Source organism: Brassica napus, chromosome A1 (assembly GCF_020379485.1).
Source record: "Brassica napus cultivar Da-Ae chromosome A1, Da-Ae, whole genome shotgun sequence".
NCBI classification, from domain to species: Eukaryota; Viridiplantae; Streptophyta; class Magnoliopsida; order Brassicales; family Brassicaceae; genus Brassica; species Brassica napus.
Genome location: NC_063434.1, coordinates 13,713,912 through 13,835,807, shown reverse-complemented (window position 1 = coordinate 13,835,807; position 121,896 = coordinate 13,713,912). Strand labels below are relative to the sequence as shown.

The following is a 121,896-nucleotide window of genomic DNA, read 5'->3' as shown; positions in this document are numbered from 1 at the left end:
CAGGATAATATATTCAGTTATATTTATACCATGGAGAAGCTAGGCAAGACGGCAACAGTACTTATGACTAGCTCACTTTTATTTCTAACGTCCAGTGTTTTATACAAATCAGAAATAATATCACCAAAGTTTCAATTGGAGAAGATGAAAAAGTATAGTAGAATATATAGTTTCAAATTTGTAATTATTTATCAAACATTTACTTTAGTCCAGTGGTTAGAGTGTCTCTTTTAGAGTATATATCAATGCAAGAGCTTGAATCCCAAAATAAACATTTTTTTTAAATGATACAAAATTAAATACACTTAAAATTTTGAAACTATTTATAAAATTTTATTATATAAATTGTTGTAATTTTAAGAAATTGAATTGTAATTTTTTATTTTTAAAAATTAATATAATATAATTGTGATATTTTGTTCAAAATATTAGACACATTAAACAGGAACTAAAATATATAGTACAATATATTAATTTTCGAAAATAAAAGAAAAATAACATTCAAGTTTTAGAAAATTAAAATAATTTCTATAATAAAATTTTATAAAAAGTTTCAAAATTTTAATTTTATTTAATTTTGTATAATTTAAAATATTATATATTTATATTTTAGTATAATAAAAGTATATTAAAGATATGGTAATTTAAAAGATATGTTAATGTATTTATAAAAATCAAAAATAAATATCACCAAAGTTTTATTTGGAGAAGATGAAGAACTATAGTAGTATATATAGTTTCAAATTTGTATTTATATATCAAACATTTACTTCAATCCAGTGGTTAGAGTGTTTCATTTAAGTGTATTAATGCACGAGTTTAAATCTTAGAATGAACATATTTAAAAAAGAAAAGATTAAACCAAAACGACGTCGTTTTTGTTTTTAACGGTTGACGAACTTCTATTACGGTCAATATAGATTTTAGGACGTTTTAAAAAGTTTAAATAGTATTTTTGAATTATAATTGAGTTAGGATCGTATTTAGCATTGATCATTTGTTCAGACCGTATTTGACACGACTGGAATTGTTTGGGTCGAAAAATGCATTTTTCCCGGTGTTTGAGTATGTATTCATTCCATCTGGGTTGAGAGAAACAAGAGGAGGCACAATCGCATTTTTCATTCCAAAACAGACAACAATCTCCATTCCAATATAGACAACAGTCTCCTAAAACATCCATCCCACCACCAGTAAATTAATTTTGGCTCCGAATGGTAACAGCGGGTTGGGCGGTGCGGGACAAGCGGATTGATTAGTGCGGTGCGGTTTAAGAGCGGTTTGTGTTAGAAAAACGCATATTGTGGGACAAGTGCGGTTCATCTAATAGAAGCGGTTTAAGAAATATGTGAATGGTGACCAAAATAATAAAAAGTGCGGGACAAATGTTTGAATGGTGTTTAACTGCGGTTTGTATAAGAGAAATTTAATAAAATTAATTAAATTTATTATTTAAAATAGAAAACGTAAAAGTTTATATCAAAATGCTTGAATGGTGTTTATAAACTAAATAGTACTGAATATATAAAATAAAATTCTATTTGACAATAAAGTATTTTACATTTTTTATAAAGTACAAATAAATTACAATAAAAAAATAAGTTTATTTTATTGATTTTCCCATAGCATATTTGCAATATTATCTCTTATTTGCGTCATATGTCCTCCATCTGTCATTTCAATTGTTTCTACATCATCTAAATCGGTATGAAAATCAGTCTCTGCTTGTGTATTGAATCCTCCTGTTTCTGCCATAACTTCAGCAAAATCTGCATCTGAAAAGTTTGAAATCTTTATAAAATTATGCAATCCCATTGTAGCCATGACCACTCTCTGCTGTATGTTGATACTATATCTTGGAAAATCACAAAGAATCCTCCATTTTTTCTTCCAAACTCCAAAAGTTCTCTCGATAACTGAACGTAGAGACGCATGATATCGATTAAATAATTCTTCTTTATTCCGTGGAGCAGGACCATAGTTGAACTGTGACATATGATATCTGACAACGTTGTTTCGGGATGACTTATATGGAGCCAAAAATCCTTGCCTATTTGGATAACCCGAGTCAACGACATAATACTTTTCCATTGGAGGCAAAGGAAATTCAGGATCGCTTTCTTGTGCTATTGTGAGAACGGCTGTATCATGACAAGATCCCGGTGCTCCATTCCATATATATGTGAATAGCATATTCAGATCACAAATTGCCATAATATTCAACGATGCATTATCGTGTCGATTCCAGTACATTCCTTGTAATTCTGGTGGTACTTTTACGCAAACATGAGTCCCATCCATAGCTCCAACAAATCCACTAAAAAATGGATAATATTTTGGATGTACTTGAAGTCTTTCAGGAATTCGGTATAGTTCTTGTCTTGTTGGAGTTCTGATATAATCGCATGCAAGTAATTCCGTCGCTTTAAGAACTTCTTTAAATTTTCTTTTCACAGTCTCTTGATTTCGTCCAAATCTCAACCCAACATCTCTTTGAACTTCATTGTGCCCGCATATACGCAAAAATATAGCCACACTTTCTTCAATGCTTACATTTGAAGTTGGTTTCAGACCATAATTCGTTTGTAGCATGTTACATAGTGTTCGGAAACATGGTAGCGACATTCGTAGGAGTTGAAGACAAGCAGCATCATCTTCTTGAAGTCGAGACCACATATTTCTCCACCCTAAACCTCCGTCTGTCCGGGCAGGTGCTCTATGAAAATATCGATCATAATAACTCAAAGTTGGTTGAATTATTAACTCCTCAAATTGCTCATTTTCTAAATTCCACAACTCAATTCTCTCTTCGTAAGATAGTGTCTGGATGTTTTGTGAACGCAACTGACAGATTCGAAATGCCTGCAAATTAATAAACATAAAATTTATTTTATTAGATATATAATTTGAACATATATAATAATCATAAATGTGTTGGTTATATTTGTTATATTATTTAGTTAATACAACCATAAATATTATTACCGATTCACGGGCCTCCCACCATTCATCTGATGCATAAATCATCGACGTTTCCGGATTAACCGTTATTCCAGTAGAAGTCATGAGAAACTTCCACTTCTTATATGCTTTTTTGAAATCATCAAGTTTGTTTTTGAAAAATGCATAATTTATATTCAAATTAAATGCACGGTTGAAATTGTCGACCATGTGCTCTCTACCAAGAACCGTAGGATCTTTAAGAGTATAATCGTTCATAGAAATTGCTTGATCATACAACTCAATCAATGTTTTTTCTTGTTCATAGGTCCACTTAAATCTCGACGCGTTCTACAAAGTAAAAAAAAGAAATTTATAATTTTGACTGATACTATATAATTAAAAAATATACAATAAATATAAAATTAGATTTCTTACTCGTGAAGAAGTTTCGTTATGAACATTTGAATTTCTTTGTCCCACAGGATTTGTGTTTCCATGACGTCTTCCTGACATATCTAGATTTCAAAGATGATTCAAATATTATTAATATAATAGAGTTTCATAATTAATCATATTTTTAATAAAAAAAGAATAAAAGAAAATATAATGTATATATATAATTAAAATATTCAAAACATATATTTATTAAGTTTGCAACACAAATTTTTTTTCTTTCTTAAATCACAAACAGAACAAAATTTTTATTTAAAACATATTTCAAATACATACTAATATTCAATTTTATTACATGCAGCTTATGATTAACTCTTTAACTTATTTTGGTTGATGTAAAATTAATTACATTAATATATAACAAATAATTTATATACAGAAATAAACTTTCAGTTAACTAACTTACGTATCATTATTAGTTTACGTACTTTTATTATTTCAGGTAACCAACTAATTTATGGAAAAAAAGTTTACATACATTCACAAAATTTTTGGTTAACTAAATAGTAAAATATATATTTATTCATTCAAAAGGGATCCTCGAACAGAAAAAATTATTTTTAAACATTATTCAAGCACATAATCATTATTTAATTTTATTTTTTGCATCTTATAATTAACAAAATAATATTTTACATGGTTACATTAAAGTTAACTTACTTACGTACTTTAGTTAGTTTAGGTACCTTTAATAGTTTCACTGAATAATTTATATGCTTTTAATAGCTTACATAATACAAATTACAAACTAATATTTTCTAGGTAGAAAAAAACATACCTTGTTCTTGTTTGAAAACAAAAAAACGTTTTTGGACCAGAAATGGAAAGAATGCGATTGTATATGAAGTATGATAATTGAAGTGAAGTGTGTGTAACCTGATAACATACTTCTTCTATTTATAGACTAGATTTTTTTTATTTCCTGTTGTATTTAAAATAAAAATCAAAAAAAAAATGTCACAAACCACATATAAACCACTCCTTTTGTACGCAAAGTGCGGGACTGAGTGGATAGGGTGCGGTTAATATCTGACAACATCACATGCTATGCTATCTTATTTTTTTATTATTTTAATTTCAGAAAACGCAAAACAAGAAAAGTAAAGTGAATGGTGTCACTTTCTCTCCCGTCCCTTTCTGTTTATGGGACCACAGTTATCACTCAAGGCCTTTGTTTACTCACCAGAGGGCTCACTTGTATATTTTCCAAAAGTCACCAGATAATTTATAAGAAGTTTTCTTTTAAGAAATAATGCTAATGATAAGAAAAATAATTATTACAAACTTCTGATTTGGCCTTTTGGACTGTTTAAATTAATTTATACTTTTGACATAAAATTAACGATGATTTTTAGTTTCTGTGGATAATATTGGTTATGTTGACAAAATTGTTAATATTTGTATATGAGAATAAATTCAAAACTTATTCTGTTACCGAACTTGAGAAGTTAAATAATAGAGTAGATATGAAAATGTAAGATAACCATTTAACCTAGTGGATGATAGATACAACTCGAGAAGAAAAGTCACCATTTGTTTTTTTTTTTTTTGACAGTAAAAGTCATCATTTTGTTGTTAAGAAAAAACTCTTCAATTGAAGAAAAAAGGGCCTCCAAGTTAGACCCAACTTGCCTATAAAAGGATTCCTTAAGATCACGGACTTTCCTCATCTTTCTCTCTTAAACCCAATCATATAATTTTCTTTTCCTTCAAAATGCATTCTACTTTGTCCACTTGGACAATCTTAATCACATTGGCATGTCTTATGCTTCGTGCGTCTCTGTCCGATGCTCAGCTTACCCCTACCTTCTACGACAGTTCATGCCCAAACGTCACTAACATCGTACGAGAAACCATTGTCAACGAGCTAAGATCAGACCCTCGTATCGCCGCGAGTATCCTTCGTCTTCACTTCCACGACTGCTTTGTTAATGTAAGATATCACTATTCAAATATCCATTTCCTTTCTAATTATTTGTGTGCTGCATCTTTTATATATTAATAAATCAGTGCATTACCTAAAAAGCGATTAAAAATACAAATTTTTCATGCGCAATTCAGTTATTACATCTATGTTTCAAATTAAATATCACAGCACTGTTTTTATAGGTGTTATTAGTGTTTACAAAATACTGATTTCATGAAAATGTCATTCTAAGTAGTATCAATTAGGGTGAAACGATAGCCTTAGTAAAATAATTATAAAATTTTACATGGCTAGATGTCATATGTTTGTTTGTCTTTTAGTAATTTCTCTCCCGGCCTGGATAACCAAATATGGTTTATTTCATTAATTAGATTATGCAGTAGACACAAGAATATTAATATAACCTTTTCGACTATGATGATTGGCTACTGGTTAGTTATTAATTTCAGCGACGATGCCAAAAACATATGCTTTAGTCAGATATCGGTTCACTGTACATGAATTATCAGTGTTACATAAAGTTGAAAGCAACCAATAACGGCATGAACTTAAGATCCACCAATCAGTATTTATTAATTATGGGGTATATTATACGAGAAGATATTTTGAAACCAACCAAAAATTCTCACACGTAGCATGAATAATATTACTTATCATTGAGTATAACATCTTTGAGAGAAGTTTTATCCGTCGTAGTCACTTCTATTTTCATTATACATTCTCTGATTATGTTACACTGTTACCAGTTGAGAAAGATTTAACCTATGGTTATAATAACTAATGATTTGTCAAATAATATTTTGAAAATTTAAAAGGGTTGTGATGCATCGATCTTGTTAGACAACACGACATCATTCCGAACAGAGAAAGATGCAGCTGGAAATGCAAACTCGGCTCGGGGATTTCCTGTGATTGATAGAATGAAAGCCGCAGTGGAGAGGGCATGCCCGAGAACTGTTTCATGCGCAGATATGCTCACCATCGCAGCTCAACAATCTGTCACTTTGGTATGTTCCATTGATTCGTTTTCTTTTATTCATTATTACAAATACTGTTTTCAATTAAGAATATCAACAAGAAAACCTGATTTTGTTTTGAAAAAATTGGTTGAGAACTAAATATTGAAAACGCGTGATGACGTGACATATAAGATTGGAAAACAGAATTTGTAAAATAAATTATAATCTATATTTAGTATCAATTTTTCACATGCGACTCAGACACAGTTTATTTCTTTCTTTTTTTTTTTTGACACAGACACAGTTATGCAAAACTAATCGGAAATATTTAAAACGCGTGGTCCCGTGAAGAAAAACTTGGCATGTTTAATATAGATCATTGACAAAATTAAATACCATTACTTGACTAGATAAGACCAGTTTTATAGGTAACCCATGATAATAGTTATCATACTTTTCAAGAAATACTGGAGATGAAAAACTTTGCTTTAAATGTATAGTCAATGAAATTAATTACATGTTTGTCTTTTTCCATTTTCTCCTTAAAAATTCCGAATAATAAGAATAATGAATAATCTCTGTAACATTGGAACACAATTCTCTGAAAACAATAATTATTCTGGATATAAAGGTTTCTATATCATATTATATAGGCAGGAGGCCCTTCATGGAGGGTTCCTTTGGGGAGAAGGGACAGCTTACAAGCGTTTCTGAATCTAGCTAATGCTAATCTTCCAGCTCCATTCTTCACACTTCCACAACTTAAAGCCAGCTTTAGAAACGTTGGCCTCGACCGTCCTTCTGATCTCGTTGCTCTTTCCGGTAATTGACAAAAACTTATTAAATACAGATGGTTTATAGTTGAAACTAGCGAGTTTATTATTAATGTTATGGTCTTTCTTTGGTTAGGGGGTCATACATTTGGTAAGAATCAATGCCGGTTCATTATGGACAGATTATACAACTTCAGCAACACCGGTTTACCTGATCCTACCCTCAACACTACTTACCTCCAAACTCTTCGTGGACTATGTCCACGTACCGGTAACCTAAGCGCCTTGGTGGATTTTGATCTGCGTACACCTACGGTTTTCGACAACAAATACTATGTGAATCTAAGAGAACAGAAAGGTCTTATCCAGAGCGACCAAGAATTGTTCTCTAGTCCTAATGCTACTGACACAATTCCCTTGGTAAGAGCATATGCTGATGGCACACAAACATTCTTCAATGCGTTTGTGGAGGCGATGAATAGGATGGGAAACATTACACCTCTTACGGGAACTCAAGGACAGATCAGGCTGAACTGTAGGGTGGTGAATTCCAATTCTCTACTCCATGATGTTGTTGATATTGTTGATTTTGTTAGCTCTATGTGAGAACTCAATATGTGGCTACCAAAAATATATATAAGATAAATAAAGCGCTCTCAAGCTGTTACTTGAGAATATTTTATTTTAAATCATTGGCTGTTGTCTCACACTGTAATCGGAGTCCGTAGATGACAAAAGTTTACTGTCTCAGACATTATCTCTGCGAAAACGGCATGTTTTGGTCAAACTTTACTATCAAATGGTTTTAAAGCATGTGATCAGAGGCGAATCTAGAACACATTTTTAGTGGAGGCACCAAATATTTGAAAAAAAATAGAAGTATGAATTAAGCTAAAAACATAACTAAATTTAAAATTTTAGAATGAGAAGAGGGGCAATTGAACTGCTTCTTTAAGATTTTAATGGGTGCACCTTTAACCATTTTGTCCAAATACCATCAAATTACTTAAACAAATCTCATTTTCAGAAATTATGGGTGCAAGTGCACCCAACACTATCATAGTAGCTTCACCCCTGATGTGATTGTGTATATGACTTGCTCTTTAGATTATAAAGAAAGAAAGAAAAATAGACTTACTCTTTAAATTAGGTTTATAGCCGAAGTGAACATTGGTGGCTTGTACTATCACTACAAAAAAAATAGTCTTACATCATTTATTTTGAATATCTGCATTAGTTATAAATGATGTAAAATTTTTTTACATCACTTAAAAAAGTGACTCTGAAAGTAGTGATGCAAATAATTTACATCAATTATTGCCACTAGCTCTCTTTGGGACCCTCTCCAGCTCTCTTTGGGTGTTGCCACCAAACCATGAGGACGGAGAAGATGTTGGCGTCTAAAAGTTTATGTCGCTCTGCTTATTCTTATTCAAATCATTATCTCCCTCCTTGTTTTGTTTCTTGCACCACAAGAAAACTGCACTTGCAGCAATAAATATGCAGAGGCATCCAAGAAACATGTCCAAGAGCGATCTTGTTTGATCCAAAAATGGTGTTTATGCTGGTAGTATTTATTGAATCAATACAATAAAAGAACCCAAAGATAAAAGATTAGATTCTTGAGGTTTAGGAGAAATCTTAAAGAATCAAATGAGAAATGAACATCTAAAAGAATTTATAGATCAAAGATTGTTTTACATGTATGATTACAAGTGTAAATAAGTCTAAGAATCCATAAACTCTTTGTAAGAAGTGTTAGATCTAAAAATGGGATAGAAGAGAATCCTTTCCTAAAGAGAGGTGTCCCCTTATTTATACAAAGATATGTCTAGGGTTTTATAGCCAAATGGGCCTAGTTCCTTGTCTTATGGGCCTTGCTAGAGGATCAAGATCCACCCCAACAATAAGCCCCCCAAAGTTCGTTGAGAGAGACGAAGTCGATCTCTGCGAACTTTATGAATAGGGTTTATTAGACAATGAACTAGACACATTCATGCCTATGACGGTTTAGGCGAGTTTATTTCAAACTTGTGCCTAGTAATAAGCGAGTTTGCTTTAAACTCGTGCTTAGCGAAAGACGAGTTTACTTGACTCATGCTAAGACAGAGGCGAGTTTACTGAGAGCTCGTGCCTAGTAGAAGGAGAGCTTCTGTAAACTCATGCCTAGCCAAAGACGAGTTTCTGTAAACTCATGCCTAGCCAAAGACGAGTTTCTGTAAACTCGTGTCTAACAATAAGCGAGCCGACCACAAACTCGTGCCTAATAAAAAGCAAGTTTAATTTAAACTCGTGCCTAAAATACATGTTTACCGAACTATTGCCGACCCGAAGTCTCGTGTTGAGATCGTGTGTGCCGAGCAAGTTGTTGGCGTGTATGCTTGTCAGGCTATGATAGCCTTGATGAACGCACTGTGGAGTTGCGAGGGCTGTGGTGAGCTCATGATTGGCGACGATGAAGTCAGCAGGAGTTGTGCGGACCGTGATCACGTCAGCTAGAGCTTGTACCGGAGTCTGAGCTCGTCATATGTCTGCCTCGCAATTGATTCTGGCGCACAAAGAAAAATATGATGATTATCATCCAATCAAGTTTATTCAAAAAAGATAATCAAAGTTTTGTGTAATCGATAAGCAAGAAATGATGATGATCAGATAATTGCTCAGCTCTTGCATACGATGTTAGTAATTTATTTATAACTAAACAGCATGCACAGGTGGCAACCAGTAAAGCAATCAAAATTATAGAATACTTATCTTTGAGGACAAGTAGTTGCTGCTTGTCCCTGAAGAAGGATGGTTTTGAGATGATCTCATGATGAGCTCTTTCCACTGATGGAGTGTGAAAGATTGAGCCTTCTAGTCGACAAGCCAACGTCACGTCCTCATCTCTGCAGGATCCAACATCTCGCAAGCAGCCTTCTGGTGGTGAGCTCTGCCTCAATGGGTCGTTTTGATCTTCGCCGGGAACAAGCCTTGAGTTTGTTGAGAACAAGTCTGGAGCTCTAATCAATGCGAAGATAACGTGATCCGAATCCAACGAAGAGGCTAAGACGTGATCTTGACAACGTCAAGCTCGGGGATGCGCGTTGATGGTGTTGATGATCATGAGATGAGCATAAAGAGACCGAGCTCATCGTGGTCTATCACACGCTCCTCTGTTTTCTTCTATTCCTTTCAGAGCTTGAAGCACACATAGATGCAGGTAAAGCCATGTCTCTTACGCCTCTCGTGGTGGGACTTAAAGACGCGGAGCCTTCTTTACGTCTTAGTGTAGAAGTTAAACCTCAAGCTCGTCGACGGAGAACACTGAAGCTTGTGCAGCTCTTTCTCTATAGTCATGACATGATCCGGACAACAACATACACGGTTTCTGTAACTCCTCTCAACTTTCTCTCACTCTGTCTCTTCTTTAGGAGATGCTGAAGCTGTTTCCTTCGTGGAGAAGATGATGGTTGATGGAGTTCTGGTACGAGCACGAGACGGCGAGCTACAGACTTGAGCTTTGCCAAGGTAAAGTCTGCGATTGTAATCTTCACAGGCGAGCTTAACGCCTTTGCTGAGATCAGCCATGGTGGAAACAACACCGAGAACAGAGTCTTTCTAGAGAAGATAATCAAGAGACCACCATGGTTTGCCGGAAAGCTCGTACCTTTGAAGTAGAGACGATGAACTCCGCGTGTTCTCCTTGTCGGAAAGCTTCGAACTTTTTCCTAACCAAAGCCATTTTTGAGACGATTTCATCACTGCTTCTCTGGGATCTAATCATGGTCGTCGCCATCTCTCTTCTCACTCAGAGCTGTCGGTCTTGGTTCAGAGTCAGACACACCTGAGCCGTCGGAGCTCTCCGCCTCGGGGTAGGTGGTCGTTGCTTCATCGGCGGAGTCGTAAGCCGGTTTTTGAGATCGTCCTCTCTCTTCGGCGATGAGCGTGACCAGTTTCATCAGCAACGCGTCAGCTCACATAAAGTGTTGGGCCTTGCTGCAATTCTTGTGAGCCCAAATGGACAAGACGGCAACCTGAGTGTCTTGGGCTCCTCGGTGGATCTTTTCGCGACATCAGAAACCAAGCTTTCATGAGAAGACTTTTTTTTTTTTTTTTCCTCTCAAACTAGTTCGATAGATTTCAAGATAGTTCTCCTTAAACCCCCTCTCTCTAGCGCCAATTGTTTGATCCAAAAATGGTGTTTATGCTGGTAGTATTTATTGAATCAATACAATAAAAGAACCCAAAAATAAAAGATTAGATTCTTGAGGTTTAGGAGAAATCTTAAAGAATCAAATGAGAAATAAACGTCTAAAAGAATTTATAGATGAAAGATTGTTTTACATGTATGATTACAAGTGTAAATAAGTCTAAGAATCCATAAACTCTTTGTAAGAAGTGTTAGATCTAAAAATGGGATAGAAGAGAATTCTTTCCTAAAGAGAGGTGTCCCCTTATTTATACAAAGATATGTCTAGGGTTTTATAGCCAAATGGGCCTAATTCCTTGTCTTATGGGCCTTGCCAGAGGATCAAGACCCACCCCCAACAGATCTGTAAGTGAAGTTGTAAACAATTACTGTGAGGTCCACAGGGTACATGTAATAGCGTGTGACGTTGGCTATGAGAAGTAGAAACATTGTGAATGATGTCAAGATCACAACACCAAGCCATAGTAAGTTGTTGGGTCCAAGAACAGGTGAGATGGGTGAATCTTTATTGTTTGGTTTGAACCATTTGGTCTTCACATGATTTCCATCAGCGGATGTTGTTGTTTGCGGTTCGTTATCCCTTGTTACGTAGGCTTCTATTCGAAGTTTCAACTTAGAAATATCTGAGACTGATATGCCTGAGGGAGGGAAGATTAGGTGTAAAAGGGAAAGATCTTGGTAATGTTTGAAGGAGCAAACAAGAAGAAGATCTGGTAGCTTCGTGGTCGAGTTTTGACTTTGGAAAATGATCTCTGATGACTGAAATGAAAGGAGCGATCCCACTTCCACCACTCACTAGTATAAGAGAGTCGTGTCTTAAGAAGTCGAAAGAGGTAGGTCCATAAGGTCCTTCAGTTGAGACTTCGAGAGAATCGTTTGAAGAAGAAGAGATATGGTCGTAGAGCTCCTGAGTCCAAGTTCCTTATCTTCTGGTGACAACACTTATTTTGTCTTCCTCCAAATTGCTACTTGAGGTTATTGAGAAGGGATGCCGCTGGAGTTTTGAAAGGCTTGGAACATGTACAAATAGTATACTTGTTGGGTTGTAATGAAGTCCTGCAATGCCAAGCATAATCACAACTGGTTACTTTTGCTCAAGAGAAAAAAAAAAAACAAGAGACCCAAAATGCTTGTGGAAGTGTCGATAAGGTCACAAAGCCTATAGACTATCACCAACATTCATGCTAATATAGGCAACAATATTAACAAAATTTAATTTTGTTGCTTATAAGTTGAAAATTATTTTGATAGATATATCTATTAGAAAATTTTGTCAAATAAAAATATCTATAGAAAATTATATTAGAAACTTATTCAGTTATATTCCAAAATAGACAACTATATATATACTCATGAAAACCCTAATCGAGTTTTTATACTCTTGTGAAAGAAAAATCCCATTAATTAATCTTCATAGAATTATAAACCGGCGAAAGAATGGAATGAATAGATTCTAGATGATGTGTAGTGTGACAAGACCGGACTTTGGAGAATGTGAGTTCGATGTTGTCAGAAGGTAAGAGCCTTGCATTGAGAAGCATTGATCGCTTCGTTGACTGTGGGAACCTCAAATGGCGATCTATGAAGAAGAGGAAGATGTTGAGCAAGATCATGCACAGCCACGAGTCTCCCACGTGGAACACATAGAAGATTATGTAGAGACCGTAAAGCTGGTGAGTGTAGAGGAATATTTCAAACTTCTTTCGTCTGACAAATCGCCATTCCGATAAACATTGCTATAGTTCCGGCTAAATTTGGCACATAAGTCTTGCTCCATGCAAATGTCTTTGCATACATATAGATGAATAAGAACATATATACAGTGCCGTGCAAAGCATTTTGAGGCCTAAGACAAACAATTTGTTTTTTTTTTGACGTCAAACGGTTATTCTATTACTCAAACTTGAGGTGGCCTGGATAACCAGACCGGAATAAAACAATCAATAAAATACAACTCCCTATGGAATGATCTAGTAGTCTTAGCTAAAAAGTCTGAAATCTGATTGCGCGCTCGTGGAACATGAATGATTTCTGAAATTCGGGAAGCATATCTGCAGCGTCTTTATCCTTTCCAATTCCGTCGCAAAGCTTGGCCAAGCATGAAGCTCCCTTATCATTGCTATCAGCTCCTTGCAGTGTGTTCCAAAGCTCTGGCAAGTTGAGTGTTGAAGCATGTTCTTCATTGCTCACCTAAGAGCTTCTACTTCCGAATGCAAAGCTGACTCGCGTCGAGTGAAATTTTTTGTCTCCATCAGTTGAGTGTTTCCTCCACTGTCCATCCAGACCATCCAAATCCACTAAACTGAGCCGAAGCTGTCCAAGATCCATCTAACAAGCAAATATTACCCAAGCTTATGACCTCGGGTTCTTCAGTAATTGGTTCCTCAGCACACAATTTGTTTTTTAAAGAGCTAATATTAATAGTTTAAATTTAGTTCAAAAATATATTTAATCATATGTAAGATTTAAATGATAAGATTATTTTACATAAATGCTATTCCATTAATTTTAAAAGCTAATTATAAAATGAAAACTGTGATATAAAAAGCAAAGATTAAAGCATATCTTAAAGCTAATTATTAAATTTTAGTTATAACATAATAAAATTAGTTAAGAGTACATACTTACTATAGCTAAAATGAAGACTGAACTTATGTTGAAACCTTATTATGTGAGATTTATGGTGGTAAATTATAAAAAAATTACCACAACTAGGGGCCCCTAAAACTTTAGATTATGTTGGGGCCTAAGGCCAATGCATTTTTAATTATGCTATAGGCACATGTCACATGAACATAGATAGATATATAGTATATTTTAATATAAATATTTATTATTGAGAATTCATACTCATATGATAAACTTAAAATTTCTAATGTGCTATTTTTTAAATGTAAATTTCAAAATTAAAATATTAAGATTTCAATACTTTTCCAATACAAAATTTGAAATTATCATATTTAAGTATTTTTCTATGTTATATAGTTTAATTTTAAATTATATTAATATATAATATGAATGTCTAGTAAATGAGACTTCATGTTCATACGATTAATGATAATTTGTATTTTGTTATTATCCAAAAAAAGTTAAACCATTGATCACAAAACTTTAGTGTGAGACATTTAACGTTTTTAGTAATTTATAGCTGTTTTAAAAATTCAAAATATAACATATAAGAAATTTTTTTTTAATTTTGTTTATTATATGGTTAATGTGGTTGTTTAATATCTTTTAATAATATAAAATTAAACAAAAAAAGCTAAGATACAAAAAATATTATTAAATATTTATTATTCATAATCATTAATTGTCATATATACTTTAACCATATTAGGCAATTCTCTTTTTTTTTTTGATGAAATGTTAAATTTATTGATCAACTAGAGGGTATATGTACATGAACACTCTTAAAGAATATAAATTCTATATCCTAACTATGTGTGCTAAACCACTTATGTAGGAGACCCGAAGCTTTGGCTTCTCATGATATCTTGTGGACGTGTTTCTGTTCCTGACGACTTTGTCTATAATGCGCGTAAGCTGGCCTACTGCACGCGTCCGCTGGTTGTGTCTACGCTCATTCCTCTCGATCCATATGTAGTATACCGAGACCTGAATCAATAGTCTCACAAGTATAGAAGATAGGTAGTCATGCGACCTGGCTGTAAGATACTGCAGTGTCGTGTTCCGATCAAGACTAGCCCCATTTGACAACAGTGTTCCAGTCACCTCTAACCAGAGTGTAAAAGTGTAGGGACACGCAAAATATAAATGGTCCCTTGATTCCTCAGGCTCTCCATAGAAGACACAACCTTGTATTTGACCCCAAGTTCTCATTCTACTGTCTGTCGCTAATCTGTCTTTAACCGCCAGCCACGTTATATAACTGAATCTAGGAACTCCTTGGGTAAACCACACTGCCTTACTCCACTCTTTGAATTCTCCTTGCATACGAACAATATTAGGCAATTCCGTAGCTTTTATTTAAGGAAAGTGCGAGAATATTCTTTTGTACACTATTTATCAATTTAATAGTTAGTTTAATAAAATACCTTGAGCACGATTATATTCTCTTGTTTCAAAACACGTTATATTTATCGTTTAAATAGAATCACCCGTAGGCTCAAGTTTATCGTTTCCTTAGTGAGCCTTATATTCTATTTCCTTGGATTCTAAGGAAATGACAACTACGGGTGATTTGTTTAAGGTATGCGTGATTCTCCCACGATTATAAAATACATTGAGCCAACTACGGCCATCTCATGGCGTTCCACACTTACCCCCATGGACATACAGTACAAATCTGATACGTGAACTTCCTGAACGTGCAGGTAGGAAGTGATTTGGTGAACAGGTCGGCTGAGTTGTCGCTGGAACGTACTTGGACCACTTGGACCTCTACGGCTTAGAAATCACCCGTAGTTGGCTCAAGGTGTTGTGAAATAACTTAGAAATCGTGGGAGAATCACGCATACCTTAAACAAATCACCCGTAGTTGGCTTAAGGTCTTGTGAAACATTTTGAAGTCACTAAGGAAACGATAAACTTTCTGGAAAGAATAAAAGGAGACATCTGTGGACCAATACACCCACCTTGTGGGACGTTTCAATATTACATGGTCTTGATTGATGCGTCCACAAGATGGTCGCACGTCTGTCTCCTGTCGACCCGCAACTTGGCGTTTGCGAGGTTGCTTGCTCAGATAATTTGATTACGAGCTCATTTTCCAGGTTTTCCTTTAAAGACTATACTAGATACTAACCCGCCCTTTCAAAGGGCGGGTATTTTATCTATTAAAATATCATTTTTTAATTTTAATATATTTCTAATTAGATAAGGATGTGTTTCAATATCTTATTATCTAATATGATTTTATTTTTATAAATTTTAATTCTAATTAGTGCGAGTATGTGTTTGAATAGTTTCTTATCTAATATGGTTTTATTTTTATAAATTGTAATGTAATTTATGTGTTATTAGTAAAATTGTGTTTACACATATAGGACTGCAAATTTGTTGTTTGTTTAATTCTTAAATATATCACATATATTAATTTTTTTATTTCTTAAATGTATAATCTCAACTTAAAAATAAAACAGGCTTTTTATGATTTTAAGTATAGATATTTTACACAAATTGGCACAATGGGTTAATATATTTGTTTATCTCTTAAATGTATAATCCCTATATAAAAAAATAAAACAATCTTTTTAATGATTTTCACTAAATATATTTTAAACAAAATGGACCTAATGGGTTAACAATGGTTCAATTTGGACCTATCAAATGGGCTTTAAATTTTTGTAGATCATTAAAGATATTAAAAATAGTAATAGTATATTTTGTAATTTTTTTAAAAAGTCAGGGGCATAATCATAAGAAGGATTCTGCTTTAATAGTATAGATGTCTTGATAATGCTGGTGAGTTCACGTCCCAAGCGTTTAATGATTACTGTATGTCCATGGGGGTAACTGTAGAACACTCCGTGGCACATGTACATACACAGAACGGCTTAGGCGAATCATTTATAAAACGTATACAACTGATTGCTTGACCATTGCTTATGAGGTCGAGACTTCCGGCCTCAGCTTGGGGACACGCCGTCCTACACGCGGCCGAGCTCATACGCATCAGGCCATCTAGTGAACACAAATATTCTCCATCACAATTGCTTACTAGTCATGAGCCAGACATATCCCATCTTAAGACATTTGATTGTGTCGTCTATGTTCCAATTGCTCCACCACATAGAACAAAGATGAGACCTCAAAGGAGGATGGGGATATATGTTGGATATGATTCTCCCACGATTATAAAATACCTTTATAAAACTACGGGTGATTTGTTTAAGGCCAGGTATGCGGATTGTCATTTTAATGAATCCAAACATCCAACATTAGGGGGAGAAAGCAGTAAGCTGGTAAAATAAATTACATGGAATCAAACATCTTTATCTTGGCAAGATCCTCGAACTAAAGAATGTGATTTAGAAGTTCAAAAGATAATACATTTACAAAAGCTAGCTAATCAATTGCCAAATTCCTTTGCTGACCCGAAAAGAGTGACTAAGTCATATATACCAGCTGCTAATACACCAATACGAATTGATGTTCAAGAGGGACACAATCAAGTTGCTACAGAGTCTATAAAACGTTTGAAACGTGGTAGACCAATAGGTTCCAAAGATAAGAACCCTCGGAAAACAACGAAAGGTGCTGAATCCGAGGTTGGAACCCCATACATGGTCGCGGCCGATCCTGCCCGAGATGTGGCCGCGTCCGAGCATAAGGCCTTAGACATGGCCGATGGTCCTGATGTACCAAACACTGATGCTTGGGACGCCAAGCTTCAAGGTACTGATGGTCCTCATAATAATGAGATCTCAATAAACTATGTCTTGTCTGGGATACAATGGAACATAAAGAATGTCGACATTGATGATATATTTGCATACAAAGTAGCACTTGAACTTATGGATCTAAACGAGGATCAAGAACCCACGTCCATTTATGAGTGCACTCAACGATCAGATCGGATCAAATGGAAATAAGCTATAAACGTGGAGTTAAACTCTTTAAAGAAGAGAGGTGTTTTCAGTCCTATAATTCGAACACCATATGATGTTAAATCAGTTGGATACAAATGGGTCTTTGTGAGGAAAATAAATGAACATGGTGAAGTCATGAGATATAAAGCACGGCTTGTTGCACAAGGATTCTCACAGAGACCAGGAATCGATTATGAGGAGACATACTCTCCTGTGGTGGATGCTACTACTTTTAGATTCCTGATAAGTCTGACCATAAGAGAGAACTTAGACTTGCAATTAGTGGATGTAGTAACTGCATACTTATATGATCCACTGGATAATAAAATTTATATGAAAGTCCCAGAGGGTATTGAATTGAAAAACAAAGAGAGTTCTCGAGAACAACATTGCATAAAGTTGAATAAATCACTTTATGGACTGAAACAATCAGGTCGAATGTGGTACAATAGACTAAGTGAGTACCTAGTGAAAGAGGGATATATAAATGATCCGATCAGTCCCTGCATATTCATAAAGAAATTCGACAATAAAGGATTTGTGATCATAGCAGTATATGTTGATGATCTGAATATCCTAGGAACCTCTGGAGAGATTTCCCAAACAGTTGAATATCTTAAGAAAGAATTCGAAATGAAAGATCTTGGAAAAACGAAATTATGTTTGGGATTACAGCTTGAGTACATAAATGATGGAATCCTTGTGCATCAAATGGCATATACAGAAAAAGTACTCAAGAGGTTTAATATGGCCGAGTCTCGCCCTTTAAACAGCCCCATGGGCGTGAGGTCCCTCGGCCTGGACACTGATCCCTTCCGTCCCAAGATGGACGATGAAGATGTCCTTGGTCCTGAAGTGCCATATCTCAGTGCCATAGGAGCTTTAATGTATTTGGAAAGTCACACACGACTTGATATATATTTTGCCGTGAATCTATTATCTAGATTTAGCTCTTGTCTGACTCAAAGGCACTGGAAGATTAAACATGTTCTTCGTTACCTGCAAGGAACGAAAGACTTGGGTCTATTTTATACTAACCAAAACAAAGAAGGTTTAGTTGGTTTTGCTGATGCAGGTTATTTATCAGATCCACACAATGCTCGATCACAGACATGCTATGTTTTTACACATGGAGGTACGGCCATATCATGGCGTTCCATGAAGCAGACGATCGCGGCTACATCATCTAATCATTCGTAAATCTTGGCTATCCATGAAGCCAGCCGCGAGTGTGTCTGGTTGAGGTCGATGACCCAACATATCCGATCAGATTGTGGGATGTCCGAGGGCGCAGACGCACCGACCGTGATGTATGAGGACAATGCAGCATGCATTGCTCAGCTCAAAGACGGCTACATCAAAGGAGACAAGACAAAGCATATACTGCCCAAGTTCTTCTTCACGCATGATCTACAGAAAGCAGACGAGGTCCAAGTGGTCCGAGTACGTTCCAGCGACAACTCAGCCGACCTGTTCACCAAATCACTTCCGACCTACACGTTCAGGAAGCTCACACATCAGATTGGGATGCGTAGACTGAAGGACCTTCAGTGATGTTCAGAACATGGGGAGTAATACGTGTTGTACTCTTTTTCCTTCACCATGGTTTTGTCCCACTGGATTTTCCTGGTAAGGTTTTAATGAAGCAACATCTAAAGCGTATTACAATCTATGTATAGTTATATCATCCAAGTGGGAGTGTTATACATCATTATTGTGAATGCCCATAACCGGCCCATATGATAGAGAGAGAGTCGACGGCCCTAGAGAGAGAGAGAGCCGGCGGCTAGAGAGAGAGGAAACCCTAGTTTCCCTTTTCCTTTTGTGTTTATGATTTGTATTATTTCCTATTCTAGTCTTTCCATTTATCTCTCATATAATTCTCATATATAAAGGCACCTTATGTTAATTCATAATACAAAAACATACAGATTCCATTCTCTAGTTTTACAACATTTTGGGCCTGACGTCAAAAAAAAAAAAAAACACTTTGGGCCTTTTTATATTTGTACAATTTTTTTAGCTTATCATGTATGTCAACTACGGACTTATGCAAATGTTTCAGCATTTTATTATTAGCTCAAAGCTGTATTAATTTTTTTTGAATATATTAGACTGAGAAATAATTATATTCGACTGTTAGTCATATAATAAATTGTAACCATAAATAGTTCTACATAAATTTTTACTCCGGACAAGACGCATGTTATTACCTATGAAAACATTATAAAGTTGTCCGAAAAAATGTACTTTCATCTTCATTAACACGCTGTGTTTTATACTTCCTCTGTTTCTTAAAGAGTGTCATTTTAGTTTTTTCTTGTTATATAAAAAAATATTATTTTAGATTCCAATGCAGTTTTTACTTACTTTCAGTTGAATATTAATTGTAAAATGCATTGATGAAATAAATAAACTTATTTATCTCAAATATTATTGGTCAGTTAGATGTAATTAATGAAAACATAAATGCATTTCAATTATTTTTTTTAATATGTGTGAAAAGTGTCTAAGTGATACTTATAATGAAGGGGTTATTTGTGAAATAACCAAAAAAATAAACAAAATTAGTTTTCTGGAGAGAGAGTAGAGAGAGATAGGAAGATAAAAGGGGAGAGAGTGTGTGTTTTTGGTTGTTTAGTTAATTTTGTTTTTTTTCTTAGTCACTGGGTGCAATTTCCCTATAATTAATAGGAGAGGGTATCTTTAACATTTTTTTTTGACCAACTATATCTTTAACATTAATTTCACCAATAGTCACCACAAGAGCAAACACCAAACCGGAATACATGAAACCTATTAGTGTCTCGGATGATGATCTCGCGTGAAGTTATCTGAGAGATAAGCTTTGCTGCAACATGACAATCTCCACAAATCCTAAGGTTCTTCGTTATTCTTATGGCATTGTTATCTTCTTCTCCTTCCTCTGTGTTCATCAGAGCAAACACAATTGCTAACTTCTCACTATGAACAGCCAAATGCGTCTCTTTATCTTCTTCTTCCACATCGTGAAGCGCCGATTCCGAATCAGGAACATACCCTAACTCTTTCATTTTCGTCACTAGAACATCCAGCTCTCTGTAAATCTCATCGGATTGCGGGTGTGACCTGTCGCCTACTAAGAATGTATGAATGCCTCCATTGACCTCCACGTTGCTCGCTCCAGGATTCTTCTTTAACCCTTTGCTCTTCATTATGTCTCTGACCTTTGTTACCTCTTCCCATCTTCCAGCCTTTGCGTAGATGTTAGAAAGCAACACGTAGTAGCCAGATTGCTCGGGTGCTAACTGAAATAGCTTATCAGCTGCTAGCAGACCGATGTCTGTATCAGAATGCACCCGACAAGCTCCTAATAACGCTCCCCAAACTCTCTCGTTTGGTTCCATCGACATCTCTTGTATAAAGCTATAAGCTTCTTTCACTTTCCCTGCTCGGCCAAGAATATCCACCATACAAGCTAAATGCTCTAACCTAGGAGTGATCTTGTAATGGTCTGTCATGAGTTTGAAATAACTCCGACCTTCTTCTAGCAACCCCGCGTGGCTACACGCAGCTAGCGCTGTGACAAACGCAATTGAATCAGGGACGAGACCCGAGTCTTGCATTTTAGAAAACAATGTCACAGCGTCACGGCCTTTTCCGCTGACTCCATAAGCTGAGATCATAGCTGTCCAAGACACAACGTCACGAGATTTCATATTCTCAAACACATCTCTTGCTCTGTCTAGACATCCACATTTTGCGTACATGTCAATCAACGCGTTCTCTACCAACAGATTCGGTATCAGCTTCTTCCTCTCTACGTATCCATGGATTTTCTTACCAAGAGACAGAGCAGATGTATCTCCACAAGCAGGCAACACACTTGTGACTGAGACTGAATCAGGTTCGATCCCGTCAGCATCCATCATTCGAGAATACAACTCCACGGCTTCAAGAGGCATTGCGTTTTTCATATACACACCTATCATCACATTCCATGAAACCAAACTCTTCTTCCCCATCTTCAAAAACATATCTCTAACATACATAACATTATCCCTTGTTGTATTGGTAACTGCTGGTAACAGACTAGCCATCGTGCCAGCGTCGTGGCTTATCTTCACAGACTCCATCTCCCTACAAACCTCTAAAGCATCATCAAATCTCTGGTTCTGCGCATAACCAGCAACTAACGAGTTCCAAGAGACCACATCTCTCCTTGACATGTCGTCGAGCACAAGCCTTGCTTCAGATAAAAATCCACACTTTCCATACATAGAAACTAAACCATTCCCAGTAAACAAAGTAGAAGAGAGCCCGACTCTTGTAGCGGACCCATGGATCTTCTTGCCAATGACAATATTCCCAGAGCAAGAACAGGCCTTTAGAACACAAGGGAAAGTGTAATGGTCGGGTCTAACATCAAAGCCACACATCGTCCCAAACACTTGGATACCTTCGCGGTAAAGCCCGTTATTCACATAGCTTCTGATCATGACGTTAAGGATGATAACGTTTCTCTCAGGAATTTCGTCGAACACATTGCGCGCTGACACCACATCTTTTAGAGCTGCATACGATTTAATGAGTTTAACGCCTAGAGCCGAGTCACAGCGTCGATTTTGAAGAATGATTCTGGAGTGGACTGTTTTAAGGGTTTTGTAATCTGGGTTAGTGTCCAGTACCTGACACAGCAAGGTGTCATGAACAGATGTAGATTTCGGTTCGAATTCCGGTTTGGTTGGAGAAAAAGCAACTTTTTGGGTGTGAAATTTTTTGAGTTCCGGAAAGTGGCGGAGACGAAGACCGACATTAATGCGTTTCATGAGCTTTCAAATCGTGCTTCCTCATCAAGTCGTCTAGACAGAAGCGGTGGTGACAAAGTGTGGGTTAACCGGTAATAAATGAACCGTCTAAAGCTAATTTAACCGGATTAGACCAGATCAAATAAGGGCCGTTGGGGTTTCTTGTAACGTGGGCCCAACCATTGCGTGCTTAATAAGTCTTGCATAACAAGATTATGGAACATGGGAAGGTATTTGGAGACAGGAGAGCTCTGCATGCAATAATAGTAAAGAAAGGCTCAAAGATCACATTCTTCCCCTGATGTTTTGCAAGAATCCAAGAAACTCTGCTGCTCCTCTCAGGGTGGACCAATGATGTACCAACACTACATTTCAGAGTGCTAAGAGTTCGTTTTCCCACCTCTTGCTCAAACGAAGAAGGAATTATGCTAGCGGATCCAAGGTATTGTTTTGGGCGCTTTCTCATCAATCAATGTGTTCTTGCCGCACAAGATTTTTAAAGACCGAGTTAGAGGGGAAACCTGATCTAGGAGCCGGTACATCGGAGTCTTGCATGTTTCTTTTGCAGTTTAACATGTGAATAAAACATGACAAACAGTTTCTGAAACACAGGAAAGGGAGAAAACATCAATTTGAATTCCATGGGAATGGGGTCTTAATTTGGAGATGACTTTATCATCCATAGATCTCTCCATAGTTTTCTCCCAATAGGAGTCATTACTCCTGTCTAGACAGAGGGGAATAAATGTCTTGAAAGGAATTGAGAAACATGTAACCATTTCAAATAGTATAAAATCCTTCGTTTGTATATGTAACATGTGTTCTTCGTGATAAATGGATCTTAGACCATCTCTAATGGTTTATTCTATTTTTTATTCTAAAATATAGTAATTTTATAATAAAGTTTGAGTTTGTTCAAATGGTACTCTATTTTAAAGTAAAAAATAGAGTGTTAAACTTATTTTTCACTCTATTTTAGAGTGAGATATAAAGTACCATTGGATCATTTTTACTCTAAACTCTATTTTAGAGTGAAAAATAGAGTGAGGTTGGAGATGCTCTTAAGGATTCTCTTAGCATCTTCTCATGTGAAGGGTAGGTTGATGCAACTCACATTCCATCTGCCAGTATCAGCATTTAATCAAGTCAAACACCTTCAATTTGAGATCAACCATACCGTTTTGATTGTACTGAGGTGGTTGGCAGCTCATCAACTACGAGAAAAATGTGATCGCAATCAAGCCCATAACATTGAATCTCGTTCAAAACATTCTTTAGCTAAGTTTATAGCAGCTGATTTAATAGCAGATGGTCTTGTTGAAAGCTTTTTGACCCCGCAATATATGATTCAACATAAATTACACAAGGGTAGACTGATACAATCTAAACATCTAGTAAAATGCTCCTGTAATCCAGCAGATAAAGTACATAGTCCGTTTTAGGGATTGGTGACTTACTCATTCAGTGACTTTGGCACTGGATGGACATTACCAAAATTGATACTATCGGGTCAGGTGAATTCAATAATAAATGCCTGGCGGGATTCCAGCCTTCCTTCTCCCCTTTGATGGGTGTTGCAATGGCGCTATTTGCGGTATTCCTATCTATTATTTTGGAGATTTATAATTCTTCTGTTCTATTGGATGGAATTTTTATGACTGGGCAAGCAGCTCCTAGTAAAGAGAAAGAGATAGTTATGCCATTTTGACGATCGATATTTCTTTGTATGATAAAGATAAGAACAAGCGTTTGAAGCTATCAAATAGGCCTTTGAAAGAATTAGCCTATATAAGAGAAAGAATGAGCGTATGCTCAAGAAGATAGAAAAAGCCTATCAACTTTCCTTGTCGCCAACAAAAAAAGAGTTCTAGTTACAGATTAGAAGTTAAAGAGGAATCTTCCAACCCCTGTCTTGTACATTAGTGTGCTCCACTAGGTGTTGTATCAACTATTCAGTTGTATTTCCAACACATTAGTTTCAGAACCATCGCCAATGGCTTTGACCAAGCCATGTTTTTAGAGTGGATAATGCGGCGTGTTGCAAGACCAGTCCAAGACAATAAACTAGGGATGGGCAAGAAAACCGAACCGAACCAGCCGAACCTAAATCGATCCAAACTAAACAAAAGTCTATTATCAAATAGTTTGGTTTAAAGAATTTCCAATTCGAACAAACCGAACCGAAACCGATCCAAACTAAACAAAAGTCTATTATCAAATAGTTTGGTTTAAAAAATTTCAATTCGAACAGGATAAATATTGTGTTTATACTATTAGACATTCAAATATATATGACATTTGTTTGTCATAAAAAAACATCAAAACACGAAAAAATATCTACCCAATGTTTAGGTTGACTATGTTGTACACCAAGTAACTATTCACACAAAACCAGAATCTTTTTTTTTTTGAATTATACAGAGGTATCCTGGCTCCACAGAAGTGATCCGGACTAGTCACGTGTTGCCACGTGTCGGTCATTTGTCTCTGGCGATGCCGAAATGTTAATTCCCCAGTAACCAGGATTCAAACCCAGGTGGCGGTACTCATAGCTGTAAACCCTTTACCACTAGAGCTAGAAGCCCCGGTTCAAAACCAGAATCTTTTCACAACAACTGTCACCTAACACAAGCAAAGGACTAAGCTTTGAATCAACCTATACATAACAAAATCACAAAGTTCGGTCTTATAAATCATACATTGGAAAATCGAGCAGCTAGTGATGGAATCATTCCTGCTTCTCTAGCATATGCAAAAATACCTCCGACATCAATCACCCGTCCAGCGTTACCAATAGCCTTCAGCCTATCCTTTTTCCCCATTGTATGAATAATCAAAACACTATCCCTTCCTTAAACTCCACCGTCGCAACATCCCTCGTCTTACACTCATCACAAACCCTAACCTCTCAATCCAATAAATATATCTCGCAGGTAGCCACAGACTTTCTGAAAAAGATTCTCGCATAAATTTAAGTTACCACCACATTCACTCCGACCGCTTCTAAACACACTGGCAACTTTCATTGAGTACTTCCGGTAGAATATATATTAAGCAACAAAATTTTTATATTCCAGTCGAATAGGAGAGATTTAGTTATTAGAGTGTTTAATTTTTTTTTTGTTTGGAATATTTCTTAAACAGAGGAGAGAATATAGTATATATGGGAATAAGTGTGTTTAATTTTTGGTCAAAATTAATTTTTTTAAAACCTAAATAAGGGAATGGCATAGCATTGTAAATAACTCCAAAAACCAAGGGAAAAATCGCTATTAGGATTCTGCTTTAATAGTATAGATGTATCTTAAAAGAATTAAACCAAGAAAACCCAACTAAACCGAATACAAATACAAACCAAACCAAATACAAACCGAACCGAAATCGATCCAAACTAAACTAATTATGGTTTACTTCAGTTGGAAAATTCTAGAACCAAATTAACCAAACCAAAGCGAACCCAAACCAAAAAAATAACCGAAGTGCCCACCCCTAATAAACATGTCAAAATATTGATTGAGATAATCTCCTATATATTAAAAGAGGAGAATTGCAAATTTTTTGGTAGTCTCGTGTCATCACCACAATGATTCTTAAAATCATTAGAGAAATATGTTGGTATATTTAAATATATAATAATATTTTTATTAAACTAACTATAGATTAATTATTAATTGTTCTCAGTTATTACCTTAAATAAAAATTACAGAATTTCCTAATGTGGTTAAAGTATATATGATCAATTAATGATTTGAAATAAGAAAGTTTTGATACAAATTAGTGCACCCTCTATCATTTTTGTTTAACTTTAAATTATTAAAATAAATTAAACAATCACATTAACCATATAATAAAAATTTAAAATTTTCCCTACATATTATTTAGATTTTTTTTTAAACTCACATTAAAAATTTTGTGATCCATAAGTTTTTTTTATGACAAGAAACAAATGATTATAAAATCATATAAGTAGGAATTGTCATTTAATAAATATAAAGATTAAAAGATATATATATATATATATTAAATTAAACTATATACCATAGAAAATACATAAATATTTTAATTTTGAAATTGGCTTTTGAACAATTTTTTTTGACAAAAGTTTTGATCCAATACTGACAATTTAATATTTAAATTTTAAAAATTTCATTGAATGATTTTAAAATTATAAATTACTATAACTTTTAAACATTACACAATGAAATTTTTGTTATTAGTGATTTAAATATTTTGTTATAAAAATACACAAATCATCAAAAAAAAAAACAAAAGAGTAGAATGCATCATTTAACATATATGAATATTAAAAATATACTCTATATCTATGTATATATTATTTAAATTTAATTATATGCAATAGAAAATATAAAAAATAATTGTTTGGATTAATAAAATTTATTTACATATCCGCACCAATTTAATTATATAGGTAATAGTACTAACTTTTTATATATCCAGTATTTATATATTATTTTATAATATATAAAAACATTAAATTCGTAAAAATATTTTAAATATACAACATTCATCCTGCGCAAGGCGCGGGTTTTAACCGAGTTGTTTATAGTTTGAAAAACACGAATATGGATGGATTCATTGTAGGAGAAAGGGGGAAACTAAAGCGAACTAGAGGGAAAAGCTTTTGATATTACTAATGATTGTTTTGTAACCTAAAAACATATTAGATTCCCACTAAAATCTCTTTCTTTTAGAACTATACGAATAGAATAACAGCTAAAGACTCCAAGGCGACGGGTTCGAGTGCAGAAGACGCAATGTTCAACTAGGACTTAACCGGACGCACCCAGTTCATGGACTGGCCTACCAAACTACAAGTTGTCTTTCTAGTAATAAGCACATCAATGTAGATTTCCAGAGTCCAGCTTCTTATAAGTAAGCTTGGTATGGAGGATAGTGTCCAACATCGAAACAGCTTCAGTGATATGTTTGCCTTTGTTCAACATCACACAGCTCGCCCTGCAAAAATATCCAAACTCAATAGTTAGACAAAGAAAGATTTAGCAAGATCATGTTTTATTTTTTAGTTTCGGTGAAAAGGTTCTCACCTTCTGCCATTAGCAGCATCTGTGATCTCAGCTCTACTCGGAACACCTGATTTGACAAGTGATTCAAGAACCTGAGTAGCCAAAATCACCGGCACTCTAGCAACTTTGCAGATAGCTAAAATCTCTTCCTGTATATTAGCTAATCTCTCCCATCCACATTCAACCGCAAGATCACCTCGAGCTATCATAACTCCTAAAGGATTCAAACATTTCATCGCCTCTAGTAGAATCAAGGGCAGATTCTCAAACCCACATTCCGTTTCAATCTTGAGAACAACACCAAGCTGATCATTAAGTTTCCTTTTCTTGAGCTCTTGTCGAAGAACTGTAATATCTTGGACATCACGTATGAATGAAATGCCAACCATGTCGGCATGTGAAGCTACATACTGAAGATCTTTGATATCTTTTGAAGTCAGGCCTTTGAAACGGATGTCACTCTGAGGAATGTTTATAGACTTCTCTGATCCTAGTTTCGTACCTTTGGGACCAGCATGAGTGATGGAGACAATCACCTCTGCAGGGCTAGCTCCTTTGATTGTTCCCCAGATTTTGCCGTCATCAAAACCAATGGTTTCCCCTGGCTTGACCGAATCAAACAAGTAACCTGAAGGACAAGTTAGCCTATGAGCTCCTGGAACAGTTACAGAAGGTTCATCAAAGGATCCTTCTCTGGTTATGACTAGCAAATCACCCACTCTGAGCCTTACAAAAGATTCCTTGGGAGGAACATCCACTACTTCACCAAGCAAACGTCTCCCTTTATTTCCCTTAACGCATAACTCAGTTCCAGACTCAACATAAGCAGTGTCAAAACATTCAGCCACAAATCCAGTACTGGAGAAAACATCAAACTCTTTTGAGATCCTAAGCTTTTTCTTTTTCCCTCTAGCGTCATATAGTCTTACAGAATCACCAATTTGGAGACCAGCAAGAAACTCCTGGTCTTGTACGAATATAGTAGCGTCAGGGGAAAGGTGAGGAGGAGGTTCTGTTCCTGTTACAGAGAGCCATACAATAGCAGGAGAAGCCACGTTTCCGTAAGCATCTTTCTTGGGTGAAACTTTCATCACGCATGGACCAGGTTTTAAGGTGCCAGTTCTCAGTTTTGGTCCAGCTAAATCCATAAGAACGCGGCATGGCATCTCAAGCATCTGAGAGGTTCTTCTTACCCTTTTGATGATCTCACCCCAAATGGTGGGGTCTCCATGTGCACAGTTTATACGGATAACCGAAGCGCCAGCCTTAAGAATGTCTGTTATAAAAGTTTCACTCTCGGTTGCTTCTTTACCAACGGTTACCATGATATGAGTTCTTTTCCCCTCACGAAGCTTACCAAGTAATGACTCTTTATATGATGATAATACCCTTCCTTTATCATTCTTCTCAATAATCTTATTACCCTTCTGCTGCTTCCAAGATTCCATGGGAGACTTCATCAACAGATTAATGGTTGCGTCAAGGTTGGAGAGAACAGACAGATTGTTGTTGTTGTCTAAACTTGACAGACCAAGAGAAGCAAGATAACTGTTGAGCTGCTCAGTGTCCAATGACCTCAAAGCCATATAATGGATTAAGTTTGTAGCACATTGTAGATATTTGCTGCAACAAAAGAGTATTAGGAATCAGGCAACATAGCAAAAGCCAAATAATAAGCAATGCAGAGAGATAGATGTTGCCTTGATAACAATGCAGAGAGTTTTAATATTTATATGTGAAAACGAGTTTTAATATATAAAAAATGTCAAACGGACCTGTCACATGACTGAAGTCTAGAAGCGTTCCACTTCTCTGCTGCTAGTAGATGTGAGCGAAGAGCATTGAGTTTTTCAAGAAGACTAGACAGGTTTTGGCATGCCTCTGAGTCTACAAGACAAAACTCAGCTTTGGACTCTGGAAAGTCGAAACTCCAGTTACGTTCTGTGGAGGTATTATTATCACCAACGATAGCCGCCTCCACTCCGCTTTCAGCTTTGCCTTTCCCTTTCGCTGAGGCAAAAGCTAAGGTTCTCGGAACTCTGATCTTCATCTGAGTAAGTGATAGTGGAAAACTCTTGGTAGGCCTGAGGGAGAAGATAAGAGTCTTCTTCCCACTCAACAAGTGGTATGATTCAGTGGATACCATATCAGCTAATTGGATCACCTGTGAAACGGAACGAAACATAAAAGAGTGAAAGAAAATTAACAAACAGATATTAGCACAAGAGAAGGTAATATGAAAGTGACTTAAAAGCTATAGACAAGAAAAATATAATTATGAGCTTTGACATGAGAGATGTAACTCTCACGTTGTTAGGTGTTGTCCAGAGATTTGTGACTGAAGGAGCAGAACTCATATACGAAGTCATATCTGTCACAAAAAAACATATAACAAAACTGATCAATCTCGAGATTATTAAAAAAAAAAAACTGAGAAGAGATTAAACTAGTAGAACACAGAACCAAGCAGATACCGTCAATGAAAACCTAGGCGTTACGAATTTAGATGAATAGAAAAATCGAAAAGAGATTTGTCTAGGGTTTATTGTGAACAATCTTACAGAACCAAAAAGATTCAAAGCTGACACAATATAGAAATATGGAATTAAGGAATATTTCCTTTTCTTTGATTATTATATTATAGGCGCATAACCCATACGACAGTCTGAGAATATTTCTCGAGTTTGATATCAACCTCAACCTGGTCGGATTTTTCGATGTAACAGAAACTAATTGTCGGAGAATATTCACGAGATGATGATCAGCGAATGAGAGAAGCACCTTTGTATTATGGAGGAGAAGGCGGTTAGGTTAATCTAGATAATATTTTCGCTCGTCTTCTAGAGAAATGATGAAGAAGCGGACAACTCAGATTTGTAGACTCTCACGAAACGAAGAACAAGGATGACGATTTAGAAAGACAAAAAAATATGTGGTTAAGGATAAAAAGGGAGTGTGGCTTGCGCGTGCCAGATTCTACAAGACCCACATCTCTCGGTATCTAGTGACCCGGAGTCTGAAAGGTCCATCCGAGACGACGGCGTTTTCTCTATCGACGGTATAACAGGTCCGTTTCATAACAAGTCTCTAGAAGGTTCTCCATTGGGTAATTATATTTGTGGAAAGTTTTCACGTTAGGCCCTTATCAAATAGCCGAAATATTTAAGGGTTTTTTTCTTTAATTAAACCGATATAATTCTGTCGTTCAAAAATCAGAAACAATTCAATTCTTGTTTTTTTTTGAAGTTTAAATTTTTGTTAACCCAATTCAAAAACAAATACCATGAAACTTGCCTCTTGGTGATTCCCTGATTTCAGAGAATAAGAAGAAGTCCTCGCCAACACCAAAGAACATCCGTAGAACGAATCCATAGAACCAACATAACCACCCGATGAAACAAATCTTCGCCACTGAGCTAGGACGACAAAACCATCCTTTACCACTTTCAATCACGAAGAACCCAAAAAGATCGAAAAAGAAATTGATTCTCTCAAAACCCTAAGAGCCGACTGCTACCATAAACCACCACACTGACGACCTTGCCACAATGCCAGAGTAAGCGGAATCAACACTTGAGACGAATCCTTTGCGAGCAGAGACACGCCCGAGAAAAACCTTAAAACCAGAACCACAAACATATTGGAAAGGGTGTTGGAGATCGAGAAGCAGCAAAAGAAAACCATAGATTTAAGGGTAGGGAGAGATCTTCAGTGGCGACACGCGCGTTCACACGCCACCAGCTGCGGGAGAGAACACTGTTTAACAAGTTTTAACTTTTAGAGAGAATAGAAGAGAGAGAAAGCTCAACTGTTTTCTTCCATGTCTTGATATCTCCATCCTTCTCTTTCTTTAAGTGCAAGGATGAATCAATTCAAAGGTAAGGAAATATAGATGGTGTGATTATTAGTCCATTGCAATACCTTAGACTTTCTATTGTTTGTTTTCAAGACAGCCAATAGTCACTAAATGAACTATTTACCATCTTTATAATGATAAAAAAGATTCAAATCTCTCTGCCAGAGACCGTTGCTATATACTTTATCGCGTTATGGCAATCTCCACATACCCGTAAGTTTAGGCATGAATATTAGCCATGCACAATGGTTTTATTATTCAACGGACTATTTTTACATTTTTAAAATCTATATCTTATTTTTCACATAATCATTTAATTTTTTAATTTTTAAAAATTTATGTGTCCAAATTAAATAAACAAAATATCTTTTTATAGATGATGAAAATAATGAATTATGATGTAAACAACTTTTTAAAAAGAATATTAACTATAAAATAATTCATTTGACACAAATAGAGTGAAAAGAATCTTAATAAATTTAACAACCAATTAGAATTTTAAAAAAAAAATATGTTTAAAAGAAATATAATTTCCAACTCCTCACTCTCTTTCTGAGAGCGTGAAAGACACTGATTGAGTTTGATTGGTCCAATATCTTTCATGTGAATCTCATTTTCATGATTTTTTTAGTTAATTGAATATGTTCAACTAAAACTAATCCATATATTTTTTTTAACACTACCATTGTTTTATTCAATAGTTGAATAAATGTTTCAACTGGTTTATTGCATGTGGTCTTAAAACTAGAATCAAATAGCAGATCTAGAACCAATTCAAAATGAGCATTTGGGATCTTATTTCGGATTTAAGCTTTATATCCATCAGTGCTTATTGTGAGGAATTGTGGCTATTGGTTTGGTTCTGGTTTTACTTATAATCGATTAGTTATCCGATTTAACTGATATCCATGTCTTAAAATCTGGAATTATACAGCAACTGACACACATGATGTTCACATTTGGGTTATGAATGTAAGCGTACACCTATTTTGCCACTGGCCTATTTCGATTAACTTATAATTTTTCACTTTATCAATATGCTAGTATCAATGCCCGTGCTTAACGTAAGCACGTGACAATTTTACTGTCTTCAAAATTATTTGATCATGGTATAATTTTTACTTAAAATAAAATTGTTTTCTGTCAAATATTTTATGAACCTAAATAACAATGGTGCATTCAAATTTAAACAAATAGGTTGAAAGGGGAAGGGGTTACACAAAAAAATTGATATTAATTTTAAATGGTTACATGTTTGCAATATTATCCAAAAATATTGAGATTAAAATTTATTTTTTATGATTAAATTTTTGATTCTTTAGTAATTATTTTTTAAAATAAAATTAATTATTGTATAATTTTGACCCACTTTACTTATTTTGTTTTAAAGATTAAATTATTTTATCGGTATTAAAATTATCATTCCAAACTGACCCGAATCCGACAAGACCGATTCAGAACGGACCCAAAACATTATAAATACTTATATGGGTTCAAATTTTCAAGACCCAAAGGTCTTGGATCCGATCCGTGTTCGGACCTGAGGATCAAGATGCCCATGCCTAACACAATATAATTATAAAAAATACAAATATAAAAATTAAATTTTTAAAAACTTGTAAATATTTCCGCCCTTTTAAAGAATGATTCCTAAAAAATCTAACCAAACTACTACCAATTCCTACATGGGTATAAAATATACTTATCTGATAAATTTGAAACTGGATAGTTCTTATCTGAAACTAAACTAAATACCCAACTGTTGAGTCCAACATAAGTTGTTCCTCTTTTTTTTTAGAACTCAGTCCAAATAAGTTCTTCTTCAACACCCTAACCGGTTTCTATTTCCATTCACTTAGAAGCCCAAATTTAATCACAATTCCCTTGCAGTGCTGAAACAATAACTTCTTTCTCTCTGCCTCATCATCCTCTTCTCTAGCTTGCCAAGAATGAGATCCGTATCAGTAATGTGCTTCTGCTCGTGCTATATTTATTGCATTTATAGTTACAACACTATATATGGTTGTGTATTCTATGTAACACTTTTCTGCAATCGTCTACCGAACCATCCACAGAACATTTCAGTACATGTCAAGTAAATTACGCTCAACGTAAATCGCGAATCCTAGCTTATTGACTCGGGAGCAATTGATTTCCCAAGGACAGACGTCAAAGATAGGATCAAGGATGTGCCTGACTTTTGTGAGCCCTCAAGCACAAAATATATTTTTGGCTCTTCAATTACTTATTTTGAAAAACCTTTGGAATTTATGGAGAAAAGAATCGAACCCCAAACTATTTATAGATTAGAATTGGAGAAACACCAGTAGAACTAACTACATTTTGGTAAAAAACTGGTCCTTAAAATATTTATACACATCAAGGCCTAGAAAATGGCTTATTCATGACTAAACTACGAAAATACATACCTAAACTATATAAACGTGCAAAAACATTTCTAAACTAAATATAAATTTGAATTTCATACCTAAATTCATAATAAATAACTAAAATATGCGTCGTAACTGATACATGTCATTCTATTCTAAAATATATTGAATTATTTTTTAAATTATTATATTTTAGTACTTATCATTTTATTTTTTATAAAGTGCCTCAAATAATTAAAAGCATCAAGTTGATCTTATTAATAATAAGTTTTAATATGCAATTCAAATTCTTAATTACTTTAGAAATGTATTGGTATGTTAATATAATTTGGGTATGTATTTTTTTAGTCTTAATCCGTGCATGAATAAGCCGTTTTTCTCTATCAGGACCCAAGGGTCAGCCTACAGTAGTCAGGCACCGCCCTGGATAGGACACGCGTTGTGTGAACGTATAATGATAACTGTTTGGCATTTACATTATAGCCCTTTATTTTTACTGGAAATGCTTAAACTCCGCAAAACTATTATTCTATTCTAATTGAAATACAGATTTTATAAACCCTAATCGATATCATAAACCCACACACACACACACAAAAAAGAAGAAGCTTCAATCTTCCCTCTTTCTCTGAATAGGCATGGAGATTTCTGTCATTGCTTCCTCGTCAATCGACGGCGGTATCGGAAGCTGGGATATCAAAACCGGAACGGAGCAGCTCCGATTCAAGCAGTGCGCCTCTCCCGCTCACGGCCTCACCGCCGTCGGAGAAAAATTCCTCGCCGCCTCTCAGCTCCGTAACGCATCCGGTTCCTCTGGCTCGATTTTCTTCTGGTCTTGGAATAAGGTTCGTCCCTCTCGTTATCTGCCAACTTAATTGTCACTCTCTTTTGAGATTGAAAAAAAAAGATGTTCTTTTTAATTGTAGCCTCAAGTAGAGGTGAAGAGCTTTCCTGTGGAGTCAGTAAAGGCTCTTGCAGCTAACAGTGAAGGAACTTACATCGTCGGTGGTGGAGCCTCTGGTGATATCTTTCTTTGGGAGGTAACGACAACAAATCTCCCTTTATTTTTGATTTGATTTGTGATGAAGCCTAGTTTGATAGTGGTAACTGGTGAGATTAGGTTGCCAGTGGGAAGCTGCTTAAGAAGTGGCATGCGCATTACCGTTCAGTTACATGCTTGGTCTTCTCTGGAGACGATTCTTTGTTGGTTTCCGGGTCTGAAGATGGCTCTGTTCGAGTCTGGTCTCTTTTAAGGTTAAACCTTATTCCTCTGTTTTTTTTTTTTAAAAGTAGTATAAAGGTATTAATTATTGCCTGCCTTTGTTTTGACTCTTGCTTGTTAGTTAGGCTGTTTGATGATCTCCAGAGGCAGCAGCAAGGGAGCACTCTCTATGAACACGATTTTAATGAGCATACAACTTCTGTAACCGACATTGTCATTGACTATGGTGGCTGCAATGCTTTTATAGTTTCTGCTTCAGGAGATGGGACTTGCAAGGTACTCTAGTAATTATCTATATATGCATTTTGTTTAATGCGCTTCTCTTATTCACGGCCTTTGGTTAGGTTTGGAGCTTGTCCAAGGGGAAATTGTTGAGAAACATCATCTTTCCTGCAGCCATCAATGCACTTGCATTAGACCCTGGCGGCTCTATTTTCTATGCTGCTAGTGTAGATAGCAAAATTTACGTTGGTGCCATGAATTCCTCAAGTGACTATGCCACACAAAGTCTTGGTTCTGTGTCTGAACAAGGGTACCGTCTGCTTCTTTGAATGCATCTTGTAAATCATATGATTATGTTGTAGTCGTTTTCAACCTCTAGTATGGTTTTTATGAGATGTTTTATGAGCATTATTAGCTTGTAGTAGTTCTTGATCATAAGATTTTTTTTTTTTGTTTCAGCAAAGCTGTTACTTGCTTAGCGTATTGCGCAGACGGAAACCTTTTGATTTCTGGGTCAGAAGATGGTGTGATTTGCGTTTGGGATCCCAAATCACGTCGCCTTGTTCGTACATTCAGCCATGGAAAAGGTAATCTTTTCTTTAGCATCTATCTTCTTCTGTTTTTAAGTTCTACTTATGCAAAATGATTATCAGCTAACCCTTGTTGCTTTGCCTTACAGGACCTGTGAACAACATTCAAGTTGTTAGAAGAACGGTTGTTGGTAATTCCAACAAAGCACAATCTTCATGGAAAAGAAATGGGTCGTCATTACCACCTCCTCCTTTGGAAAAATACGAAAGATCAGGAGACAATACTATGGATGGTATAGTTATCGTCGACCCGCCGCCACTTTCTGATGTTCCTGTTTACTCCTCTTACCACAGTGCCGACCTTATCAACGAGCAAGTTAGAGAACTTCAGGTTTGTGTCACCTCTGTCTCGATAAAAACCTACACTTTTTTTCTCTGGAAACTCTGTTTTTCACAACTCTCTATTTGTTCTTGGTTGGTGTCAGCAACAAGGCTCTGCAGCAACGGAGATCGAGATGGAAAGATTGAAACTTGAGTACAAGAAATCTCTACAGATGAATGATCAATGGCAGAAGAATTATGAGAACTTGCTCCAGGTGGTTATGGAGGAAGAGCTAAACGGCAGTTCCAGTTAAAAGCTTTGATCTATTGTTATTGTTTCTGAACATTTTTATATTGAATTTGAAACATATTTTACTTTGAATAGCATTTCAAGTATGGTTTTATTAATGTCAAATTTCTCTTCACAGCATCATATATTATAATTGGAGTGTAACAAGACTTTTTTTGAATTTTCAAATTTGTTAAAAACAAGTATTTAACGATGTATTCGTGGACTGATGCAAACACTTTCCGGTCGTATTTAGTCAAACACATGAGAATGAAAATGGAAGTTATGAAAATGAATCAATGGTATACCAAAAAATCAGTTCAACCAAGATTATACTTATTGGAGTACAAAACTACGAGAATTATTATTATTAACTACTAGGGGCATTGCCTCCTCACAAACGCGGAGTTGTAGAAAGGGTTTTTGTTTCATCTCAATATTTACTAGGATTATTGTAGTTGTAAATTTTGCGTTTTGGATTAGATCATTATTTTCCAAGTTTTTTTATTGTTATAGATTTATAGGGTTAGAGTTTTGATGATGAACTGTATAGGTACTTTTCTCCACTTATGAATGTCTAAACTGTGTTAGTAATGTGATTGATATAGTTCATGGTGTTGTTTGCTGTGTCACTAAGATTTATTGTTTGTTTGTCTTTTTAATTTGTTTCTTTGTACTGTTGAGAGTACATATTCTGGATATCTTTTCCTCAGTTTAGTTGTGTAAATTGTGTGGATTAAGTAATAATTTTTATTATTCTTATTATGTTTGTTATATGTTTTTTTTTTAAACTTGTTGCTTTTACCGGACATTTAAAACAAATACATGAAGACTTGTAGAAATAACTATAAAATGTGACAATTCTGAGTATTTGGGTTTAAATGGGTCTTAAACGAATTTATGTATTTCTCATAAGAAGATAATTGCATGGCATGTAAGCTATTTTCATAAGACAAAAAGAGTGAGCAGGTAGAGATGTCGTTACCGCATTTGTGTATGTCGGGATTCTCTTGTATCTCTTGGTGTGCATGTGTTTGTTTTTCTTTTATTTGATGGGTAATATGTAAACAAATCGTTGTTAGTTGTATTTATCAGAGTTTGTAACTTACTCTGTTTTTTCGTTTAGGTAATTTCAATGATCTTGGTTGTCATCTTCGTCTTCTTCGTAAACATATGCGAAAGTAAGTTTGTAATTGTTAAATAATTGCCCGTGTAGTTTGTATTTTTTTAGCTGATTCGATGTATATGTAGTTGAGTTTTAGTTGAGGTGATTGATTTGGTATATTTGTTTTGAAGTTTATTTGTAAGATTAGACAAAAAAAAGAGGTGATTCGTCTTTTTTTTTTTTGGATTCTAGTTTTGGTGTTTTGATTGTTTCGGTTGTTGTAGTTTTTTTAAAGCTGTAAAATAAAGGTTTGTGTAAAACTAGTTTGATAAGTAAGAGAGATAAATAGACGACCACTGATTTTGGGTAGGAAATATTTTTGATCATTGATGTTAGCACAGTATAGACAAAACGGATTTGTACAACCACATCTGCGAGTTTAAATATCAGTTATGATATCGAAACATAATATAAATCCAGATGCAATATGATAATATATCTGGGAGGTCTAGGTTTATGTTCGCAATCACTTGGAAATTGTCGAACAGTCTAATCAGGACTGGAAATTGATCTCAGGAGTACCCATGATGACTTTATTAATAATGGTTGGTGGGATGAAACGAATGAGAAATGCATGATCAGTTATTTTGTACATGTGAGCACCTAGCAACCTCAAAACGAACGACTTTCACAATGGAACTAGCTTTCAAAGATGGTATGTAATGATTAGCATGTTTGGCGGGAATAAACCCATGAATCACGAAATCTGAAAATAATATTATTCAACAAGAATCATGAAATCAGTTAAGAACAGTTATGTTAAATAAGTGTGATAGATCGAAGATTAACTTATATTTTCATCAAGGAAGAGAACCGTGATTCCCATAAACTCACTGTTTTTCTTGAAGTTCAGGGAATCTCAGAAGCGGAGGAGGTCAGCGGCTATGCTCTAACTACCATGAACAAGACGAAGAGACTCGAAGGTTGAGTGACAGACGCCGGGAACGCCGGTTTGAGGAACTGGAGAGGCAGAGAGAGATATTTTCTAGAAGATGGCTAAAGGTAAGAGGAATCAATGAGTTTTGTGGATGCATAATGGGTTCATCAAAGATAAGAATCATATATATATATAAGGTTTACAGAAGGACTACAAATCAAGACAATTTATGATCAAACGATTTAAGATGGGGAGATGAAGAGTTCACCAGTGAAAAAGTAGATTATGAACAGACACACGGCACAACTCTGTAACTCAAACATGTCTGAGATAATGATGAAAAGAACTCTAATTCATGTTAAACGACGACGGTCTACAATATGGGAAAACTATAATTGTTGCAAACTTGAGCTTTTTTCTTCATATAACGTGATGTCATTTAAAAATGAAACTCATAATACACTTGTAAGTCCGGTCCTCAGAGGAAGTCGAAGAAACAATAGTTTCCGATCTTCATAAATATATATTAGTTTCGGCTATCAATGTACAAATTATCCTTTAGTTCAGTGGTATAAATATTAGTGTTTTTATTTGAATAACCCGAATTCAAATTATGGGTTTTATATCTCTTTACATCTTTTAAAGTGAGATCCACGTGATGCTAATGTGCCGCCTTCAACAGAAAGTAACTCTCTCATTATCATATAGATTTTGATAACCGACAATAATGCATTATATGAGAATTATGTTAGACGTATTTACATCATATTGATCACTACTTGCACGGTTGCACCAAATAATTGAACCGCTCTACCAAGATTTTATGTTTAACTGTTCTATCTGAACTATGTTGAATTATTCATGTAAGTTTTTTTGTTAGTTTACATAATTATGATAAATTATATTCTCTGATTCCTTTATACAAAATTTCAACATATGTTAATATAAAAATTATTCATTTTTATACTTTCTTTGTCTCTCTTTTAATTTTTTTTTTCTCAAAATAAAAGAAGAAATAGCTCAATCTAATGAGTACAACTTTTTTCTTGGACAGCAGCTTTGATGCTTCTTAGAGATTCCTCCCAATCATCACATAGCCGATGAGGATCACTAATGACTGTTGGATCAACTGTTAAAGAAACGGTCATCTTGTTCATATAACTTTGAAAATGCATTGTCAATGCCTGATCAAAGACAAGTCATGAGATCATTAACTCTTAATCACTGAATACAAAAAAATGATAACATGAAATATACTGGTCTAGAAGCTTACATGGGGATGACCATACACACTTGGGGCCATGTACGTGACGGGATGGCCATAGAAGCTGATTTCTTCAATCGGACCAACCATGTTTGAAAATGACATCGTTGTGTTTGACAATGCTCTCTTTAGTATATTTGCTGCCCTCTGCATTCATTTAAATATTTGAAATACTGGATTATACATTTACTAACTAGCAGGATTAAATGAATGGTCAGCTTTAAATTTATTTTGATTTGATGGAGTTTTTATTAAATGACTATATGAATTTTTTTTGTTGGATTTTTTTTTATAAATGATATGGAGTTTCTGGATCTATAGGTATGTTAAATTAATCTTTTGGGAGAGCAATTTTCCTAATGAAACTTGAACCTTTTTATCCATTAGACGCATACTAGGTTATCTAAAACTGTTAGCAACTCAACAATTCTTTTTTTTTTTTTTTTTGAACTTTAACTCAACAATTCTTCGTTGGTTTTTTGGTTAGATTTAATGGAACAGTAATATCTGAACACTGTTAATTTTAAGCTAAATATAATGAAGAATGTACCTGAACCCCAAACGATTTTAGAATGAAATTACCAACAATGAACGTTAGCAGGGCTTCAAACGAGTTCTTCTTCCTGTCGATTATGAACTTGGCTCGTCGGAGATGTTCCAATGGGTCATCGCAGAGTGAAATAGAGAACGGAAAGATTATGTAGCCGATCCAATTTCCCCATGTACAGTTTGATCCATTTTCCATTATGTCAGCTAAATCCTGTTCTTTTATAAAATTTTGTTTTAAATAAAATAAATAAACATGTGAAATTTATATATTTTGTGATTAAATGAGGTTTGTCTTTTGTAAAAATTAAATGACGTTAATTTGCCTGGATTCCAGTAGCCGGTCGTATGTTTACGAGCAGAGCTGCCCTTAGCCTTATTCCTTTAGGCATTGGTTCTTCCTGTTCTCCTATATTTTAAAAAACTTTAAATCCTTACATATATGGCGTTGATATTAAAATTTATTTACGTTAGCAGTAATTCATAAATATTTACCATATCTTCTCTTCAAATATTGCGAGAGACCAGCCTGAGATACTCCAAGTATAACATCGTTGACAGTCTACAAAAAGGGGTACAATCAATCGAATATCATATATCATGTCACACCTCTTGTGCAACTTATATACTATTTATTTTTAAGGTAAAAATTGCTGTTGACAAGAAATAAATTCACGAAAAATTGTTACCATTTGCATGGCGTTCTTGATTAGCTTTAGGTCGTCAAAACTTACGGTACGATGAACACAACACATCCGCTTACTCGTACTTAACCGGAAATTGCCTTTGATCGGTGTTTCAGTGTCCTTAAGGAACATTGTCGTAGCAATAAACTCCAGAGCATCACAAACAGTATTCAAAACCAACATAGCCACCGACCATAGAGCCATAACCAGCCAGAATAACCGGGAATAACTCCTTGATCCAGACAGTGAACTTTTTTGATTCGGTAGACTCGGTAGCTCATCGGGATTCGATGTTTTACGTGTACAAGCAAGGACTAGAGACATCAGAGACATACCATCGCCAACAGAGTGATGGATCTTCAAAATGGCCACGTTTTCAGCGTCTGACGTTCTTAAGTCGAGTAAGTGAACTTCCCATAATGGTTTGGAAGTGTCTAACGGGATCGTAGTTAGGTCAGAGACGTAGCTATCTAGGAAAGCGTCTGCGTTTGCGTTCTCTATGTTATGCATATCGATTTTGGGAATGACGACATGATCCTCTGCCACCACCTTTGTCTGAACCCATTTTTGTTCTCGTCTTTGGTTGTTACCACTTTCCACCTTTAATAAAAAAATATTTCAATAAAAATGTTAACAACAAAAGACAATGGGGTTTCCCGGATATTGATACATATATATTTGCAAAAGATAAAATCAATGGTTTTCTGAAATAAATATCGAACAGTTTTTAGATATTTCAAGAAAATAAATTTGTCTAACAAAAGGAACTCTGTGTTCCAGAAAAACAAAAGGAAGCTTCCGATAGATTTTTCTAGTCTTTTTCGTTGCAAAAATGGAACAATATTGTCCCCACTTTGGAATATAATCTTCAAATATATATTATTTTGACTAAAATATATAACTGCTACTTAGGATTTCTTTCCTCTCACTGTTTGCAAATCTAACTCTTACTTCTTGTTTTTCCCCGGGTTTTACCTTCCTAGGCCATATGACTAATCAGTATGAGTGTGGTTTTATATCAAAATCAATTAGGACCTGACGTCAATCCATTTCATACATATATAGTTTGGTTTTATTAAAACGCATATATTATATTGATTATTCTAAGCTATTTTTTTAGACAATCTCAAACTTAGTAATATATCAGTCGTTTGATGAAAATAATAATATTAAAACGCATAAATGGTGACATGGTACGTATGAGAAATTCATAGTTAACAAAGAGAAACGGTCCTCAATCACACTTCAACATCCAATGAAAACCACTCATTAAAAAATGAAAAACAGTTTAAACATCGAAGAAAAATAATTGCCCAGTTTTACTTCTGTATATTGTTTTGTCAACACCCCAATTGTATGTCTGTTTAGTTAAATAGTAGTTACAGTTTAACCCGCAAAAAACATTGAGAAAACATTTTATATATACTGATAATAGACATAGGGTATCATATCATAAGTATGAAAGAATGGGACTAACCAGTTTGCAGGAGAAACGAGGATGTCTAATCAAAGTTTGCTTTATTCCATCGATAATCACAGCTGGTTTGATCTTGCTCTTCAAACCAACCACCGATATGATGTTGCAGTTAAATTCCGGCGCGTGAAACAGACGCGCAGCCGGGCTAAGCGGTTGCTCCTCCTCTTCTTCCTTCTTTTCCACTCTTATCTCAGGTATGTGCGGACGTCCTCGTCGTGTCCTAATCTCCATAGTTTTGTTTTCAACCTTTGTTCTCTATTTCTCTTTAGAATTCCACTATATATGATTTTTATTCGGCCGTGTTGTGCATTTGAATTTTGGAAATTTCATTTTCAGTATTCTTGTCGGTCCTAACTTTCCATTGAAAAAAACTTTCCATTAATGTATTATTCTTTATGTTATATTCATGTAACAGATACGACTATATGAGTAAGTTATTCTTATATGCATGGATATCGACAAAAAAGAGAGGAAAATTCATGGAACTGTAGGTTTACATGAGGTTGGTTAAGATTATGTGTTCTAAAAATCAAGAAATCCAGAGAATCTTATGATAATAAGGGGATAGCTGTACTTGTACATTGTTAGAAAATATTATATTTTAGATTACATTTTTATGTGGATATAATTTGAAATTCATAATTAAATCATGTTTGAATTCATCAAACTAACACATAATCATGCATTATAAGAATTAATTGGTTAATTACTGCTGATTCATTTTGTATCTCTATAATAACTAGAGGATTTGTCCGGGCTACGCCCGGATTTTTCCTATAATATTATTAAATTGAATTAAACTTGCGTATTTTTATTGTAAGATGTTAATTTCTAGTGAAATTTTATTTTAACTCTTTTTATACGTAAAGAGTAGTGTCTCTCATTTTAAAAGAATGGTTATGGTTGATGTTAGTGAATTCAACTGTTGTTATATTATTTTGGTAAATGATGCTATGTGCGGTTTGTATATCTTAATTTTTAATTTTTATCTTATTACTATATAAAATATTTTGTATGAACTTGAATTTATTTTGCATATTTCTTTTTTTTTTGGTATTTTAAGCAGTTTTAACTAAATAGTTCATTTACTATTTGATTTGTTTCTTCCAATAAATTTAGAAGATAATTTGCTATTTCTTATATTATACCACATATCTTTCGATATTAGAATATGTTTACACTTATAAAATAAAAATGGACTTTGATAACTAACAGAGGGGAGTAATTTAATTTGTTGTTGGTTTTTTTTGTCAACGTAATTTGTTGTTATTTTTTTCTCATGTCACCTATTTTGATCTTATATATGGTATGATGTGATTTTGTATTTTTTTTCATTTCCATTTGAAACTTTGAATAATTTATATCTTTATGAATTAGTTTAAATAATTTTAATGGTATTGTGACCACCAGTACTAATTTCACTACATTATTTTGATTAGTTTTTAAAATATATTGTATATATATTTAGTTATTGTAAATATTTTTAGATTTTGGATTTACTGCTTATGACCAACATGATATCTTGAAATCTTATAATTATCCTTATTTTTCAATGACTTGTAAGCAACTATAACATCTATTATATACTGAAGCATACAAAGAAATATTTTGACTACACCAGTGATCACATTCTTATAAGTATTGTTAAGTGGATTTAGGGCGAAATCACATTTTTAAACTATAATAACGTGATAAAGTTCTGTAATATTCATCACATGTGTTTCCAAGTAACATTTTCTATAATACTAAAAAGTGACACTAAAACTATTTCAGTGTATTGTAAAATAAAATTATACAGAAGTTTAATAATCATTTAAATACATGTCATCTAAATAACATTTCACAACTTTGCTTATCTCTCTCACTCTAAATATGGAAAAGCATTCATAAAACAAAGTAATCTCGAGAGATGAAATAGAATCACAGATTACTAAAACGGGGTTTAACAATCTCAAAAATAAAGACATTGGGAAGAAGATTGATAGTAATATACTCCATACAACAAATATATTTGCAGGAGCTGCGGAATGAAACCAGTCGCCAAGGTTGAGATGTATGTGCAAAAGGAGCCTCCAAAAATGCATTGGTGAGACATTTCTCTCTGTATCAGTTTTCACATGTGAGCTGTTGTTTCTCTGATCATCTGACGTAATAGTCTGCACGAAACAACTGAAGAGAATGTATCAGTAGTTAATAATTTAATAAATTGCTTCAAACCATTATTGGTATGCTTACAATGGAAACAAAATCTCAAGCCTGCAATTAGGAAAGTATATTAATTTGAGGGTTACACGATCTTTCTCAGTGTAGTCATTGTTATGAGTAATGAAAAGCATTCTTCCTGATGACAAAAATTTAGTACATGAGAATTATCAGAATCTTACATTTGTTGTGTATCACAATTTGGTCAAGAGAGCAGCCTGTCCTGGCTTTGTCACCACAAAACTATTCCATTAAAATTGGCTCTCTTCATTGATTCTATCTCCCTTTGTTCCCTTGTCATCCTTTTCCAATCCAACAGCTTCTTTTAGCACACTCTTTCCTAACACAAACCCTCAGGTTTTGTGACCCTTGAGACGTATAAATTGGATGTGCAATTCCATGTCTGTATGAGAGGAGCGAACACATCAGAGTCTGACGTATCTGATACATTAATCTCAACACGGTACCTTCTTAAAAACGGATATGAGTTACTAAAATATAAGAAAAAAATATTTAAGTGAAGGGACTGACTTAGAATTTTACTGCGGATGGGAATTTGAGAACACATGAATTAAGTTCTGACACTGTCAAAGAATTCAGAACTGACTGGCCATCAATATAAGGTGGTCGTAATTGCACAAGCAGAAAACTCCATCAGGATAAGGTCCCTGGATCAGAGTTGACCATGAACAAAAAAATAACCCGTGAGACATTCTCAGATGCAAGAGAAGCTGACTCACAGCTCACAGCGGTACAGATCCACAACCGGCTGTGGTGAACGGAAACGAACTCGGCAACGCTCCTGCTTGGTCGCTCCTCTTCCATACACAAACATATCAACAATCTCAGAAGAAGAAGAAAGGTGAGAATGAAGAAGAAACAAAGAGAACGTGAGAGAAGAGAAGAAGAAAAGGACATGGGTAGTGCAAGCAACGACCATGGCGGCTTGCCATCGCTCTAGACCTCACTTCGGCTTGACGGAATCACAACTGCGGCGACATGGGCTGCACCTCCGCTGACTCACAGCTCACGGCGGTACAGATCCACAACCGGCTGTGGTGAACGGAAACGAACTCGGCAACGCTCCTGCTTGGTCGCTCCTCTTCCATACACAAACATATCAACAATCTCTTGAAGAAGAAGAAAAGAAGCATTGAAGATGAAGTAGTGGAGATTGAGGCTTGAGTGCCATTACGACTGCCTTTTCTCAGCTGAATCGAGTGGGGAGGGAATCAGTATGGCTAGGGTTGCTAGAGTGAAACGTAAAAACAAAGCGAAGAGGAGACGTCATCTTCTTTTACGGATGAGCTTCTTGGGCTTATAATATAATGTAAATGAGAAAGCCCATATTCAGTCGAAATAAAACGTAACAAAACGCAAACTCGTCTATAAGATGCAGAAAAACAGGCCGAAAACAAACTAAGCCCAAAACAAAATAAATCGAAGATGCCGGATGACGTGGCTGTTTGCTGCATTACTATTAGTCGTTTTTTCTATCTGACGTGGAGGACTTCATAGGGCTTTATATTGTGCTTTTAGTATAGTTTAGATATTTGAGAAGTCAGTTTTTTACGTATCGCGCTCACGTTATTTCTCACAATGGTTGATTACAGTGATACATTTAATGAATTAAATATTTAGCTTATTGCCTTATCTAAATTTATTTCTATTTTTTTTCTTTTTATATTATTTCCAAATAACATATATAATCAAATAAAGCATTTGTTAAAATAAAAAAAATATTTAAAAACGAAAAAATCATAAAAAAGGAAAGTTCGCAAAAATAATATTGATATTAAAAATAACATATTTCCTTTGAAACATAATCTTGAATAACATAAATGATATAGTTTATTATTGCGATATCACTCATAGTGTTATACTCATGTTAACACTCATAGTGTTGCGATATTTTAATGAATTGAATTCACTATTATAATTGGTATTACTAATATATTTCCTATTATTCATAATATTTTGTAATTACATTATTATTATAAAGGAATTTCCTGTAACCAAAATGTTATCAAAAGGTAAATTTATATAAAAATAATATCTTTAACATTAAAATATACAAGAAATTTATATATTTGAAAGAACAAAACTTAGGTTCATCCCGTAGGATGAACCTTTAAATTCACCACACCTCTTATCACCAATCAAATTGTCATCTAGATAAGTAATGAAAATTATTATGTTGACAAAAAAATTTAAAATAATAGAAAAAAATAATGACGCCAGCTTTAACGACATTAACGCCGTTAGCTAAACCCTAAACCCTAAATTCTAAACTCTAAACTATAAATTTAAACCCAAAAACCTAAACCCAAAAACCTAAACCCAAACCTAGATTCTAAATCCTAAACCCAAACCCTAGACTCTAAAACCAAACCCTATACTCTAAACCCAAACTTTGGATCCTAAACCCAAACCCTATACCCTAAAGGTTTGGGTTAATGTTGATGTTGTTCCTTTAGGGTTTAAAGTTTGGGTTTAGAGTCTATGGTTTGGGTTTAGAGTCTAGAGTTTGGGTTTACGGTTTGGTTTAGGGTATAGAATTTGGGTTTAGAGTCTAGAGTTTGGGTATAGGATTTAGGGTATAGGATTTGGGTTTAGGGGTTAGGGTTTAGATTTATGGTTTAAAATTTAGGTTTTAGGATTTTGTTAGTGGTGTTAGCGTCATTAAAATTGGTGTTATTATTGTTTTCTACTATTTTAATTTTTTTTTAAAATTAATATTTTATTATTAATCTAGGTAACACTTTAATTGTTGATAAGAGGCGTGTGAATTTAGAGCTTCACCCTAGGGGTGAACCTAAGTTTTGTTCTATTTGAAACCCATGATCAGTTACATATATACAAATTATTAATGTATTTAATAAAGCATGTGCTTCCTTTTCTAATTTACTTATTTCCTGATACATTTAAACAATTTTCTTATTTTAGATATTTTCTTAACTAAAAGGAAAATACGTTAATTATAAAATTTGTAAATATTATTTTCCCCTTATTTACAATATATGAATGTACGTAAATACTTTATCAAGATTTTCATTTAGGATGTGGCGTAGGTAATTTCCGTTTGATGTTGTTTTAGCAATGACCATAAACAAGAGTCAATATCAATTATTGGAGAAAGTTGGTTCATTTATCTTAAAACTTATTTTTTCTCACGGAAAAGTATATGTAGCGATTCCAGAATGAAATCAAACCATATCTGAAAATTATTAATACTGATGAAAAAGGGAATTAATAATACTCAACGCAAAATGTTGTCTATAAATATTAATTAGTTTAAATTGATTTTTTTATTTTTTAACTAAATAAACATTTGATTGTTTCAACAAAAAAAATATTTTTACTTCAGTAATTTTTCCACTTATTGTTATTTTATGTTATACAACTTTCATCCATAATACACCTAAACAGAATTTTGTTTTCTTAGTTATTATATTTCGTTATTTATGAACTGTTAAATGATAGAGGTTTGTTAAATTTTATTGAAATTAAGATATTTAACTAGAACAATAATAAATGATATTACAGTCATTACTAACAGCATTAACTAAAATTAATTAACTATACAAAATTTAAACCATATCACAATCTTAGAAATAAATATCGTGGCCAAACTAAATATTTTTCAAAAATCAAACAGGGCAACTAAATAACTCATAAATTAAAACTGTAAATTAACTAACATAAAATATATAAACAAATAAAAACTAAAATTAATAAAAATATTACCCAAATTATTATACTTTAGTTTTTTTTTGTAAATATTCATTTCCGCGCGCATGCGCGAGTGAATCACCTAGTAAACAAAAAAGAGGTAAAGAAAAAAGCTGTTGGAAAGAACAAATCGTTACAAATACTTTAGTATTAGAAAAAAAATGTATCTAATCTATTATAATAAAGGAAAATTGCCAAAAATGACTCAAAATTTGATTTTAAATGCAAAAACATACATTAAATTCCATCAAATGCAAAAATAATTCAAAAGGCTACTGAATTATAACCAACCCTTTATGACAAAAAAAGAGATAGTATGCATTTTTAAGATATAATTCTGGTAAATCTTCTGTTGTTTTGTATGTCTTCTGCGAGAAGACTTCTCAATTTATAAATTTTATAAAAAAAATATTTTTATAGACAAAAATAGAAATCATGTAATTATAAAGATTTGTGAATGATATAAATTAATATCTTTAAAAATTAAATGTCTTTCAACATAGATGAGTGAATGTTGATTGAGTCATGATATTCCTTGGTTTACGGTTTGGTAACATATGTTATAGTATTGTTTGTATTTTTAGCTTAAATTTTGTAATCTTTATTTTTTTTAAATAAAATTAAAATTAACCTATATGTGTTTAGTTTTGTGTATATTAAACATTTTAAAGGTTGATTTTAAGTTTAATAGATCTACATTTAAAGAACTGGAAGGTGAAAACCATGTAATGAAAAACCTTTAAAAACAGAATAAATCAGTGAGAAAGATATGAGATAAAAATGAGAAATTGATATAAAGTTTAGTGTTTGAAGTTCAAAGAGATTAGAGAGAGGTTAGAGAGTTTTAGAGTGAGAAACATTACATATTTGTTGCAGCCATTAGAGAAGAAGAGAGAGAATGTGTAAATTTTAGATAAAATTCCAATAAGGTTAAATATTTTCTCTAATAGAAGACTTCACAGTGCATTATTTGTTGGAAAACTTAAGTCACCTAAACCCTAAACTTGAAATAACTAACTAAGTTGAAACATACACTTCATAAAACCTAAAATCAACTTTAAAAGTGTTTAATATACACAGAACTAAAGTCAAAATTTAATTTGTCAAAAAAAGTTAAGCTTAAAAAATCTAATCTTAAAAATACAAACAATAACTACAACATATGTTACTAAACCTTAAACCAAAAATACCATGACACACTACATACATTCATCTGTGTTAAAAATAATTCATTTTTACTAGATCTTAATTTATATCATTTATAAATGTTTATAATTACATGATTTTAATTTTTCCCCATCAAAATATTGTTTATAACTTATAAATTATTTTTAAGATCTACTATATGAGAAGACTTACAGAACCCTAGAAGACATCTAGACGTTATATTAGTAAAAGTTCATTCTGATTTTTTTTGTTTGATCATAAGGGACTGGTTGTAATTTCACAAAGACTTTAGGATATTTTTGCATTTGATTGAAGTGTGGTTATACTTTTGCATTTTAAATCATGTATCGAGTAATTTTTGGCAAATTCTCCTAAATTTTACTACAAACCGTAAAAGTTATTCACGGGCATGTATGTTACAACATGCTCTATAATGCATGATCATAACTTTAAAAATAAGTTTACAATATATTTGGTACATTAAGACAACCATTAATTTAAGTAAAATGGTCAAATATGACCTACAACTTGATTTTAAATACAAAATTTTATCTCAAATCAATCAAATGCAAAACTAACTCAAAATGCTAGTGAAATTACAACCGGTTTTTTATGAGCAAAAAAAAACATGTGAACTTTTACGAATATAACCCTTTAAATTCTTCGGTCGTTTGTGAAATCTTTTGTGAGAAGACTGCCCAAGAAGTCTTCCGTGAGAAGACTGCCCAAGAAAACTTCCGTTAAAAGACTTCCCAAAAAGTCTTTTTGTGTAGTAAATCTTATAAATAATTTATAAATATTTTTATGAGGAAAATTTTGAAATCATGTAATTATAAACATTTCTATATCATGTAAATTTAAATTTACTAAAATTGAATTGTTTTCAACATAGATGAGTGAATATATGTTGTAAGTCATAAATTTCTTTGGTTTAGGGTTTGGTAACATATGTTGTAGTATTGTTTGTATTTTAAGGTTAGATTTTAAAATCTTAATTTTGTTTAAGAAAATTCAATTAGATATATATATATATGTTTAGTTTTGTATATATTAAACACTTTATAAGTTGATCACATGATTCATGAAAGATTTGTTTCTATTTATTTAGTTATTTGATTTTAGGGTTCAAAAGATTTTTTGGGAAGTTTTCTCGTACGAATAGTAAATTTAAGGGTTAAGAAGACTTCTTAGGAAATCTTCTATAAGAAAATTTTCCAAGAAGTATTTTGAACGAAAATATTTAATCTAATTAGAATTTTGCCTTCTTATATAGAAAGAAAATTTAAACATTTTCTCTCTTTCTCTCAAATGGCTGCGACAAAAATGTATTGTTTTTCACTCTAAAAATCTTCAATCTCTCTCTAATCTCTCTGAATTTGAAAACACTAAACTTTTTATCAATTTTATCTTTTTGTGTCTCATGTCTTTCTCACTAAATTATCTTTTTTGCATGTTTTTTATTATATGGTTCTCATCTTCCACTACTTTAAAGGTAGATCTATAATTTTAGGATATGTATTTTTGTTTGTAAACATATGTTAGATTCTAAAAAATTATAGATTCAATCTAATGTGATTTTTTATTTATTATTTAAGTGTAAAAAATATTTTAAGATTTTTTCTCCTTTTTGAAGCTATTTCAACGTTTTTACATATGCTGACTTTTTCGAATCTGAGTTAGACTTTAGAAGACTATGGAAGACTTCTTGAAATTACCATCGTTAAGTAGCCGATGAGTGTCACTTATGATCGTAGGATCTACGATCAAAGAAACCGGCATCTTGTTCATGTAACTTTGGAAATGCATTATCTGAATTAGATCATATTGATTTGAGTAATTACTAATTAGTTTTTGGATTAACCTCGGTCGCAAACATAAAACGTAGCTGACATACGGCAGGATGCTACTAAGTCGCTGACAACGGCACAAACTAATAAAGAATCGGCCATGATCAACTGTCCACCAGATGATGACTTGGTTAACATTTATTTGAAAACTGTAGACAGTTTCTATATAATTAGTTTATTTATTGCAAAATAATTATCAATTAACATGGTAGCCTTCCAAGCATGGACGTCACTGAAGCTTACAAGGGAGTGATATTGTCGGAGTGACCATAAATTTTCAAACAATTTATATATTTAAAGGATTAATCAGTACTATATGATATCATGATTATATCTCCTAGTACGTTTTATCTTCTTTCAAACGTTTTAATAAGAAGATAAGAATAAATATTTATCTCAATCTACTAATGAATGGAGCCTCGTTCTTGGACAGCAGCTTTGATGTTTTGTAGAGATTCCTCCCAGTTGTCAAGTAGCCGATGAGTATCGCTTATGACCGTTGGATCTACGGTCAAAGAAATCGTCATCTTGTTCATGTAACTTTGGAAATGCATCGTCAAAGCCTAATCAAATTAGACCATTTGAGATCGTCAAATCTTATTCACTAATTCTAAAAAACAAAAAAAACAAAATCATTACATAAAATATAATGATCTAAAACCTTACATGGGGATGGCCATAAACACTAGGGGCCATATAAGCGATAGGATGTCCAAAGAAGCTGATTTCTTCAATAGGACCAATCAAGTTTGAGAAGGACATCGTTGTGTTGGACAATGCTCTATTTATTATATTAGCTGTCATCTACATTCATTTCAATTCATATGATTAGATAAACGACCAACTAACAAAAATAAATGGTAAGTTAGGTATTATTGTTTTGATGATGACGATTACAAATAGGCTAATTATTGTCCAAACTAACCTTAACGCCGAACGATTTAATCATCAATTTACCGACGATGAATGTTAGTGCAGCTTCTAACGAGTTTTTCTTCCGGTCGATGATCCTTTTGGCACTTCGAAGATGTTCCAACGGATCTTTGCGTAAGCCGATAGAAAACGGAAAGACTATGTAGCCGATCCAATTTCCCCATCTACACTTAGATCCTTTGGCCATCATATCAGATAGATCCTGTTTTAAGCCAAGAAATTAAATACAAATAAGTTTTTTATATGATCGTCGTTGAAAAAAAAGTGATAAAAGTATATGAAATTGCCTGGATTCCAGTAGTGGGTCTTAGATTTACAAGTATAGCTGATCTTAGCCTTATTATTTTAGGCATATGATTTGAATTCCTTTGATCTTCTCCTAGTTTCTTCTTCTTCTCTCCTATTAGTTTATCATAAGGTCATGAGAAGTGACTCGTTAATGTAAATAGTATATGATATTTTAACATGTATATGTCAAAGCGTATATAAATATAGTTTTACCATATCTTGTCTCGAGGTATTGCGAGAGACCAGCCTGAGTTACTCCAAGTACTACATCGTTGACAGTCTAGAAAACCAAAAAAGAAAAGAAAAATTAATAAAAAGTATAAAAAACATATTGTAGGATGATAAAAACAAAAACATTGTTAGGAATCTTACCATGTTCATGGTATTCTTTATTAGCTTTATGTCGTCTAAGCTTACGGTACGATGAACCAAAGACATCCGTTTATGCTTACTTAGCCGGAAATCGCCTTTGATGGGTGTTTCAGTGTCCTTAAGGAACATTGCCGTAGCAATAAACTCCAACGCATCACACATCGTATTCAAAACCAACATTATCGCCGACCATAGAGCCATAATTAACCACAAGAATCGGAAATCACCTCTTGAACCGGCCTTTAACCGGGAAGATCTGGACGATGATCGGTTTTGGTTCGGTAGAGTCGGTAGCTCGTCGGGGTTCGATGTTTTACGCATGCAAGCGAGGACAAGAGCCATTAGAGACATACCATCTCCTAAAGAGTGATGAAACTTCAAAACGGCGACGTTTTCAGCGTCAGAGGTTTTCAAATCGAGTAGGTGAAGCTCCCATAATGGCTTCGAGGTGTCTAAAGGGATCAACGTGAGGTCCGAGACGTAACTCTCAAGAAACTTATCTGCGTTTGCGTTCTCTATGTTTTGCGTTTGGATGTCTGGTACGATGACGTGATCGCTGACGACCACGTTTGTCCGAACCCATATTTGTGTTTGACCATTCTCGTTCCTTCTGCTCACCTTCAAGTAATTAATTATTTAAATAAATGTTAAAATTAACATTAAAATCTCAAAACCTATAAATAGAGGTGAGGAGGAAAAAATGTTCAATTAGTTCTAAAATGGTCAAATTAAATAAATTTCCGTAAGGGTATAGGAAAAAATGAATTATACGTACAGTATATGAATGATAGTTACATGTAAGAAAACAAAATGCAGAGAAATATTTAAGTAATACGTTAGAATAAAATAAATCTATACTATTATCTGCAAATTAATTTTTAGCAACGGAGCTCTCACGTTGAAAGTTAGATCGGTTAATATCTATACTACCCTTAATAATTTTATATATTATTAATTATATAATCAAAAACGAATTTGTATTAATAATATTAACTTAAAAAAAGATAATTCTTATATATTGTGTTGTAATCTTAAAACATATTTTTCAATTATAAAATTTAAAAATAAAATATAAAACAATTATAATAAATTAAGTAGTTAAAGTCAATGTTATCCTTAATAAATTTAATTAAACGTATATATTTAATTAGATTTTTGTCATAATTTAATTTTTTGAAAACATAAATAATAAGTTATTATGCTGCTTTTTGAATTAATAAAAAATAAACTAATAAATATTTTAAAAGCGATTAAGCCTCGTATATTCGGGCAAGACACCTAGTTTTAAAGTAAGACATGAACAAAATATTTGTAATAGCAATCGCTTAACTTTGGAAACTAAGACTATCATTAACCCCAGTCTCTTAATTGGGGTTCTTAGCTTTGGTTAAGAGACGATTCTTAGCTTTTCTTAGATTTTAACTAAAAAAAGTTAAGAACCTTCTCATAAATAAGAGATATAAGACCATAATTAACTTCAGTCTCTTAACTGGGGTTCTAAACTTCAGCTAAGAGACGATTCTTAGTTTTTCTTAGATTTTAACTAAGAAAAGCTAAGAACCGTCTCTTAAATAAGAGATATAAGAGCCGTCTCTAAGTCGAAAATGTAAAAAGAAAAAAATGTCAAACCATGAGTTAAGAACCCGGCTAAAAGACCGGAGTTAATCATGCCTTCAGAACTGTTTCTTAACTAAAAAGTGTAAAAAACTAAAGAAACAAAAAATTAAATCATAAGTTAAGAACCCGACTAATAGATATGCTTAATCATGTCTTCACATTCTCGTAAACTTAATAAACTGAAGCGAGAACAAACAAAAAGTATTACTATTTTTTATAAAAAGGTATAGGAACTTAAAATGATTCAAACAAAATCTAGAGTTCTCACGTTCATTAACATGATAATATGATATACCACTCTAATATGTGGTCAAGACGCAAAAAAAAGGATACAAGTATGTCTAAGAATTATTTACATAATATTAACAAAAACTAAACTTAAAAAAAAAACAAAACTTTATACATAGATAATTGATCTTTATTTTTAAAGTGTATATATATATTTGAGTTTATTAGATGAAATTTTGTTATATTAGATAAATACAATATTGTTTTACTAACAACTTCAAATTTAATAATAATTCTTTAATAGAAAAATAACTATATTAAATCATGAAATTAACTTATGTATATATATGAGGAAAAAAAATATGTCAGTGGTTTTGCTCAACTAATAGCAATTTTGACATTATTGGTCAAAAAACTGTATCCCAGCTCGACGGTCACGCAAAACTAGGAGAAAAGTCAAATAAAATATGTAAACCGATCAAAATATTGAAAAAGTTTGTATCCATCAAGAGAATTAATTTCTTTTTTTATTCGCTATATAAAGAATTTATAAATACGAGTTAAAACACACACACATATATATATATATATATATATATATATAAATTTGGATAAATTATAGACATATAAGTTTGTTTTCTTTTTGTAAATTAAAAATATAAGTTTGTTTTCAAATAAAACGAAGTTACAATCATTTAAACATATATACAATTCGTTGTATGTATGTAAGAGCTAAAAGTGTGGGACTCACCATTTTACTGGAAAAACGAGGATGTCTGATCAAAGTTTGCTTTAATCCTTCCATAATAACATCTGGCTCGATCTTCTTCTTAACACCAATCACCGATATGACGTAACAATTAAACTCCGGAGCGTGGAACACGCGCGCCGCCGGACTAAGGGGTTGCTCATCTTCTTCTTCTTCGTCTTTCCTCATGGTTGTCTCTGGTATCTTAATCTCCATGGCTTGGTGTTCGATCATAAGTTCATAACCCTTTTTTCTCTCTTAACTTTATAATATTCTCACTTAATATAGCCTCCAATTGTGTGCTAGGCCACGTTTCTCTTTATAATGTTTTTGGACGGTTGGGTCCACAATTTTACATACCAAACTTTAATAATATTTGTGGTTCCTGGTGTTTATATAAAATGTTTTTTTTTTATGGACGTCGAAAAATTAAAATACATAATATAACTGACTGTAAAGTACTAAATAATTTAAGTGACACTAAGGTGAAATATTAGACTAATTATTTTATCATTTACCTTCTTTTCATAAACGTCAATAGTGTGTGGTATCTTCATACATTAGATAAAGTAATAAATATTGGATTTGTCATTTTGATTCCCTGGAAATGGACCAATGAAAATTCAATATTTTGGAGATAATATAAGCATTTTAACGAATGGTAAGGAATTTAATGGGCTAGCTAGCTGCCTTGTTGTTTAGGTAATATGGGTTCTAAAACCTTTTTCCTTTTCTGAGATTAGAAATACCATTGATAAGAAAAAAAAAACATAGGGTGTGATTTGTGACCAACGGAACGAAAAGAAATATTTAATTCCTTATGATTCCCATAATAATACACCATTCATAAGGAATCAATTTTCATTTCTATTCTTTTTTTTATTTTTATTTTCATTTTCATTTCTATTCTTTATCATTTTTTTTTGTAGAAAATAACAAAGCAAATTTATTCCTTATTAATTTTGGGGGGACCTGTGGGGTTTTGGCCAAGGGCAAAGGTAGACTTTTTCTTTCCTAGGTGCATACAACTAATACAAGTTAAAGTAATTAATGAATATAGTAGTATAGTGGAGGCATCGAAGTAAGGTTCAGTGGAAAATGTGGGTGCAATTTAACCAAATAAGCCATTTCAACTGTTATGTCCAATGTACAATTTTTCAAATCAAAATAATTAGGGGTACACGTGCCCCTATCATACTCTTTCACCTAGCTTCGCCCCTGATTTTTTCTCTTTCTTAGCTTATTCTCTATCTCAGTTTTATCACAATATTAGTGTTGCAATCATTCTTAATGTTTGATTTTTATTTTTCATCCGGCTTTGAGATTCTGGCTTAATTATTGTTTTTAATTTTATTATGTTTAGGACTTTAGCTTTTTAGTGTGTGGGTTTTGTCTCCAAAAATTTATAACATGCCAACTAAGTATTCCATTATTTTATTTCACTCTAAGTATTATCCGTTTTCGGTCACTAATTAATTTTTAATGAATGAAACATAGTGAACTTGTGAATAACATAACCAACTAGTGATAACATGTGCCCTGCACAGACTAAGATGTAAATTAAATTTGTTTAATTTGATAATGATTTCAAATTAACCATGGAGATTACATGTATAAATCTTGGATGGTAGATTATGTAATTTCACTCCATCCACTTGTGTTTCGTCTCTTTTAGTTTTTTTTTTACAACAAACGCCAACTCGATTACTCAAATATGAGGTGATCTGGATAACCAGACTGGAATAGAACAACTAATGTAACACCATTCTTTATGAAAAGATCTCGCACTTTTATCTAGAAAATCCAAAGTTTCATTATGCACTCTTGGGATATGAGATATCTTGAAGTTCGGGAAATATATCTTCAACATCTTTGTTGCCTCCAATTCAGTTGCAAAACTTGGCCATGCGTGAGGCTCCTTTATCATTGCGATCAGATCATTACATTCCACTTCTGAATGTAAAGCGGTCTCTCACTGCCTTAAGTTTTGCATCCCAATAAGTTGAATCCTCCCCAAACTATCCATCCAAACCCAACCACAACCACTGAACTGTGCCGTAGAGGTCCATGAACCATCCACCATATAAGTATTATCCAAACTTATGGCTTGCGATTCCTACATATTGTGCTCTTGTGGAATGGGTGTTATCATTTCATTTGCGTTAAACCAAGCTTGAAATTCACTTTCCACATATCTAACTAGCTCCAAGAGATCCTTGTATATCTCTCTAAAGAGTTTATTGTTCCAAACCTTCCAAATATACCAAATTATCGAGGGATAAGGATCTATGTCTAATTCTGGTTCGACGATGCTATTTTTCCTCCGGAAAAGATAATCCGTGTTGGAATAAATACTTGGTAGCGGAAAGATATTAGGACTAGATGGTGCCACTGATAGATACCATACTTGCAGAGCTGGAGGATACTCAAATATGGTGTGAGTAACATTTTCTTCTGGTTCTCCATATCTTAGACAATAATTACGCATCTCAAAATACGACAGTTCAGGTTCCTTGTCACTGCCACTTGTCCTGTTATCAATTGCCATATAAGATGACATATTTTCTGAGGTGCTTTTACTTTTCAAGCAAAGTCTTGGAGTTTGGTAATATTGGATTCCAAAATCCCTTTCTCTTCCTAAGTTTTCAATAGATTTCGTGCTACCCATATACCAGATTTAACCGTATATTGGTCGTTCTGTGTGTAATCTCAGCAAAAAGTATCATGGCGATGAGTTGAGCTTATGGACAAACTCTGTATAAGAGGTATGTCATGAGGACGACATAATTCTCTAGTAATCCAACATCCCATTCCTTTCATTCTCCAGTAATAAGGTCGCTTACTAACATTTTTTTATTCAAAACAGGAACAGAAGGTCGAGCATGCCTAGCTGGGGTGGTAGGGATCCAAGGGTTTTCCCACAGATTTACCTCAAATCCAGAATGAATTTTCCGTCTAATCCACAATAGCAATAGTTTCCATGCCGCTGAAATACTGGCCCACACATATGATTGGTTGTTTACAGATCTTAGTCGCAAATGCAAACTCATTCTGTAGTATCTTCTCTTAAAAATCGAGCCACTAGGGAATCAGGGTATTGGAGAAGTCGCCATAGTTGTTTTGCTAATAGGACCAGATTAAACTCATGGATCAACCTGAAACTAATCCCCCTCTCTTCTCTCGGTACGCAAAGTTTTTCCCATTTTGCCCAATGAATTCATCTCTTTAGTGGATTTGAGCTCCACCGGAATTGTGTTATGCCACTTGCGAGATTTTCACATATCTCCATCGGGAGCAAGAAACTACACACAACATATATCGGCAGAGCTAACAATATAGACTTGATTAGAACTTCCTTTCCTCTTTTTGATAGCCATCTACCCGTCCATCCATTCACTCTATTCCTTAATTTATCCTTGAGGAAAGCAAACATGTTGCACTTGGAGCCCGTGATATCTTCTGGAATTCCTAAGTATGTCCACATTCCTCCTTCATTCCGAATCCCAAGTGTATCTTTATTTTGTTGTCTCATATCCCGACCCACCCTCTTACCAAAGAGTAAAGATGATTTCTCAAAGTTGATACATTGGTCGGATGCTTGTCCATATTTCTTGACTACTTTTATTAATTCTTCACATTCACGGAGCTCCGCCTTACAGAAGAAAAGGCTATCATCACTAAAGAGAAAGTGAGATATCAAGGGACAAGCGCGTGTGACACGCATCCATGTTATCTTTCCTTGGTTCTCTGTTTGATTAAGAAGTTAACAAGCGCTTCCGTGCATAGAATAAAAATGAAAGGAGACAAATGATCTCCTTGACGTAGACCTTTCTCCAGAATAATGTTTCCTCTTGGTTGACCATTCATAAGTACCTTGTACTTAACCGACATGATACAACGCATTATCCAGTCTATCCAAGTTTCTGAAAACCCCATTTTTCTCATAACTGTTTCGATGAATGACCACTTTATCCTATCATACGCTTTACTCATCTATGTCTTAATGGCCATCCTTTTATTTCGTCCACTAGGTTTATCCGGAGTGCATGGAACATCTCCTGAGAAATCATAATATTATCCAAGATTTGTCGTCCAGCAACAAAGGCTTACTGGTTTTTGAGATTCGATCTGTAAGAACTTTTTTTAATCTATGGCATAAGACTTTAGATATTAACTTATAACTACCATTCCACAAGCTAATGGGGGCGGAACTGAGACATTTTTTGTTAGCATGGTTATCTTTGGGATTAAGTAGATATTAGTGTCATTAAGACCATTAGCCATTGATCCTTCAAAAAGGAATTGACTAACCATATGAGTTAAATCCTCCTTTATGATATCCCATAATTTCTGATAGAAAAGAGCGGTCATCCCACTCAATGACCAGGCCTGTAAGATCATCATTTATTGTCTCAGTGATTGTAGATGATACCTCAGATAGTACATCTGCTATATCTTATGGGTTAAATGATTCAAAGATTTGACTAAAATAACTAGTAGCAATGGCTATCAGTCCTTTCTCATCCTCGACAACATTCCCAGTTGCATCCCTCAACTGAGTGATTCTATTCCTTGCTCTTCGTTGCTTTGTCAAAACGTGGGAAAATTTTGTATTTCTGTCGCCTTCTCTTAGCCAAAATACTCGATTTTTTTGTTTCCAGAACATCTCCTCTTCCTTAAGAGCATCAGATAATTCCTGTACAGCCACTGCTGTTTCCTCAGTCGTAGTATCATCATTCGTGTACAAACCCCCTACCTTCTCTTTAAGATCCTCCACTTGTTATGCTGAATTCAAATTGTGTTGTCTCCTCCACTGGCTTAAGGTTTTACGGCAACTCAAGATATGCTACATGATATTTACATCAGGAGGGAGATCTGAAGACTTTCATTCCTCGAGAATGACTTTCCTTAGTTCCTCACTATCCAACCATCTCTTATCAAATTTGGATTTTTTCGTTGGTTTTGTGAGAATTTCTGCTAGGACCGGACGATGATCCAATACCCATAACCTCATGTAATTTACCGCATAGTGAGGAAACTTCTCATACCAATCCTCATTTCCAACATCTTTGTTGAGTTGTTCTTCCAGTTCGTTTTCTTACACATGATAACATAATCCCAGTAAATGGAAACTCCAGCATACCACAATCGTACTTGAATATTGTCAAACACTGAGATCATAATTTGTTAATTTTTGGTAGCATCCGCAGATTATTGTTCGCATTCAAAGGTAATCAATTTTCTTAAAATGAAGTAAGTAATATAATAACACATATAATCTTCGATATACAAGTTTTTATATAAGTTTTGTCTTTCCATGTTGTACGAATAGTTCATTAGATGTTTTAATTACGTTTTTAGAAGATATTAAATGATTGAACACCAAAGGAAATAGTTAAATGGTTATTTCTTATCAAATAATAATTTGGAGATATATACTGAAGTATTGAGTGGTCCATTCAGTGGGACTCTTGTAATAATCTTAGTGAAGTCGGTCCAATAAAAAGGGAGGGCTGAAGAGCGCTCTCAGCTTGACATGTAAACATGTTTTTTAAGGTTATCTTTTAATCAATGATTCAAGATTAATATATAGAGGAGTAGTTTGGCTATACACATTCATTTTCTTTGCCTCGTAAATTAGGTTAAAATTTTGTATGTTCTTTGTGAGGGAAAATAACAAAAGAAACATTACTAACAAGCTTTAGAAGTCTTTTTTAACAAAATAGAATATCAAATTAAATATTTTGTCCAAGAATTAATAAGTGCAATAAAAATGAAGAAAATAATATTAAAAAGAAATTTGGAATAAGCAAAATTTGTCGAAAATGTTAAGAAAGAAACTGACTACTTTAAAAGAGACTAGTGCCATATTTATTTTTTTAGACAACTAAATTTTGATCCGTGCTTTTGAAGCGCATGTTTTTCTTTGGATTGGGAACAAACTTTGTGAATTAGTATTTTAGAACTGGTGTACAGTATTATGTTACAAAGTCGTTATATCAAAAAGGGTATTTGTTTAAAATTATATAATTTATGAATTAGTTTATAAGACTTTGTATGAACACTCATATATAACTATATTTCAGGCCTGAATATTTTACCGGATCGGAAAAACCAAACCAAAATCGACCTAGAAATATAGTTGTGGTCTTGGTCTAGGGAAAAGTACATATTTGATTTTTTTTTCTTTGACCTGCGGTCTCTGTTTGATTCTGGGTCTTATCCGACTCTTATCCGAGACCCGATCGGGTATCCAAAGTACACAAAATGTTTTGTGTATATTAGATATATTTGGGTATTTCAAATATGTTTTGGTATTAATTATGAATACTTGTTAAGTTTCAGATTCGGGTTTCCGATCATAGTTTCGAATTTCTGGTAAAATTTCAAAAAAATTAAAAATAATTTGGGTATTAGGAAAATTGTAAAGGTATTGGTTCCTGAGGTCAGCTTTATGGTAAACTTTTGAGATTTTTTTTGGGTATTTGCATATTTTTTAGGTATTTGTTTGTGTTTTAGATATTTTTTTTTTGTTTCAGTATTTTTGGGTTTTGAGGTACTTCGAATCTTTTTCGAGTCCTAAAATACCCAAGTTAACTTGTATTTCTTACTTATCTAAAAATTATAAATATTTTTACAGGTATTTGAATAATGGATCCGGATCCACCCTTAAAATTTGATATGTATGTCATGTGACCTTGTATTGTTAGAAAAATATAAAGTAAGACCAATAATTAGCTAATGAATAGGTGCAAAAACTTTGTTCGAGTAGATTTTTGGATAATTTTTTTAAATAGCATTTAATCATTTTCTGTATTCTGTTTTGAAAATCCTATATATAATATATTATTAACAAAAAGACTATTAGAAGATAAGGTAAATATATATTTCCTAACTTGAGATACATCATTCGGTAGTCTAAAAATAAATAAACAGATTGATCAAACCTTTTAATTTGACATGTATCTCATGTTATCTTGTATTGTTTTGTGAAATATTAAGTAGAACCAAAAACATAATTAGTCAATAAAAAAGTTTAATAACTTTTAAAATAAAATTTTAGTAATGATTCTATTTTAATAGTATAGATATGTTTCGAAGCTTTGGCATGGAATCTCATCTGTAGGCATTTGAAAGAATGGTCTTCAAAGGCTTTCCTGTAAGACCGGTCCATTCAAATATATAATAATGTTATAGCGGTCGATTTGTGGTTCTGGTGATGCTCATACATCTTCCAACGACTAAACTATGAGTTACTACTAATTTTAAAATTCTGAAAAGTATTACAACTTGTTCGAGTTCTTCTCCGCAGAAGTAGATAGACTACTCTTTTTATATATTAAAACGACTTTTTCTTTTTGGTTGACAGCTACTGTACGACTTAAATTCATTAATCATAATCAAGAAGATTCGTATAACAAGATGACCGTTACACAGAAAACGCACAAAATTGACAACGTCGTCATCGATAATATTTTTTCCTGTTTATAATAGAGAACATTAATTCACCGGATGGCCGAAATATCCACACGCATAAGCATTGGACAAGTGTCTGCCCATATAATAATCAACGATAATGTACATTCATGGTCTAACACGGCACGACGTTTGCGAATGCATTGATCCAAAAAAATTTAAATATCTATAAATTTTCTAACCGAAACAAATATTAAAAATTAATATCCACTAAAAACGAAATATGTCATAAATACTAAAAATTTCAAGGTTTGATATCAAATCTATTCTGTTATTTTATACAAATAAAAATATCATTACTATTAAAACAAAAACAATTTTTATATACTTACAAATAGTCTAAGTTTGAACATACATTTATATAATTTCTACTTATATCTAAAACTTATACATATCACCACGAGCGATAAAATCGCAAAGAAGTGATGGTTAGTGACGAGTTGACGACTGACCTTTTCTCGCCACCGGCGTGGTGGCGTAGTACTCCTTTGGAGCGTCATAACTATAAGTGAAAGCCCAACTCAAGTAAAAAAACAAGCCCAACTTATTGACAAAGTAGAGAGACCCAATTTAACTTTGAAACCCAAATCCTTGCTTACACACAACTCTTCAATAGTCTTCTCCTACACTTTTGGAGCAAGACAAAAATGTAAAGACACATGCAATTATGCGTCTAGTTTCCTGTAAAACAAAAGCAAGAAAGAAAGCTCACCTGACAGCTCAGCCTATCCTCATCCGTAACGATTATGCGCCGCTGAATCAATCTGTAGCCTGTGACCTGTGTGTAAACCCCTAGGATGAGCTCATTATAAAAGCAAAATGTATGATGTATTGAACAAGTTAAGCAAGCAATAACAAGAAAATATACTTTCCTTCTATGTTTCTTAGTTCTTTCAGGAATCATTGTTGGAATCTGGACTGCTCGACGGCTTGCTTGTTTCTTGTCCGAAATTATTTTTCTCTCCGATGTGCAAAGAAGAGAGATTATGAGAATCAATCGAGATACCAAACAAACCCTCACTAGTCATTTGCTTTACACGCTGATTATGCAGGTGGGTATTGTTCTGTGACTTTTTAGTTTCTTAGTGTGTGGCTCGAGAAGCATTATCATGATTCTTATGTGTCGGACAGTTTGGTTAACTGAAAAACTGTTGAACTGAACCGACACAAATTACAGTTTGGTTTGGGTTGGTTTAGTTTGGTTCAATTATGTTATCAAAATGAACTGAAGTTTTAAACTTTTATTAAAAATTCAGGTAATTTTAGTTATATTCGGTTAGTTTGGTTAGATATATTGTGGTAAATCGGCTTAGTTTAAATTTATAAATATCTAATTAGTTGATTACCGAATTAATAATCTAATTAATTTTGAAAAAATGTTCAATCAGTTCAGAACTATGATTAAACATGAATTGAAAACTGAACATTTTGATTTGGTTCCGTTCAGTTTAAAACCGCATGTCTAAATACGAAGCTTTAGATTTTGTTTTAGTTGGTACAAAACTGGCTCTATCAAAAACGGAGGAAATCTAATCTTAGCCTACCCACATTTCTAGATAAGAGATCACATTCTTGGAAGATAGTGATGGATAGTAATAAAATCTACGAATGGTTCAAACTTGGATTATAAAAGAAAAGAAAATTAATCTTCTGTTAACCCAATTTCTGTGGTCTTTAAAAAGATCACCATTGTTGGAGTCAAAATCGGTCATGACGGAATCAATGTCTGAAAGTCCGTCAAAATCGGCATGAACGTTTTTACGAAAAGTAATCTTGCGTTAAAATCTTATTCGAATCTCGGTCGAACCAAATACAGATTGTCCCAAGACAACGGACACGTATCCGACTGGCCATGGACGAGCTCGAGCATGATAATCAGACCGCGGACAAGCCAAGCCCGATCAATACGCGGAGACCAAGCATGCACATGGCTCGGTCGTTACGTAACGACCTCGAGCCAAGCTCGGTCGCTACGTAGCGACCGAGAACGTCTACCGCTCAGTCGTTACGTAGCGACCGAGTTCGAGTCAAGCTCGGTTGCTACGTAGCAACCGAGCACGCGTACCGCTCAGCGACCGAGCACGCGTACCGCTCAGCGACCAAGCACGCGTACTGCTCGGTCTCTACGTAGCGACCGAGCACACCCACGGCACGGTCGCTATGTAGCGACCGAGTTCGGAACCAAGCTTGGTCAATACGTAGTGACCGAGCACATGCACATTTCGATCATTACGAAGCGATCGAGCTTTCCTAAAACGTCGATATGACGCGAATCCATGCATTCTCGTCTACTCTTTAATGCTATCTCCCGAAGATCGTAGCTGAACCATTTAATGTTCTCGTTATTCGAATTCATCAATCAAACTTTACGATAAAAACCGTGGAAAATTCGGTTTTATCGAAGAAACCGTAATAAACGTTTCGAGTCAAAAGACGGTCCAAAGAGACCTAAGTCATGACTCGAAGCCCACTTACGACTTCTTAACCAAATGCCCATGAGCCGTATGACGGTTTATGCTTGGTTTGCAAGGAAAGATAAATGTCAAGTTTCCGCGGATAAATATGAAGTTTTCGAAGATAATCACGAAGATCGGGAAAAACAGAATATCTCCATTTTTGAGCTATGACAGCTTAAAGGTAGAAGGGAAAAAGCGTAAACCGACCTAGGAGCGAGTATATAAGGAGTTCTAGGCGAGAGGCAGAGGAAAAAAAAAAACTTTTCGGAGAGAACTTAGCACTTAGAGCAATTAGGCAACTTTCCGTTTTTGTTATTTCGAGCTGCGACTCAATTAGGATTAGCCGTCTTAGCGTTGTTAGAACTAGAAATCTCGCCGAGAGATCTCGAGCCCAGGCTTATACCTTGTTGTAAACGCTCATACACAAATTCAGAATAAGCTTCTCTTTGCTATCTTTTTACGATTTCTTAAACTTTCTGTTGTTATCTCGTGTTCTGATTGCTTAGAGTGTGGTATTAGCAGATATTCGGAAACTCTGGGAAACTAGAGTTTTCCTACTTTCCTAATTTAAACGGAAATCGACAGTGCAAATTTTGGTTCCCACAACCATCAATTTTAGTTATCTAGACAAGTTCATAAATCAAAAAGAAGCTAATGATTTGAAGATTTAGTGTTGGCATCTGAGATAACAATTGACATATGTGTGAGGAGTGTTGTGTCTATAAAAAAAATGATGAATAAGTGAAGAACGAACACTCAAGAACAAGAGAGAAAAGAGGTTGTAAATCCAGAAAGTAAAGAGAGAGAGAATGTAGATAATTGTATGTAAGAGAGAGAGAGAGAGAGTATATGAATGATTTCTCCTTAGTTTATTATTCTGCATACATTTGAATATATAGACTGATAAGACAAAGAAGAAATGAATAAACAAAGACTAGAGGGGCCACTTCCAAAGATTCTAAGATTCAAATTCAAACTCTTTTGTCTCTAAGGGATCAAATGCTAGTATGGACCACTTGGAGTTCAAAAAATCTCATTTAGACCCATTCTTTTTTCTTTTTATTTTATAATTAAATTTAAATAGAAATTTAAGTAAAATAACTAAAAAACCTAAAGACTTAAACATATTTACTTACTCATGCCATTATTATCCGATCCAGAATCCGACTCACCCGAAATCCGACCCAACTACCCTACATCTTCTTCTTCTTCTTCTTCCCCCTTTCTTCTCCATCCATAGTTTTTATTTTCTTAAAATAAAATAAAAAAAGTTCTTCAATTATCCGCTAATTTTCTCTTTCTTACACCAAATCGATCAATCCATAGTCATATTTAATCAATTATAACTTACCCAGAATCAAATTTCATCTTTTACGTACTAGATTCAAAATAAAAAAAAACACAGAATATTACTAGTATAACTAGTACAACTCAAATTAGTATAATTAGTACAACTAAAACAAATATAACTAGTACAAATAGATTGAGTATAACTAATATAACTGGTACAAATACAATGCGTATAACTAGTATAACTTTGCAGTTAATATGAAGATATTTGGTTTTTGTTTTCAGAGTATTAATGATGCTATAGAAGATGATAATGCATAACCAATAAAAGTATTGGTATAATCCTCCTGCTTATATGTGTCAAAATATGTTAATAATTTTTTTTCGATAATATTTAATTGGGATAATGACTTTGTTTTACTAGTTGTACTAGTGTACTATTTAGGAAAAAAAATGCATCTTCATTCTTTCTGTTCTCGTAGCAAAAGAAGGCGGCTGCAAAGTTTAGGGGTGGACGATCAGGTACCCATTCGGATTCAGTTCGTATCTATTCGGATTTTGGGTTTTCGGGTTTAAAGATTTTGGCTCCATTCAGGTATATTAAAATTTTGGTTCAGGTTCATTTCAGATCTTTGCGGGTTCGGTTCGGGTTCGATAATCCATTTAAATTATTTTAAAAAATTTTAAATTCATATATAATTTAAATTTCTCAAAAACTATAAATGAAAATAATATATAACATAAAATTTTGAATAATGTATGCTAAAATACCTAAACTTAACCTAAAAATTAGTTTAGCTCGAAAATTTGGATGGAGAATCAATAGACATTTTAAGTATTTTGGTGTTTTGAGTATTGATTAGCTATTTTAGGTATTTATTTTTGACTATTTGTATATATTTTTAAATATTTTAGACAATTTCAAAATATCTTATACATTTTAGATATTTTTTTGGATATTATATCTAAAAATAGCTAACATATTCAGGTACATAATTCTAATTTGGATATATTCGGGTATCTAAAATATTTTGGTTTGGATCGGGTTCGGTTCTGGTTCTTTAGATACCAAAATTTTGAACCCGTTCGGATATTTAACTAATTTCGATTCGGGTACGGTACTACTTTTTGGATCGTATTTGGTTCGGTTCTTCGGATTCTCGGATTTTTTGCCCAACCCTAGCAAAGCCAGAAAAAGTTATAGTAGGTTCAGGCCCATCTTTGGGCAAGTGCAAGTGGTGCTTATGCAGGTAGCCCCGCCCGTAATAAACAAACGAACATATAATATAAATTTATTTAAAATATTTAACTTATTCTCAACTTCAATTAAATTAATTTTTTTTATTAAAATATTTTATCAATTTTTTTGATTATTTATTAAAAAAACCGTAAAACTAATTTAATTATTAAAATTTCTATAGAAGATTATTGTTTTGCTTTCTTTCAACTATGATGTATAACCAATAAGACAAAAATTATTCATTTTTTTTAGTTTCGAGGCCAAAAAACTAGATGCGGAGCCATAAAATTCTTCAACGATGTATGATTTTTGTTTTTTTTGCAAATAATTGTTTTAATCGTGATGTATTAATACAATTGTTATCGACAATTGTAAAATTTTAGTTTGTTTATCAAGATAATAATAGCTATTAGAAAGAAACAAAATTGCAACAAATAATCAGTAAAAATATTAATTAAGAATTACTTACCAAAATAAATCATTTTAATCAAAAAAAATTTAATTACATTTAAGTAGTAAATGATATAAATCAGCAGTTGTAAGTGATACATATTTTTGAATAATTCTTAAAATTGATACTAAGTTTGTGTAAAATAAAATGATGCAAATAATTTATATTATTACATCAATTATTAAATAAATTGATGTAAATTATTTGCATCACCAATTAGTTTAGTACAACCGATACAGCTAAAGCAACATACTAACATGTAGTTCAACCACAATGTTTAAAACATGATACACATTTAAAAATTGATGCACAATAAAAGATGAAATAACATAGTTGTACTAGTATTTGAGTTGTACTGGTTTGTACATAGTTGTACGAGTTTTTGAGTTGTACCGGTTTGTACATAGTTGTATTTAGGCATTGAAATCGAAAAAACTAGTTGTACCACATAAAATTTAAACTTACCTCAGTTGTACCACTTCTTTATGTGTACATGTCTTTGCCCCAATAAAATGAAATCATCAATTTTGTTAAAATACATTTCATGTATGTTTTCCAAAAATTATGTGGACAAAGAAGTTAACAAACCTTAAAAGTATAAGGTAGATCATGCAAACTTATGAGATGATGTAAAAACTGCAAAAAAAAAAAAAATATCACAAATAAAAAAGAACCTATCTAAATACTTATCAATTTGGCCAGCTAATTGTTTTTTTTTTCATATGGATTATCCAATGAAATATTTCAATTTCAGAATTTGAATAGTTGTACTAGTTATATCAGTCTCACTAGTCTGGTAAATAAGACATAGTTGGAATAGTTATACCAGTATCACCTCTATTGTTTGATACATATGCAAAAGTTGTATTAGTTGTACCATAGACAAAAACTATTTATTCTATAATATCATGCTTCATACTTTAACAACATTAAATTAAATCTTAAAATCTGACTCATAACGTTACAAGTTATAGGAGTTGCACATGACTATTACTAGTTATACGAATTGTATCAATACCACCTATTCAATGTGTTACACAAGTTGTACCAGATTTACTAATGATACGTTTTCTATAAAAATGCCAGTAATATTACATCAGTTGTACCAGTGAAACCAGTTGTTAAAGAATTTTGTGTTACAAGTTGTACCAGTTGTACCATAGACAAAAACGATTTGTTTCTACAATTTCATGTTTCATACTCTAACAACATTATATCAAACCTTATAATCTGACTAATGCGGTTAACATGTATTTATATGACTTAACCGAAACAAATAACAATAAAAACATAAGAGAGAAAGACAAAAAAGAGAGAGGAAGAGAGTCTACACTTACCAATCTATTTCAGAACCAAGGACGACGCAAATGGGATGTTTCACGACGTCATAACCTGTAGAAAGACCCTAAGAAACAGAGGCAAAGGTTTGTGGGTGAAGAGTTGAAGAAGAGAGGTTTGGTTGGTGAGGTGAATGAATTTTCGGAGTGGTTGGGTATGGTTGAGAAAGAAATGAAGAAGAAGAAGTGGTTAAATTTTATGTGGGACCCAAGAGAAATCTGATGGCCAAGATTAAAACATACTCATAAGATCCGTCGGCTGAGAGACAAGCTTCATTAATGGCCTTATTGTAATTATTTCATCTTTAAAAATCGGACGGCTCAGATTATAACGTGAAGAATCAGATCTAATGGTTGATATTAAACTTTCATTAAGGGCACAATCGTAATTTACTTCCATTTGTCCCATAAGAGATTAGTTTTGGTGGTTATAGATTTTTTTTTGTCCTTTGTCCCTTTGTAGATTAAAGTCCGTCTCTAAGGGTCGAATGAATAAGTTGCCGTGGATGGGTTTCCTTGGAAATAAATTACGTGGATGAATTCCCGTGGATATGTTGGCTTGTATCATGCAATGACTCTTTTTCTTTGGTCATGTTTTCTTCATTCCAACAACTAAGTCATTGCTTCTTCCTTCTTCATTTCAACACTCCTTCTCAATCTTGACCATAGAAGATCCTTGGATAAGCTTGGAACCTTGAAGAAGCTCCCTCATTAAAACCTTAGCAAGAAAACTTTTTGGGATCAAACCTTGCTAAAGGAAAAAGAGTAGAGTTCAACAAGGCCTAGGGATTGGCCAGTGAGTCCAAGGAACTTCAGATTACTCATGGTAGAGTCTTTAGACTCTGGATCATGGCCTAACTTGTGCTGAAAGAGTGAACTCCACAACTTGCACACATCAACTTCTTGGATCTCTTCTTTACGCTAGTTTGATGTCTCCCCCTCTCTTCTGACTACTCGCCATCTTCAAAGGGGTTTATGGACCACCAGCTTCTACTACAAAGAGCCCCAAGTACTTTGAAATCTCTACTGTAGCCTCTCTTGAAGCTTCATCAATCAGGTACAAGCACACATGTTAGGGGCTGATTCATAGTTTCCCAACTGAAGGTAACTATTCTAAATCCATGTAGAAGATGATCCATAGCTTCTAACCAGAAGGTAACTGTTCTAACTCCATGCCTTGGGATGATCTATAACTTCCCCAGAGAAAACGTTTTTATTGGGTACCGCGTACAGTAAGGAAAAATATAGTTTTTATTTATTGATATTATTATTATTATTGCAGGAAATAGATCTATAAATAAAAGAGAGAAGATTGAAATGTTAGTGACATTCACGTAGAATACAATAAGACCCTCCATATTTTCATTCGAGCGACAGATTTTAAAAAGGTGTTATTTATTTTCATTTTAAGATTATTTTGTAAGTTTGCAAATAATTATGTGCTGATATGTAATTGTTTGTTAGAATCATATATATAAGACCATCTCTAATGGTTTTCCTCATTTTTTCCCCTCAAAATGAAGTAAACTCAAAATAAAGTAAACTCAAAATGAATTTGTGATTTGCTCCAATGGTTCCTCTCATTTTCTTCCTCAAATTTTATTATATTCATTTTTCAACTTTTTATATATTGCAAAGAACACCTTTATTTTATAAGATTTTAGATTATTTTCACTTATTTTTAAATTATACAATTTAACCAAACTTCAACTTGTAAAAAGCAAATACTTATTACCTACAGGCTCTTGAATAGTTTGTACTATGGTAGACCATTTTGGATATATTCGATCAGCCAAATAATAACTCATATTATATTTTTTTCCTTGAATGACATATTGAGCAGGATGAGCAATACCTTGAGAAAGATTGGAGAAAAGATGAGAAAATTCTTACACATTGATATCATTATTGGTGCCCGGCATACCAAAATATGTATGTCATATCCAAAGATCATATTGGGTATAAAGTTATAAAAGTTATGTTTAGTGTTAATGTTTTGTTTATGCATAAAATAAAGATTGTCATTAAATAAAGGATCATTATGTAAATAAAAAAAGCTTGACATCAAAAATGAGGTTGTGAATAGTGTTCCCTCAAATTTGATGGAATACTGTTCATATACTCAGTTTTTCCTCAAAATGATGTACCATTAGAAATGAATTTTTCTTATTTTTTGATGTTTTTTCTCATTTTGATGCACCATTGGAGATGCTCTAATGGATCTCTTTCCTCTTTTCTTGTTTGCATTTGTTAATGATTGTGGGGTCCATTTAATGTTGGTTAAGTGTGGTCGTTTTGGTTTAGTCTGGTCTGATTTGTGTTCTCCGCTTTTAGTTCCATAAATGAGTAAAACTCTGCCTGTTTCAAGTCTCATCGGATTAGGACTTCAATGTCCTCTTGGCAGAACTCAACCTGGTTGTCTCCTCTTTAATGGTCCTCTACTCATCTCTTCACCTCACCCTATGTTATCTCTTCACCTCCCTGAGGTTCAATGTATTTTTTTTTTAATTTGGCAATTAATGTCGACGCCTCTGTTTCCTTGAAATCTATATATATATATCAGGGGGTTGAGAGTAGAAGGGATATTCAGAACCTCTATCAGATTCTCATTTTCTTAAGCGTTTAATTGATCTCAAAAATGTCTTCCTCCGATACCGTTCTCGCGCAATCAGGCTTTGACGCCGTCCGTTGTCGGAAGATCTGTGGAATCACTCTTATCCTCCTTGATGAGAAGGTATTGCAAAGAACATGTTTTTTTTTGTTAGATCGTTATTTTATTGAAAAGCTGATGGTAAGCCCAGAAGTGAAGCTGATCTTCAGGGTCATTCATTTATGATAAGCCCGGAACCCTGCGTACTAATTGGCATAGATGCTCCTAATTGATTATGAACAAATCTTTCTAATAGACAGTGGTTCTTCAAATGGAGCTTGCAAACTAATAGAGCTTACTATGATACTTTGCAGGCTTCTCACGTATCCCCATCTACAAGGTACACGAGAGGCTAGGGCTCACAAAATTCATTGGTTTGTTTCTGTGATGAATCTTTATAGTTGATAGTTTGACTCTATTTTCCTTACGTACTATGCATATGAGTTTGTGAGCTAAGCTTGCTTGATGAATTGCTTGGCAATTGGTTACCTTTTGATTAAAAGAGATCTTACTTTTGGATCCTATATGCAGGCTTACATCACCGCACAACAACCATGAGTTTATTCCCTTGTCAAGCTTCCATGGCGGCGTCTCAAGATTTCAAACCCTAACCCATTTATTTGTTTCCTCTGCAAGCTTTTCTAGCTCATCTCCCTGTCTCCCCAAGTAAGCTGACCTCAAAATGACACATACTACTACTACACATGATCTGTTTCAAAACATGATGTATAGTAAAGTTAAGAGTTATTTTTCCTTTTTGACGAATTTACGATGATATTTTGAAACACAGATTTGTGAAGGAATGACAACACATGTGGCTGATACGTCTGCCATTTCTCAGCTTCAAGTCAGAAGCAGTACTGAAAAATGAAGTTAAGAAGAGAAACCTCTTTATAACATTTTCCTTCGCTTTCTTCAAGAGTGAGACCCTTGTATCATGCACAATGAAGTATATCAGGAAGAGAGAAACACATATCACCCAAATCCACAGATCAGTACTCAAGCTCATGCAGAAAAAAAATACCAGGTGAGCGAAAACCTCCAAACTTAATTGTTCGTATTTATAGTGATCGTTAGCTCATAAACAATATTTAATATTTGAGTTGGTCAGCCGAGAGCTATATGGGAATCTCTAGAGGGAGCGTCTCAATAGATCTGCCATGTGAGTCCAAGCCATGTTCAGGTATATGCAAGCTCAAGAGGATGAAGCTCATGTAAGATTATGTTTTAATTTTATCATTCTCTGAACCTCTCAGTTTAGAAAACGCACACACACACACTCTAAATGATACTTGAATAAACAGAGAGTATTTGTATATGGTGTGATCCCGTTGGAGTGTGACTGTGCAAGATATTTGATCAGAATGGTGGCTATGGATATGTCAATCTAAGATATTGATATAGTATACTACTCTTGCCCATCTTTTGCATGATTTAAGAATGGGGTTTCCTCAACGTTTTAGATAGGAGTTGACCTTTTGTAACTATTGATCATCTTCTTCTTTGCAAATACTTAAAAAAATTAAGTCAAGTGACATACTTTAATTCCCACTGATTATATATATACTTTTATTATTTTAATCATTTTTTTTTGTTCATATATATGATGGAAGTTCAGAAGATAGCGTAAAGGTTAAGCAGCAGACTACTGAAATATGAGTCAAGAAGCTTGCTACGGCATATTGTGAAGGATGTTCCAAACAATTTACTGAAGCATATACCCTTGAGAACAATGAAGGCAAGCCTGTTACTAACTCTAGAGACGTCCAAGAAGTATCAGACCTGTAAAGTTATGTTCTCGATTTGGTTTTCTTATATTGAAGTTTCTTTTGTGGGCTTGTTATAGGTCAAGTTGGAGCAAGGTTTGAAGTTTTTGAAAATTTTCAAGGAGCATACGAGCAAGATTTGCATTTTGGATGACGTTTCCTTCTATGAGGTTCGACAGAAGATTATTTTGGAGAAGAAAGCGAAGCAACAGCAAACCCACAAACAGGTTAGAGCAATTAAACAACCATAAATCTTTTGAGTAAGTGTACAACTCTAAGTCTTTCCTCCAACATCTAAATAAACTAAATCAACAGGTAAGTGAGGATAATAGTACAGAAGATGAGAAAAAGAAATCTGCAACTGCTGATCCTGCTCATAAGGAATCTCCTCCAGGTGCTCAAACTATCGGTGATGTAACGGTTGATGAGAATGGATCTGTTTCTAAACCAGTTGATGTGGTGGAAAATGGTTGTTAGATAGATTAGTCGATGCTGCTCACGGCTTGAGCACAAACACAACAAGAGAGAAGGATTCTCTTGAAAACGAGTGCGGGGAGCTTTGAAGCAAGGAGGAGCTTTAGTACCTATGACCGAGAACTGTTTCTTTTCCCTTAGAAATTAAAATCAATTTTGTTTGTTTTCACATGTCTTTACAATTTTCTGTTTTTTCGCTTTTTCATTTTCTGTTGATGCTGTTACCCTACAAAATTGGTTAATATGACCTACAAATAGTGGGAAGTAGTAGGAAAAAGGAGATAAAACAGGGTGGTTTTGTTTTCCTTTCTGATGAAAGTCTTTTCTTTACCGTTTATGGATTCAAACTTGCTATGTTTGACTTCTTTAGTAGAAGGTCTCTTTTCGTCTTTTTCGCTTTTGTCACTGCCAAAAAGGCACGGTGGCTTGATAAACAACATGCATGTGGTACGACTTCCTTATATAAATACAACATCACACATTATCACTGCCTCTTTTCTGTCAACCAAACTAAATATGATAAAACGGTCTCTTCTACAAAACACACTTTTGCAGGTTTAGAAGAAGACGATGAGAAATTCTTCAATAATTCATAAACTCCGTCAATACCAACCACCAAATGCAGCAATTTAATGAAATATAACTACCACTTTCCTCAATTGCTAAATTTCTCAGCAGACAAATGAAATTCTTCAACAGGAACAGCGCCTTGATTACAATATCTCAGCAGTACAACTCAAAGCTCGAAGAGAGGAACAACTATTGAATTTCCCTCATCAACGAACAATAGAAGAACATGGTTTAACTTATGTTTACAGTAAAACCCATTACAGCCTAACAATATATGAACCTTTAGTTTATCAATTAAAATTACTATGACTAAACCAAAAATTCACCCGAATCCCTATCATTTTACATTTTTAAAGTATTGTATCATCTTTCATTGCCAACAACATGCGCTTGCACGGGGCTCCGCCCCTAGTATATAGTAAGGAAAACAAAAGAAGACTTGCTCCAAATTTGCATTCCAACGACAAGAATTAATACAGGTATTAATTATTTAATTTTTTTGTTTAATACTAATTTGATATGTAATCCCTTTCTTATTAAAGGAGGAGCATTGCTAGAAATAAACCTTGGCCTCATGTGTTTATTACATAAGTGCCATTTCCTAGGTGTCATCACCACATGCACTCTCACTTATTTTTTTTAAAAACCCTTCATGAACTAGAAAAATTACATACAAATGCCATTGGTCATTACATTATACTATATGATTTCGGATTTCAAAAATCACTTTCGGATTACATTTCGATTTCCAAAAAAAAAAATCGGGATCTAAATAAGGCAGCATATTAACTCCTTTCTAAGGTAGACTTTATGATATGTTCAAAAATTTGGAAGTGTTTCATTTAAATAAGGCAACACAATAAGTGTCTCATCGATCGTTATGTACGTTTTAGTACAATTGTTGATTCTTTAAACGTGGTACAACTAAGTTCTTTAACCTGTATCAGTACTTGGTACATCTAAAGTTCATATCAAAATTCATAAAACTAATCTTGCAACAAGCAAACTATGTTTATTATAAAACTAATCTACAATCGTTTATCATAATATTTATATCATAACCTATACGAATGTTCATATCAAATCGTTTTATGATCTTTTTGATTCAATTCATCGAAAATAACCAATTAAACCCAAGACTTAATGCTTCAAAATATTAAGGAAACACATTTAAATTGTTAATGTAATCAAGGAAACTAAATTCAAAGAATTGAAAAACTTACCTTAATCGATAGGGGAATGATTCTGATATATTTTTGTCGTGACCATCACTAATACATCTAAAGTTCATATCAAAATTCATAAAACTAATCTTGCAACAAGCAAACTATGTTTATAGGAGTAGGATTTCTTGAAGAATATATGATGGAACCTACGAACGGAAATAATGGTATCATCGACCACAAAATCTGTTTTTTTGTACTACACATCTTGTAAGTATTCAACATCTGTAAAAAGAAAGATATACATTTGTATAGTATCACATGGTTTGAACCTTTTTTTTTAGAGTAACGTCGTCATTAAGTGTGTCGCTTATGGTGCACTTGCTCATGTTTTCAATGATTTATGGAATTCTATAGATGCAGACATAATATTATGTGTTTTATAGTGTTGGCAAATTAATTGGGGACAAGGTAATCTATTGTATTTATTGTATATACAATAAATTAATAGGAGCTGATATTATATGTATATTTTACTAATATTTTTCATATTTCATAATAAAGCTGACTTAAGAAGGTTACTAACATTGATGGGTTTTCCAAAGTTGTCTTCGACCCCATTGGTGTTCCAGAAATTGATGCTTTACGATTGAGGTAATACATGCATTCACATATTTTGTTAAATAATGTTTTTAAATTCTCTAGATGATCTATTTGCTATATTGCTCATAATAGGTTTGCAAACGAAGACTTATGAAAGCATTATTAACATCAGTTATTTTGTCTCTATTTTTAATTTTCTTTTGTTTTTTTATACATTGTTCCTTTTATATTTTATTAGACTGTTGCTTATGTTTCATTTAATATTATATTTATAATTTACCTGCATGCAAACAAATATACAATTTAATTTTAATGGCCATCGCATATAAATTTATATTGACATACTAAAATTCTTAGCTATAATCCGTACTTTCTTACATATTTTTTTTTACTATGACTTTAACTTTTATTATGTCTACATATTAAAAGTTATAATATTTTAATAATCTTCTTGCCCCGTGCATGGCACGGGTTATCACCTAGTTGTTTATTATATAGGTTAGCAAATTATTATGTGCTGATAGGTAATTGTTTGTTAGACCAGTTATTATGGAACAAAAATAGACTTTCTCCACATTTGCACTTCAGCGACAAGGATTTAACATAGGTATTGATTATTTTCTTTCTTATTTACTACTAACCGTGATATGTAATTGTTTATTATATTGGTTAGAAACTAATTATATGGTGAAGAGTTGATTTTGTAAATCCTTAAGGTTTAAGTAATCATATTTATCATACAATTATGTTTTGAACCTTTATTTGTTACAAATTCTTTACTTTATAGATGGTATTGGTTCAAATTATGAAAATATAGATAGTTTATATTATAAATTTAAAAGAGCTTATTGATAATTTATATTACATATTAGTAAAATAAAATTTATAGATAATTTGTAAAACATGAAATACAATCTCATTCAAATACGTATCATACTTATACCTATATTAAAACTTATTTTAGCGTAATAGATTAATAAATACTCTTGCTAGTGATGAAACCAAAGGTATTAATTATATTTATAAATACTAACATATTCTTGACAAACACAAACTATCAGTTACCTAAAATTAAATAAATATTAGTTATTACAGGAAATAAATTATAAGTATTTTCTCTAAATAAATTTTTTTAGTTAAATTTTTTAATTTGATATATATATATAATATTCACATATATTAGATTTATCAAAAGTTGTAAAGATATAATTAGCATCTCATAACATAACTACGTGCATATAATTGTATTCAATTTATATAGAAAATGAAAAATTTATTATAATACATATATCTAATTATTACATTTATATAGTCCATAAAGTATAAGTTATACTAAATAAGAAAAGTTATAAACATCTATTTATACTATTATTTACGAAGTAAATTTTTAGAATCGAGCTATCACGTTAAAAGTTAGAGTGGTTAATAACGTTTATACCCTTAATAAATAAAATGTATAACAACTAAAAAAATTAAAATAAAATTTTAATTTATTTGATTAGATAATTGATTAAAATTAATAATAGTAAGAATTATCCAAAATCTGAAAATAAAATTTAAAAAGAGAGATAATTTATGTATATATTGTATTGTTATCTGAAAAAGTCTTTTAGTAAAAAGTTAAAAACATTAATTATATAACTAATTATTAAAAACATGAATTATATAACTAAATATTAATCAAATAAAATGTATAACTAAATTAAAAAATAAAAATAAAATTTTAATTTATTTGATTAGATAATTGATTAAAATTAATAATAGTAGAATTATCCAAAATCTGAAAATATAATTTAAAAAAAGAGATAATTTCTGTATATATTGTATTGTTATCTGAAAAAATCTTTTAGTAAAAAGTTAAAAACATGAATTATATAACTAAATATTAAAAACATGAATTATATAACTAAATATTAATCAAATAAAATGTATAACTAAATTAAAAAATAAAAACGAAATTTTAATTTATTTGATTAGATAATTGATTAAAATTAATAATAGTAAGCATTATCCAAAATCTGAAAATATAATTTAAAAAGAAGATAATTTCTGTATATATTGTATTGTTATCTGAAAAGATCTTTTAGTAAAAAGTTAAAAACATGAATTATATAACTATATATTAATCAAATAAAATTCTTCATTATATAATTAAAAATAGAATATTGAATTATCCAAAATCTAAAAATATAATTTAAAAAAGAGATAATTTATATATATATATATATATATTGTATTGTTATCTGAAAAATTATTTTAACAAAAAGTTAAAAACACAAATTACATAATTAAATATTAATCAAATAATTTTGTTTAATTATATAATTAAAAATATAATATTAAGTTATTTTAAGATTTATTTTAGTATAATGAATGTAGTGTACAAAGAACTTTTCAAAAGTTATGAAAATGTTTAATTCCGCATCGCGGACAAAACACCTAGTTGCTAAATATATAGTAATAGGCGGAAAAAAGTCTTAACTACTATAGTGCTGAAAACTAAATATAAGATTTGTAATTATATATCAAATTAATATTGGAAATATTGTATTAATTATTAAACATTATTAAATACAGAGGTGGCATCCAACCGACGAAGAAACACAAATTCAGGTAGAACAAATAATTCAAACCGTACGATAGAAGATGCAGTACCTCCTTCTGAAACAACTCTACGGGTAAATATTAATATATATTTTAATTTAACATTTCTAAAATATTAATATAAATATTAACAAATTTTAATTTAAAATTGTGTAGAGTAGGAGCAAATAAAAATGGTCATACATACAAGAAAAAACATTAATTCAACTAGCTGTAATAGATAATTATACTCTTAAAAATCCTACGGCCGCTGGTAGAAAATATATGGTTGACAAGTTTAACAAAACATTAAATATGAATATAATTTATGGTTTCTTCAAAAATAAGTTTGATGAGTTCAATTTTTTTTATAAGAAATGGAAGATGCTCATGAGTTTTACTAGTATCTCGGTTGATCCTGATATATATGCATCAGACTCATGGTGTAAAGAACGTGAGTCTATAAGTACAAATAACCTTATAATCATTAAAACATATATATATATATATATATCAATGAAAGTATACAAATATCTTATGTTACAAAATTTCTAGGAATGTAAATTAACAAAAGGACTGAACCGAAAACCACCAGAGTTTTGGGAAATAATGGTACGTTGTCTAGCGTTATATGATGTTCAATCACAATCTCAATACTCTGCATGGCAAAGAAGAGAAGAGTTGGACAAAAGAAGAAGACGAAGTGTATCGTGCTACAATCAATGACGACACACACATCCAGAGAGCCCAACAACGAAGTAGATTAAATGCGCAACCAATTGGTAGACATAGTGGCAGTGGGCCACGAGGAGGTCATGTGATTGGGAGTGGATCACAAGGAGGTTGACGAAAGAAATCCTTTGAATTAACCATGCAAGACACTATTGCTGGATAAACAGAGTTCCAACGACATAGTTTACAACAATTTCGTCCAGGTGCATTTGATCAATATTTTTATGACGAATGGAAAAAAACAGAAGAAATACTTCCTGCTCTCAACGTTTTGAAAGAAATATTTGACTGGACTTGCCTTAATACACTGAAAGAGTTAGTATTTTGGCGTAAGTATTTCCTTGATATAGCTGGCAGCCATGATGAAGATAACTACAATTGTTAGAAGCAATGAGTAGTCTTTCACGAAACAATGAAGATGTGCCTAAACAATTAGGTCAATGCCAATCGTTTGGCAGTCCATTCTCCGGCTTTCCAGAATGAGGCACACCACAAAATGCTCAATAATAGGGTACACAACCAAATGTCCAACAGTGGAGAATACCACCAAATATTCATCAGTCGGAAACACCGTCAAATATTGAACAGTGGGGTACACCACCAAATGATCAACAATGGGGTACACCACCAAATGCTTCACGATGGGGTATGTCACCAAATGCTTCACAATGGGACACACCACCAAATGCTTCACAGTGGAGGCTTTCATCAAATACTTTCGGGTGGAGACCATCAAGGACGAATCCAACAAATACTCAATACGGATTTTCAGTTGGAAGTGAAGAAGAAAGTGTGACGAATACTCAGCAAGAAAATAATGCAGCAGTAGGAACTTCGCGAAATGATAATGATTGATGGCCATATTTCATATACACCTAGACCAGGAGGTTTATTCAACATATGAAAAACATCTACAAATATAAACGAAAGTCACCAAAATTACTCGGAAGACGAATATTAGTTTTTTGATAGTCTTGTTTCTATATTTTAGCTTTTTGTTGCGAATGATTGATATTTTTTAGTCTTTTAATCATTTTTATTTGGTTAGAAAGATTTATATTTACTAATGGCTTATTTCAGTTCATTTTTAATATTTCATGCTTTTCGTATATGTCATTTATGAGCACAAGACATACACAATCTAAGTTACGAAGAGAGAGAGTTGAAATGTGGAATTTGGAAAATTAGCAGTTTGAAGAGTTAATAATCAATCCAACATTGACTTACTATCATCGCTATTTTGAAAGGGGACCAGTGAAAACCGATAAAGGTTTAGGATGGAAAAATATTTGGTGACGACTACAAGAAGATGATGCTACTGTCTGCAGTTATTACGAATGACATTTCTGTGTTTCTCGTCATTGCGTAATATGCCACAAACAAATTATGGTCCACAACCAACACTCAATGTAAGTACTGAAGAAAGCGTGGCTATGTTTCTACAGATATGTGGGCATAATAAAGTTCAAAGAGATGTTGGTTTGAGATTTGGCCGAAATCAAGAGACGATTCAAAGAAAGTTTATGGAAGTTCCTAGGCCGACAGAACTATTGGCATGTGATTATATTAGAACCCCAACAAGACAAGAGCTAATGCGGATTCCTGAAAGACTTCACTCAGATCGCAGATATTATCCATTTTCAGTGGATTCTTAGATCTATGGATAAGACTTATGTATGCGTAAAAGTGGAGCCTGAGTTACAACGAATGTACTGGAATCGATATGATAATGCATCTTTGAACATCATGGCTATATGTGATTTGAATATGTTATTCTCATATATATGAAATAGAGCACTGGGATCTTGTCACGATACTGATGTTCTGGCAATGGTACAACAAAACGATTATGAGTTTCCTTTGCCTCCATGAGATAAATATTATATCGTTGATTCAGGCTATCCGAACAAGCAAAGATTTTTAGATCCATATAGATCATCACGAAATGGAGTTGTGAGATATCATATGTCTTAATTCAAATCTTGTCCTGCTCTTAAAAATAAACAAGAAATATTCAACCGATATCATGCGTCTTTGCGTTCCGTTATTGAGAAAACATTTGGAGTTTGGAAGAAAAAATGGAGGATTCTATCTGCTTTTCCAAGATACAAAATACAAGTGCAAAAAAAGAGTGGTAATGACTACAATGAGATTACATAACTTTATCAAAATATTTAACTACGCAGATGACGATTTTGCAAATACGATGCTATATACGAGACTGAACAACATATATATAGAATATGACGTAGTTGATACAGAAGAACTTGATGCGACCCACATAGAGCAAATGACACAAATAAGAGATAATATTGCAAATATATTTTGGGAAAATCAAAATAATCGATAATGATTTTATTGTATTTTATTTACTTTTTTATTTTATATATGTAATTTAAAATTTTAGTTCATATGAATTTTGGTATTTAAATTTCTAAATAATGATAATAAAATTTCCACCATAATTACATTAAATAGAAAATTTCAATTTAAATTATATTGATTGTGTTGCCATATATGTTTTAACATTTTTTCAAATTTTGTTTAATTGTCCAGTTTCGCAAACAATATATTTTCACCAATCAACACAATTCTGCACCGCTAATTTAACTAAATCCGCACTTGTCCCGCAAACCACTTGAACCGTAGTTGTACCGTACCGCACTGTAATTCCGCACTGCTTATTTTATCAAAACCGTATTACCATTTGGACCATATATATATAGATAGATGATAGATGATTTTCTAAGGTAGATTTTTGAAGTCCTTTTCGATATATATAATGGTTTAAACTGAAATTTGGAAAATCATTATAAGATAATTTGCAATTATCCATTTATAGTTATATATATATTATCCTTGTTAGAAAATATTCCCATGCAAAGCATGGGGTAAATACTAGTTTTAAATAAGGGTTTTTTGCAAAATTGACCTACAACTCAAAGTCAAACACAAAACTAACCTCCTTTTTCTTTGGAAATTAGTTATGCCCTATTCACCCCACAAGTTCATATAATTAACGAAATGCCATCAATTTTTTTTATTTATTTTTTCGAAAATGACATTTTTACTCTCACACCCTCATCATCTTCAAGTAATTACAAGATTGCCATTGTCATCAATACCCTAACCACCATGAACAACTAATTTGAAGCTCTTAATGCTCCCAAAATCGATTTACCCTTCTTCTTTCTCCATTCTTATGAACTAAACACAACATCTCTCTCACTTTCTCTCCACATTAAGCTAAAAAAACCCAAGATTTTGATTCTACATTTTTTATGGTTCATAGAGTCAAAGAAGCTAACGATTATGGGTGGGTCACTTTCGTTTAAAATTATGTGTTCTTGTTTGGCTGTAGACGACTTACCTGGAAGTCTCCTAGTCAACGCAGAGGTTATTATTGCAATTGACTTTGAAAGATGTTTTCTGAGACGACTGAAAGTTAAGTCGTCTGATTTTGTTTGGTTACAAAAAAATCTCCAAAGAACCTAGACGACTTAAATTTCAGTGATCATAGGTTAGTTTTGCATTTGACTGGATTATTTCAGAAGTTTGACTTTCCCGGACGACTTACATTTTAGTCGTCTGGTGAAAATTGAAATATCAATATTTTATTAACACTAAACGACTTACAATTAAGTCGTTATAGGTTAGTTTTGCAATTGAAAAAAAAAACTTCAATATTTAATTATACCCAGACGACTTACAATTCAGTCATCTGCTCGACGACTTACATGTAAGTCGTCCATGATTTTATTCCGAGATTCTGGTCAAACCTCGTAAATCCTAGACGACTTACAAGTAAGTCGTCTGACGGATGACTGAATTATAAGTAGTCTATGTATAATTAAATATTGAAGTTTTTTTTTCCAATTGCAAAACTAACCTATGACGACTTAATTGTAAGTCGTCTAGTTTTAAAAAATATTGATATTTTAATTTTCACGAGACGATTGAAATGTAAGTCGTCCAAGAAAGTCAAACTTCTGAAATAATCTAGTCAAATGCAAAACTAACCTATGACGACTGAAATGTAAGTCGTCTAGCTTTTTTGGAGTTTTTTTTTAACCAAACAAAAGTGGACGACATATTTTTCAGTCGTCTCAAATAACATATTTCAAAGTCAATTGCAAAAATAACATCTGCGTTGACCAGACGACTTATATTTTAATCGTCTGGAATAATTAGATTGAAGTCGCCGCGTCGACCTAAATGGACGACTTCTCTGGAAGTCTACTAGATGACTTTCGTGGATGTCGTCTGCGTCAATGTTTAATAAACTTGTATTTTCTCTAAAACTATAAAGACTTTTTAACATTTTCTTGTTAATTCATGTTTCTTAATGAATATTTGGGCTACTGAATGAAATTTATAACTTAATTGGTGATATTTATGAGGTTACCAACATTCACGTTAATTAAAGTTTCTAACTGATCCGAGAAGACTTCCATGGAAGTCTTCTCCGCTAGTTTTAAAGTCTTCTACGCTAGTTTTTGAATAACTTGTATTTTAAGAGTGATAAGTAACTTCAAAATATGTAAAACTCATATTTACAAAATATGTTCTCTTCCTTAGTTTTACTAAATTTGACTAAGTTTTTCAAATAAAAAATATGATATGCCTTGACTAGTTACTATTGTTTGTTTCCATCTCTTAAGTATTATTGTTATAGACACTAATGATGATTATTGTTACGAGTTGGAAGAAGGGTTAAAATGCTTCTTAAAATGTTGTATCAATATGAAGCTACCAACATTCTTGTTTCTTAAGATGAGAAAAAGGCCATTGGAGTTTATTATTGCATATGAGAGATCCAAAGATAAGAAAAAGGCTATTGAAATCTATTATCTCATTGATTTGTAAATGTGTAAACACATTGTTAACACATGTATTACATCTTGGGAAACATTATTACTGATTTTATAAAAAAAAAAAATCACAACTAAAAGAGTAGACATGCAATTCACAAAACAGACCACAAACAAAACTATTATAGATCATTCTTCTACAAAGACAAGCTTGGACTCCACTTGATATGGAAGAAGACTTTGTCAGAAGACTTCCAGGAAGTCCAGACGATATCTAGGAAGTCCAGAAGACTTTCAGGAAGTCCAGACGACTGAAATGGAAGTAGTCTGGAAGACTTCCTGGAAGTCGTCTAGTGCATTATATTTTAGACGACTAACAGGTAAGTCGTCCGAGAAGTCTTCCAGATCTGAAAAACCTGCATATCAAATCCAGATCTGAAAAACCTGCATATCCAAAAACATTCAAATGACTTAAAAACAGAAAAAATGAGTGGAAGATTAGATAAATCTACCTTTATTGAACACACAAAAATACATATATAAAATTAATAGATCTACCTTTAAATGAATAGAAGATGAGTATCCTTTGATTAAAAACCTGCAAAAAAGATAGATTAGTAAGAAAGACATGAGACAGAACTGAAAAATTCATATAAAGTTTGGTGTTTTGAAGTCAAAGAGATTAGAGTGGGTTTGGAGAGTTTTAGTTTGGGAAAAAAAGTAAGAACTTTATACAACAAGAAGTTACCAAATGAAGAAAAATCAGACATAAAAACTTACCAAAACAATCAGATCTATTATGAAAGGGAGACTTCGTCAGAAGACTTCCATGAAGTCCAGATGACTTCCAGGAAGTCGTGTGGAAGACTTCCTGGAAGTCATCTGGAAGAATTTCTGGAAGTCGTCTGGAAGACTTCCTGGAAGTCGTCTAGTGCATTATATTTTAGACGACTAACATGTAAGTCGTCTCAGAAGTCTTCCTGATCTGAAAAATCTGCATATCAAATCCAGATCTTAAGAACCTGCATATCCAAAAACGTTCAAATGACTTAAAAACAGAGAATATGAGTGGAAGATTAGATAAATCTACCTTTATAGAACAAACAAAAATACATATCTAAAATTAATGAATCTACCTTTAAATTAGTGGAAGATGAGTACCAGCTGATTAAAAACCTGCAAAAAAGATAGATTAGTAGGAAATACATGAGACAAAACTGAAAAATTCATAGAGTTTAGAGAGAGGTTGAAGAGTTTTAGAATGATGAACATTACATTTTTGTTGCAGCCTTTTGAGAGGAGGAGAGAGAATGTGTAAATTTTTCTTTATATAGGGAAACAAAAAATCCAATTAGGTTAAATATTTTTGATTCAGACGACTTACTTGTAAGTCGTCCAGAAGACTTTAATATTTTTAGCGGGAAATTAAAATACTTTTATAGCGGAAAACTAAAATAGAAGACTTCTCAGATGACTTACAAGTAAATCGTCTGGTTTAAATTATTTATGCGGGAAAATAATTTTTTTAAAAAATTTTAGGCGGGAATATTTGGACGACTTACATGTAAGTCGTCTGTTTTAATTTCTTCACCAGACGACTGAAATGTAAGTCGTCTAGACCCTAAACATAACCCCTAAACTTAATTAACTAACTAAACACTTCATAAAGTCAAATTAAACTTCAAAAGTGTTTACTATACACAAAAATAAACACGTATAAGTAAAACATTAATTTTTCAAAAAAACATTCAAGCTTTCCAAAATTTAACGCTAAGAATACATACAATACTATAACATATGTTCCCAAACCCTAGACCAAAGAATACCATGATTCACTACCTACACTCATCTATATCACTTAAAACTTTTTATAATTACATGATTTTAATTTTTCGTTTATTAAAATCTTTTTTTAAAAAATTTATAAATTATTTTTAAGATCAGCTACACCAGAAGACTTACTTTGAAGTTGTCCAGACGACTTCCAACATCTCAGACGACTTACTAGGGCTATAAACCATTTGTTTGTTTTTACGCAAATCGACTGTTTTCACAGTTTTGTTTGCAACTTTTATCAAATAGTAAAGTTATATATACATATTTTGTCGATATTGAAGAATAATTATAATTTAATCAGATCATTTTAAAGTAAATCCAATCTACTAATAATAGCAATCATAATTAATTCCAAAGGTTATGAATCCACTTATGTTGAAAGGTTGTGTCTTTTGTAAAAAATATCTAAAAGTTTGTGTCTTTTCTAAAAGTTTAATGTTAGAAGGTTGTGTATTTTCTAAAAATTGTCTAATGATTGTGACTATTCATATAAGTATCTTTTAAAAAGTGAAAGTTGTGACTATTCTTATAAGTAATTTTTTTTCAAAATAACTATCCTTAAATTGGAAGAATGCGACTATTCAAATTGAAGAGTTTTGACTATTCAAATAGATTTTTAAAATCTATAAATAGTATCTATCATGCATTTATCAAAATAAAAGTTTCACTAATCGAACTAATAAAAAATAGTGGAAAAAAGTTCTAACCAATTACATGGATACAAATTTTTAGAAGACATATTCAAATGAAGAGTTATAAACAAAAATAGTAGAAAAAAATTTTACGTGTTTGGATAGCTAAAAATTCAAAATGAAATAATAAAATCATTAGTCTCAATTTTTTTATACTATATGAAAAGGTTTGTCTTTCACACATACAAATTTGTTTATATCCGTTTCATGTTTTTGTCGTGTCCTTTTTGTTATTGTTGCTGTAGTAAAACAGACCAGCAAACCCATAAATCATAATATCACATATTAATTTATATAAATGTTTATGTGTATTGTAAAACTCACTTTTTATCTCTCATGAAGTCAGCATTTTTTTATAGAAATATAAAAGTTAAATCGAAAGATAGAAATCACCTCCTTAAATCGAATGGTCAAGTTTTTATTTTTTTTTTAAATGTATGATATCATCAGTTACTAATCTAAACAGTTTGTCTTAACGTTTCATTTGTGAATCATTGCTTCTCAAAGGTCACAACCTTTTTTTTTTAATACCAAAGGCCACAACCCTTTAAAAATAAAATTTCTTAACGAATTATATATGTTTCTTTATCACTTTCATTTGCCATTTTTTCTTATTTCCATTAATTTTTAATGTCCTACTTACGGTAGAATATTTTGGTTATGGAAACAACTATATCTCTCGCTCTCCTAAATTTTTCCTTGTATGTTTTCACTACCACCGCGCTCTCAATTTTTCTCTCGTCATCTATCCTTTTATGTTAATCCTCATCATAGTTTTGTTTGTAAAAGTCAATTCTCTACAATACTTGCTTTTGTTTCCTTCTCGTATCTTTTAATTTTAAACAACGTATTTTTTTTCTAGGCTATTTATGATTTTTTTTTTTTTTGGCTATTTATGATTTAAATGGAAAACATATATAAAAAGAAACTATGAGAAAAGGCACACTAAATAAGTAAAACTGAATGGATACTACAAAAAAAAAGTATTTCTGAATGGTCACTAATATAAAAGAAATAGCCATTAATTAAAAAGCGGTTACTCAGAGTCAGAGAGGCATGATAAAATATCAAAAAGATACAATCATAGACATTCGCAACAGTTCACAGCATACACATAACATACAAATACATTTGAAAAGTCACGAGTGCTAAAAGGTGCAACTTTTGATTTAAAAATTAGAAAGATGCACCCGGTTGAACGGACACAACTCTAGGAGAAAGTTTTTTTTTTTAATAATTCTTTTAAACCGTACGAGAAATGGATTTGCTCAATATAAGTACGTGATGGCTTTGAGAAAATTGGTATTAAAACAGAGCGGTTTGGTAAATATGTGTATTAATTAGATACCTTGATGTGAATTCGAGCGCGGCGTTGAAATAGGAGTGTCACCGTCGGAGTTGAAAATAACATGACCGAAAATCTTTAGCACTTGTAACTTTTCAAATCTATTTATATAATTTCTTGAGATTCTGCTATTTGTACGCTCCGAAGCGTTTCTAATGTCTACGGTCGACTTAGAGTTGAGAAGTAACTGCCTCTTCTTGCTTTACCATCGTGACTCTTCTTTCTGCCATTGACACAACCCACCGAAAACTACTACAACCACCAACTCTCATTAGTTTCCGGCCGGCGTTAATTCTGTCGTGATACCTCGACTCTGTCGTCGTCGGCTGTATTCTTCTCTTTTAGTTTTTTTGTTTGTCTCTTAGATTCTGTTCTACATAAATTTGTTCGACTGTTTTTCGATCTCTTTCTCTGTCCGAGAGAGCTTTTTTTCCGACCATAATCCGGCAAAGATTTATAGCGTTGGCTTAGTTCCTCTGAAGATTTCTCCAGATGGCTTTGTTCGTTTCGTTTACGAAACTCTCCGGTTGCAACATAAAAAATAATTATGGGATGAAATTTTTCATGTTGAGATTTGAATTTCAGTAAAATCTTTTACAAAGACGAAATGATAGTAATCGAGGAAGATTTCATTAACAAAATGTTGAAAGAGATAAAGTTTACGAGTTATATACAGAGGAATCTTCAAAGTTCGTGGGATAGTACTTTCCGTTTTTATGTGGAAGATGTTTCATCCACATGGTTTTCAAGCGTCACTTGTTTTTAATACTTAAAGTCTCGTATACGGTGTACCTACACAAACATCGAGAAAGTAAAGATTCTTTGGGTATGGATATGAAAAAAAAACTGAAATGAAAACAACTATTTTGTTTATTACATGGATAAAACATCAATGGGTTCAGTTGAGTTGGATAAAGTCAAAGCCAAATTCTGTTGGAAGATGTTGGATACGAAAGTAATGATATCTATTTCTAGAAATAGGATTTCAGTTAACAGATGTATTGAGTTTTGTGCGGTGTGTAACTATGAGCTTTAGCCAAAAGTTGCTACTTGCCGGTGCAAAAGCACACGATCCCACCATATTTATTAAGATTTCTTTGCTATTTTAGGGCCCTAACTTTTGAGATTTTGTGAATTAGGAGTATAACTTTTAAAATAAAAATGATCTATTATTCTAAGGCTCTATGTTTCAAAAAAAAATCTACTAATTTTTAAAAGAAAATTACTGTAGCACCGGGCCCACTAACTTTTTGAGTTGGGTCTGCTACTTGCTAGCTAAATACAAAATTCGCATTATGACAAGTTCTTTTAGAAAAGTATAATAACATAGTGAAATATATGTAAGCAAAAAAAATTTCACTTTCGAAAGCATCGTTAAATTCACTTCTCATGTTCTGTCGTCGCTAATATATGGTGCATATATCTTTTTATGTAAGAATTTGTTTTTTTTCTTGGAAATTATGTCTATTAATTTGTTATATCTTTTTATGTAATAATTTTTTTTCTTTCTTTGATTACTCATACTTTATATTTTGTATAATATAGTATATTTATTTATATAAAATGAGTTCCCACGCGATATCGCGTGGGTTCTTTACCTAGTTTTTATAATGTTAGTGAGTATTTTTGTTGAGAATTTCAAAGAGTAAAAATATTTTATTCTTATTTTATGTTTGTTTACATTTTATAATTTGAACATATTATAAAATTTATGACAAACGATAAAGAAGATAAATTTACATAAACATTGATAGATACATCAATTCCAACAACAGTCAATGAACAATGTAGAACATAGATAATTCAAAAAATAGTCAATTTTGAATTAGTAGAATACAGTAAGCACATTTTGAATTAGTAGAATACAGTAAGCGCATCTTGCTTTTAAAAGTAGTATGTGTGGATTCATTACAAACTTTAGCATGATTACATTATAAGATTAACAGTTAGAGACTTTATGCTTCTGTAGCATGTGCAAGCTGGACTAGTTCAGGCTTTGAGAGTTGTTTTGCATACTGGGCGATGATTTCTTGACGGGTTGGCAAGTCCAACCATTATCATGGACTCAAACCGGCTACAAATATACACATAGGACACTGGTCAGGATACTGCAGCCACGAGTTGAAACCGGTGTAGAAGGTTTTATTGCTTTACCTGATCAAAGCGGGATCAAGATCTTGTTTTCTATTGGTTGCGGCAATCACAACCACTTTTTTGTCCTGTTCAAATCCATCAATCTGCAATAACATAGACGAAGCAACTCCAACATACAAATAATAGCTCGTCTCTAGTTGTGCGTATTACCTGCCTTAGTAGTACATATAAAACTCTGTGTTTTTCTTCATGCATCTCACTATCATGAGAGATAGAAAAAGCAGCGATCTGAAATGTGACTTAGACAAGTCAATTTTTCTTATTCGTATATATATTTTGAACGGTGCAATATTTACTTTACCTCATCAAGAAATATGATTGCACCATCAGAGATCTCATTTGCTTGTGAAAACACAGCCCCAAGAAGCCGCTCGCTTTCACCATAGTACTTTGACATTACAGCTTCAAGCGGCACATACAACAACGGTATGTCCTGGTAAATAAATTGTAAGAGGTTAGAGCTCAAGATCAAATCCTCAAAAGGTTTAAGGGACACTCACCGCTTGATTAGCAATGACGCGCACAAGATGTCTTTCTAGTTCCTAACGTTAGAGTTTAATGGACTGTCAGATCAAAACTTGTTTCGATAAAAAAATGCACTCTCTTCATTTTCTTACCTGGTGGGCCCTCAAACAGCACAGATCGGGGTCGGTTTGTTTCAAATTTATCTCTCTCTGCATCATGATAAGAAGCTAATATATGTAAACTGAAGCTTAGCGCTTTTGCTGATCATATCCAGCAATAATGTCCCATGATATCTCGTCGATAGAATCTTCTCCAAGAGGTTTGTTAACTCCATAGATTCTCACTCCCATCGATTCCAATTGAGAAATAGTTTTGTCTGTAGTGGCTTCACGTACACTACCTCTACCTCCACTTGCCTAATCTCGTCCACGTTTTGTCCAGCTACTTGCAAAGCTGAAACAAAAGCCTCGAGTTCTTCAGTAGTCAAGCTTTCTTTCTTTATGAACTCAACTTCCTGAAACAATTTGTAACATCATTAAGATGTTTTTCAAAGAAAGAAAAACCAAAGAATATTTGAAATTATAGTCTTCATCCGAACGAGAAATGAAACTTACCACTTTATCAGAGTGAAGTAAGGAACCAAAGATAAGAATGCACAAATCTTCATCTGATTCATCCTCACTTGCTCCAGGCTCCTTCTTCTTCTCCGCACTTCGAAGTGTTATTTGCCAAGCCACTGGACTGGGGTAACAAGAAAGGAGTAGCGTTTCAGCTTTATTATATCCATCTAACACTTGCTTGTCCCAAGAACGCAATATCATGTCTGAACCACCAGTGTGATCCAATGTTTGCTATTAATTGTGGAACTTCACAAGAAGAAGGAACTTTAAATTTCAAGGTAATCTACATCACAACACATTCTTAATCAAAATCCTGCCTTTAAAAACCTTCCAAATCACAATCAATATTGATCTTATTCTTTAAGAGATCACTGCAGAAACCTTTTGGCCCCTGATAGAGACATTGAACCGTGGGCAAGAACAATATTGAGAGCCTTTACTTTGTATTGGTTCTTGGATTCGAGTTCCTTCTTTCCTGGCAATGTCTGCATAGTTTGGTGGAGGATTTGTAAGGACAGATGACTTGCCATTAGCCTGCATTAAAATCAAATTGTAAACTATGTTACACACAAGGAATAATTCATCTATCAACACTGGTGATTCAGTTTCTTATGTATTTAAAAACCTCATCTTTCTTTCTTGGAAATGTCTACATAGTGTTGTGGAGGGAGGATCTATGGGGGAAGATGACTTGTAATTAGCCTGAAAGAGGTCAAGTTTCAAACCATAATCAGAAAAACGTAACAGTGTCTTATATAAAAACGACTACCTGATGTTGTGTGTGACAAAACTTCATCAGGATCAGCATAAGCTACTCCAACGCTAAAGAGAGCACCAAAAAACTGCAGGCGCCATAGAAAACCATGGAGAATTGTTTAGGGTGCTGCAAGATCTCAATACATCACTTGCTTTTGAATTACTCTGCTCAAAGGGTCCTAAGAACATATGAAAGTCGAATCATAGCTTCTCGTGCTCTCAAGTTCCCATTTTAAAACCAACTAGAAGAATTCATTCGGACCCATCAAGAATCAGAAGATCATCACAAAAATTTGTAAGAGACTCTTGAATCAGATAGTGTAAGAGACCAATTGGATTTGCCTCTACACAATTTCTCGAAGCTGTTAAGGGTTTATGAGGTTTTTAGTAAGGATTTACAAACAAATTTTTTATGCGATTACAGAGAAACTTTCCATAGATAACCAACCGGTTCTTATCAATAAAGCACTTTAAGATGTGGTCTATATGGTATGCGCCGGTTTAAATTATTTCACTATTAATTATTCTCTATTTCATTTTAATCCATGTTTAAGATTGAACATGTGAATCCGTAAGAGTCTATGTGTTATTTGATTGATACTTTAAGATGTGTATATCATGGTTTTTACCGGATTTTGATTATCACATCGTTTTATAGTATTTTTGATTATTTTACAATCTTGTACGAGAGTCATTGAAGGTTTAGGTATGATTTGTAATTGAAAAGACTTTTGGAGAATTTTGGAGCTTAGTTAGATTTAAAACTGAAAAACGTATGTTGGTATCAAAGAAAGGTACTAGTTTCAGTCGATATTGTGATTACAACCAACCAACGAGTTTTTATAACTTTCCGGAAATTGTAAAATCAGCCCAAAAGTTTGTTTTTATTTGCAAAGAACTCCAATTCGTTTTTATACTCTATTTTGGATTTTAAAAATTTCAACATATACTGTATCATACTTTGGAGCGAGAGATTTTGTAGAAGGAAGTCAGAACTCATACTTTTGAGAGAAGATTTTGAACTCCTTTAATTCTTACACTTGTTCAATACAACTGTTTTAGATAATGATTTATGTTTCTGCTATTATGTCTAAGTATTTCACTTATTAGATTTAGTATTCGTCAAGGGTTATTGATGAATTGTTAGATTAATCATACAATTAGGGTAATCTTGTTGTTATTCATTCATATCTTCATACAAATTTTAGATTAGTCACTTGGAACTTAAATCCTATAATAATTAATAGATGCAAAAGTATTATTTATTTCCTTACATGAATCTTGAGTGACAAAAAAATCTATCTCTAAAAGAATTATGTTTAGGTATTTTTGGAGCTGATCAAACTCATACTTAATACTTGTTTGGATTGATTAGATTTTCATAGAAATTTAGAATTCTTGATTTAGAATAAATCAAAATAATATTTATAAAAGATTCAAATTAGAATTACTTTTAGTGAAAATTTAGGTCAAATTAATCAGTGTTTGATAATGTAGTGTGATGATTAGAAATAAACTGAAGATGCATTTGTTTGATTAACCAATTTTTATTATTGTATTAAACACTAAATAAAAAATGTGTGTAAGAGAGAACGATTTGTGATTTGATAAAATTATGGAAACTTCATTTTTTTGTCTATTAACCTGGTCATAACCATAATTCGAAACAAACCCAACCATAAAAGTCATAATCAAACCTCACAACCCCCATAATAAAGCCAATTAAACTTAATGACTCTTTAATCAACTTATAATCCAAATGACTAATCTTTTCAGCCTAAAACTTACAATTTTTAGAGATTTCCAGCAGAGCTCATTTGTCATCATAGCTAAATTGCTCCCACGACATCATAAGTTGTGTTTCGTAGCTAAATTGCTCTTCTGACTTCGAGCTCACTCTCTGTCTCTCTCCTCTTGTCCAGACACTAACTCTCCTGTTAGATTTGAAAAGAAGGTTACACCGAGGGTATTCTGAGAGTCTCATCTCTTGAGCAGTTATCCTTCTCAACCATCGAACAAACTCATCTCTCACAGGTTCATCATCATCATCAGAGGAACTTTCCTCTGCATCCATAGCTTTTTGGCCAGAGGAGGATCATGGTTCCACCTCTCCTGATTCTGACCCAGTGAGGACATGCCCAAAGGTAACATAGTGAGGGTTTTAAAGTTGCTGAAGAAAACGTCTCAAGAAATTTCGAAAGCAAAACAATATAGTTACAACATACAACGGAAAGGAATTTGTACCTTGCACTCTTTAGATCACGATGACAAAAATTAAATGAAAATAAAACAGAATACATGTTAGAATATTCAGAACAAAAATCCAGAACTTATACAAAATTTGCCAGGTTAACCAGAGAAGGATAATGCAGAATATCAGACATAAACGCTTAGTAGGAACAACATGAGATTCATATCCCTTCTTCATGATCCTTTCGCCAATCTTTTCATTGGTAATAGGAGTAGCCTTGTAACTTGTTCAAGGCATAACCACATAATCAACGCTTGCTGAGCCTTGTAACCTGTTCAAGGCATAACCACATAACCATCTGCCTTTTGCTGAGCCTTTCAACGCTTGGTGTACCCTACCTTTTCAACTGTATACAAGCTACAACTGCTTCCTTTGCCATTTTTGTCATTAGAGTAGGGAGCTGCTTTGCTTTACCGATAGGGAAGAAGATATCTTCTTTGACTTTGATGATTTTCCAAAAGCACAATCTTATTTCCTCTTCTTTCCCTTTATTTTGGACAATGACTTTGTCTTCAAAACAGCTTGCGACATCACCATGCCATTGCAGTAGCCTTCTTGCAAGACTTCAACACTTAACCATTTTATACCTGCAGTGTGGTTTTCTCTCCAGTTAGTGGAACATCATAGAGCTGGAAATCTCACTGCCTTTTACCTCATAATATTCTAGCTTCAAAATAATTTCTTTATATACAAAGATATACAATAAGATATGACAGATTACATAAAATGATTGTTGTATGTTGATATCTATTTTTTCTGAAAACTTATTTATTCAAGATATAGTTAACTTTTGTTATTCGATTATCTAGTAATGATATATAGTAAATAAATAATGCATATGCATAATTGAACGTATATAATTATAAACAATGATACTATTTTCTTTTACATTGCAACTATAACACATTTAAGAACTGCATTTGTATTTGGAACACCCATGTTTAAGAATTGCAAAAGTTAAAAAATAATTGTAAAACACTGCAACTAAATTGCGCCCACAAGTGCCAAAATAGTGGTTAACTTTATCCTAAATCTCAAAGTACATTTTACCTCAATTACAGGGTTTAGATACATGCAGAAGTAGCCATTAATATACATGTATGACTTGAAGTATTATATGTATAAAAACTTGCAACTAACTTGTGACTTGTTTGCGCTAAACTAAACTAACAAGTCACAAAATCGTTGCAGAGCTCTTGGTACAATTTTGCAACTACAAAATTTACAATTTTATGTGATTAATTTGTAACTACAAGTTTGCAGTTAAATACATTGTTGTAAATTGGTCATAATAATGTTACTATGTTGTGACTATGCTGACTAATTACGAAAATGTCACAAATATGTCTGAAAAAGGCAATAGAATTACTACCATTAGTTACAGTCACATTTTTGTGACTAATTTATGACTTTTTAATTGTAATTGCAAAATAGTTGCAGATTAGTTAGAAATTAGTCACACAATTTTGCAACACCTAATTGTAATTGCAGAAAAGGTTTCAAATTGATGTTTTCTTGTACTGGAACACACAAACACACTATGCTGATTTGGAAACTTCAGAACTGGATAAGTAAGAGAAAACCTGAAATGATGTGTATATGTCAAAATTAGTCAGATCTAAATATAAGAATAATATTACGAGTGTAACTGCTCAAAAAGTAGATATAACCTTCGCTGTTAACTCCATGGGAAGAGTCCATTGACGTTCAACTAGTCTTGAGATTCCTCTTTTTGGTGCTTTTACACGTAGTTCTGATGAAGGTGGCTTTCTCTGTCCATGTGGAAAGTATTTGTATCCACTGAAGCGCACACAGTCAAATCTCGAATGGCCAATCGTGAATCTTTCATTCATAAGAAAACAAACATGAAGTCCATTCCAACTTCCTGGTGTAAAGTTCCCAGTGATACCCCTTGCTCTGGTCCTATTAATCCCGAGATACAATTGACAATTAGTAGCGCAGGGAATGATAATGAGTCGGTTACCGATATAGCTAATCTTCTTTATAAGAAATAGTGAACTTGTATCGACAGTAACATACTGGCCAAGAGACTACACCTGAGAAAGTAGACAATTATCCCAATAAACCTATTAAGTACATGCACACATCAAAAGTAATAATGTAATTAAAAAATAAAAATCAAGCTTACTCCATTAAAACTTGTTAGATTCGAAAGTAGGTTAGTGTTAGACTTGTGTCATTAATACATTTTATTCGAGATGATGATTTTTAGCAATATTTGAGAAGTATTTGGGCAGTGATTTATGGAAAGAAATTGGGGATCATATACTGGTTTAGATGTCGTGGATTTAGGTATCTATGTCATTTTCAGCAATGAACTTGAATGTTTCCATCTGACATGGATAGATAATTTCTTCTGAAGCCAAAAAAAACACATTAGTAAGCTTTTCATCAGGTCCATGTTCAGCAATAGGTGGCGCTTTGTAACCTGTTAATTATATAGAAAATTAATACAAGAGTTTGCCATAACCACTACAATCATTAAACGTTATGAATCTATCTATCTATTTCTATAAAGAAGAGTTTTTCTCTTCTCTGGTGTTGCCACGTCAATAAATAAGGTAAGGAGAGAGTGACATGTGTCCACTTTAACAAAACTCTGTGTTTTATTAAATTTAAACTGCGCTGCTGCGTTTTGATTGTGTTTCTCATAATTTAGGGGCCTTGCTCCCGTTATTCAGCCCAAAACTACTAGACAAGCCACAATATTTTGTTTACTGTCGAGGCTATGACCATGTCATCAATTGTTTCGGGAGGTTGGGTATCAGATTGATACACATCAGTCTGTTGTTTACTGTCGATTTATTTGCTTCGGTATGTCTCGGTTTCTTTTGTTTTCTCGTTCGTGTGTAGTCCGACGAACCAGAACTGTCGAAGGAAATATTTGGCAAATTGTTTGAAGGGGAGGATGGATCTGGAGGGAATATTGATCAATCACTTGAGTGGGTGTTCTTCCAAGTGTTCGGCGAAGACTTGGCAGTATGTCGCGTCATGTTTTTGTGGTTTCATGTTTATCTTTGTAAAGAGCACATGTCGTTTGTGTGTTGTCCGACGAACCGGAACTGTCGAAGGAAAGATTTGGCAAATTGTTCGAAGGTGTGGATGGATCTGGAGGGAATATTGGTCAACCACTTTAACGGGTGTTCTTCCAAGTATTCGACGAAGACTTGGCAGTATGTCACGATGTTGATGAGAGCATCGTGGATCGAGGCTATGACCATGTCATCAATTGTTTTGGGAGGTTGGGTATCGGATTGATACCCGTCAATCTGTTGTTTACTGTCGATTTATATGCTTTGGTCTGTCTCGGTATCTTTTTTTTCTCGTTCGTATGTAGTCCGATGAACCGGAACTGTCGAAGGAAAGATTTGGAAAATTGTTCGAAGGTGCGGATGGATTTGGAGGGAATATTGGTCAACCACTTGAGCGGGTGTTCTTCCAAGTGTTCGGCGAAGACTTGGCAGTATGTCGCGTCATGTTTTTTGGTTGCATGTTAATCTTTGTAAAGAGCGCATTAACAATGAGAGATGCGACTGCGGGTTAGTGTCTCCATAGTATTTCGGGATTGGAGCATCAATCTTTCGAGGGCGGTGTTGGGTAATCTTATTCGAGAAAGGGGTATTCTTGGTTTTCTCCGGATTAGGTTCCATGTCGGGTTGTCGTCTGTGAGTTTCTACCACCTCTGCCCTTCCACGAGAGGTTTGGTTAGTCAGCGGTGGCGAGGCGGTTTGATGGGTTAGTGTGTTTCCCGTTCTTGCCTCGAACCTGCCCAGTGACTCCGTATGGGTTTCATTCTTCATACACTTCTATGGGTTCGGATGGTAGGAAGGCACTTCATAAGGGTGGTGACGTCGTCCTTTGTAGCGAGGTCGCTCGAGTTTCCGCTTTTTGTCATCTTAGCTGATGGGTTCGCACGTGTAGCTTTCATCTTTTTAAAATGCTTCTTTGAGTTTAAAGATTCATGTTTTCCCCCCCACAAACGGTGCCAAATGCTAAAGTGTGAGTTCGGGTGGTTCATTAAGGAATGATTAAAGATGATTTAGGGACAAAGTAGGTCGAAAATCTTGTTTGTATTAGAAGCAGTTCGAAATGAAAAGAGGATATTACAAATAAGAAGTGAGGTCGATATTCGAATCGATGTCGCTCTTTACAAAGTAATAAGAATGCTATATAAATTCAATCTGAGTTCGCTCGGGGAAAAGTCAGTCCTTTGGTCGGTTGGCAAAGGTCTTCTTTTATAGGTGAAATGCTCTTCGAATCCAACAAAAACAGCTTGTCGTCCTTTGCGATAAGGTCATATATTCGTTGTGTCCAAATTTGATGTTGTATATTCTCTGCGACGCTGGTTCAGCTTGCTTCGTCCCAAAGTATTTAATGTGAATCACTAATTCTATGTCTTTGACAGGTCTGCACGCTTTCTGGTGGTATGGGTCGTGAGGTCGTCAGGTCACTTTCGACACCCATTCCTCTTTTGGAGAGTTGAGTCGATCTTCTAGCAAACTGAACCGATCTGCAAATTATAGATAAGATTGAGATTTTTCTAGAATCAGGCCAGGTTTTGATGGGTGTGTGAAGAAATCGAACAATAATGCTGGTTTATCATCATGTAAATGTACAATTGCATAAACTGCATGTAAGTACTAGTCATAGTGTTTAATTTAAACTACTCAGTTTAAAATTGACAAAAACTAAAAACAGAAAAAAAAAATAACGTGAGATATCTATGTAATCAGAAACAATGGGGGTCTTCTCTAGTCGCATTATGTGACTTCTGTCATTAGCTGAGTCATTTTCTTTTTGTACAATGTTGAAACGATATATATAGACTTAATTAATTGCATGTCAGTTGTTTAAGTTTTTAATCGCTTACAATACTACCCCAACAAGTAATCGTGATTGAACTCGTTTTCACTATCATTTCATCAAGCATACCTGGTTGGTAGGCGCAAGCTCATGCTCTTTAAAATTTACATTGAACACATATAATGATTATGATATCATTTACTGGATTTATATGCAAATGTACTATACGCTCCGAACCGAAATACTTTAGTAGGGGTTATTGGTTGGTGTATTTCAATGAATTTGAAAATCTAAACTAAATCTAGTGTTTTTGTTTTGTTTTGAACACATTATTATTGGTTCTATGATTTTAAAATTCATATTGAAATCAAGTGTTATTGGTTTTATGATTTATAAATTGCAACTTAAATCAAGTGTTATTTAATCATACAGATTTATTAATAGATTTGATTTTATAATGGATTTGAATGTATTTGTATAAATTTATTTGTTAAAAATACAAAGATTCAAATCCGAGGAAAAACCTCTGAATTTGTAAATATTAATCCGAAAAATAAAAATCTGTATATTTTACTTGGATTTGTAAATATTATATAAATTTTTAAATCAATCAAAATATATAAGCCAATATAAGTGTAGTATTTATAACCAATAAATTCCTATAAACATTACTTATATGTATGTTTTGTGTGCCTTATTTCTGATTTTTTAATATGTATCTGTTTCAAAATGAACTAACGCTCGGAACCGAAATACTTTAGTGTAGTATTCAGATCAGCATTATTTAGATATGTTTGTTTTGTGTACCTTATTTCTGATTTCTTAAAATGATTTATGTTTCAAGTTAATGGAACAAAAAAATTGGTATTGTTATTTAAATGAATTGGTGAAATATAACATCACAATTAAGAAATTAGACTAACCATTTATAATACGGAAAAAGATTAATCTTTATACGTAAGAAAAATATAGTTGTCCGCTATTAACTAACAAATGATCCAAATCCACTTGAAACTTTGTGATCGAGTGGTAAAAGAGAGAGATTTGAGATGTCAACACATTTTAGATCGATCCACTGAAACGAAATCATATTATTTTTTGGATATAGACCTCTGTTTTTGGACTATTTACATATTCGATGCAAGAATTTATCAATAGACTACACCGTACTTGAAATTTAGTCTTTACTCTTTACCCTTCTATAAGTATGCATATTCTCAAGTTAATAAAAAACCTCGAACACAAGAGAAGTCAAGAACACAATAGAAACCAAATTTATTCTTATTCTTAACTAACGACTCAGTGACGCGTGTCCCTCATATAATCACCACCACTCTCGTTACACTCATATATATACACTAAACATCATTCAGAATGTAAAATCACAAGAAAGAAAATATAAAACAAAATGGGCTACGAAAGACTCGGACCATCCAAACCAAGTGGTTCGGTCACAGCCACCACAGCTCCGGCTCCGAACGTGAACCAAGTCTCCACGTCAACACAACCGGAAAATACTAACCGGAGAAGAAAGAAGCTTCTAGTGTCGTCAATCATCGTAGCTTTCGCCCTTATCCTCGCCGCCGCGATTTTCGCCGGAGTCCGATCAAATGTCAACTCTTCCCAACACGTCCCAGGGCTAGCTCGGAAACCAAGCCAAGCAATCTCAAAAGCCTGCGAGCCGACTCGTTTCCCCGAGCTATGCGTCGACTCACTCATGGACTTCCCTGGCTCACTCGCCGCCTCCTCCGCCAAAGATCTGATCCACGTGACGGTGAACATGACGCTACACCACTTCAGCCACGCACTCTACTCATCTTCCTCCTTCTCCTTCCTCGACATGCCACCGCGTGTCCGCTCCGCCTACGACTCATGCCTCGAGCTGTTAGACGATTCCGTTGACGCGCTCTCACGCGCTCTCTCCTCCGTCGTTTCAGTCTCAACCGGCGAGACGAAGCCTCAAGACGTGATGACGTGGCTGAGCTCGGCTCTTACGAACCACGAGACGTGCGTGGAAGGGTTCGATGGTGTCGGCGACGGTGGAGTGAAGGATCAGATGACAGATGCGTTAAAGAATCTCTCGGAGCTTGTTAGCAACTGCTTAGCTATATTCGCAGCGAACGGTGACGGCGACGGGAATGACTTTACCGGAGTGCCGATACAGAACAGGAGGAGGAGGCTCTTGGACGTAGGAGACAATAACGTGAAGTTCCCGAGATGGACCAAGAGAAGAGAGCGTGAGATCTTGGAAATGCCGGTGTCTCAGATACAAGCTGATATCATCGTCTCGAAAGACGGCAACGGCACGTGCAAAACTATATCGGAAGCTATCAAGAAAGCTCCTCAGTACAGTAGTCGCCGGATTATTATTTACGTCAAAGCCGGAAGGTAAAAATACGTTTTTATCCTTTCCATTTCGAAAATTCCTCGATGTTTGTGTAATTTTAAACTGTTACGTCCGTGAAAATGATGAAAGTAACATCTTATAGTTGTACGGAAAATGTTAATAATTGCGTTGCGTTACATCTCAGTGATTGTCTTGTTTTTTTCTTTTGGAAGGTACGAAGAGAACAACCTTAAGGTCGGTAGGAAAAAAATTAATTTGATGTTCGTTGGAGATGGGAAAGGTAAAACTGTCATTTCTGGAGGGAAGAGTATATTTGACAATGTCACCACTTTCCACACCGCTTCGTTTGGTAAGGTTTCTTTCTTTGCTCCTTTTTAATTTTACTATTCCTTTTCACTTTTTTAACTTCTTGAAAATAATAGTATTATAGTGATAAATAGTTAAAAGTAATAAAACACTTTTGGTATGGAAAAAGTAATAAAAGACTTAAAACTCAACATCACTATTACAAGTAAACAAAATTACAATGCTTTATAAGTTGAGACTTGTAGATTATGGACGTCGAAAATCACAAGATCTTTCTAGCGCCATAACTGAAAAATTAAAAGAACCTTTAGTGATAATTACAGTCAAATCATGAAAAGAGCTAGATGGAGGTCAACATTTATAATATATTAGTATCGTTTTCGCTTTGAGGTTAATATATATATGTCTCTTGACTATTGATCAAAAAAAAAAAAATTGTCTCTTGACCGAAAAAGAAATGTATATTAATACTTAAGGAAAGGAAATGAAAAAAAATAGTAAGCAAAGTTCTTGGAATCAGATACCGTGAAGGGGGCCATGAGCTAGCTGTATAGATTGCGAAGTGATAGGTTCCAGAGTGTCCGACAGATTCTCTTAAAGCCAGAACCGTTACAAAACTAGTTGTCTTTTTACCACTTGTGTCTATTTTTCATATGGAGTATGGATCACTAAAGATAGCTAGTTTTAATAAATCTTACATACTCGACCAGTAAACAAAGTCAATATTGTAAACAGTAAATTTTAATGTTTTTTTTTGTCTTAGTCATCTTTTCAAGACAAATATTTTTTTTTGAAACATCATTATTTTCTACCGCTTCCGTTCCAAGACCTCCATTGCGCAGAGCCGCAGACTAACTTTAAATTTCCACCAACTTTTTTTCTCACTCACGGTAGTTGAGACCTAATTTGTACGTAGTTATTTGGTACATTTACTTGTTTGTTGTTTTAGAGAAGATCATGATCTCTTCTTCATAAACCATTAAATTAAATTTCAATATAATTAATAATATTCCGTTACTCAAACAAATCCATTTGGTTGTTAGTTTGAAACTTATTTTACAGATTTAAATTTGTTCAGACTTTTAATGCTTCGTAGTTCAGTTACTGTTTTTGTATTGGATTTTCAGTATGATTCTGAAGATTAGTTAGGTAACACACTTACACTGAACCGCACATCCTATGTGGTACTGCCGCTTATCCAACCAAACTCACATGCATGTTGTTGTGGTCTTAATGTGCATTGAGTGCAGTCTACTCTACTCAAATCATACAACATTCTTTGGTAAAACAAAGTTTAAATACATTACACTCATCTAGAACTCATTTATATATCCCACATCCAAGTACGTACATCAGTAAATGCATGCATGTTCCATATATGCTAATTTGTATGCATATTCAAATCTTCATGTAGGTATGTATGCATACTTATATCATATATGCATACGCATCTAGATAGATAAAAAAACTCACATGGAACGCAACCTAAAGTTGGAGGTACGCCGCGCAATTACTGACCCACAAATTGGTACATATATATACACATTCATGATGGGGAGACATAGAAGAGTTGCATTTATTTATATATATAGTTGGATGTAGGTCATTGCTAATATTGTGGTTGGACGCGTTAGAGATCACTAGTTTCATTAACATTTCTATGTAAAGACATTTCTCAAATACTAGTCTTTGATTTTAAGTAATATAAATCCAATTTTTGTTTTTGTTTCAGTTCATTTGTTGAATCTATATTTAGAGATAAACTATTATTGATTTTAAGTAATTACATTGGTTTCTTATGTTTAATAAACTTAGAGTTGTTAAAACACAAAAACATAACTGTGTTTCTTGTTTTGTTTTCCAGCTGCGACCGGAGCCGGTTTTATTGCAAGAGACATAACATTCGAAAACTGGGCCGGTCCGGCAAAGCACCAGGCAGTTGCTCTCCGCATTGGGGCTGACCATGCGGTTATATATCGATGCAATATAATTGGTTACCAAGACACACTATACGTCCATTCAAACCGCCAATTCTTCCGTGAATGTGATATTTACGGTACAGTCGATTTCATTTTCGGTAATGCAGCCGTAGTACTACAAAACTGTAGCATCTACGCACGCAAACCCATGGACCTTCAGAAAAACACAATCACGGCTCAAAACCGGAAAGATCCGAACCAAAACACCGGAATATCGATACATGCGTCTAGGGTTTTGGCCACCCCTGATCTCCAAGCGACCAATGGTACCATCCAGACGTATCTAGGCCGACCGTGGAAGCTATTCTCTAGGACGGTTTACATGTTAACGTATATCGGCAGTCATGTACACACGAGAGGTTGGCTGGAGTGGAATACAACATTTGCTTTAGATACTCTATACTACGGTGAATATTTGAACTCGGGTCCCGGGTCGAACCTTTCGCAACGTGTGAATTGGCCAGGGTATCGTGTCATCAATTCGACGGCTGAGGCAAACCGGTTTACGGTGACGGAGTTTATATATGGTTCATCGTGGTTACCTTCAACTGGGGTTTCGTTCTTGGCCGGATTAAACATTTAGGTAAAGGAAAATAAAATGATTTTCTTTCCGATGCATTGTTTCATTCTTGCGTCCATATATTAATGGACATATATGATTAATCCTTTCCTATACAATTTAACTTTTTAATTGTATGATTTCGGGATATATATATTATTCAATAAGATCGTGACTCGAGGATAATTTACATTTGCAATATTCTTTTCGGTGGTACTAATTATATAATTCGGTGTGATGAAGTAATCGTTGGATGTTCTGTGACACAGACTAGTTTGATTTTACATATATTTTGAATAGAAATATAATGTTTACTTTAGAAAGAAATATAAAGTGAAACTTTAGTGTTTTTTTTTGTGTGTCAATAAGAAGGTCCAGCGACGTCAAATTTTTTGAACCGATTGAATGTTTTGAAAATTTTAGCGAATATCAAACATGCATTGTTTATAAAAATAACTAATTAAAAAGGGGAGAAATGGAGGCGTCGGTGCCGGTACGAACCAATGTGACTGAAATCAATATGGTCACAGCACAGAACCGACACCGACTGTGGGGTCCACGATTTTGGGAACTTTAGTTCCAATAATTCGAGAACCGATTAACTCACTATGCAGCAATAATACCAAACACCAACATGTTCTCTTACGTTATGCATTATAATTCGTTCTGATTTAAACTAAGAAAGTATTATATAACAAATTGTTGACTTAAGATTAGCTACTTATAAATGTAATAAACTATTTTTAAATCTATTAAGGTCGACAAACTAGAGTTTTTGAATCAGTTATTGTTACACCAATCAACTATTTAATCTAATTTTTAACTCTCCTATTGTCTCCAATCAATTGTTGTATGATCCATAGGTGTTTAGTAGATAGTTAATCTACAAGTTAATGTGGCTATACAACTGCTTCTAGATAGCTATTTTGTTGGAAATTCCTTTATTCACGTGTTTAAACGAATATATCTACTGAAATTCAATTCTACTTAATACTTGATTGGTAGAGCATTAGCATAAGCATTATGTTCCTTATTATCTTATCAACATTTAGCACATAAGTATTTAGAAAAACATTTACATGATGCTAATGCTCTCCAAATGCTCTTTTTGCTCAATGCTCTCATTTGGAGCTTTTGGTAGAGCATTTGCAGTTAGAATATATAATTTTTTTAAAAAAATTATATATAATTAATTTATTTTTGTTTAATATTATAAAAAATTATGTTTATAATAAAAAAACAAAATTTGCTTTAAAAAAAATAAAAGTTGCAATTAAATTTTTTTGAACTTTTTAAAAAGAACAATATTTCACATTTAAAGTATAATATAATTTAAATAATTACACGTATCATTCATTATTTTTAATAACAAAACATAACATAATATATATTTATATATTGCATATTATAAAATAAAAATATCTATATTATTTAGAAATAAGTAAATTATATATCACTTATTAATTTTTACGATAATATTATAATTTATTTGTTTTGAATAAATTTTATATTTTAAATAAATTTTATATTTTAAATAAATTTTACATTTTTAAGAAAATAATAATTCACATTTAAAAATTAATTTATATAATTAAATAATATTTATTATTTTTAATAACAAACATATTATTTCAAAATAAATATATCATATATTAACTTTTGTGGTAATTTTAAAATTGCATAGTGTTTCTGCTCAACCAGTCAGTTTATTAAAAACTTTAATGAAAGCATGCAGCTTCTGCAGCATACTGCTTATACAACATACTGCTACTGCTTTATCATCTGCTGTACCAAACGAGGCCTAAGTGGCGTTTCATAATGTTATAAGATTAGCTATGGATCGGATGATACGACGTTGCTGATCTAACCGATGACAAAAAAAAGTTTAGAAATTCAAAAATATTTGGGGAAAATACCAACACAATTTTATTTGATACAAAACAAACCATTTTGGTTATTTAAGGTGCCTTAGTCAAAATTTAATAATTTTTTTACTCACAAAACATGTAATATGATCACCAATTCCCAATTGAGCTTTTCTTCTACACACTTTATCGTTATAATGTATATGGATCGATGATGTGAAAATATGATAAATAAAAAAAAGTAATAAAGAATAAATATGATTCACTAAATCAGTTTTACATACGGAAAAAGAAAGGTTTTATAATTAGAGACATTATATTTTTTGATACATTAATTTTTTTTTTGGTAAAATGTTAAATATTATTACAAATTTTCAAATTTTGACAAACAATACAAATATATCAAATGATGGAAAGAAATAAAAACATACTGTAACAACAGAGGAACATACTGAAAGCAACGGAAACTGAAGCAAATAAGTGGTCTAATAACGAGAGAGGTTCAGACCTACCAATCATGATGGTTGCAGTGAGCTACTAAGAGAGGGGCACCCTCAAACCCTGAATGCAACAGTTTATACAAATTCCAACAAGAGCCCAGAGCTTACCGAACGAAGAATCCAAGCACAAACAAGTCTAAAGCATACCCGAAAATAGAGACCACTAGTGTATAGGAGAAGTCGTAAACTGACGATGCTCTCGTTCAGCATCTTGTGCCAAAGATTACCGCTTTCTACTGACGAGATATGAAACTTGATACATTAAAATTATCTTGGATAAGTGTTCTAGTAACCAATTTTTAGAACAATTATTGTTAACAGATACATAGATCTAAAACCAATAAAAAAATTCAAACTGAAATTTAACATATACATTTGGACAACTATTTGACACATAAACCAAATCAATCATTCTAGTTCAGTAACTTTTTGTTTAATCTACTGCTCATTATGTGCAGCTTATTTCATCTCAAATTTCTTGTTTTAATATCCTTTGTTCAAGAACAAGTTAAAAAAAAAAAATCATAGTAAATACAGTGGATCGCGGCCCACATAAAGGCCCATATGTTAATGGTTAGAAGTTAGCCTTCCTTACTGTCTTTTCTCTATCCCCACGCAGAAACATGGTTATCCCAGTTACCAAACAAAGCACACAAATTCATCATCCCCAAACCAAACCCACACTCTTCTAAAACCCTAACAAGTTCCTCTTTTACCTCTCTCACTGAGGACCCATCATTTTGAACCATGTCGATCGCTAAAGCCGCCTTCTTCAACCACCTGCAAACGCTCGCGAGAGCCTACCGCCCTCGCCTACCGCCGCCGTTTTCCGCCGTCCGTTACATGTCTTTCGCGACGCAAGAAGAAGCCGCCGCGGAACGTCGCAAGCGCAAGCGCCGTCTTCGCATGGAGCCGCCTCTCAACTCCTTCAACAGATCTCATCAACAGCAGCAGCAACCTCAGATCTCTAGGCCTATCCAGAACCCAAACATCCCCAAGTTGCCGGAATCTGTATCTTCCCTCACTGGGAAACGCCTCGATCTCCACAATCACATCCTCAAACTGATCCGAGAGAACGATCTGGAGGAAGCCGCTCTCTACACTCGCCACTCCGTCTACTCCAATTGCCGCCCGACGATCTTCACCGTGAACGCCGTCTTGGCCGCGCAGCTCCGGCAAGGGAAGTACGCGGCGCTTCTGCAACTCCACCGTTTCATCAATCAAGCTGGTATCGCGGCTAATATCATCACCTACAACTTGATCTTCCAAGCTTATCTTGATGTTAGGAAGCCTGAGATTGCTTTGGAGCATTACAAGCTGTTTATAGATAATGCGCCGCTGAATCCTTCCATTGCTACGTTTAGGATTCTCGTTAAGGGTTTAGTTGATAATGATAGCCTTGAGAAGGCTATGGAGGTTAAGGAGGATATGTGTGTTAGAGGTTTTGTTCCTGACCCTGTTGTTTACAGCTGTCTGATGATTGGGTGTGTGAAGAGTTCTGACGCTCATGGTGTTTTACAGCTTTTTGATGAGTTGAAGGAGAAGCTTGGTGGGTTTGTTGAGGATGGTGTGGTTTATGGGCAGTTGATGAAAGGGTATTTGATGAAGGAGATGGAGAAAGAAGCTATGGAGTGTTATGAGGAAGCTGTTGGAGAGAACTCTAAGGTGCGGATGAGTGCTATGGCTTATAATTATGTTTTGGAGGCTTTGAGTGAGAATGGGAAGTTTGATGAGGCTTTGAAGTTGTTTGATGCGATGAAGAAGGAGCATAGTCCACCGAAGCGTTTGGCTTTGAATTTAGGGAGTTTTAATGTCATGGTTAATGGGTATTGTGCAGAAGGAAAGTTTGGGGAAGCTGTGGAGGTTTTTAGGCAAATGGGTGAGTTTAGGTGTAGTCCTGACACGTTATCATTCAACAATCTGATGAATCAGTTGTGCGAGAATGGTTTATTGGCTGAGGCTGAGAATCTTTACGGTGAGATGGATGAGAAAAAGGTGAAGCCTGATGAGTACACTTATGGTTTGTTGATGGATACTTGTTTCAAGGAAGGTAAGATAGACGAAGGAGCTGCGTATTACAAAACGATGGTTGAGTCGAGTCTTAGACCAAACTTGGCGGTGTATAACCGGCTGCAAGATCAGTTAGTTAAAGCCGGGAAACTGGACGATGCCAAATCCTTCTTTGATATGATGGTGAGCAAGCTCAGTATGGACGACGAGGCTTACAAATTCATCATGAGGGCATTAAGTGAAGCTGGGAGACTCGACGACGTGCTTAAGATTGTGGATGGGATGCTGGACGACGAAACGGTTAGAGTGAGTGAAGAAATAAAAGAGTTTGTGAAAGAAGAGCTGAGGAAAGAAGGAAGAGAGGATGATCTGCAGAAACTTATGGATGAGAAAGAGAGATTGAAGGCTGAGGCGGAGGCGAAAGAGTTGGAAGCAGCAGAAGCGAAGAATAGGAGTACGAATATTAGGATAGCTTCTTTAATTCCAAAACAAGAGCAAGAGAAGAGTGATAACGTTAAGATGCTCTGGGATAATAACGGTGTCGCTGAAGAAATCGATGTGGCGGATGTGGTGGCTCAAGGAAAAGAAGCCGGTGAGGTGTCTCAAGGAGAAGAAGCCGGTGTGGTGGCCCAAGGAGAAGAATCAGGTGGATCTAACGGCCAGGCTCCACCGTGCTGATTTTCGTTTGCTTGAATTAATTAGTCTCTATTTAAGCGTAATTAAGGATTTAGTTGGGACAATAAGCTATGATCCACCTTTTGGTATTATGTCAGGTTTTGGCAAAATCATATTTTAAGCTTGCTTCTGCTTTCAATGTTATTACCATGGTATACACTTGATTGTTTGTCCACTACTGTTAACTCAGAGCTCCATTGTGAAGTTTCATAACAATGTGCAGAATCTTACCGACTTCCATGTGTGAAGAAGATTCCAGCTGTTCTTATGATTCTTTCTGTGCGTGGAACCGACAGATCAGTGAAATGAAAATTGCCTATGCGGTATTTAATTTGGAAATGGCTCCCTGTTTTTTTTTGTTCTCAGAACTTGATGATTGCGAACGAAGTTGTATTCAGCATTTGAGTGTTTCGAGCTATCTTACAGAACCGACGATAAAATACATGTGAGTTTTGTATTCAGCAACAGCCAGACAATTTTATGACTAAAACTGTCTTTTTTCTTGAAGGCTCTGGTGAATACAGTTGACCATTTAGGCTCTATTAGGTATAAAGTCAACAACTTTATCACTTCCTTAGAAAAGGTGAAAGAGAAATAACCATATTGTCATACAATGGATCATCAATATTCTTTAAATATTTTGTAAAATTGAATTAAAAGTTTCAAGTCATGAGACCAATAGATATTATTTTATTGAATCAAGATTGATTTTTTTTTTTGAGCAACTGAATCAAGATTGATAGATTACTCGATTGATTGATAGTTCAAACAAAATAGTCATGGATAACTAGAGTGTAATGGACAATATGGCTTCTTCATAGGATGCAGAGGTCGTCTGAAACGTGGCCCACCAGGTACGTTGGGACCCGGTTTTGGATAGTCCATCAGCTTTTCGATATCAACCTCTTCAATCTGTATTATATATATCGCACATTTTTTTTTGGCTCAACTACAACTTTCGTTAACTAACCAAACTGAATTACATGATCTTAACCTCAACAGAGATTAAACCACACACACAATGAAGTGATTTAGTATCACCCAGAAACACATAGATGGATCCTACGCTATCCAATCGATACTCCACGACTCGAAATGAACCGCCTCTTACACCCCTAAAATTAAACCCGAGATACGAAGATCTTGATGATCCGAGAGGGATTAAGGTCATACCTTGTTTAAAATTTGCACAAATCGCTAGTTTCCAAAGATCCGAATGCTGCATTTGAACTAGGATATCAACACCGTAAGGCGGGTCTCAAGTTTTGACCCATCGCTGTTGGAATCAAAGTCTCAATCCAAAGCCTAGAAAACGGAACAAGTACGTACTGCAAAGGTCGGGTCTTGACTGCAAACAAACGTGACCGGACCAGAATTTATGGCTTCCAAAAGTGTGAGCTAGTACCGCCGAACAAAGTAGAAAAGCCTACCACCGGCGCTGGGATGTACCGCTTCACCACGACTTTCACCAAAGTCCACGCCTTCGGTTGACAACTCTGTCAGTGTGAAACTCTGTGTCGCGACGTCTCCGTGAACCATAGAATGTAACCCTTGTTCACCGACCGTAGAACGTAACCCTTGTTCACCTACCGTCAATCCGCTCCTCCAAACATCACACCGCTGCGAACGTTGGTAGATCCAAGGTGGAGGAGGGCTCCACACTGAGCCACGCGCCGCAGCCATGAAGATTCCGCAGCAGATCTGAGAAGGAGAAAATTAGATCTGGCGATATTCTTCAACTCTAAAAGCCGACCTTCCCTGTCTCAGCTTCTCCACATCCTCGCCGCTTCTCCATAGATCCACCGTCTGCTCTTCTTATGATCCCGAGAAAGACCTTCGATTGAGAGTTGGTGAACACAGAGTAAGCTTGCATATCGGAAGGGATTGGACAGAGACAAAGGAAGGCATAAAGAAAAGAAGGCTAAAGAGGAGAGAGAGTGCCTCCGGTACCGGCAAACCACCGGACCGAAGTTAAAGGTCTTCTTCTTTCTGGTTCTAGTGAGGGATCGTAACTTGATTTATTTAAAGAAGGCAAATAGTTATTAGGATTAGTTATATAAAAAACAAGGAGATAACTTTTTGGAAGAAAAATTTCTTAGCATAGACCTAAAATTTTTTTTATCATAAATATAAATCTTAAAAATAAAAATGATCAAAATAGACTTAAATGTTTTATTAAAAAAAGTAAATATACACTTATACTCCTGAGGTTAATTAATCTAGACATTAGGGTTTAGAGTTAAGGAGTGAGGTTTATGATTTAGGTTTTAAGGTTTAGGGTTTAGAGTTGAGTACTGGGGTTTAGGGTTTCAAATTTTTAAAAATAAAAAAAAATGCTATTTTGATTCTATTAGTTTTTGATATCTATTTTTATGGTAAAAACTTAAAAAAAGTCTATTTGAGAAAATTGCCTTTTTAAGAAATTGGGTGGAATAATTATAAAAAAAAATAATTCACTAATTAACTAAAATCACACCCTTTCTCTTCCTATCTCTTTGTAACCTTTCTCTACAAAACTAAATTCATTTTTTTTAGTTATTTCACAAATAAACTCTTAACTTTTTCTTTTTGCCGTGTTTGTTAAGTACAAACGAACTAATAACATGAATTTGAAAGATGGAAGAAAACTGCTCACAATCTTTTGCCACTTTTTCTCGAGTTTTTACAACTAAATATGTAAATTAAACATTTTTATTTATTTTATTGCTTTTTTACTAAATTATTTTATTGCTTACCTTGCCGAAGGAATATTGATCAGTATGAGTAACTCCATGGCCATCATTAAGCCCTAAAAAATGCAAGATAAAAATATAATATATATTTTGACCAAAAAAAAGATAATATATATGTGTTGTTTATATTTATACAAGGTATATATTATTGACTCGATTGGTGATATTTTACCACAGTGGCACTGGCACAACGTACACCTTCTCTTGCATACCAATCAATGAAGCAGTAAAAGAATTGGTGTATGAATGGCACAACTGTTTTTTTTTTATTATTGCATTGCTAATATATCTGCTATTACTATTCGTAATGCTTGTAACTGTATAATCATCTTGTTTTGCTGTTTCGTACCATAATCTTTTATAGCTGTTTACTTTACTAATCATACCCATTAATATATTGATCTTGATAACATTTGTTATTTAACTTGTGTCATATACATGTAAGAATCAGGCAATATCAAATAAGCTCTTAAATTATTTTGTATAGCATAGAAAACTGCATCACTTTAAACTAAGCAACGTACTACAATTTTGTTTTTGGTAATTAAAATACTACAAAACATGCTAGTTGAATACATGTATTTCTTGTCAATCTCTCCCAAATGACGATTTTTTTTTTAATTAATTTGAACATTGAAGCAAAATCTTATATTATTATAATATTTATACCTATATTAATATTATATATTATTTTTTCTATGAGTTTTTAATTCTTCTTAAAGTAAAGTGTTATCCATATTTGTTAAAATGAAATTACTTAATATTAAATATACGTAATGATTTAAATTGTATGGATTTCCAAAATTAAAAATTTATAAAAGTTAAAGAAAATAAGGATTTTGCTATTGTCTCGACCATATTTAACAGTATTAACTTAATTTTACATATTGGATTTAAACATCAGTAGATTTGATATATTTATTTATGAATTTTATTTAAATTATTCAAAAAATGTAATAAAAATAAATCGTCTTAATTAAATCTTAATTATGTGTTACATTATGGTTTTGTTAATTTATTTTGTGATTACCTGAAGAACTAAATGGTAACAGAAGCAAGAACGAGATGAAAACCACCAACTTCATCATTTTGGATGGGGGGATCCCTTATGTGAAATGAATTGAAAATAAAATCTGGGGCAGACTTTGTATGATAACGCCTAATCGATCAATAGTGAAGTGAAATGTTTTCTTATATGTTGATGATTTTGGAGGAATATTTAGAAGTCTTTGACAGAGATAATGTCCAATTATAGCCTTCGTATATCCCATACATAACCAATAACTTGATAAATCAGTCGCAATTAATTCTGAGATCTAGCCATCAATCTCTTATATATTAATTGAGAAGCATTACACCATTTATTTTTGTAACCACATTTCTTCACTAGAATGATTGTTAGAATCCTTAAAAAAAATATATTGGTCCATCTAAATATATAATATTTTTTTATTAAAATAACCATAAATACATTATTAATGTGCTTCATTATTTTCTTAAATAAAATTACGGAATTGTCTAATGTGGCTAAAATATATATGACAATTAATGATTGTGAATAATAAAGATTTGATAAAAATAAGTGTATCTTATATTATATTTATTTAATTTTAAACTATTAAAATAAATTAAACAACCATATTAACCATATAATAAAAATTTAAAATTTTCTTTATATGTTATAATTTGAATTTTTTAAAATGAGTATAAATTATTAAAAATGTTAAAAGTCTCACATTCAAATTTTGTGATCCATGGTTTAAATTTTTTGTTATGATATGATACAAATGATTAAAAAATCATATAAGTCGAAAGTCTCTTTTAATAAGTATTAAGATTAAAAGATATATATATATATATATTTAAATTAAATTATATGCCATATAAAAAAACAGATTAATTTTGAAATTTAATTTGAACATTTTTTTTGATAAAACATTTGAAAAAATATTGACAGCTTAATTTTTAAAAATATTATAAATTAATTAAACTATTAATCCTACAGTAAAAAAATTGTTATCAGTAATTTACTTTTTTGCTATAACATATACAAATGATTAAAAATATGAGTAGAAAGCATCATTTAATAAATATTAATATTAAAATATATAACATATATGTTACTATTATTTAAATTTAATTATATATCATATCAAATAGAAAAAAATATTTTTTCGATTAATAAAATTTATTTATATGTTTGCACCAATTTAATTATATAGGTAGTGGTTACTCACTTTTTAATTATGTAATATATATTAATTATTTCATAATATGTTAAAAACATATAATACATAAATAATTTATATATATAATTTTCATCCCTTAACCTAGTCAATATAATAAAATAGAAACACAATTGAGACCTAATATTAGTATAGTGTGTGATATTACCTTTTTCTGGAGAACTGCGTGTGTTACTACCAAATTTAAACTTTTATATTAATTATGTTCCATAATATGTGCATAGCAACTTAATTATTTAATTAATTCAACAAAATATTCAATATTTTTAAACAAAAATAAACAAAAATATATTTATACAGATTTTTCTAAGATTGCAATTTCATAAAATTTAACTATATATTTTAAAAGCAAAAAAAAAAAAAATTATTTATAAATATTAAAACTTTATAAATATCTAAATAAGTTAATAATTGAGTTTTTTCAAATATGACATACAATTTCAAGTCACGTATAAAAATAACTCATGTTTTTTTGAAATTGTTTTCCCTATTCACCCTAGAAGCTCGAGTTATTCACGAAAATGCCACTACTTTTTTTTTTTCATTTTTTCTAAAATGAATCTTCTACCTTTTTAATCCTCATCTTCACCAAGTATTTACAATATTGTCATTGTCATCAATACATAACCACCATGAACAACCAATTTGGAATTCTTAATGCATGAAAGTTTCGATTTTTACTCTTTATATATCTCATTACTTATGCACACAAATCACATCTCTTTCACCCTCTCTCTTCAAATTCATCCAAAAAACCAAGATTTTGATTCCAAGCTTTGTAAGTTTCATAGAGACATTGAAGCTCATGATTCGTGATCATGGACGACTTGGTAGCTTTTGTAGTGAGGTTTTGGGTGCTTGGAGAAGCTAAGCAAGTCATCTCACAAGTTCAAGGTATGAAATCATCTTTTGTCTTAGATCTGTTCGCAAAGACTTTCAAAAGACTTCGGGAGACTTTCAGAAGACTCCGGGAAGACTTTCAGAAGACTTCGGGAAGACTTTCAGAAGACTTCGCTACATATGTTCTCCATCGAGAAGACTTCCCTAGAAGTCTTCGAATTTTCCTTTATTAAGAAAAAAAACCCGAAAGATCCCAAATAAGACTTCTCGAGAAGTCTCAAGAAGTATTCTCGGATAAACATGTTAGTTTTGCAATTGATCGAAGTTTGTTAGAAATTTGACTTTTTATAGAAGACTTCTCGGAAAATCTTCTCGGAGAAAACTTCTATAGAAGTCTTAGTCTTCTGAAAGTTTTTTTGAAGTCTTCTCACTATCGCAAGAAGTCTGAGTGGGTAACTTTTGCAATTGAAAAATAATAGTAAAAATTTAATATTAATGAGAAGACTTTGATTGAGTCAAATTTTATTCCGGGTTTTGGTCAAACCTTTGGTTACAAGAGAAGAATTCTATAGAAGTCTTCTCTAGAAAAGTTAAATATTGTCAATTGCAAAAGTATCCCAGGTAGTCTTCTTGCAACAATGATAAGACTTTCAGAAGACTCATATAAAAGTCTTCTTCGAGAAGACTTCCCGAGAAGTATTCTATAAAAAGTTAAATTATTAACATACTTCAATTGCAAAACTAACTTGTTTATCCGATAAGACATACTTCTCTCGCTTTTTGAGAATTTTAAAAATTCAAAAGTAAACCAATATTTACAAAGGAAGACTTCTCAAGATGTCTTCTAAATGGAAGACTTCGTAGGAAGTCTTCTACGTCAATGTTAATAAACTTTCATTTTTTTCTACAAATTAAAATGAATTTTTAATATATTTTTATTAATTCATGTGTATTAGTCAATATTGGGGCTCATGGATGAAATTCATAACTTATTTAGTGATAATTATGAGATTTCAAATATTTATGTTTACTAATGTTTCTAGCTATTTTGAGACTTCTGGAGAAGTCTTCTATGTTAGATTTTTAAGAGTGTTAAGTAACTTCAAAGTATGTTTTTAACTTTTAAAAGTGTCAAGTAACTTTAAAAATATCAAATCATATGGTTTAATGTGTCTTTTTATATCATAAGATATAATTTTTTAATTTACATGAGATTTAAAATTTAAAATTTCACTTAAAATTCAAGTTTGATCTTTGTGAATTGACTAAGTTTTCTTGTGAAGTCATATCTCTTAGTTTTAGTAAATTTGACTAAGTTTTTGCGTTGTTGTGTTTTGTTTTGAGTGGATAGAATGGTTAAAAAAATTCTTGGTATGTTTGTATCAATAACTTCAGTAATACCAAGTACTTTTGGCAAAACATCAACATATTTACCAAATTCTTTTGATTAATATCTCTTCAAGTTTACAAAAGAATTCACAACTAAAATAATACACATACAAATCCTGAATTAAAAGTTTCAAGTCATGAGACCAATAGATATTATTTTATTGAATCAAGATTGATAGATTACTCGATTGATTGATAGTTCAGACAAAATAATCATGGATAAATAGAGTGTAATGGAGGATATGGCTTCTTCATAGGATGCGGAGGTCGTCTGAAACGTGGCCCACCAGGTACGTTGGGACCTGGTTTTGGATAGTCCATCAGCTTTTCGATATCATCCTCTTCAATCTGTATCACAGTAAAACTTCTATAAATTAATATTCAATAAATTAATAATCTTTATAAATTAATAAATTTCACCGATTCCAATTTGGACCAATTGAAAATATAACACAAATCGATAAAATAATAAGATAATAATTTTTTAGAAAATTCTATATAAATATATGGTCCCACTAAAATTATAAATTAATAAAAAAAAGAAAGAACCAAAAAAATTATCAAAAACCTTTTTGCCTCTTTTTAGACTTTCGATTTCGACAAAGTGTCATGAATTACTTGTTTGATAGTCCTAATCCTAGTATGTATATTAAGAAGAATTCACTTTACCCTTTACATGTATACATATTTTATATAAATAAGAACATATTATTATATTTTTTGTTTTATATTTACAATGTAATTATCTTTATATTTTTTTAACACTTAATATATATTTGAAGAAATTTAGTAATATTATTTCTAAAACCACATTTAAGTGCTATGTATATATTATATACACTAAATAATATAATAAAATTAATATAAATGTCAAATTTCAAAAAATAAAACTAATGTATATACACTAAAATTAAATATATTTTTTATCTTAAAATAAATATATCTTAAAATAAAAAATATAAATAAGAAAACTTCTGTAAATTAACATTTCTATAAATTAATAAAATTTCAAAGTCCCAATATTATTAATTTATAGAGTTTCTATAATATTGCGCCACCAATCATTTACATAACTTGATTTATTTAAAGAAGGCAAATAGTTATTAGGATTATTAGTTATATAAAAAACAATGAGATAATTTTTTTTTCTTTTTTTTGTTTGTAACTTAAGATAATTTTTTCTTTTGGTCCATGATTTAACAAATACAAGAATAATGTAAAAATGGAGCGCCATAGAAAGTAATAGCTTGTTAAGTACAAACGAACGAATAGCATGAATTTGAAAGATGAAGAAAACTGCTCACAATCTTTTGCCACCTTTTTCGCGAGTTTTGACAATTAAATATGTAAATTAAACATTTTTATTTATTTTATTGCTTGTTTTGCTAAATTATTTTATTGTTTACCTTGCCGAAGGAATATTGATCAGTAAGAGCAACTCCATGGCCATCCTCAAGCCCTATAAAATGCGAGATGAAAATATAATATATGTGTCTTTTTATATTAATACAGGGTATATATTACTGACTCGATTGGTGATATTTTACCACGGTGGCACAACGTACACCATCTCTTGCATACCAATCAATGAAGCAGTAAAAGAATTGGTGTATGAATGGCAGAACTGTTTTTTTAATTGAATTGCTAATCTATCTGCTATTACTATACGTAATGCTTGTAACTGTATAATCATCTTGTATTGCTATTTCGTACCATAATCTTCTATAGCAGTTTACGTTACTAATCATACCTATTAATATATTGATTGACATAACATTTGTTATTTAACTTGTGTCTATACATGTAAGAATCAGACAATATGCTGATATAAGATCTTCCACTATTCATATAAACCATTTTGAAGGTTAAATAAGCTCTTAAATTATTTTGTATAGCATAGAGAACTGCATCACTTTAAACTTAGCAACGTACTACAATTTTGTTTTTGGCAAAATACTACAAAACAAAATACTACAAAACAATATGCTAGTTGTATAAATGTATTTCTTGCCAATCTCTCCCAAATGACGATTTAAATTTTTTGATTTTAATTAATTTGAACATTGAAGAAAAATCTTAGTATAATATTTATACCTATATTATTATTATATATTAATTGTTCTATGATATTTTTTTTAATTCTTCTTAGAGTTATCCATAATTGTTAAAAAAATTTACTTAATACTAAATATACGTACTGATTTGAATTTAATAATTTGTATGGATTTCCAAAATTAAAAATTTATAAAAATTAAAGAAAATAAGAATTTTTGTTGTTGTTTCGAATATATTTATCAGTTTTAACTGAATTTTACATATTAGATTTTTTATTAGATTTAAAATCAGTAGATTTGATATATTTATTTATGAATTCTATTTAAATTGTTCAGATAAAAAATGAAATAAAAATAAATCGTCTTAAATTAAATCTTAATTATGTGTTACATTGTGGTTTTGTTAATTTAATTTGTGATTACCTGAAGAACAAAATGGTAACAGAAGCAAGAACGAGATGAAAACCACCAACTTCATCATTTTGGATGGGGGAATCACTTATGTGAAATGGGTTTGAAGAAAATAAAATCTGGGGTAGACTTTATATGATAACGCCTAATCGATCAATGGTGAAGTGAAATATTTTCTTATATGTAGATGATTTTGGAGGAATTTTTAGAAGTCTTTGACAGATATAATGTCCAATTTATAGCCTTCATATATCCCATACATAACCAATAACTTGATAAATCAGTCGCAATTAATTCTGAGATCTAGCCATCAATCAATACAATAAAATAGAAACACAATTTAGACCTAATATTAGTATAGCATGTGATATGACCTTTTTCTTTGGACAACTGTGTGTGATATTACCAAATTTAAACATTTATATTAATTATGTTCCATAATATTAGCATAACAACTTGATTATTTAATTAATTCCCTAAATATTTAATTATTTTTAAACTAAAACAAATAAAAAGATATTTATTTAGACTTTTCTAAGATTGCAATTTAATAAAATTTAACTATATATTTTAAAAGTAAAAAATTCATTTATTTATAAATATAAAAAATGTATAAATATCTAAATAATTAAATAAATTCGTAATTATTATACATTAATATTAATTTAGTTTGACTTATATACACAAGATAAATTTATAATATCATATATATAAATTATAGAATAACTAAATATTAAATTTCATAATAAATATATTTAAATGACTTAATATACTACTTACTTTGCAAATTATAAAATAAATTAAAATATATACACATAAAATAAAATAAAATTTTAATTTACGATATAGTTTAATTCATAGAAAATATTAGAAAAGTAAATATTAAATTAGTGACAATTAATTTTAATTTATTTTTTTTATATAAAAATAGTTATTAAAAATTAGATAATTACATATTTAGTTAATAATAAAAAATATTTATAATTAACTTTTATTTTATAGTTTATTGGAACATATTAGGTTGGCCAGTGCAAGACATGTTAAAAGATAAAAATGTGTGACACACCAAATAACCAAATAATTATATTTTAAATATTTGATAATTATGTTGTTATATTTATATATTTCTAAAATTTTGACTATTGAATATTAAAAACTCAAACAAAATTTATGAATATAGGTTATTCTGTAAAAAAAAAAAAAATTCTTTTGAAACACTAAATTGATTAATCAACAACAAAAAATGTTATAAAAAGATTCTTAAACCTTTATAAGATGAAAGTAGAAAAATGAAACTCAAATGAGTCTAGGGTCCACTGTTCTTGCAAGCCGACACTGCATCATAGTGCTATAGAGAGCTGGTTTCATGCAGCAGAGAGAGGATATTATGTTCCTCAGTAATTTATCAATAAAGCAGACCATGTATGCCACATCATTGCAGTCAGGGCCGGGCCTGACAATTTCGGGCCCAGAAGCAAAAAAAAAATTTTTTGGCCCATAATCTTAATAAAACATGAAAATATTAAAAGGTGTTCCCATGTTATTCGAACCCATAACCTCTCCCTGTTATATATCTAGCTTTTACCACCAGAACTAAAGAGAAACTTCATTTATTTTTGGTCCCTAAAATAAATATTCTTTTGTTGGCCCCAAAGCCAATGCTTGATGGGCTTGGTATCAGGCACGGCCCTGATTGCAGTTGTGATCGTGCTTACGACTGTTTCGTTCCTGCCACAAGCTATGGATCGTTATGAAAGCAAACTTCAAAAGACAAGTTCGAGTCTCTTTTCCGCATGGAGAGCAACCTTCTAGTGGTGATGTTCCAATAT

General features: G+C 33.0%; 9 protein-coding genes, 4 long non-coding RNA genes and 1 pseudogene across 23 annotated transcripts; 7 read left to right on the top strand and 7 right to left on the bottom strand.

Moving 5' to 3' along the window:
• Positions 1-1,584: 1,584 nt before the first annotated feature.
• LOC106361512 lies at positions 1,585-4,559 on the bottom strand. Of its 2 annotated transcripts, XM_048776768.1 has the most exons (4): positions 4,175-4,558; positions 3,379-3,458; positions 2,986-3,291; positions 1,585-2,862 (listed from the first exon to the last, which is right to left on the bottom strand). In XM_048776768.1, the coding sequence occupies exons 2-4, from the start codon at positions 3,454-3,456 to the stop codon at positions 1,609-1,611; spliced, it is 1,638 nt and encodes a 545-aa protein (XP_048632725.1). In that variant the 5' UTR covers positions 3,457-3,458; positions 4,175-4,558; the 3' UTR covers positions 1,585-1,608. The 2 variants fall into 2 exon arrangements, with proteins under 2 accessions (XP_048632725.1, XP_048632726.1); XM_048776769.1 differs by having other exon boundaries at positions 3,379-4,559.
• A 493-nt stretch (positions 4,560-5,052) lies between these two features.
• LOC106447805 (peroxidase 34) lies at positions 5,053-7,744 on the top strand. Its single transcript, XM_013889772.3, has 4 exons — positions 5,053-5,329; positions 6,139-6,330; positions 6,936-7,104; positions 7,192-7,744. The coding sequence occupies exons 1-4, from the start codon at positions 5,111-5,113 to the stop codon at positions 7,659-7,661; spliced, it is 1,050 nt and encodes a 349-aa protein (XP_013745226.2). The 5' UTR covers positions 5,053-5,110; the 3' UTR covers positions 7,662-7,744.
• Positions 7,745-8,022: 278 nt separating this feature from the next.
• Positions 8,023-12,824, bottom strand: LOC106361502. Of its 2 annotated transcripts, XR_007338399.1 has the most exons (3): positions 9,369-12,308; positions 8,365-8,619; positions 8,023-8,244 (listed from the first exon to the last, which is right to left on the bottom strand). It is a non-coding gene; the product is annotated as an uncharacterized LOC106361502 (long non-coding RNA). The 2 variants fall into 2 exon arrangements; XR_007338398.1 differs by having other exon boundaries at positions 8,023-8,619; positions 9,369-12,824.
• A 7,077-nt stretch (positions 12,825-19,901) lies between these two features.
• On the bottom strand, positions 19,902-23,441 carry LOC106447797 (putative pentatricopeptide repeat-containing protein At3g49142). The gene has a single exon (XM_013889764.3). It carries the CDS (start codon positions 22,604-22,606, stop codon positions 20,546-20,548), a length of 2,061 nt encoding a protein of 686 aa, XP_013745218.1. The 5' UTR covers positions 22,607-23,441; the 3' UTR covers positions 19,902-20,545.
• A 3,644-nt stretch (positions 23,442-27,085) lies between these two features.
• LOC106447777 (plastidial pyruvate kinase 4, chloroplastic) lies at positions 27,086-31,020 on the bottom strand. Of its 4 annotated transcripts, none has more exons than XM_013889752.3 (5): positions 30,326-31,019; positions 29,940-30,001; positions 29,406-29,794; positions 27,652-29,253; positions 27,086-27,562 (listed from the first exon to the last, which is right to left on the bottom strand). In XM_013889752.3, the coding sequence occupies exons 2-5, from the start codon at positions 29,997-29,999 to the stop codon at positions 27,445-27,447; spliced, it is 2,169 nt and encodes a 722-aa protein (XP_013745206.1). In that variant the 5' UTR covers positions 30,000-30,001; positions 30,326-31,019; the 3' UTR covers positions 27,086-27,444. The 4 variants fall into 4 exon arrangements, with proteins under 4 accessions (XP_013745206.1, XP_048632710.1, XP_013745201.1 ...); XM_048776753.1 differs by having other exon boundaries at positions 30,332-31,019; XM_013889747.3 differs by having other exon boundaries at positions 30,412-31,016.
• Positions 31,021-34,445: 3,425 nt separating this feature from the next.
• On the top strand, positions 34,446-36,601 carry LOC106447769 (protein ROOT INITIATION DEFECTIVE 3-like). Its single transcript, XM_048776746.1, has 8 exons — positions 34,446-34,721; positions 34,803-34,916; positions 34,997-35,130; positions 35,224-35,374; positions 35,443-35,630; positions 35,780-35,907; positions 36,000-36,241; positions 36,336-36,601. The coding sequence occupies exons 1-8, from the start codon at positions 34,515-34,517 to the stop codon at positions 36,483-36,485; spliced, it is 1,314 nt and encodes a 437-aa protein (XP_048632703.1). The 5' UTR covers positions 34,446-34,514; the 3' UTR covers positions 36,486-36,601.
• Positions 36,602-36,796: 195 nt separating this feature from the next.
• Positions 36,797-48,724, bottom strand: LOC106361491 (wax ester synthase/diacylglycerol acyltransferase 5-like). The gene is made up of 9 exons (XM_013801246.2): positions 45,209-48,724; positions 44,860-45,080; positions 42,476-44,644; positions 41,002-41,598; positions 40,808-40,874; positions 40,639-40,721; positions 40,317-40,526; positions 39,776-39,913; positions 36,797-39,686 (listed from the first exon to the last, which is right to left on the bottom strand). The coding sequence occupies exons 3-9, from the start codon at positions 42,704-42,706 to the stop codon at positions 39,528-39,530; spliced, it is 1,485 nt and encodes a 494-aa protein (XP_013656700.1). The 5' UTR covers positions 42,707-44,644; positions 44,860-45,080; positions 45,209-48,724; the 3' UTR covers positions 36,797-39,527.
• A 2,971-nt stretch (positions 48,725-51,695) lies between these two features.
• LOC106447752 (wax ester synthase/diacylglycerol acyltransferase 6) lies at positions 51,696-55,911 on the bottom strand. The gene is made up of 7 exons (XM_013889731.3): positions 55,613-55,911; positions 53,017-53,634; positions 52,858-52,924; positions 52,644-52,756; positions 52,349-52,558; positions 52,090-52,227; positions 51,696-51,986 (listed from the first exon to the last, which is right to left on the bottom strand). The coding sequence occupies exons 1-7, from the start codon at positions 55,841-55,843 to the stop codon at positions 51,828-51,830; spliced, it is 1,536 nt and encodes a 511-aa protein (XP_013745185.1). The 5' UTR covers positions 55,844-55,911; the 3' UTR covers positions 51,696-51,827.
• Positions 55,912-63,335: 7,424 nt separating this feature from the next.
• On the bottom strand, positions 63,336-65,667 carry LOC125607092. The gene is made up of 2 exons (XR_007338392.1): positions 63,798-65,667; positions 63,336-63,713 (listed from the first exon to the last, which is right to left on the bottom strand). It is a non-coding gene; the product is annotated as an uncharacterized LOC125607092 (long non-coding RNA).
• Positions 65,668-71,449: 5,782 nt separating this feature from the next.
• LOC125607090 lies at positions 71,450-74,252 on the top strand. Of its 6 annotated transcripts, none has more exons than XR_007338380.1 (6): positions 71,450-72,292; positions 72,423-72,593; positions 72,824-72,883; positions 73,041-73,175; positions 73,300-73,536; positions 73,621-74,247. It is a non-coding gene; the product is annotated as an uncharacterized LOC125607090 (long non-coding RNA). The 6 variants fall into 6 exon arrangements; XR_007338379.1 differs by having other exon boundaries at positions 71,451-72,593; positions 73,621-73,723; positions 74,123-74,246; XR_007338378.1 differs by having other exon boundaries at positions 71,452-72,593; positions 73,621-73,723; positions 74,128-74,252.
• Positions 74,253-74,357: 105 nt separating this feature from the next.
• On the top strand, positions 74,358-75,140 carry LOC106447746. The gene is made up of 2 exons (XR_001289019.3): positions 74,358-74,502; positions 74,591-75,140. It is a non-coding gene; the product is annotated as an uncharacterized LOC106447746 (long non-coding RNA).
• Positions 75,141-80,277: 5,137 nt separating this feature from the next.
• LOC111201436 lies at positions 80,278-83,419 on the top strand (annotated as a pseudogene).
• A 17,982-nt stretch (positions 83,420-101,401) lies between these two features.
• Positions 101,402-105,531, top strand: LOC106447685 (probable pectinesterase/pectinesterase inhibitor 34). The gene is made up of 3 exons (XM_013889671.3): positions 101,402-102,542; positions 102,714-102,850; positions 104,672-105,531. Exons 1-3 carry the CDS (start codon positions 101,563-101,565, stop codon positions 105,367-105,369), a joined length of 1,815 nt encoding a protein of 604 aa, XP_013745125.2. The 5' UTR covers positions 101,402-101,562; the 3' UTR covers positions 105,370-105,531.
• A 2,818-nt stretch (positions 105,532-108,349) lies between these two features.
• On the top strand, positions 108,350-110,539 carry LOC106447671 (pentatricopeptide repeat-containing protein At3g49240, mitochondrial-like). Its single transcript, XM_013889650.3, has one exon. It carries the CDS (start codon positions 108,458-108,460, stop codon positions 110,396-110,398), a length of 1,941 nt encoding a protein of 646 aa, XP_013745104.1. The 5' UTR covers positions 108,350-108,457; the 3' UTR covers positions 110,399-110,539.
• The last annotated feature ends 11,357 nt before the right edge of the window (positions 110,540-121,896 follow it).

Coding starts and splice junctions, on each gene's coding strand:
- LOC106447752 (XM_013889731.3), bottom strand. CDS start 55,843: ATGATCGAACACCAAGCCATGGAGATTAAGATACCAGAGACAACCATG. Junction 52,228..52,348: donor TTAAATCGTTCGGCGTTAAG/GTTAGTTTGGAC, acceptor AAATGAATGTAG/ATGACAGCTAATATAATAAA. Junction 51,987..52,089: donor GTGTTTATGGCCATCCCCAT/GTAAGGTTTTAG, acceptor TAATTTGATTAG/GCTTTGACGATGCATTTCCA.
- LOC106447671 (XM_013889650.3), top strand. CDS start 108,458: ATGTCGATCGCTAAAGCCGCCTTCTTCAACCACCTGCAAACGCTCGCG.
- LOC106447797 (XM_013889764.3), bottom strand. CDS start 22,606: ATGAAACGCATTAATGTCGGTCTTCGTCTCCGCCACTTTCCGGAACTC.
- LOC106447769 (XM_048776746.1), top strand. CDS start 34,515: ATGGAGATTTCTGTCATTGCTTCCTCGTCAATCGACGGCGGTATCGGA. Junction 34,722..34,802: donor TCTTCTGGTCTTGGAATAAG/GTTCGTCCCTCT, acceptor TTTTAATTGTAG/CCTCAAGTAGAGGTGAAGAG. Junction 36,242..36,335: donor AGCAAGTTAGAGAACTTCAG/GTTTGTGTCACC, acceptor GGTTGGTGTCAG/CAACAAGGCTCTGCAGCAAC.
- LOC106361491 (XM_013801246.2), bottom strand. CDS start 42,706: ATGGAGATTAGGACACGACGAGGACGTCCGCACATACCTGAGATAAGA. Junction 41,599..42,475: donor CTCGTTTCTCCTGCAAACTG/GTTAGTCCCATT, acceptor TTTTTATTAAAG/GTGGAAAGTGGTAACAACCA. Junction 40,722..40,807: donor ATATTTGAAGAGAAGATATG/GTAAATATTTAT, acceptor TTTAAAATATAG/GAGAACAGGAAGAACCAATG.
- LOC106447805 (XM_013889772.3), top strand. CDS start 5,111: ATGCATTCTACTTTGTCCACTTGGACAATCTTAATCACATTGGCATGT. Junction 5,330..6,138: donor TCCACGACTGCTTTGTTAAT/GTAAGATATCAC, acceptor AAAATTTAAAAG/GGTTGTGATGCATCGATCTT. Junction 7,105..7,191: donor TGATCTCGTTGCTCTTTCCG/GTAATTGACAAA, acceptor TTCTTTGGTTAG/GGGGTCATACATTTGGTAAG.
- LOC106447685 (XM_013889671.3), top strand. CDS start 101,563: ATGGGCTACGAAAGACTCGGACCATCCAAACCAAGTGGTTCGGTCACA. Junction 102,543..102,713: donor ATTTACGTCAAAGCCGGAAG/GTAAAAATACGT, acceptor TTCTTTTGGAAG/GTACGAAGAGAACAACCTTA. Junction 102,851..104,671: donor TTTCCACACCGCTTCGTTTG/GTAAGGTTTCTT, acceptor TTTGTTTTCCAG/CTGCGACCGGAGCCGGTTTT.
- LOC106447777 (XM_013889752.3), bottom strand. CDS start 29,999: ATGACTTCGTATATGAGTTCTGCTCCTTCAGTCACAAATCTCTGGACA. Junction 29,795..29,939: donor TCTGGACAACACCTAACAAC/GTGAGAGTTACA, acceptor TCCGTTTCACAG/GTGATCCAATTAGCTGATAT. Junction 29,254..29,405: donor AGACTTCAGTCATGTGACAG/GTCCGTTTGACA, acceptor CTTTTGTTGCAG/CAAATATCTACAATGTGCTA.
- LOC106361512 (XM_048776769.1), bottom strand. CDS start 3,456: ATGTCAGGAAGACGTCATGGAAACACAAATCCTGTGGGACAAAGAAAT. Junction 3,292..3,378: donor ATAACGAAACTTCTTCACGA/GTAAGAAATCTA, acceptor TTTACTTTGTAG/AACGCGTCGAGATTTAAGTG. Junction 2,863..2,985: donor GGTGGGAGGCCCGTGAATCG/GTAATAATATTT, acceptor ATTAATTTGCAG/GCATTTCGAATCTGTCAGTT.